Source organism: Heliconius melpomene, chromosome 4, assembly GCF_056956725.1.
Source record: "Heliconius melpomene rosina isolate 202511_hmr_F chromosome 4, ASM5695672v1, whole genome shotgun sequence".
Classification (NCBI taxonomy): Eukaryota; Metazoa; Arthropoda; class Insecta; order Lepidoptera; family Nymphalidae; genus Heliconius; species Heliconius melpomene.
Window position 1 is genome coordinate 4,279,814 of NC_140392.1, and position 144,179 is coordinate 4,423,992.

General features: G+C 33.5%; 9 protein-coding genes, 1 non-coding gene and 1 pseudogene across 12 annotated transcripts; 5 read left to right on the plus strand and 6 right to left on the minus strand.

The window, feature by feature from the left end:
• The first annotated feature begins 21,198 nt into the window (after positions 1-21,198).
• LOC146539493 (juvenile hormone acid O-methyltransferase-like) lies at positions 21,199-26,050 on the plus strand. The gene is made up of 5 exons (XM_085185019.1): positions 21,199-21,412; positions 24,258-24,451; positions 24,756-24,927; positions 25,009-25,117; positions 25,726-26,050. The coding sequence occupies exons 1-5, from the start codon at positions 21,224-21,226 to the stop codon at positions 25,902-25,904; spliced, it is 843 nt and encodes a 280-aa protein (XP_085041145.1). The 5' UTR covers positions 21,199-21,223; the 3' UTR covers positions 25,905-26,050.
• A 961-nt stretch (positions 26,051-27,011) lies between these two features.
• On the minus strand, positions 27,012-37,009 carry Dsor1 (mitogen-activated protein kinase kinase 1). Its single transcript, XM_085208272.1, has 8 exons — positions 36,736-37,009; positions 35,386-35,555; positions 34,739-35,014; positions 34,224-34,417; positions 33,686-33,850; positions 33,057-33,224; positions 32,568-32,723; positions 27,012-31,531 (listed from the first exon to the last, which is right to left on the minus strand). Exons 1-7 carry the CDS (start codon positions 36,852-36,854, stop codon positions 32,604-32,606), a joined length of 1,212 nt encoding a protein of 403 aa, XP_085064398.1. The 5' UTR covers positions 36,855-37,009; the 3' UTR covers positions 27,012-31,531; positions 32,568-32,603.
• Positions 37,010-37,428: 419 nt separating this feature from the next.
• On the minus strand, positions 37,429-43,306 carry LOC146539495 (uncharacterized). 2 transcript variants are annotated; one of them, XM_085208271.1, is made up of 6 exons: positions 42,171-43,306; positions 40,827-41,067; positions 39,914-40,378; positions 39,469-39,641; positions 38,739-38,900; positions 37,429-38,014 (listed from the first exon to the last, which is right to left on the minus strand). In XM_085208271.1, the coding sequence occupies exons 1-6, from the start codon at positions 43,167-43,169 to the stop codon at positions 37,583-37,585; spliced, it is 2,472 nt and encodes an 823-aa protein (XP_085064397.1). In that variant the 5' UTR covers positions 43,170-43,306; the 3' UTR covers positions 37,429-37,582. The 2 variants fall into 2 exon arrangements, with proteins under 2 accessions (XP_085064397.1, XP_085064396.1); XM_085208270.1 differs by having other exon boundaries at positions 39,469-39,644; positions 42,171-43,305.
• Positions 43,307-44,176: 870 nt separating this feature from the next.
• Positions 44,177-45,442, plus strand: LOC146539496 (uncharacterized). The gene is made up of 2 exons (XM_085184891.1): positions 44,177-44,791; positions 45,269-45,442. Exons 1-2 carry the CDS (start codon positions 44,483-44,485, stop codon positions 45,407-45,409), a joined length of 450 nt encoding a protein of 149 aa, XP_085041017.1. The 5' UTR covers positions 44,177-44,482; the 3' UTR covers positions 45,410-45,442.
• Positions 45,443-46,102: 660 nt separating this feature from the next.
• Positions 46,103-46,173, minus strand: TRNAG-CCC (transfer RNA glycine (anticodon CCC)). The gene has a single exon. It is a non-coding gene; the product is annotated as a tRNA-Gly (tRNA).
• Positions 46,174-48,782: 2,609 nt separating this feature from the next.
• Positions 48,783-69,138, plus strand: LOC146539498 (uncharacterized). Its single transcript, XM_085208273.1, has 3 exons — positions 48,783-49,232; positions 52,579-52,600; positions 66,417-69,138. The coding sequence occupies exons 1-3, from the start codon at positions 49,071-49,073 to the stop codon at positions 66,554-66,556; spliced, it is 324 nt and encodes a 107-aa protein (XP_085064399.1). The 5' UTR covers positions 48,783-49,070; the 3' UTR covers positions 66,557-69,138.
• Positions 69,139-72,851: 3,713 nt separating this feature from the next.
• LOC146539499 (G-patch domain and KOW motifs-containing protein) lies at positions 72,852-76,257 on the minus strand. Of its 2 annotated transcripts, XM_085208275.1 has the most exons (7): positions 76,192-76,257; positions 75,872-76,097; positions 75,444-75,732; positions 74,948-75,036; positions 74,595-74,769; positions 74,058-74,190; positions 72,852-73,348 (listed from the first exon to the last, which is right to left on the minus strand). In XM_085208275.1, exons 2-7 carry the CDS (start codon positions 75,988-75,990, stop codon positions 72,912-72,914), a joined length of 1,242 nt encoding a protein of 413 aa, XP_085064401.1. In that variant the 5' UTR covers positions 75,991-76,097; positions 76,192-76,257; the 3' UTR covers positions 72,852-72,911. The 2 variants fall into 2 exon arrangements, with proteins under 2 accessions (XP_085064401.1, XP_085064400.1); XM_085208274.1 differs by having other exon boundaries at positions 75,872-76,256.
• A 25,285-nt stretch (positions 76,258-101,542) lies between these two features.
• LOC146539500 (uncharacterized) lies at positions 101,543-102,346 on the plus strand. Its single transcript, XM_085185184.1, has one exon. The coding sequence runs from the start codon at positions 101,543-101,545 to the stop codon at positions 102,344-102,346; it is 804 nt and encodes a 267-aa protein (XP_085041310.1).
• Positions 102,347-104,776: 2,430 nt separating this feature from the next.
• LOC146539501 (uncharacterized) lies at positions 104,777-105,448 on the plus strand. Its single transcript, XM_085185185.1, has one exon. It carries the CDS (start codon positions 104,777-104,779, stop codon positions 105,446-105,448), a length of 672 nt encoding a protein of 223 aa, XP_085041311.1.
• Positions 105,449-110,545: 5,097 nt separating this feature from the next.
• On the minus strand, positions 110,546-111,529 carry LOC146539502 (uncharacterized). The gene has a single exon (XM_085208415.1). It carries the CDS (start codon positions 111,507-111,509, stop codon positions 110,835-110,837), a length of 675 nt encoding a protein of 224 aa, XP_085064541.1. The 5' UTR covers positions 111,510-111,529; the 3' UTR covers positions 110,546-110,834.
• A 2,313-nt stretch (positions 111,530-113,842) lies between these two features.
• LOC146539503 (uncharacterized) lies at positions 113,843-114,904 on the minus strand (annotated as a pseudogene).
• Positions 114,905-144,179: the final 29,275 nt, after the last annotated feature.

Consider the following 144,179-nt stretch of genomic DNA (forward strand, 5'->3'; position numbering starts at 1 on the left):
ATCTCAAATTTTGCATAGAAGTTACTTACAGGACGTAGGTGCTCGCTAAGACGGTAATTTCCAATATTCGACTCCTAAGGGGTTGTTTTTGGGGTTGAAAGTTTGTATGAAACTTCGATACTACAAATGCTAGGAGTCTCAAATTTTGCATGGACGTCACTTATAGGACGTAGGTTCTTATGGAGCCAGAAATTAATAATAACGTAGTTTACGCAGGCGAAGCCGCGGGCTGGCAGCTAGTAGTTATATATAACATATTGAAGTATTTAAATGCAAATAACCTCTATCTAGATATAACAGTAAAGTTTTATAAAGAAAAATGTAACAAAATATACTATCTTAGCAACTTTCAAATTCCCTTGTCCATTTTATAAACTACTCCAGTAGTTTTGTTCGTCGTCTCGCCACCATCCATCACGGGAAGTATCGCTGTTGTAATTTATCAACACGAGACTTTGCTTGATGCCGCCAACTTGGTAGTGGATTTTACTAAGAATATTAGCTGCTTGAAATTTTCTATAACTCTATTTAGTATAGCGTATACAAATAATATTTTTATAGCTTCACTCTGTATCTCGTACGTGTCAGGGTAGGCAGAGGGAACCTGGGAATCTAGTGTTAAGACACTCCGTTCTCATTAAGACCCTTCTGTTTCGCACTTTCCGCCGAATTCTTAAAGTCTCCTAGCGTGTTGAGTGGTGGAACCCAACGCTGCGCTTTACCTGGTTACCAGAGACTTCCTACCCTGGCAAGGGTTCCTTTCTTTTCCCTAAAAGAAAGGAAAACAATTCAACAACCATAATAAATTATAATCTGACATGAAAAGGTCACATTATTACGATAAAATTGACTTGGAAGTGAAAAGAGCGTGTAAGCGATTTAATTCGAAATACGTTTGAATGCTTGGCCGATACGTGATAAGGGAAGCGCTTCAGTTCATAGACGGTGGTCAATAACTTGCTTCGTCATGCAGAAGAATGGCTACAGACAGGCTTTGGGAACGAGAAATCGAATTATTTCAGAACATATTATATTACTGAAACAATGCGTTGGTATTAAATTAAAATTTTAATTTATAACAGGAGTTGTATTTTAATTGGATATTTCATTTCAGTGGAACGGCAATGTGCTGATGCCAGAAATTGTTTTTTTTTTTTTTTAAATTGTTGGAGTTTTTTTTAAATTGAAAGTATAAACTTTTGTATAATTATTTTTATAAGTGTTTAGGACGTTTTGATTATAATTTAATTGTAGATCAAATTTGTACCTGTTATATGTCATGTCATGAGAGCACGACGTGACAAGAGAAGTAGGTGTAAATCCTCATATTTGAATGGAAATCGGTGAACGGAAGTGTCTTAAGAATCGGTTCTATATATCTATCCTGCTAAAAAACAAAAAAAAACAGGAAAAAACTAAAAAACTAAAAACTATATTATTTTACTCATTTTAAAATTGAGACACACACCAGGGAGCATAATATTTATGTATTTACTACAACGAAATGTCACCTTATTTTTCGCTGCACTTTCATATATAAAAGAGTATATTCAACGTTAGAAGTGAGTGATTCTGTAAGACTTCATTCTATGTATTTTACAACTTTAAAAGAGTAATCACATAAATATGTGAATCTTAGCTTTTTTGCTTTTTTAACTGACTTTAAAAACGTTATCAGGTTTACATGTACTCTATGCATATGATGTTGGCGAAATTGGAGAATATGTTAATTCACAAATTTCTCGAATACTAAAATGAGATGATTCTTTATTGGGCCAGGCGTGACGCAGGGGCACCAGTGTGTGACCATAAGCGCGACAGGTTTTGTTTTCTCTCCCCACTCGAGGAAATGTAATATATAAAATATTTATTTAAATTAATATTTTCATTGCCTTGCTCTATTGTCTAGGTCGAGGTAAGGCCACAGGCTGCGCCTCCAGAATCAGCGGAAAATAGAGTGTCTAACACTAGGTTCCCTCTGCCTACCCTGCTGTGTGCGGAATACAGCTATTAGCTAATTTATTCTTTTATTTACTGATTTTTACGAATAAAGAAATATCGTGATATCTGTCATCCGTAGGTACATTCAACACCATCAAATGAATAATAGCGCTAATGAAACCATCAAGTACAAACGTGCAGTTGTGGGTACAATCGATTTGTTCGTTCAATTTGGTTATAAATGATCCTATTTGCATTACAATTGAGGATTTAATGTGAAAAAAGTGGTATTTTATACGCATTTGGATACGTATTTATGTAATTGTTGTAACCCCCATAACTCCCTTACTTTAAGGGTTCGAGTAAAAAAAGCAATACAATCATAACAAAATCAATTCTTTGGAAACCAGTGCAACTTTTCCATGGTGATCCTGCTACACACTTTAGGCATCCATAGAAATTAATAGAAATATGTAAAGTAAGCAATATTTAAAAGGAATGTGAATATTGGACGTGAGTGTAGTCAAATAGAGCGAATATTATAGTCGGGGAATTCCCCCTTATTTATAGGAACCTGAATGTATTTTGTTTATAGTTCTTTTTACAGATTTTTCGACATGCAATCTGTCTAGGAATACAATACGAGCGTACCTTTCTCTGCATCCAATACAATACGCGTTCCGGATGCCGATGGGACTTCCTATCTTTTGTAGAGTATTGGGTATTTATAAAAAGTTCGTATAAAATGCATTTTGTCTACAGTGTGCTTAAAAACGGCGAGGATATTAAGTGGCTGATGGGTGTGTTAATAATCTTTAATAGTAATTTTAACATGTTATTTAATAAATTTAATTTAGATGGTTTCAAAATAGAGAGATGTCTATATGTATAAGAATGGCATCTATTTCCTTAATATAAATATATTAACATAACCGCATAACAAAAAACAAACCAAATTGCAAAAAGAAATCAAATTTTTAAAGAACTGTGAAGAGCCGGAAAGTGAGGAACAGAATGGAAACAGGATGTCCTAACACTAGGTTCCCTCTGCCTACCCCGATATGTGCAGAATACACCGTGAACCTAAAAAAATAATATTAAAAATTTTTGCAGGTTAAACTGTACATTTTAAACGAAAACTGTCAGTCTTGTTCACAATCTATCTGTGTGCAAAATTTAATATGAATAAATTCAGTTGAACGCATTTCAAACAATATCGAATGAGTTTCGCTTGTGAAAATTATAGCTTCACTAAACTTCAATAACTTTATATTAAATGGAAACGTCGTGGTTTTATTCTTTTGCTATTTTCCATTTTTAAAGGAATTGTATTTTTTATATGTAAATCTTCATTCAGTAGCGCAGTCTAAAGATGCGTTCTGCCTACTTTAAAAGCTTTTTTTATGTTAGTTTATATATTCAATAAGGAAGCTTTGGTTCTTTTGCGTTTCAATTTCGTCAGGCGGACACCTACGACAGCGGTTCCAACTGCTACGACAAAGAGCGGCCTTCGGTAGGAAACGGAAGTGTTAACACTAGGTTCCCTCAACCTACCCACTATATGCGGTATTACCGCGTAAAACTAAAACGACGATAGTGCATTATTATTATTGATTTAAAAAAATATATTTTATTACTAAAACCAAAACAAACGTTTAGTTTTTAGTTAAATAAAAATACTTTAAATATTATTTACTTTCAAGCGAAACGACAAAGGTACCTTTGATAGGAGCAAGAACTAAAACGAATGCGAGATTTTTGTGTAGATTCTTTAGTGATGAGAATGAAAACTACGAGGAAAATATTTCCCTTACGTTCATACCTTTTCACAAAAATACAAAGGATATACTTATCAAGACACTATTGTTAGATTTTAAGAATTTTATATACGAGTATAGTGGTTATAATAAGTTATATTATATAAAACTTTTTTTTAGTTTCACGCTGTATCACGCACAAAGCGAGGTAGACAGAGGGAACCTGGGAACCTAGTGTTAAGGTGATCCGTTCTAATTCAGGCATTTCCGTTCCCCATTTTCCTCAACATCGAAATGTTGTGTATTTCATTTAAAACAAACAAGTAATTCAATGTAAAAAAAAAAAAAATTAATATATTTATTATTTAGTTATATCATATTTATCTACAGTACAATAATTTAGTTTTGTTAATCTAGTTACAATGCCCCAAAAAGCATACACAAGTTTATATAAGCCGTAGGGTAACATGAAACGTCAGAAACATCATGCCGCTGGTAATTAAGAGTGAGACGCGCCCCAGGGCCCGGGACTCGGAGCCAGGGTGGAACGGATTCCAAACAGAATAATCTACTTAGCCCGATCTCGTATTATCGATGTTAAGGTAAACAAAGTAAATAAATGATACTTGTATTTCTATAGTTAATGAGGCCAGTCATTGCGCAGGTAAGTGTGACTGTAAACGACAAGTTATGGGTTCGATTCCCATTCGAGGAAATGAAATATTTCATATTTTATTTTCTTCCCTCAACGGTCGACTCAAAACCCGGCGTCGAGTCTCGTCACTCAACACGCAACTCCCGCCGAAACGGAGGGTGTTATCGCTGGATTCCCTGCCTTTCCTGCTATGCGCGGGATACGACGTGAAGCTTATAAAAAAAATCGTTGAAAAATGAATCCCACCAAGATATATATTGAGAAGTTGTCCAACAAATATAAGGCGGAGGGATCACGTAGATGCTATTTGTTCTAGAGGCCGGTATGTGAGGGGTCGGGTATCGCAGCCGGCATGTGATGCCTTCATAAAGTGAAAATAATGGCTCTCAAAATGAGTTTTGGTCAAGTTTATCTGAACTGAGCAATAAGTAAGATCGCTGTCCAAATTTACCTTACACGCTCGAAGAATTTCTTGATGTAAACTCCTGAAAATCAACTAAAATACAAAATATATCTCAGGTAAAATTTTTCAAACTACAAAAGAGAAATTGTGCAAACATTTTATTTATACCTTAAGGAATAACAAAATATAAGTAACTCGTATATAAGAATGAAGCGTCTCATATTTCTCGGGAACACGAGTGGTTTCCTTTACTGAGATGGAAATCTAAATGGATGGTGCCAGCGGTGGAATTCATGATGTACCCTGAATTCACTACATAATCCTATCTGTCCTAGGAGTTTATGCTTAGCATCAGTGAATATATCACATCTTGTCTGGTTTTATGCCATAAATTCTTTTCATAGTTCCCCCTTGGGTACATTTGTGGTAAGTAAAATTTTTAGTTTCGTAGATACGACGTGTATAAGACTAGCGCACAGTATTATAGCAATGAGTGTGTTAGGTTATTATTTTGTATGTACAGAAAATAAGTGAATAGAATTGTGAAAATTTTTAGAATTCTTTTTTAGATAGTTTCACTATTTAATTAAATTAAGTGGTACAAAGCTTATGTTTAGGAGTTTCTCTCAGTTTGAGATGACGGTAGATAGAAAGCCCTCTACAGCTCTCAAAATAGCTGTGAAGATACTTACTTGAAATTTAAACTTGCTACTAATATGTGCAATCAATTAGAGTCTATCTCAATAATATATATGTAGTTCCTATAAATAAAAACGTGTATTTAACATTTTTTTCCTAGTCATGAAACAGAGTTATAAAACATATTTTTTAGCTGTTACGTGCAGGATACAGCGTGAATAGCTTCACTTAGCAGGGTTGGTAAAGGAAACCTAGGAACTTAGTGTTAAGACACTCCGTTCCCATTAAGACACATCCGTGCCTCACTTTTCGCCGAACTCTAAAGGCATTGTGTGTTGAGTGGCGTAACTCAACGCCGCACTGCGCCTTATAGATTTTTAATAAAACATTTAAGACGGAAAATATAAAATAAGTATATTGATAGAATATTATTGAAATGTAGTATCGTATTTTCTATTGGTTTTCTATTGAATTGATTCTTGTATAACAAAGCCACGCTTCTAAACATTGAAAGGCTTTACAGCAAATATGTTTGCACGAATTGTGAGATTGTAGGAAAACTAACATTCGCTATATTCAATAGAATTGTATTCAATGCTAGCTAACCGCCTGCGGCTTCGCACGCCTGGACGATGATTGTTTCATAGAAAAATATAAGATTATTTAAATGTAATTAGTGAAAATTATTTGGTATTTAAGTACAATTACCTATGTTTTAAAACTATTAATTACGAGATACAGTGTGAAGCAGAATTATTTTAAGTATAACAACTTTTTCTCTATTACTAAAGTAATATCATTTGCCTGTTTTCAACGGAAATTAAAATTGGCTCGTTCCCAGAAATACGGCTAGATACATACAGAGCAAGTGACGGAAAAAGCCATGTTAGCAACCATCAGGCTCAGGGTTCAGCCGACGCCGGGGGGCGGAAGTGTTGACGTTGTGAGTTGACTTGCGGAAATAACATCCCACTCCCTTTATCGCCCTTGCATGCGTCTTGGCTGGATTATTGAAATTGTATAAATGTTATTTTTATTTTATTTACAGTTTCTTTTTATGTAACTCTATATCTTTATATTACCTAATAAAACCAAATTACTAATAATTAAAAAAGACGAATATTTGTAAGTCTATCTTTGTTTTTATTTAGAAAAAACCTCATTAGTTAAATCAACTAACTAAACAAAAACGTTTTCTAACAACAAACTTTCCAAATCATTGCTTACCAACGGTCGCTTAGCGACGGTTGTTATTAACATGGCGGAATAAATTGCATGTCAAATTAATAAGTATTTTAATATATTAATCTATATCGACAATATTACAAATATGAGAAAAAAAATATCCTATGTTCATCCCGAGCTCCTCAAGTATCTCTATATGAGTATTTTATCAGAATTAAATTCGCGGTTTGGCCCTGATTGCGTAAAAGCCAGACAGACAGACAGACAGACAGACAGAGTTACTTTCGAATTTATAATATAGGTATGGATATATAGTATTTTTATGCTAATGAAATTATACTAAAAGCTAACAAGCCAGTATCTCTCAAATTAAAGGCTATAAATGATCAAAATCGAACAGGAACTGCCAGCAGTAATTACCTTAGTCCCAATAATAGATGCGGTCAGAGAAATTATGCAGCCTACGACACCAATTAAAGTTAAACCGAGATACACTATCCAATTAGTTGTAAATCTATAGAATTGTATGACTAGATGATAATTGATTTATCTAGGCACTAGTTAATTGGCTAGCCTTTGTATGGCTTAGTGGCATTGTTTGTTGAAGGTCGTGGGTTCATTCCCTTGTTAAGTCAAATATATGTATGTACGTGATATCTTAGATCGGAATATATGTGCTTTTATTGGACTCTGTAATGGTAAAGAAATATTTTTACAATATCATTTTGATTAGCTCTGTTGTATTTATTTAATTTATTTTTTAAACAACGATAAGGGCCAGAGAAAGTTATTTTTTTGACATGTACTATTTTTTTAAATTTTAAAAAATATATACAGATAATAAAAAAAGTAATCTTAACTTATCATTTCTTTCTATTTGGATATCCTGTACAGTATGGGAAATGCGTGAGATAATAAAAAGGTTGAAATAAAATACGGCAGGAGCGACCTCAATGTCCCAGTGGGTGCTGGGTGTTAAAGTTTTATTATTGAAGTATGACCTCGTTTCTTTCTTTTAGGTCTCTGTGGACTTATACACTATGAAAATATAAGATACAAATATTTTAAGTTATAGGAAGAAATATTTTGAATAAATATTAAATGTTGATATTCTTTTTTAATTTTGATTCTTTCTTTGTCTCATATATAGCAACCTGTTGTCAGAGAACTATGTACTCAACTTTCCGCCTGAATATGACACATTGCTTGTAGAGCGGAGAAAAGCAACACCGCTCAGTAATGAAAATAATTAATTTGCCCAAGTGGTGAACCTCCATCGTAACCACCGAATTTATTAAATTATAAAGAAAACAAAACATATATTGCAACTGTAAATGATTACCATCATTTTTACCGCCTACCCTCCAAGGAAATGAGAATGGAGATACAAATTATAAATAGACACTAGCCGAAAGAAAAATATATTGGACAATAAATATTGTATAATATGGAATAATAACCTATATCTTTGGAAAATTAGGACAACATCCTGCGACATGTCCATCGAAACGTGTATGTTTAGTACGCCCTTGGTTATACAAGCGTTTAACGTCTTATAACGTTTTGTTATCTTAGATATCAAAATGATATGATGTAAATGTATAGCATCCGACTGCAAACGCAACGGTAGTGGGATTTTTATTACCCCACACTGGTACCTACACTAAAAGTGAGTTTCAGTTTCCCAGTGCCTCGAATTTAAGCTGAGAGCGTAGTGTCCTAACACTAAGTACCTGCTTATTCCACTATAAGCGAGACATAAAATATAGAATTTTGCAATGTATATTGCTGAAATTTGTATATCCATAATAAATTAAAAGAATGAAAACGAAATAAACTATTTTTATTTAAACTAAAGAATTTTTCTTTTTTAGAATACCTAACGCAGAGGACGCGGACGTAGCACGTTCCTCTTACGGTAAATATTTGCGGTGAGCTTTTATATTTTAAACATCGTCGGTCAGAATTTTTAATTCCTGCAGAAAAATGTTAAAGTATGTAGAACAAATAGAATAAAGTGCTATAGATGTGAACATTAAAGTTTATTGTTAAACTTTTATTAAAATAATGAAAAGGTACAACTGATCTTTATTTATTTTTTACTCGAATTGTGGTCTAAGATTTAGCTGTAATTTTTGTTTTTCAGCAATATTCTTTGTAGTCTGTTTAATTGGATAGTACATTATTTTTAATACTAGGCAAGCTAGAAAAATATTAGTACTTTTGGTTAAATTAGTGTGTGATACTAGCAGTAGTAATGGTGTTTTAACACTAGGTTCCCTCTGCCTCCCTGCTATATACGGAATATAGAGCGAAGCTTAATTATTTTATTTAAAGAAATTAAGAGTTAGTATTTTTAACAAAATTCTAACTAGTATGAAATCAATACAATAAACGTATTTAAATTTTATTTATACAGCCTTTTATAACTAAACTTTAAAGAATTCATATCTTTATCTATTTTAAAGAAAATATTAAATTTACAACACTATCAGCTACGAATATGATTCTAATTTAAGACTTAGAGCGAAGCGAAGCTACGGTGAAATAAATGACCCCTCGGGATGTTGTATGTAGCTTAAAATAGCCTATTATCTTCGCAGTGGACGCCTGTATTTGCATATTCCAACTAAATTTTGAAGGTAAATTTGGACACATTTTAGGCGCTTAACACCGTAATTGCTGCGTTAATAGATTAAGGGAGTGTAATAATTTTCATGAAAAAGAAAGAAATTATTTTTCTTTTAACGTGATTTGGGAATCAAATAAGGCAAATAGAACAGCACGATGAAAAAATGTTAACTTTACGTTAACGCACATAGAAGAATTCTTTTTAAAAACCGACAAGTCCTGGAAAAGCTGAAAAAATGAGAAAAACTGTCGTAGAAAGGTATAAAACAACATTTATTATTATTATTTTAAACACAACACAAACCGGAAATACGGTCAACAGATAAATGAGTATCGATGGCGTTAATAAACTTAATTAAGATTAGAGTCGGCCTCGGGGGAGCGTGTCCGCAGGTGAAGAATTACAGCCCATTCTACGTATTACTTTAATTAGAGTATTCTTGGAAATTAGTATAGATTTTGTGATTTTTAGAATTGGGAAAGACCTGTAAAAATGTTTATAATTAAATTAAATGAGGCCAGTCGCGACGGATGTTGGGTTCGATTTCATTTCATATTTTCATTTCCTCGAGTTTGCGCTGGTGTCGAGGCAAAGAGCAGCGTTAAACTCCGCCACTCAACACGCAATGAATTCTCTGCCCTAAAACAAAATTATCAGTGAGCATCGGTTACACTTGGGTGAATAGAGAGTAAGACAAGACAACAGAAAAGAAAATATATTAAAATTAAATTTAAAAAAGAAGCTACCACGAGTGATTTGAAGCGAAACCATAATTATCCAACCACGGCCTCAATTTCCATAACAAGATAATATTTAACGATTTTCGTTGCGAACCCAACTCATTCATTTTCCGCTGTCTTTATTTTCGTCATTATTTTCATTGATATTGTAAAAGTGTAATTCGCGTTGCAAATAAGGCAATTATCCTTAATCTTACTTGATATATTGGTGAATCCAAAATAAAAAACAAGTAATAATGTTCGTATTCGTATATTTATATAACATTAAATTCTTATAGAAACGCCTTTTTGGCGCAGTGGCACAAGCGTGCGACTTTCAATGCGGCGGTAATGGGTTCGACTCCCACTCGGGGGATGAAATATTTAATATTTTCTTTTCCTCCTTAAAAATCCTATTTATTGTACATGAACATCTATAGAATACTAGTGGACACAGGTGGCTTCGCCCGCTTGACTATACGAACATTTATTAAATATATTTATGAAATTATTTTCATACATAAATCCCATAAATTTCATCCTAAGAAACTAATTGCCAGGAAATTGCAATAATTTATCTCGTACCTTGCCGGGAAGAGGAACAGCATCAGAAAAACTACATATATCTCTTAGAGTAGACCTTTTACGACCCTTATGAAAATTAGCTAAAAGGGCGTCTAAATATATTTATACACCTACTAGGGGGCGTGATCCTGTGAAGATAGCTTCAGACTGTAATCGCGATGGCTGTGAGTTCCATCTCCGTTCCGGGGAATTAATTATTTTTAATTCTCCGCTCTAACAATTTTAATTTGGAATTCATACATCTCTTCCTGTAAAATAATATAAATTTAACATTGCTTCGAATCACTAGGATAAAATTAATTATTTTGACCAAATTATTTCTTACCTACTCTCAATTCTCACAGGTCCCTTACGTGTAAGTAGTAAAAGTTACAATAACACTAAATTTTTATTCGCTAAAGTGCCGAAAGCTCTCAATTTTTTATATATAAAAGTCCATTCACAAATGGTAGCAATGGACTAATTCGTCTTAAAACTTTCTTAGAAAGTCACATTTTTATAAAAAAAGGTCATATAGGCAATCTAAACATAATCAAAGGTACATTCTAAAGAGAACTGCCAAGATGATTGTCACTTCACATGGAAATTAACCTGCAAAAAAAAATTGACTTTATTAGTTTCATGCTGTATTCTGTAAATATCGGGGTAGGCAGAGGGAACCTGGAAGCTTAGAGTTAAGACAATTCCATTCTCCATTTTAAGGCCACGCTTTGCTTAGTTGCTAGACTGAGAAAATGAAAATATATCTTTATTTCCTCGAGTGGGACACTTACTTGAATAATTAAAATTTGCTCCTTGTTATTACTGCTAGTCCAATATATTGTATTCTCTAGAATATTATTAGGAAGCTATAGATAAATTTAATAATAATTACGTCAGAAGATAATCTGTAATAGATAGGCAATCAAGCTCCCCTTGGATCAAGCTTTCATATACAATTAGCAGGTATTAAATAATTATTGCAGTTATGTTTAGAGCAGGAGAGACAGAGAAAATGTGGAGACCTAGAGTGAGGACTCTCTGTTCCCATTAAGACATTTCGCTCCCCAATTTGCGCCGAACTCTAGAGCGGAAAAAACAAAAAAATAGTACAAAAATATGTATGTATATGTCAAAAATTAATTATTACTAAATAAATGTCTAATAACGTCTGCTTACCTTCCATACGCATCGCTTCACAGCTGACTCTCCAGTACAGGACTTGCCACAATGGCCAATGTTTTCAGCCAAACGTACCAAGCTTCGACGTGACAGCACGAGACAGATCAAGTGCTTCTGACAAGCGTCTATCATCTCTTACGAGGTACGAGTTTGTAGATGGCTACGTTTATATATACATCTTTTTACTCTTTCGTTATTATATAGGTTAATTTTACTCCTGTAAGAAATGGAGGTTATCAATTCGATTGTATTTTTTTTTATGTTTGTTACCTCAGAAGTTTTGACTGGGTGAACCGATTTTGATGATTTTTTTTTTATTTGAAAGCTAGTGCTTTCCGTGCGCTCCGATTTTGATTGGTTCTATTTTTGACAATGGTATCTCGTCTTCCTCCTGGCATTAATCCCGGATCTGTGATCTTCTATCTATCTATATATATAAAATCGAAAGGTCACTCACTCATCACGAAATCTCAAAAACTACACTTGCTAGGAATCTGAAATTTTGCATAGGAGTTACTTATAGGACGTAGGTGCTCGCTATGACGGGAATTTGCAATATTCGATTTCTAAGGGGTTGTTTTTGGGGTTGAAAGTTTGTATGAAACTTCGTTGCTACAAATACTAGGAGTTTCAAATTTTGCATGGACGTCACTTATAGGACGTAGGTACTCATGGAGACAGAAATTAATAATAACGTAGTTCACGCAGGCGAAGCCGCAGGCGGGCCGCTAGTAAATTTATATAAGTCTTTCATTTAGATGTTCGCCAGAAATGGACGATATCACGCCAACCTATTCCGAATTCTAACAATAAACTAAAAACCTTTCATAAGTGTGTACAAGATACGTTACAAAAATTCAATACATTTTCACGTTGCAATTTTCCCATAACGTGTAGCGTAGCTCAATTCTATTTATCGCTTCCCCAAAGAAAAGCATCAATAAACCTTCCTTAAAAAACCAGCCTCGGACGAAAAATTGACTGCCATGCCATGGGATTTCACCCTGGTTTCTGAATGGTTCGATATTCGGGCGATGTTTAAAATAGAATTTTTAATTTTGATTTTTAAAATTTTGACCCTCCCTTATTTTTCATCGTCTGTGTTCTGATCAAATTAAAACTTATTCGGGATGAGTTTCTGAGTTATTTTAAATTTATTATTATATATAGAAGAGCAATTGGCTTGTTTTATTATTAAGATTATTATATTTATATTATTTCACTTAAGTATAACTTTATATTGAGCCGCAAGTTTCTTTCAATTTTAATGTTTCACCCCGCCCGAGGTTTCGCCCGCTTGAACTACATATTTATTAATTTGCTAGTCTCTATTACTTTCGTTTTCTAATAATAGTACTACATATTTTGCAAACAATGTCTATACCTCTATTGAAAAATAAATTTTCAGGACATTCAATTAAACAGTTATTTTATAAAATTGTCGAACAACTTTAAAATACTATTAAAAAACAAACAAATGAACTTTAAAAAAGTTTACCTTAAATATTTATTAGGAAGGAACATAAAACAAAATCTTCCTCGTGGTAAGAATCAACAAAAGTTGAAGAAAATCTTTCACCAAATAAAAATAAAGATCCGACAGTAATACTTTAAAGACAACTACTAAACTAGCTGAAGTTATTTTGCACTGTGTACTGAGAAGTTCACTGGGGACGTTACAATCGTTCAAGTTATTTCCAAAGCTAAGTTTTAAACGAACCTAGATTTTAGACAAAAGGCAGATACGGTAAGAAAATAGTTTTAGAAAGAAAATAACATGTATTTTCCAGTATTTTAGGAAAATTTTTGGAAAGTATATAAAAAATTAGGCATTTACACTTTACAGTTATTTATATCAATTTTACATATTAATATACGTATGTAGAGGTATAAATAGTTAAAAAAATTAAAATGCCTCGCCTGCTAAGGGAGAGACGGAAGGACTGCTAAGGAAGAAGTAATTCTTCAATCAATAAAATCTTTACCAGGAACCCCGCATAATTTAAAGAAGTCCATCCTAATAAACTATTGGGTTTGTTTTTTTTCTTTTTAGTTTTATGCAGTTAGGGTTTATGTTTTTTAAATATTTTTTATTCTAAAATTAATATTAAAAATGTTTAAAATAATAACTTTTAATTATAAGTAGGTTTATCTTATTCTAATTAAAGAAAATGTATAAGTGAAAACTGTATATAAAAAAAACCTCTATATAAAATCAATGTCAAAGGTAACATATTTTTATAGTTTCATACAAACCCAGTACAAGAAAAACAGAAAAAAAATAGATTTTACGAGCACAGACGTGGCGCCATTGTTTTATTCTTTTAAGAGATCCAAGATAAAAATGTTAAGTGTGTGAAAAAGAAAAGAGAGTACATCCAGTATTATATAAGAATATTCCCCTACATTTAAAATGGTATAAATTATGGCGTCGTGGCCCAGCGGCACTAGGGTGTGACTGTAACGCGAAGGTAGTGGGTTCGATCCCCACTCGAGGAAGTGAAATATTTACTTACGTTTATATTTTCATTTCTTCGCTCTGGTGTCGAGACAAAGCTTGGCGTTGAGTTCTGCCACTCAACACGCAGACTCCAGAATTCGGCGGAGAGTGGGGAACGGAGTATCTTAACACTAGGTTCCCTCTGCCTACCCTGCAGTAAGCGGGATTGAAAAATTATGTACGTCTGCTTATTGCGAAACAAAGTGATTTTAATGAAACATGATATTTTAAGTAATATATACTATAGCCCATTAAGTATTAAACAAGACGCCGAGCGATATCGATGTTTGTATTTCCGAAATATTCGAAAATGAGATTATATTCTGACTATTTTTACAACATTTGATTATTTCTTTGTGATTTCTTTTCTTTTTGTCAGCTTCACGCCGTACTTGCATGTAGCATGGTAGGCAGAGACTATGCTCATAGTGTCAAGACACTCAGCTCCTCACTTTTCTTGTATTCTGGAGTCAATGCGTATAGACTGGGGAAGTTAAAAGCCACTTGCCACTTTCCTCCAGCGAAGAAATGAAAATATTAATTATTCCTCTTCCACGTCTTTTTATACAGGTATGATTAAAAATAAACAACATTCTTAGTATAACTCTAATAATATGAATTTAACTATTAATTCTGGTTGATGCAAAACTATTTTTGAATTAAATTAGTTCTGCCTCATGGAGTTTTTGCTCTTAGCTCCAAAGGAAATAGTTCGATCAGCAAAGCGTTCCCGTTCCCGCGTCTAGACGCTATCGGACGTTACAAATAGATAGGATCACTTAAGATATATTCGTAGACACATTCGTTTTAAATAAAAGTCCAATATTGGAATATTGTCGGTATCGCTTCGGAGGTAAAGTGTTTTATATTGCTTTAACTTAGACATGTTATATTTCTAGAAGTGTTTCGTAAATTGTAGTTACACTTAGATTATGTTTTCTTATTATTAATTAAACAAATAAAGTCATTCATCTTCACGCTGTATAGGAGAGTAGATACTCTGTTCCTAATAAGTAAAAATTAATAATATTACTATTACTATTATTATAGCCGTCGTGGCGTAGGGGTTGGATGGACAAACGCGACAGGTTATGGGTTCCATTCTTGTTCCAGGAAAAGTAATTTTTAATATTCTATTCTTTGCTCTGCAATGCTGTTCAATGTGCAATGTCTTCGGAATTCGGTGGAAAAATGGGAAACGGAGTATCTTAACACTAGATTTTCTCTGCCTGCCCTGCAGTGCGCGGGATACAGCGTGAATCGCGTTCGAATCGCGCTACTTTCAAATTTTTATACGTTTTCTTAATAAGTATTTTTTTTCCTAAATGTGGAAACACTTTAAAAATGTTTAAATAAAAAGAAAATTACAAGGAAATATGTCTAACTCTAACGAGGTCTAAAAACCTAAACAGAATATCAACGAAAACGAACACTACAGGTATGCAATGGATCCTTCTCCAAGTATAAAAGGCACTTTAAAAGAATGGCTCCTGTACATGAAGCAGATGCGACACCATTTGTCAATACTTATTGCTATTTTAATCACCATCTCCGAGGGTTGTGGCATATCGATTGACCTACTTATACAATTCTGGCCCGCTTCACGTCTCCTCACAACTCTATTCACGCCGTCATGTCGCGGGATCCTACTTTTTTGATATATACTTCTAAGTGCGTTCAAAAAATTTAAGTTAAAAATGTTAATATATTTTTTTTTTACTAAGGATGACTGTTTTATTAATTAATTGAAATTAGTTACTGAAGTTTGGTGGAGGCCATGAATTTTATTTAGTAAAACGCCGATTTCGATTGTTTATGATCAATCTATAAATTAAATGTTTCTTAATATTTTTTTCACGCTGTATCACGCATAAGTAGGGTAGGCAGAGGTGACCTAGTTAAGACACTCGATTCTCCACTCCCGCTGTATTTAAGGCATCGTGTGTTGATTGGCGGGATTCAACGCCACGCCTTTGCCTTGGTACCAGAGCGAATAAATTAAAATAAACCATTCCTTTGAAAGCCAGTAAATTTAATTTTAGCTAACTTATCTATATATATAAAATCGAAAGGTCACTCACTCATCACGAAATCTCAGAAACTACGTGTGCTAGGAATCTGAAATTTTGAATAAGAGTTACTTATAGCACGTAGGTGCTCGCTAAGACGAGAATTTGCAATATTCGATTTCTAAGGGGTTGTTTTCGGGGTCGAAAGTTTGTGAAACTGAAATGAAACTTCGTTACTACAAATGCTAGGAGTCTCAAATTTTGCATGGACGTCACCTATAGGACGTAGGTACTCATGGAGACAGTAATTAATAATAACGTAGTTCACGCAGGCGAAGCCGCGGGCGGGCCGCTAATATACGAATATATGTAATTTAAATATTTAAGTATATTTAAGTATATATATATATATATATATGTAATTCATACTTAAATGTTATACAAATCAAATTGAATCGTGTTAATGAAACAAAAAGGCGCGTAATTTATGCTGTTTTCCCTTTTCCTTATCAAATAACGTGTAAGAACCATGAAAAAACACGTAGCAACGGAATTCCCAAAGGAGCTGATAAGGAAAAATAGTGGAAATTCATCATTCTTGTTTCGCTATTTGTGGAAATAAACAAATACGCTTTTAGAGATATAATTAAATGTATGAATGTAATTGTAGTGATTTTCACGCTTAACTATTTTGTAGCATTATTACATCTGAACAAGTTTCTAAACCTACTATTGCGTTGGCGTATAAAAAAAACCTGTCAAGTGCGAGTCAGAATGTCCACCGACTCTTAAGACACTTCTTTCCCCATAACATTTTTATAGAAAAAAAAGTATTTAAGTATTATGCGAGTAAGGTTCTTGGCCACGCACTTTTGTATTTTCACCAAAAATTTGTAATTCGCAAAATACAAACAACAAAACAATAACATGGGTTCCTTCAATAAGCGCATCCATTTCCACCTTAAAGATTGGCAGCGCTCCTGTCGTCACTTACCATCGGGTGACCATTACGCTAGTTTTTTAGGTTTACCCTTTCCATACAAAAAAAATATTCATAAAGTTAAAACTGTGGGCGTATGTACTGTAGCTTCACGCTTATCTCGCACAAAGCAGGGTAGGCAGAGGGAACCTAGAGCTAAGACACTCCGTTGCCCAGAATATTTTTAAGAAAAAAAAAAAGTATTTAAGTATTATGCGAGTATTTAAGTTGCTGCCAATCATAAGGTCCTTGGCCACGCACTTTTGTGTTTTCACCAAAATTTATAATTCGGAAAATTCAGGGCAATACAACAACAAAGGCGTCTCAAATAATAGCTAATGAACCCCACTCAAGTTATTTCAATGGACCGCCTAATGCCCAAGTTGGGACGGCCGCGTTTGCTACCTACTAAGTTTATAAGTTATTGAGAAAACTTGACAATTCATAAAGGATTTGTAATTACTTCCATACCCAGTCGAGGAAATAAAATCTTTATATCGATTGATATTTCGATTTCTTCGCTCTGTTGTCGAGGTAAAGAGCGGCGTTGACTTCCGCCACTCAACACGCAATGACTCCAGAATTCGGCGGAAAGTGGGGGACGAAGTGCCTTAACACTATGTTTCCTCCTCCTTTCCTACTGTGTGCGGGATACAGCGTGAAGCTGATTTGATTTTATGTAATCTGTTGTAGGTACATTTGTGTAGTTTTTATATTCCACTTTAGAAAAAACTACTCATTTATAGATATAGAGCTATTTATATTAATAATTATATTGTTTATATAAATAATTATTTCCATTATTGATGTTCTAAACAATTGTTATTTCCTTCCATTACTTCTATAATTGTTATTCATTGCATTTTTTCTTCAACACTTATTATACTGCTCATATTGATTTTGAACATTTCAATTATTTATAAACTTAATACAGCATATATATTAAAAATTTTCACTAAGTTACGAACCCCATATGTTATATTAAGTTATAAAGTGATCTAAACATTATTTTTTTTGTATAAAAAAATATTAGTCAGGACACAAGTAAGGTCTACATTAATCGTTTCATTATAAATAATATTTTATAAGTAGCATTCTTCACACAGGGAAAAAGTAAGATACACAAAAATAAAGGATAAATTATTATTATATAGTAGTGGGCCCGTGCGGGGCTACGCCTGCTTGAAATACAAATATTAATAAAGAAATTGAAAACTAAAGATTCAGTCAATTCAGTAAAACAGTTGTATAAAATAACTGTTACGGCAATTAGCAAATTTGTCGAACTAAATACTTTAAATTGACATACCTATTGACAACCCTATATGTTTTCGGAAGCTTGGCAGAATCCAATAGTGAAAACTGCATCTAAATCGGTTAAGTCGATTCTGAGATTAGCGATAGCAAACGCACAGACGAACGGACACACAGACAAAGAGACAAAAATTTTAGAACTCATCTTTTGGGTCCTTTTAGGTGAATAAAGGTTCCCAATAACATTTTTTTAACATATCTTCCAAGTACAGACCCCGATCCTCTTACGATTTTATTATAAGTATAGATTCAATATATGATAATGTATTATATAAGATAAAATAATAAAAAAAAATCATTTTTAGAAAAAGCTTTTATTTAAAAGCTTTAAAAAGGAGAAAATAAAATTTGTCTTTTAAATTTTAACTATCAACTCATAACCTCATTGTACACGATTTATATGATCATAAAAGCTTGTCGCGCGATTTACTTGTGTAACTAAACTAGTGCTAATTTAATTATGTAAAATCTGCTAAATTTAAATTTTTAAAGTTTCAATTTAATTAAATATTGATTAACGCGACAAGCTTTTAAATAAAAGCTTTTTCTAAAAATGATTTTTTGCTTATAATTTATTTTTTACTTTTTAGTTACCACTGGCTAGGTTTCTCACACTAGAGACATGTACCACGATTCCGCTTCTATGGTTAGGAATGCTGTTGGCGACACTAGACCCTTCTCGATTACAGTGGGGGTTCACCAGGGTTCGACTCTTAGTCCGTTCTTATTCAATGTAGTGCAGCCTCCATGGCTGATGATGTATGCCGACGACATAGCACTCATTGACGACAACCGACTGACGCTGGAGCGTAAAGTGAACCTCTGGACGGGTACGCTTGAGAACGGCGGTCTTAAACTAAATGTGTCGAAGACTGAGTACATCGCCTGCGGGAGCCCGGACTCGAGCACGATCCTTATAGGTCCTGAGCCAGCCGTTAAGTCAGAAAAGCTCAGGTACCTCGGATCCGTTATGCACTTGTCTGGGGGCATCGATCACGATGTCAATGGCCGGATTAAGTGCTGCCTGGGCCAAATGGCGGGAGGTCACTGGTGTGGTCTGTGACCGAAGAAAACCGCCAAGCTCAAGGGACTGATATACAAGAGCATCATACGACCGGTTCTTTTATACGGCAGCGAATGTTGGCCAGCACTATCTCGGCACACTCAGGAGCTTCACGTCACGGAAATGAAGATGCTGAGGTTGATGTGCGGCGTAACGCGGTCTGACCGCGTACGCAACACATTCGTTCGAGGTAGTCTTGGGGTCCGTGACGTAGCGGATAAGCTCCAAAAGCGCCGCCTGAGATGGTTTGGCCACGTTCCGCGCCGGTCTAAGAACTATGTCGGATACAAGTGCCTTGCTATATCAGTTCCTGGAGTGAGACCTCCTGGATGCCCAAGGAAGCGCTGGTTGGATGTTGTGATGCCGGATATGAGAGCCAATGGTCTAACCACCGAGCACTCAAAAGACCGCGCAAACTGGAGTAGGTTGAGTAGGAAGGCAGACCCTGGCAATAGCCGGGATTAATGCCAGGAGGAAGAAAGTTTCTCACACTAGATGTCATATTATTTTTCTAATTATTCTCGGCAAGCCCTTTCATTTGATACCCGTATTGCAGATGTGCATCAAAAATAACTATTCTGTTACTTTGAATGATTCGCCCTATTGGATTTAGAATGACGTTACACTATTTTTCCAGGTACTCTCAACAAGCCCTTTCATTTGATACCCATATTATAGAAGTTCATGAAATATAACTATTCCGCCATCCTGGATGGCCCGCCATATTGTATTTAGAATGAAGTCACAAACCTTATCGTGCATTGTCATCCAAACCAAACGTGTATACAAAATTTCAGCTCAATCATACGAACATACCTTTCATTATATGAAAGCACAAAAAACTTGAATCGTGTCAATTCTATTGGATTTCAAGTGATGTCACATTATTTTTCTAATTGTTCTCGGCAAGATCTTTTATTTGATACTCATATTGCAGAAGTGCATAAATAATAACTATTCCGCCATCTTAGATGTTCCGCCATATTGGATTTAGTATAACGTCACATTTAATATCTATATTGTAGAAGTAGACCAAATAAATACTCGGCTATCTTCAATATCCTCCTTATGGGATTTAGAGTGACATCACATTATTTTTCAAGTTTCTCTCAACGAGTCCTTTCATTTGATACCCATATTGTAGAAGTACATTAAAAATAACAATTCCGCCATCTTGCATGGTCCGCCATATTACATTTAGAATGACGTCACATATTTTATCGTGCATTGTCATCCAAAGTAAACGTGTATACAAAATTTCAGCTCAATCGGTTGACGATATCTACTTCAAAATTGAGCACCAAGATTTCACCCGAACCCACATACATACATTGCAAGTTAAATAAAAGCTTTTAAAAAATAAGAAAAAATATAAATAATTCAAGCCCGTTTAATGTAATGTGTGTATTCGTGGGTTAAAACTGAAGTGTACACTGAATCCAATAATTTTTCTTATGCTACGGAATGTTTTCTTACGTAATCATTGATTATTAAATTTCAAGTTTCAAGAGCGACCTAACCTGGACCTAATCTTCTGCTAAATCTTTGCCAAAGTCAACGCTCAATTATGCCGTGCACCGGCACCTATAAATACATACAAGAAACGCCCCTGACGAGACTACCTGGCGAAACCTCATCGCAAGAACCTGATGCACGCGCACCTTTCTTTAAATATCCCAACATGGAAAATGCTGAACTATATAACAAAAGTAATGCTGTACAAAAAAGGGATGGTTTGCAATGCTTAGAAGAATATGCGCAGAAAATTAAATGGATAAAAGATAAGAACACAGTATTAGATATTGGTAGCGGAGATGGAAGTTTTACAACAAATGTACTAACAAAATTTTTACCCACTAATTGTAGTAGAGTAAAAAAATATAATAGAAGATGAAGACTACATTATGTACTACATAGGGCAAACTAAGGGTCTATATGGAGTGGGTTTTCTAATCAAAAGAAAATACAAAGATAATATAATTCGCTTTTCTGGTATATCTGAAAGAGTTTGTATATTAGAAATAAACCTAGAGAACTTACACTTCGCAATTATACAGGCATACGCACCAACTGAATGTTCTACACAAGAAGATTTAGATATATTCTATAAAGACTTGGAAAAAGCTCACGACATGATCTCAACACATTACGTAATAGCTATGGGCGACTTTAACGCTCAGGTCGGCAAACCAAATAACTACGAGAATAAAGTAGCGGGTTTCCATGGTTTCGGAAACAGAAGCAAGAGAGGGGAAAGATTAATTCAGTACGTGTCCGAACAAAATCTGAAAATAGTTAATACAATGTTTAAATTAAAAGCCAATAGAAGATGGACCTGGATTTCACCTGACAAAAACACAAAAAAAGAAATCGATTATATAACAACATCTAAACCTAAGTTATTCTCCAACTACGAAGTGCTGAATTCCTTTTCCTTTGGCACGGATCATAGACTTTTGAGAGCGACTCTTTGTCTAAGTAGGAGAAAAAAGAGCAGAAAGAACTTCACCAGCCCTAAAAACTTACTAAAAACTCCAGAGGAGCTGGAAATATACATAAGAAAATTAAGCAAGTCGATACCTAATCTAATCGTAAACCATGAAAAGCAAACAGTCACCGAATACTATAAGAAAATAGAAAATTCTATATTAACAAGCCTGAGAAACAAGAAAACATCAACTAAAGTTCCAATTCTATCGGAAAAAGCAATTCAATTAATGACTAAACGATGCAGACTACAAAACAAAGGTAAACTTACTAAAAAGGAAAAAGAAGATCTAAAAAACCTATACAAGCAAACGAATAAAGAAATAAAAATATGCTATGATAATCATAAATTACTTAAACTGGAAAAATGGCTAGAAAAATCGAGATCTACTAAAAAGGCATATAAAGAACTAGATAGTTCAAAAAAATGGATTCCGTCTCTACAGAGGGGATCTTCAATATGTACATCACGGAGTGACATTGTAAACATAGCTAGAGACTTCTACGCAAACCTTTATAATTCTACTTCAGATTTAACGAAAAACAAACAACAAGACATACCAAAGACAACAATGAACATTCAAAGGTTTACGGAGACAGAAGTTAAAAATCAAATAGAAAATTTAAAACCAGACAAGAGCCCAGGGCCGGATAATTTAAGCAACGAATGTATCAAGCACGGTAAAACTCTACTACTAACACCACTTACAATTTTATTTAATAAAATTCTAGTAGAGGAAATTGTACCGCAGCAATGGACAGAATCAGAAATTATCCTACTTTATAAAAAGGGTGATCCTAAAGATATAGGAAATTACCGCCCGATAAGTCTCATGTCTTGCCTATATAAGCTTTTCGCATCTTGTTTATTAAAAAGAATAACTCCACAGTTAGATTCATGCCAACCGAGGGAACAAGCGGGTTTTCGAAGCGGATTTAGTACTGCAGATCACATTCATACCGTAGATCAAGTCATCGAAAAGTATGTCGAGTACAATAAACCTCTCTACCTAGCTTTTATTGATTTTAAGAAAGCTTTTGACTCTATTTCACACTCTAGCATCTGGGAAGCATTAAGCAAACAAAATGTAAATGCTAAATATATAAATATTATCAAAAATATATACATAAATTGCACTAGCAAAATCAGGCTAGATAGAGTGGGTACTAGAATTAACATTAACCGAGGAGTCAGACAAGGCGACCCCATTTCGCCGAAATTATTTATAGCAGTTCTGCAAAACATAATGGAAGACTTAGCATGGTCAGGCCAAGGCGTCAATGTAGGTGGAGAACATCTAAGCCACCTACGCTTTGCGGACGACATCGTCTTGTTCTCTGAGTCTTCAAATAAGCTCAATGAAATGATTAACGATCTTCAATCTGCTAGTGCTCGCGTAGGCCTGGAAATGAACCTAGATAAAAGCAAAGTTATGACTAATAGTGAGATGTCTCCAGTACTAGTTAACGACGTGCCGTTCGAATACGTAGAGAGCTACGTTTACCTTGGAAAACAGATCTCATTTAGATCAGACCGGAATATACAAGAAATTAATAGGAGAGTAGCTATTACATGGAAAAAGTACTGGGCTCAAAAAGAGGTTTTCAAATCAAAACTACCAACAAGATTAAAAAAGTTAGTTTTAGACACAACAATTTTGCCTAGTCTTACATATGGCTGCCAAACTTGGACATACGACCACAAGGCAAGTTGTAAAATTCAGACAACTCAGAGGGCTATGGAGAGAAGTTGTATGAATATGAAACTGCGAGATAGAATAAGAAATACAAAAATTCGAAAAATAACAAAAGTGAAAGATGCCTTGCATTTTGCTAAATCTCTAAAATGGAGGTGGGCTGGCCACGTGGCGAGGTTTGCCGATGACCGTTGGACAATCAATGTCACAAAATGGAAAGGACCACATGGCAAGAGAACCAGAGGTCGCCCACGCGCTCGTTGGCAAGATGAGATTGTAGCACATGCAGGAAATGCGTGGATGTTTACGGCAAACGACAGAATAAAATGGAATTCTTTGGAGGAGGCTTTTACCCGGAGGGGGTCCACATAATTTAAACAGAAAGAAATTATAATAATAAGGAATTAAAAAGAAATAAAAATATACAAATATACACATTAAAAATAAAATAAATAATATATGTAAATAGTATTAGTTAGTTAAGTAAATTTTGTAATGTAAGCAACATGTATTTTTTGTGGAATAAATAAGCTATTTTATTATTATTATTATTTAGTGGGAAGTGACAAAAGTGAAAGAATGGTACAATTCGCAAACGAGCACCATGCGAGCAACCTTATCAACTTCATCATCCTCGATATAGAAGGTAACTTACCTGATGAGTTGAGAGGAAAGTTTGATCTCGTTTTTTCTAATTACGCCCTAAATTGGGCAACACAGCAGGAGTGAGTACTTAAGTTTTATATTTTATAACACAATAGATATACTTAATAAAAAAATAATAAAAATACATGGGGTACAATGTAATTTATCGTAAATAAGTCCCCTGAAAGGTGTACCAACAAACAAGTCAACAAACAAGTCGTGGAGATCTCTTGGAGAAGCGTATGTCCAGCAGTGGACGTAAAAGAAAGCTATGATTATTATAAATCATCGAAAATTTTCGTAGGCCTAAAATTACTGAATGTGTATTAAGTTCTTCTCTATTCTATATGATATATAGAGGAATTTACCGTTTCTATGTTTCAGGCTAGCATTCACAAATATATACAATCTATTGACGAGTGGTGGTACTTGTATACTTATAATAATAGGACACGTACCCGTATATACTATTTATAGAAGTTTAGCTCGCCAAAAAAAATGGAAGAATTGGATGAGAGACCTTGAACATTTCATCTCACCATACCATGATTGTCAGGTGATTAAAAAATTTTACATCATTTCAGAAATATAATTTCCTAATTTTTGGACCGATTTCATTTTATTTTTTATTTTAAAGGACCCTGAAAAAATAATTAGGAAAATGATGACATCTATTGGATTTAACAATATTGATGTGCGTTGTACTGAAAAATCCTATACATTCATCGGCGTGGAAGCTATTAAAAGTAAGTAAATGAATATCTCGAATTGTTGTCTTTCTGTGAGATTGGCAGTATCTCGTTGTATTCTCCATTATTGGCTAGTTTTTTAGACTTCTTTATGTGTTTAAGAATAAAAATACAAAAAAAGTAAAAAAAATCTGAAAATATGTATAGTTTATTAATTTTGGCAAAAGACAAAATGTAAAAAAACGGAAACTGTTTCTTAACCTTTTATGTAACTTTATAATTTCAATTTAATTAGGTCCAGGTTTACTCATGTCTTAAAATATAAAAAAAAACAATATGACAAAAACAAAATAATCAGAAAACAACTTTACGCTTAACAAAACAAGAAACTTAAAAAAAACAATAAAATTAATAACGGAAACACAACACAATGTCTTATGAACAGGTTGACCGATAGTAAAAAGTCTTAACACGCAATGTCTCAAAAATTGGGCAAAAACTTGGGAAGGGAGTACCTCAACGGCAATACTGCGTGAATCCAAAAGAAATCAATTATACATTTTCTAGAATATAAATTAAAATTGTTACCTAGCAATTACAATAAAGATTTCTTAAAAACATAATTTTTAAATATATTTGTACAATAATTATTTTTTGGTAATCAGATTTCATAGCAGCAATCTCTCCGTTCAAAATACCGAAGGAGCTGATGGAAGACTTCTTAGAAGACTATTTGAAAACTATTAAGGATTTGAAACTCATGGACTGTGTACACTATAATGAAGAAGGTTCAGCCAGGACGAGACAAAACTATCGTCTCATCACGATATTTGCCGAAAAATAACGAATAGAAACAATTACAGTATATATTATCTATATATATAAAAGGACTTGTCCTCACTGACTGAGGTAAGACGCACGCACAGCCGTAACCGCTGTGCGTAGAAACGTAAAATTTGGACAGATGTTTACTTTCGTAATCTGGACATCCACTAAGAAGGGATTTTGAAAAAATTTTAACCCTAAAAGGGTGAAATAGGGATTGAAAATTTGTATGGAAAAAAAATTAAATCGGCACCGATTTTCATAAAATTTTACATTTAGATTTATAAAAGTATTTAATTGAACACGTATTTCATCGTTTTCTGGAATTCTTCCCCTAAGGGAGCCAATAAGGGGTTGAAAGTTTAAAATATTTAAAACGCCACCGATTATTATAAAATTTGAAATTTAGACTCTTAAAAATATTTAATTGAACATGTGTTTTATGGCTTTCTAGAATTCACCACCTAAGGGTGCAAATAAGGGATTCAAAGTTTGTATGGAAAAATCTTTAAATAGCCACCGATTTTTATAAAATTTGAAATTTAGACTTAAAAATATTTCATTGAACACATGTTTCATGGGTTATTAGAATTCACCCTTAAATAGGCAAGCGAAGCTGCGCGCGTCGCTAGTTTATTTATATTTATATTAGACATACAATTTTATTCACCTTCCAATGCCTAAAGTTTAGATATAGAGCTTATTCCTTTTGTACCTACTCTTATGCATGTGTTATCTTCATATGAATAAAACTTAGTATATACAGCACCACTTTAAATGAAACTACAGTTTTAAGTACTTCATAAGAGCCTTATACAATTTATGAGGCATATTGGTAAGAGACATCTTGATTAATTTCTTTAGGTATGGGAAGAGATTTCTTTCAGAAATAAGCCCGCCATTGTAAACATAACTTTTTAACTGTTTTCTTACTATTTATACATGTGCAATAAAGAATATATATAGTTAAAATATTTTCCCCTATGTATGTATGTTTCCGGAAATGGTTCGTTGACACTTCCATAAGCTGACTTTCCGTATAATAAATTAGAACTAACGACCATCATTCAGATAAATAGAAATAAATTTCGATGCAAGAGAAATATACAAAAATAACAACACATTATAGGTTTCGATTAACATTTATTTGTACATAACTAAACTAACAGAGAAGCTAATTATAACATAATACCGATTAAATTTTAATGAGAACAGCAAAGTTTAAACATCAATAATTTTGAGAATAACCATCGATTTTAAATTTGAAAATTCCAATTAATACGATGAAAAAAAAACACAATTTAAGTAAAAATTACATTATAAATACTCTACATGCACCACGATTATTTAGAATAACAAAATTACTTATATATCGATTTACGACATACATTATTTATTTTCTAATTATAGTTAAGCTTTTTTTGGTGTTTTAGTTTTTATTAATTATTTGTTTCCATAGTATAATCTACGCCATATTCTTTAGCCGTTTTGAATTTTATATTTATTATTATTATAATAGGTATATGTAAAAGGACAATTAATTATTAAAATTGTTAAGACCAGTCGCGGCGCAGGCGCACAAAGTGGGACTGTAAACGCTTATGGTTGTGGGTTCGGTGCCCACTTGAGGAAATTAAATCTTTAAATGTATATTTCTATTTCTTCGCTCTAGTGTCGGGGTTAAGCGCAGCATTGAGTTCCGCCATCCAGCACGCAATGTTTCCAGATTTCGACTGAAAGTGGAGAACGGAGTGTCTTAACACTAGGTCTAGGAAGGTGACAATTATTTAAAATGACTATAATTCAAATTTAGCTTGTTGTTGCGTTTTGTTAGTTTATAATATGTTTAAAAAAATCTAGAAATATTTTCTTAGAGCAAGCTGGTCTACTATGGTTCTACATCAAGTTTTCATCAAAATCAATTATATCCTATATCCCCCCGAGTCGTCATAGCTGTACAACAAAAAGTTTCATCCAAATGGCTCCAGCAGTTTCGAAGGGGTGCGTATTTTAGTTTACTTAATATTTTTCTATTCCTTCTTCATAATTTAATGCGATCAAAACCAACCCTACCTTATATATGGCGAAGATTATGCAAAACTTAGCATGAGCTTCATTAAATAGACAAAGAATTTAAAAAATTGCTTAAGAAAGAATTTGTATTCGTTATGATCATCATTATCAGCCTTTTTCCATTCATCACTTCATTCAGGCCTTTCCATTTTAATTACATTTTCGAAAAACATATTATTTTCTTTTATTATTATTAAAGTTATAATTCCAATTGGCTTAATTTATTTTAAGATTCTTTTTTTTTACAAATTAAATGTTTGAAATGAAATTAAGATAGATCTCATGTTAAGTTTGTGGATATCATTCTCATTTTTTGCTATTAATAAATATAATTATTAATAGAGCAACCATTAAGTCTATTATAAATATTCTATGTAACACATTTCACTTGTCCAAATATAAAAAATATTGTAAAGAGCAGAACAGTTCAAGCTTTTATTTCTACTACTTTATAATAATATATTGTATTTTATTAATTTGCAATGTCTAAATTATTGTCTGTTTCGTAGCAACTCTCAATAAGCTTCACGCTGTAAGACACTGTCAATCAAGTTTCGAAATATTGCATGGCGGAATTTAACACCGCGCTTTGTCTTTTTACCAGAGCAAGCAAATGAAAACAATTAATTGTGCCAAATGGGAATCGAACCCACAAACGTCGTGCTTATAGTCAGAGACAGATACAGTCTTTGTGAGCGATTTCGACCTCGAAAAAAGTTTGGAAAAATGCGTTTAATGTTAACTAATGATACACTTTAAATAATATTGGTTTTGTTATAATAAGCTTATGTTACACAGAATATTTAATTATATTATGAAAGTCTATGTTATGTAACATCATCAGTAACGTCATAAGAATAAACATAAACCTTCCAATCCACAAGTTTACTTACAAAAAATATTCAATTTTAAATAATTTTGATTGACTTGATTCACATTTATTTATATGAATAAAATATAAAGTAAATAAAAGCTTTATAATATTACATTTTGGATTTTTTAAGTAATTTTTTTAATTGCAACGAATTCGTATAAAAAAGTCAATGTTGATTAATTAAAATCGATCGTCCATAGTTTTAAAAAAATATTCAATTGGAGTATCTATATTTAATAAATAAAAAATTACAACATATAAAATATACATATATTAATTGACATATAAAAATAAAGTAGGCCATAATATATAAGGTATGGATATAATACAATAATTTTCAAAAGAATTTTATTACGAATGCTTTAAACTGCAATGCCAAAAAATTACCGATACAACACGTTTCAGTTACTTTACCAGAAGAAAACAGATTAATTTCATGTTTTCTTTCGGCAAAGGTATTCTATATATGTTTAAAAAATTATATATATATATATTACTTTTCGTCAAACATTACCATAATCTTTTATATTTACCATAAGAATGTTTTAATACTAAATTCTAATTATAATATGTCTCACTATCATTGATACAAATGTATTATTATTTTAAATATTTAAATGCAAAACTGATAAACACGCTGAACTGTTATATAAGAATTACAGTATTAAATATTACTAAAACGACAAGTCTTCTTTTACAACACCGATATACATTTAAAAGATTCGAAATAACTGCCTATCTAGGCAATTATGTTAATTAAATAAATATGTCTGTTCCGTCGCAAATTACGTAAGAACTAAAGAGAAACATAGATGATTGGATGTCTTTATTAAAACAAAAATATTGGCACAAACCAACAATTATATAAAAAAAAAGCAAAATATAAAAAAAAATTTAAAAAAAACTAATAGTTTAATATAAAACTATCTAACAATACTTATATAGATATAATTAATATCGCGTAAAAACGTATTAAATGCTTTAGTGAAAAGCCAAAACACTCCACAACTAGCATGCATAAATCACAAAAAAACTCGCTCAAAACAGGAAGACCGGGCAAAAAATAGCAACCACAAAGCGATAAAACATTTTAAAATATGGGAACAGTGCATCATAAATAGAAAAGGATCGTTATAGGGAAGCGCTAACATACATTTCGTTTCTAGAACATTCTTTATAGTTCCATCTAGAACATTCCATCAATTCGTTCGAAGCGATTACATAATATGTAATTGAATAAAAATGTTATTACCATTCAATAGATCATTTGTGAATGACATAATAATTGTCAATTCACAAATTGAACGAATGAATGTTATTCATTTACATTCGTCCAACATTATCGTCATTTCGCTCAATAATATTTTAAAAGTGAATGAACGAATGAATGAGTGAACGATAAATAATCATTCATATTAGTTCAAACAGTAAATGCCTAATCTAAGTGCTCGGTAAGAAAGGGATCACTAAAACGAAGCGAAAAAACAAAAACCAAACGGGGATAAGTGCATCACGTCAAATATAATAAAGAACCGATATCTACTTTATTTATTTTTTGTTTTTTATATTTTTTTTTCCATTTCGTGTAATCTAAAAAATGTTTTCTATTTTACAGGTTACTAGATGATTATATTCTTTTTTTTGTAGAGTTTTGGAACGCTCCCATGTCCGAAGGTTTTCGTCATTTGAGTATTCCAATGCTCTTTATATTATCTATTTAAATATCAAGTATCAGCTGACATGAATTACGCACTTTCAGCAAAGAAAAATATGTCAAAACACTACGAACATTTTTTTTTTCGACTTGCGACTAGTGAAATCAACTCTACTTGACCATTAATTGATTAGTAGTCATCAAAAACCCCTTTTTAACCCGAACGCACTATTTAGTCATACCTATATATCTTAAGACACTTCTACATTTGGCTTCATTATATCGTATAGCTCGTATACGACAAAGAAGTATGTAAACGTGTCTACAGATAATAAATCCCTGCTTTTTCTGTACCACTACAAAAAACCCTTAATTAGCCAATTTTCTAAAAGTAAATGTTTATTTTTTTCCATATAATCGCAAATTTCCCAAAGGATAGTTTGTTATCTATTAGGTATTACTGGAATAGAGACGTGATTTTGATATATATTTTAAGTATGAGGTTTTTTTAAAGAAAATTTGTAGATGTTTAAAATACATATGAAACACACATACATAAAACATTAATATTAACAAGCTGTATTGCTATTTTATAAAAATAAATATCTTACTTTATTTATCCCAACAGTATGTACTTACAAACATTTATACATATAATATGACATCCTAAATCATACAGTACAAAATATAGCCATTCCAAATTCAAAAGTCAGATAAAAATTGTCAGATAAAAAAAATTCATATAACGAACCAAAGTATTCATAAAACAAATAATTTACAACAAACAAAAGTCCCATTTAAAGTAATTACTTTTACATATATTAATGTCATAATAAGTAATCCATAATATATGCTACTATTTTTTCTAATAATTAATGAAAAATATAAAAAAATAATAATTATTAATAAATAATTATTATAATAATACGATCACGTCTCCGTAAGTTTGGTAATGGTTAGAGTTGACATCCCGTTCCGTGGCGCTATTCCGCGTCAGCATCCTCACAGATTGTCTCGCTTGCTTTCTCTTGGGAAATGTTTTGACCTGTAAATATAAAGATGCTGGTTTAAATAATAAAATTTGTGAAAAACAACGATTATATTTAGAAACGTACAGTAGGATCGACGAGTCGTGGCCACTGTAAAGTTTCAGATTGTTTTGTTGTTGTTCTCTCAGAAAAAAATGTGAAAGTATAAAAAAATCTTATATATATCCAGCCATCATCTACAGCTTATTTCTGGATTTGAACCCGTTGCCAATACCCAATTAAACCATACATTCTTATCAGTTATATTCATGAAAATAGTCACTTGATTCTTACATTTATTTTTTGTTGTTACCGTTAATTTTATAATTAAATATTGTAATACAATTATTATGTTTATTTTGTTCTTATGCTATTTTTCTTTTCTAAGTGTAAGTAACACTTTAAAAAATGTTTACTTGTGTTATAAACGATTAATATCTGAGAAAATTCCAATATTGGTCAGTTGTATTTGCTTCGTCATAAAATCAAATTGACAAATGACAATGACCGGTTCTTAGTACTGTATACATAATCTTTTGCATCACGCTGTATACCGCATATCACAGGTAGGCAGAAAAAAAAAATAATGTTAAGACAATTCGTCCTGTACAGCCTGCTGTAATTTCTGCTGTAATTTTTTCCAGTGGAAATTGAACCCATAATCGTCACATTTGACAGTCAGTTACTCTTTGATGGCATACAGGATGTTTGGTATTTAAGAATATACTTTTTTCTCAATTTAACAAAAAAACTTTTAACATAAGAGGCCAGTCGCGATGCAGGGTGCCCAAGGTGTGACTATAAAAGCAACTGATTGTGAGTCCAATCTCCGTTCGAGGAAGTGAAATTTTTATTTAATTTTATATTTCTTCGCTCTGGTGTCAATGCAAAAACGCGGCGTTGAGTTCCGCCACTCAATACGCAATGCCTCCAGAATTCAGCGGAAAGTGGAGAACAGAGTGTCTTAAGACTAGGTTCGCTCTGCCTACTCTGCTGTGTGCGGGATACTCAAAAAAAAATTTTTAACAAAACAAAAAAAACTATTTGAAATACCCTTTTTCGCTGATGAAAGTATGCACTTCTTGCAGCTTATGAAGAAAAAGGAGACACGTTGGAGTTCGGCGTTGACGGCATCAAGTCCATGGTCTTGCACACCCAACCAGCTATGTCCGCCTTCTCGAGGTCCGCTTGACGTATCCATTCGTGGTTCTGGGGAAATACCGATAAAATTAAATTGTCCGTTGAATGTTAAAAACATACGGGACAATGGTTTCGATTCTTATTAGTGGGAATTAGTTATCTTCATTTGCTTGCTCTAGTGAGGCTACAGATGTTGAGTCCTACTACTGAATATGTAATGTTCAAGAAAGCGAAGAAAGGACTGTCTCTACAGAAGAGGGTCATGGCACAGGGGTACAATTGTGCTACTTTAAACACTACCGGTTGTGGGTTTGATTCCCACTCGAGGAAATGAAATATATCTATTACACCTATCTTAAAACACAACACAACATAGCTAATAAAAAAACAGATAATAAATACCATAAGCGTCTTCAAATCGGCTCTCTCATCAGGATTTTTCTTTAAACATCTATCTACAAAATCTTTGAACTCATCTGAGAATATCCCCGGCGGTAGTTCTGGAGGTGGTTCATTCACTATGTAGTCTAATAATTCGAATATGGCCATTGGACGAGGCGAATTTGGTGCCTGGAGAGTTAAAAATAATAAAAATGATAATAAATAATATAAAATAACTAAAAAACTGATTCATATTTTTGGAATTTCGAAGTTGAAGAGAGAAGCTCAAGAGATACTAATAAAATGTTAACAATAAAATGCAGTTTTTGTTTAATTTAAATCTGTTCGTAAATAAAAACATAAAAAAAAATAACTATTTTATTGACTTGACAGAAGCTATACTTTTCAATGTGTGCATATTGTATGTTTATGAAAATGTTAATACATATAAAATAATGAAATGTTAATAATATAAAAGTAATTAGGATTAGTAAATAAATAATCATGTAGTTCAAGTGGGCGAAGACGCGAGCCGCGGGTGGATAGTTGTATTTATATAAGTCTGCTTAAAGATAAAATAAACGCCAAAATAGATATGGGTAATAAATAAAAAAAACAAAACAATTATATAAACATAGCAAACTACTCACTTGTCCTGGCGAATGATCCTCACTTTGTCCACCAAATATGGCTGCCAACATCTTGGGGTCAGGTGGCGGAATGGGATACATGCCGATCGCCATTTCGACTAAGGACAGACCGAGCGACCAGATATCCGATTGGACTGAATAATGCGTGCCTTGGAGACGTTCAGGCTGGAAAGAAAAATTATCAATAAGTGTTCGATTATTTTATTTATTTTATTCACCACCACAGTACAAACTAACAATTTAAACAGAAAAATAAAATCATACAATTAATGACAAAGTGCCACTGCAATTATAGGCGATGTAGACAGGCATATCTTACAATAGTATTATTAATATTTTTAAGATATTTAACTAAGTATTAACTTTAGGAAAAAAAATGTAATTTTAAAATAATTAATTTAAGCAATAAAGACATCAATAATAATATAATAGGTATTAATAATAATATATCTCAAAATGGGGCAGTGCAAGGCGAACAAAAATGTCTTGCCCGTGACAAAATCAGTACATAAATTGTAGCCTATGTGTTAAAACTAACCGACATATAACTCCTAGTACCAACGAAGGAATTCGCCATGGAATCAATGAGCTGTCCGGATACTCCAAAATCGCATATCTTTATTTCGCCATTGCTGTTCACCAGAATGTTTGACGGTTTGACATCTCTATGCATTATCGCGTGTTTGTCGCGCAAATAACTTAAACCTTTTAGTACGGCTGATGTTATTGTTCCTGGAAGAAAAATATTTCTTTGTAAATATAAATCGTGAAGTTATTAATTTAAAAATAGTATCATAAACCAACATAGTTATAGAAATTAATTATCAATAGTGGCCATAAGTATTCTACAATTTGGGCAATATTTTGTGGATGAAGTTAGGGTTTTTGAACTTTTAAACATTGTATACTTCAAAAAAATTGTTTTGGAATTCAATGCAGTATTTCATCAACCAAAGTGAGTTAATAATTTATAGCCCCAAATGGGGATTGAACTAACAACTATAGTGTTTAGCCAGGCACAGGATGACAAGAATTAATAAAGTAAATATATACCTAAAACTGACTCAGGAATCCTTCCAGCTTTCTTCAATATGAGATCTAACGACCCACCATCCATATATTCCATGCATATTGAAATTTCACCATCACTGTAAAAAGCTCCATAAAAACCAACAATATGAGCAAAGTTACATTCATGGAGTACTTTTAATTCCCTTATAATTTGTTTCTTTATAGCTGGTTTTACTTCCAAATGTATTAGTTTTCTGGCCATTATTAAACCTGTGGACTTGTGTCTGACTTTCATTACAACTCCACCATTGCCTTGACCTAAAAATATGTATAATTGGCATTTGTGTATTATAAAGATATAAAGTTGCATTATTTTTGTGTTATACTATTTAAAAAAATACTATTGATTGTTTTAACTTTTAAGCACCAGAGTCAAATATCTATTATTAGACATAAATTTAGCAACATTTAGGGCCATTTATTATTAAAACATATCACATATATATATGTAATTATTGTATTAAGTTTTTGCTCTTCTTATTTGTATTACATCCAATAAAAACCTATTGTTATTTACATGCAGTATTTACCTTTAATATATGTATACATATGCCTTAAGTGTGTGCTATTTTTTTCTACTGTGTAGTAACAATTTGATAAACCTTAAAAATAAATATTTTGTAACATACCTAATTCACCTAACTTTTCAAAGTCATCATCACTAAGCTCCCCTATCTTTTCCTTTTGACACAAAAACACTTCTATCCTGCGTCTCTGAGTATCATCCATTTCAATTTGCTCTAATCTTTCTGTGAGGGCTTCAATACTTGTCTTTGACTTTCCCGCTAAACCCTGCCGCCTAAACATAGAAGAGAAACAACTTAACATTTCATTAATTCACAGTACAAGTTTGTTAGCATAGTATTGCAGAGTGAAGAGCTCAGAATTAATTAGATGTAGATATAAGATGCCCCTATAAATGCACATTAACACTCACTCCCACTGTCTGAGCTACTGTCTCAACCAACAAGAAAAATGAAATTATTCTACAAGTTGCCACCTCTGAAGATATAATAAAACTAGCGGACGCGCGCAGCTTCGCTTGCTTATTTAGGGGTGAATACTAATAAACCATGAAACATGTGTTCAATGAAATATTTTTAAGAGTCTAAATTTCAAATTATATAAAAATCGGTGGCAATTTAAGAATTTTCCCATACAAACTTTCAATTCCTTATTTGCACCCTTAGGTGAAGAATTCTAGAAAACCATGAAACATATGTCCAATGAAATACTTTTAAGAGTCTGAATTTCAAATTTTATAAGAATCGGAGCCGATTTAATTTTTTTCCATACAAACTTTTAACCCCTATTTCACCCCTTTAAGGTTAAAATTTTTCAAAATCCCTTCTTAGTGGATGTCCAGATTACAAAAGTAAACATCTGTCCAAATTTCATGTTTCTACGCACAGCGGTTACGGCTGTGCGTGCGTCTTACCTCAGTCAGTGAGGACAAGTCCTTTTATATATATAGATTAATGATAGCTATAAGTTTTTAGAAATATTTATTGTTATGTCTCTCGCTTAAACTCTTAGACTCTCGCTAGACCTTTACCTCGTACAAAGTCTAAGCCTGTTTTTGGTCAGTTTCTTAGTAAAGTAAATATATAACAATCTATAAAAAAGTTATAAAACAAAATTTATCTCTTATAAATTTAACTGCATTAATAAATTTCAATTTAACCTACAGACTGAAAAATAACATTGTCTTCTAATGATAACATAATCTTGTTTCCTTTTAAACAGAATGAAGTTAATATTTTACACTTTATATTACATAATGATTGTTCATACTCGGTTTGTAAAGAACACTAGTAGAATATTAATAATACTTTATACTTTATCTGGTTCTTAGTCATCAATTAAAACAGAGAAATAAATATATACAGCAAAAATGATGAATATATTAGATAACTGTTTAAGCTTTGTTGTGGACACTCCTATAAATGGTATTAAGTAGTAAATAAAAAATTTCTTACTCTGAAGCCGTTGCAGATTTCAGCTGAGGGGTCATATTAGACGGAGTAACAGCCGGAGCCGTATCTATAGACCCCGGTGGGAGGGTCAAGTTTAATTTATTCTTCGACATTTTGCTCATTTTAATAAACCTTTATCAAGGCATTTAAACGAGCAATCGACAGCTTACTCACTAACAAAACACCACACTAGTGATTCACTTTATACAAAAAAATATAAATTAAAACACAGTTACGTTAGCAAACACCCAATGTAAATTCTTCGCACAATCGGATAATCGTTGGGACACAATGACAACTTGACGTTTGTATCAATGATGTAATTTTATTTTCATTCGTTCATTAATTATTAAAAATTATGTAAAATGAAAAGATCATTTACGGTATCATAGAACGTATTTACGAATAAATTATTATTTTTAAATAAAAACGCTTTTATGTAATATACTTTTATTTATTTAAGAAATCAAAAATTATCTACATAAGAGTATTTACAATCCATTACAAAAATCGATCAGATTAGGCTTTCGCTTTTGGGTCTACTCCACTTATGCTTATCCCAAAAGCCTGGCCAATTTTTTATAAAAAATTAAAACTATTAATTTTATTTCTTTGTTATGCACTATAAAGTAACTGATGAATATTAATAAAACTGTGTATTCACTCCCAATAATTTACGGACATTGAAACAAAAAGTATGCTTAACAAATATTTAATTAATAGAATACAAAAAATACTATAGGTATCAAACCTTTATTAAAATTAATAAACTTTAATAGGTATTTATTTGTTTACTTTAAAATAAAAATTTAAAATATATGTATAAATTAACATTAATTAATAAATACACTTAAGAAGTCTTTAATTTCGTTAAAAATGAATTTATCCCAGGTTGATTTTTCTTTTCGGGTATCTTTTTGTTATCTTTATCATCAACTTTTTTTTTCTTTTTCTCATTTTTAGAGCTCTGTTCTTCACCTTCAGGGGTTTTCTTCTTTTTCATCTTTTTCTTTTCTGACTCTTCAGTTTCAGTTGATGGTTTCAGTAATGGAGTAGGATCATTCATAATCATAGATAATTTTCCAAAGTAATTCCATAGAGCATCAACACATTTTTCTGGTTTCCCATTTGGTGTTTCCCATAACAGTCCATAAAGTCTTGGCTTTAATTTTTCCATTGGCTTTTTCATTTCCGATTCAAATTCATCTTCCAAGTTCTTTAATTTTGCTTTTTGTGTTTCAGGTGACAGTGATAATACATCATCACCATCCATAGTACCTTCCTATAAAAGAATATTGTTTTAATAACATAATGTCATGGTAGAATTGGAAATATATTTGTTTAAAACAATTATTAATCAATGTTGAGCAGCGGCAGCAGTGGAACAGTCTCACTGACTCTAAATGCAATGGTTGTGGGTTCAAACCCACCTGAGGGAGTGGAGTAGGGAAATATAAATAAACTAGCGGCCCGCTCGCGGTTTCACCCGCGTTATGTTATTATTAATTTCTGTCTCCATGACTACGTCCTAGTGACGTCTATGCAAAATTTGAGACTCCTAGCATTTGTAGTAACGAAGTTTCATACAAACTTTCGACCCCATAAACAACCCCTTAGAAATCGAATATTGCAAATTCCCGTCTTAGCGAGCATCTATGTCCTATTAGTAACTCCTATGCAAACTTTCAGATTCCTAGCACATGTAGTTTCTGAGATTTCGTGATGAGTGAGTGACCTTTTGATTTTATATATATAGATATTACCCTCTTTTGCCAAAGACAAAGCATGTTGCTGAATTCTGCATACCCTACTATGATATGGTCAACTAGTTGTGGATATTCTAAAAATAGCTGTTCATAACTGCAGATTTGACTTTAGGATTATTTCTTACTTTGGATTATTTACTTTCCAAGTGAACATGCCACACAAGTTCAGACAACCTAACTTCGACGGCCGCGAATCACCGTCCGTACTACATATACAAAATAAAGTGAGAATATAAATACCTCATCACTCAAATAACCATGAGGCACAAACACTTCATTGTCAACCTCATATTCATCGTTGTCTTGCTCCTCGTCACTGTTAGCAACACTACCATCTATACTTTCACCGTCCTGTACCTCTTCCCATTCTTCATCGCTGTCCACTTCATAGTCGAGAAATTTCTGGAATAATACAAAGTATGTTTAGTATAAAAAAATATTTGATATACAAAAATATATATTATTATAATGAAATTTATATGACTATGTAGATTAACCTAAATTTTCGTAAAAACTATTATAGTAAATGAATTGAAATTTATTTTGTTTGTATACTGCATATAAAAGTGGTATCATAAATATTTTAGAATTGTAAATCAATATAAATATCAGCATGTCTGACAAACAAGAGGTTTGTAGTTTAGTTTTAAGTATGCATTCAGTTTCAAGTATAGAATATTCCATAAATATGTAATAACCATTTTATATTCCCATATTTATTGTTTTATTCATTTTGGCTTACAAAACTAACTAAAAGGGTCTTCTAACATATCTGCTATTATTTAGCAAAACTTTGAATAACAAATACTGTTTCTTAACTATACTATACTTACATACATATGATTATAAAATATTTTATGCAACTATATATCTTTACTTAATAATTGTAGCTATTTTGCATAATGCAATTAAATTATAATAAATAAATGTAAAATAAAATCGATAATACATGTTAAATGTGAAAAAATACCTCATCCGTTTTAAAAGGTTGTCTAGGATTGATATTTAAACTTTTCTTTCTCCATGTACCCCAATATGGTGGACGTCTGTTCTCATGGAACGCGAGTAACTTAGGTCTAAGCTTTTCACGATTTGTTGCATCACAGGTAATTTCGCCAGCCCCATCCGCTGGTGGTAATTCATCTTCTGAAATAAACATTGTTTATAGCAATTTTATAGTATATCCTCAGATGAAGCAGGCTGAGGGATCCTGGTGTTTAATATTTTGTTACCAACACAACACCCAATTATACAAGATATCTTTGTTAAGTTTGAGTAGCAGAGCTCACTCTGTGCTGTGTCTGTTTATTAAAACAAGAAAATGAAAATACTTCATTTGGGAACTGAATCCATAATGATCTCGTCATAAAAGACCGTTGTCCAGTAAATAACAATTTATATTTAGACTAACTTACCAATAATCATAACATCATCATCTTTATCACTTAATGGCCATGTTTTTCCATCACTCAAAGGTTTCTGAATACCATTTTTCAAACTTTTAACATACAAAGAACTTTCTGGAACATTTTGTTCTTTCAAATGATCATCTAAAACTTTTCTATTATCATCTGTCAAGTAACCTCTAGTAGTCGGAGCAAGTCTCATATCAGATTTCAAAGTAAAACTTGATAATAAGTTATTCTTGCTTATTGCCCCTGAGGCAACTTGATCTTTTTCACCCTTTTGTTTTGGTACAAAGAAACTGACAAACGCCTCTGAGGCTTTTTTCTTTTTGTGTTCCTGTTCTAGTTTTTCTTGTTCTAGGGCTTCTTGTTTTTTTTTCTTCTCTTCTTCTCTTGCTTCTTTTTCTTTCTTCTTTTGTTCCTCCTTTTCTTCACGTTCTTTGCGTTTTTGTTCTTCTTTTTCTTCTTTGAGCTCTGTAATTTTATATTAACTTTGAATATAATAATAAAATATTACATATAAACATATAATTATACCATTTTATATCAAAATTTCTTAATTCAGCTTCACACAGTATGCCTATAACAGGGTAGCTACACTGATCCTATTAAGATTTATTACTCCATTAGTAAATTTGCTGTATTTACATTCTTTCTAAATTTTGCCACAATTTTATATTTTATATTCTAGAAAGTACTAGAATGGGGAAATAAAATTAATTAGTTCCTTAAGAAAACCGAAACCCTTAATTTATAATTTATTTAAGTAACATTTTTTTATCACTTAATAATAATAAGTTTTACTACTATCAATTTTTTCCCACCCTGTACTGTACAGTAGTACTACTTGTGTTTTAGTGATTTGTGTTTGTAATGTCATATACATATAATAACTAAATAAATAATAAAACAATTGTTTTACTTTTCTCTAATTCCCTTTGTTTTTCTTTTTCCCCTTTTTCCTTCCTCTTCTGTTCCTCCTTTTCTTCTTTCTCTTTCCTTTTTGCCTCTTCTTTCTCTTCCCTCTCCTTTTTCTTCTGATCTTCTTTTTCCTGCCTCTGTTTAGCCCTTTCTTCTTTTTCTTGCTGTCGCTTTTTTTCCCGCTCTAATCTTTCTTTTTCTCGTTCTTCTTTCTTTTTTGCGGATTCTAATTTCTTTTGGACCTACAATATAGAATATATTATTATTAGTTGGGGGCCATCATGCTCATATTGCAATGTCTGACTGTAAACGCAACACTTGTGGATTGAATACAACAAAAATGATCATTTACATATAACAAAAATACATAAACAATGATTCTTTTGAAATTTTGATAAAATCTCATTAAAACTACCCTTCTCAGTAGATCAAAACGGGCAGTAAAAACAATCTCGATTTTTCACTTTTGATGGCAATGGCAGAATCCAATTCTGCACTTTGTCTTACCTGAGCAAGGATATAATAATAATAATTAACTTTCTGAAGGCATTTGAACCCACATTGACCTCAATAAATAAATAAAATACGTACAGTTTTTATTTGTATATAACACTAGCAGCTTAGCTCGCATACCAACTATAATATTTTTATTATATTGCATTTGCCAAGAGATTGAAACATTCAATCATGAACAGCTTGTTTTCATAAATCTGAGAAAGTGCTGTCTTCATGATATCGGTCATAAGGACACCCATTTTCATACAAAACAAAAAAAAATACCCAATAGATCCAGTGATCTTGGTGTTTAAACAAACAAACTAATTCTTCTGCTTTACTATATTAGTAAAGAAAGAAATTAGGATGTAAATTTACTTTTATATTATTTTACTGAGTTACAGCAGTTGTTCAGGGGCTACAGGGGTTAATTGTTATGCACACATAACAATTAGCCCCTGTAGCATTTGATAAATTTGATATGGTTTTTCTAGAGACAAATCTCATATAGGTGTCTCATTCCTTCTGGTCAAATATATCTCTTAGGATTGGAACACTATGTCTAAATTGTATTGTAAAATAATAGTAAAATACTTAGTCATCTCTTACTAACTGTATTTTGTCACTGATTTTTGGAGGGGTGTTAAATACCAACCTTATTGTAATTTTTTTAGTTATTATCCTAAATTTGCAGGCCATAGGTTTAAATGAAATATGATTTGATTAGTCTCTCAATAAAATGCATTGATTAAATCCTGATAAATTAACAATTGCGATTTGTTTAAAATTTTTTTTTTTCTTAAAAGTCAATAAACACAGATGGTATAAATAAACTTATAACAATACCTACTTGCTTGGGTGTTAGATTGGCATTTGTAGATTCGTTCAATGAAACATCTCCTTGGCTATTTGTTATAGATACATTTCTTGCTGAGCGTCTTGGGGTTGACGGACTGGAGCTAAATGATTCATCACAGTTACTTACTATAGATGTGTTTGAGTTCTTGTCATCAACTTTTGTTTTAATTCTGCCAATCCTTTTAGGTGTAATGGCTTCCTCTGGTTTGTTCTTTTTATCATTTTCATCTTCACTATTATGTTTGTCTTTGGAAATTTCAGTAGATTCATTTTTGGCATCTATATCGCTACTTGAACCTGTATCCTCTATTGTGTTTTCTCTTTTCTGGTCACTATCATCTTCACTATCATGTTTGTCATCAGAATTTGTGGCATCAGTTTGTGGTTTGTTGATTGAACTTGTTTCTGAACAATTTGAATCTTCTAGCAATATAGTATTAATATCCACTTTATTTTTGTTATCTTTTAAAACTTCACTTCCGTCAACCTGTTTCTCAACACAATGTGTTTCCTCAGTTTCGTCAACTTCCATTTCTTCTACACTTTCAGATCTTTTTTCTTTGTTTTCGATCGCTGAAGTATTTTCATTATTATCAATAGATCCATTACATACATTTTTCTTTGTGATTTTGCTACTTTTCTTTTTCTTTGCAGCTTTTGACTTTTGTAATTTCTTTTTCCGAGCGGTATCAACAAGTTTAACAAATGGATTAATCTGCTTATTTGTTTTTTGCGCTTGTGGAGCGTCTTTACTATCCTCATCACTTATAACCACCGTTACTTCGTCCAACTCGTTTTCTTTTGTAATCTTCCCAACTTTTGTGACTGGTTGGGGTTCTGGAGCAGACAGCTTTCGCTTCCGTGTCTGAGGGGATGCCGATTTGGGTGATACATCAGCATCACTAATTATTTTAAATGGAAGACGAGCTTGCTTAAGAACTTTTTTTGAAGGAGTTACTTCTTCACTATCCGAAGATTTTTGTGTTTTCATGTTTATTTAATAAATATAACACGTTTACAGCAAACGTTGCTGTAACAAAATTAAAACAATATCAATAAAGAAAACAATCACATTGCAATGTAAAGTTTTATCCAAAAAAGTTTGACAGCAACAAGTAAACGCGGGAGTTTAGTTAACGTTCAGAATTTCAGTTCAGAATTTGTAATATTCGTAACCAATAAAACTTTTTTTTTTAAATAATTTATTAATCACATTTTAAATAATGACCATAAATAAATACAGCCAAGAAATAATAAAAGCGTTTTATATTATTTTAAAATTCAAACAGATTGAAAAACCACGAACCGCCATTGAGACCTACCTAAGGCTAGCCGCACACACACAATATTATTGACAATAATATTGACAATAAGTTTTTTTTATCAAAGACTGGATGAGAAAATAAACTGAGTCTAATCATCGCGACAGGTTGTGGGTTTGATTTCCGCTCGAGCGGATAGCTCTTGATAAGATTCCATGTTTTAATAAACTCTATTAAATGTTGTTTTACCGTGGAAGTAGTAATTATCATAATTATTTTCGCTATTCGCACTGTTTCCATCCTTAATAAAAAGCATTAACCCTTGGTAATGTGTTGACATTCCCACAATAAAATTTTAACTTTTTATATACAATTGTCAATATACCTAACTATGTAGGTGATTATGCTTTATTCTAGAATTGTAATTTGAAAATAATATACATACCAAATCTACAGATTTATTTTCACAGAAAACATTGTAGTTCTATTGAGCTGCGAAGTTCTTACTGGTCAAAAGTGTGTTTCGTTGTAATGCTACTTCTCCTAGATCGTTAAACCTACAGCTCTGAAATTTTGCAGGAACGTTGAGGACGACACGGTGATCCCAACGAAATGAAAAGTAGTTTGGTGATAATTGTAATTGTTTTTTTTAGTAAATAGTCAAAATGTGTCCCATAGAGTTAAGCTGTGGAACGTTTCGAAATTCACGCGCACAGATTGTACGTTGACTAACCTAACCCAGCGCGTGCGGGAAAAACAGTAAATTTCACTAAATTTTGCGCAACGTAGCTTCACTCAGCTCAACCCACCAAAATGCACTTTATTTTAAACTATTGTACAGTATTTCTTTATAATATTTCTAAATAATAGCTTAATAGCTATGCTCCATTTTTAAAAAAATATGTACCTTGTCAGCCTTAATATTTTAAAGGTTTAGCTTTGGTTTAGTGTGTCACTTGTAAATGTCACTAATATTAACGTCAAATTTAAAATTAACATTAAATTATATTAATTCTGATATCAAAATAATAACAATAAAGAGATGTCCAAAGCAAAAATAAAAAATAAATTTAGGGATGTATCTTATGGCTTACAAAAATTCAGAGATTTTCTCCTCGGAAGAAAGCACACTTTACACGGTCGCTTTCCACCTATGATGGCTTCTCGTACTTTACCACCACCGGACGTTCCACGAGGTCCTGATACAACGTATTCAAATAAATATTATTTTCAAAGAAATGCTTTCAATTCGGTTCACCCTCCAGTAGTAGCGCCAGTGGCAGAAGGGCCGCCATTAATGAAAAATAAAACAAAACAGGGTGCACCCCGCGAAACTATGCCGCCTAATGCTGTAAGTTTCTGTAATTTCCCTGTAGATATTAGTTATTTTTATTTGCTTTTATTTCAATTTCACGCTGCATCCCACACACAGGAGAGTAGGCAGAGGAAGCCCAGTGTTAAGACACTCCGTTCCCCACTTTCTGCCGAATTTTGGAAGCATTGCATATGAGTGGCGGATCTCGACGCTGCGCTTTGCCTCGACACCAGGGCGAAGACGTAAAAATATAAAATAAATATTTTTATTGTAATTACATGTCAATACATAGCTATTTTCTCAAGAAAAATTGTTTGTAATATCTCTTGTGTAACCAATATCAGAAGATAAGAAGCGTAATTCATTTCTTCATAATTTTTTTCAAATGTACCGAATAAAATAATACTTCGATATATAGATTGACTTTATTTGTCTATGGACTTCATTACAGATAATTAATTAACTTTTTATCTAATACATATTAGATATGTTTGTGTTTTTGTTTGTTCGTAGATTTGTTTCAATTTTGCTCCAACCCCCGGTCCAGCTTGGTGGTGGGATGGGCATTGTTATTATGAAGAAGTAACGGAACCTTCACCGCCGATAGTGCCCAAACAAGAAGATGACCTATGTCCGAAGCCTGAACAGAAATGAAGTTAATTATAATATTAAAGCAATTATGTTTTATGTTACGTTATGTTTATTTTGTACATAGAAGATTTATGTATATATTTATGAATTAATTTTGATATTAAAAACAAAGAGTATATCGTCGGCTAGAGTGTAAACCAGCTAATAATTTGCTTAATAGGTTTATTAAGCAAACTAGCGACCCCCTTGCGGCTTCGCCCGCTTTTACTACTGGATTATTCATATAATGTATGTTTGCAAAGCACTTAAGATAATGTGAAAATTAATTAAACTCTAATGCAACCCGCATTTTCGTAGTTTCAATAAGTATTTTCCAATTGTTTTACACAGCAAGGATTTTTTAGTAGGTACCGTAATTTTAAATCTGTGCTACTAATCTTTTCAAGTACTTATTAAAATATATTTAAATTACTATTTTTAGATAGTTAAATGACTATTTTTAAACGGAAGAAATTATAAACAAAAGCCTACCTACTAATAACTACTACAAAAAATATGAAACCAAATATATCGCGCTGAAATAATACATTCAACTCCAATTATCCAATACGTGCAAACGCATCTAAATCTTCGTTGCTATGCCTCTATAGCGGGCGGGTTTTTTTTTTCGAGCTTGTGGTTAATGCTGAAGAGGGTATTCTGTCCCTGATGAAAAGCAAGCACTACGTGGCTGCCTGTGAGGAAAATTAAATAGAATGCATTGGCTGGGAATCGAACCCGGGCCGCCCGCGTGGGAGGCGAGCATTCTACCACTGAACCACCGATGACTGCTCATGACGCGCTTGTATAAGCAAAACGTCGCGGGGCGCGTTTCGCAGCAAGGATGTTTTGATATTGTAACAACTTCTAAAGTACTTATTAAAATGAAAAAACAGTAAAAGACAGTTTTGATCTACATTAAATGGCCAGAGAGTGAGAGAGAGAGTAAGGGATAAGTAAAACTTGAGTCGGCACAGCTGATGAGTCAACGGCGTGATGTGTCAACAATTAAATGCGTTTTTCTCTAATACTACTCGCAATTTCGAAATAGTGTAAAAAGCAAATTTTATCTTCGTTTAACGTAGACAATTAATAAAGTATTTTAAAGGATAAGGATTAATACCATTATGGAAAAATATCCCTCACAATAAAAAATATATTGAAATTACTATTTTTAGACAGAAATATGATCACTACACGTTATTCTTAAAAGATAAAAATATGCTCTCGCGGACTTTTTTGTAGATCTTATTAAGAGGAACAATACTCCAGTACATTGTTTTGATGTACGACTTACCATTAAAGCAGCGCATGCGCGAAAGTGTCTCAACGGGTAGGACTTTAGACACATTTATCGTATTTATGTTAATTTACATAAGAATGTACAAATAATAAACTATATATAAACCTTCCCTGCGAAATACTCGACCTAATGGTAAAAACCGCATAAAAATCCGTTGGGTGGTTTAGAAGAAGAAGAGTTAGAAAGTTCAGACAGACACGAAAAGCGACTTTGTTTTATAAGATATATAGGATATAGGATATAGGATTATCAGACGAGACAAAAAATGTTCTTAAAAAACGATGAGTAATGTACCATCATAACAGTCAATTTTGTATGTTTTTAAGGGTTCTGAACATCAAAAGAAAATATACGAAACTCTTATAGGCTCACTTTGTTGTCCATCTGTCAAGAGCATTTATCCCTTGAAGCACAGAAAAACAAGCAAATCAAAAGACACGAGCGCTAATTACTTCCCGTGGACCTACAATTACTTATACAATTTTTAACAAAAAAAATACGACTTCCACCGGATCTCATAATCAGAACCTTACCAAACTCTCATCAAACTATCCTTCTAGTCCTAGTCTTGAAAATTTGGGTAATTGAGAAACGGAGTGTCTTATTATTAGGTTCCCTCTAGGTACATTATATGCGTTTAAACGTGGAACTAAAAAAATAGCTATATTCAATAAGTTGGTAACACAATTGTTTATAGTATTGTATGCTTCGCATGTTTTATTCATATTCCTTCACGTGGTCGTTGTGTCAAGGAAAATTGGGTAAGACAAACTCAGACACACACTTGAATTATTTATTGAGTAAGTTTTCATCATAAATTGGAATACTATTTGAGGGATATGTTCCCTTGAGATAACTATTTGTTAAAAATTTAGATTTTAGACTAATAAAAAGATTTCCAATTAATAATCTATATATATAAAAGGACTTGTCCTCACTGACTGAGGTAAGACGCACGCACAGCCGTAACCGCTGTGCGTAGAAACGTGGAATTTGGACAAAAGTTTACTTTCGTAATCTGGACATCCACTAAGAAGGGATTTTGAAATACTTTAACCCTAAAGGGGGGAAATAGGGGTTGAAAGTTTGTATGGAAAAAAATTTAAATCGGCACCAATTTTTATAAAATTTGAAATTTAGATTTTTAAAAATATTTAATTGAACTCGTGTTTCGTCGTTTTCTAGAATTCTTCCCCTAAGGGTGCAAATAAGGGGTTGAAAGTTTGTATGGAAAAATCTTTAAAACGCCACCGATTATTATAAAATTTTAAATTTAGACTTAAAAATATTTAATTGAACATGTGTTTCATAGTTTTCTAGAATTCACCCCCTAAGGGTGCAAATAAGGGGTTGAAAGTTTGTATGGAAAAATCATTAAATCGCCACCGATTTTTATAAAATTTGAAATTTAGACTCTTAAAAATATTTCATTGAACACATGTTTCGTGGTTTATTATAATTCACCCCTAATTACGCAAGCGAAGCTGCGCGCGTCCGCTAGTAGTACATAAAGGTGTTTAATTTTAATTTTTTTATTTTGATAAATAGAAAGACTCCACAGCTCACATAATTTGCATAGGCAAGTACGCTATGCAAGAAGTCGCGATTCATATTTCATTGATAAGCATTAAATAACTCTTTAAAATATACCAGACGTATTCGGGCCTTAAATAGATATTTTAGGCCAGGATTTAAGACATTGAAAAATTAAGATAAAAAAGTGGAAATGAGAATAGTGTAAAATTTATTAGTCTGAATAAGAATCGAACGCACAACCGTCGAGATTACAGTCAGACACTGTTCCACTGCGCCATGATGGAAATGATTTAAATAAAAGTTATGGAATGTAATATTTTGATACATTAATTACTATAATATCTTTATTATATTTAAAAATGAGTAAACTTGTATATATAGTAAAGTTGCAAGTTTTTCTAGTTTATATGCTAAAACGTTTAAACATCTTTCTCAACGTAGCACTTATTGGACTGTAGATCACAGGACTCTACCTACAACGTTTATGGCTAGTGATTAGGGTTAATCTGAAGTCTCTATAATATCCACCTATTACCGCGCGGTCCGTGCAACTCTCGTCAGCGCATGAGCGAGAACGGCCCAGTCGGTTAGTTAGTACCTCCGGAAACACTGTCGCTGACAAACGTATCGGGAACCACTCGAGCGGCTGAAAATCAGTTATGACTGATTCCTTTGAATTCCCGCCAAGGCTCTAATTCTGGCCAGATCCAAATATATTCCAAAAGCCATAATTCAACCGATGGTGTGTAAACAAAACGTTTAAACTCTTGTGACGCCTGCGTTTTATCGCCTTCGTGAATAGAACCACCTGTGTGACTTTTTTTACTACATAGTAAATCTATCAAAATGAGAGAGGACTCAGAGACGGCTGTTCTGAATGAAAGGATAGAGGAGTTCAAGAGTGATCCAGAAAAGTTGCGTCAGGCCTCAGAGTTCGTGGATGAGCTGATACAGCAAGCAAAAAAAGAGGCTGAGTTAAAACTGAAAGAGAAAGAGAAAAGCAAATTTGTAAGTATTCATGTATATTTATCCCGGTAAGGAAACAATATGTGGATGTGATAGGGCGGTAAGTGTTATTATAGGAGTAGAACTGCTATAGAGTGCAAAATAGCTTCTTCGATAGCAATTGCTGTCATCTTAAATTATCTTCAACACAGTATCGGAACACCTTGCATGCTTATCACATTTTTTGAATTTTCTACGACTATGGTAATTGAAAGGTTTTTTTTTATTGTTTTAAATTATTAATAAATAATATGATTTCTTCTGAACAGATTTTCTACTGTTTCCCAGCACTTCATCTTTCAAGTAGAAACCTAGCGTATGATAATTTTTATTTTTATTTTCACACTCGATAAACAATATTTAGTTAAGCAGGAAAATTTGATATTTACGAGATTAGTGACCAATTGGCTTACGCTTATCTGATAAGGCTATTTTTCAAATATGAAGGTATGGTCTTTCTATACATATATATATACATATATGCGACAGATAGACGTTTGATCGATATTTCAGGCTTCACTTTATATTTTAGGGCTTTGATTGACCTATATAAAGTAACTATGCCATGTTACATAGACGTTACAACTCTATAGTTATCGAAGTAGTAAATGCGGGAACTGTTTAACCTCGCACGTTAATTTGGGCGTTAATAATAATAATTAAAGATGTAATTGAAGTAATTTAACGTTTAATATTAACTTTTATATGAATACTAGAGACTCAAACGCGGCTTCTCTAGCTTAAACTTATTTTTATAGTATCTTATTGCCAAAGGTTTTTTCTTTTTTCAAATATATATTTTGGAATTTAAAGTATTCTATGTAATTTTTTAATACCTCTAATTTGTGTACAAAGTTTCATGATAATCGGTTGAGTACTTTTGTAGACAAATTTATCCCGCATACAGTAGGGTAGGCAGAGGGAACTTAGTGTTAAGACACTTCGTTCCCCACTTTCCGGCATATTTTTCGAGGCATTGCGTGTTGAGTGGCGGAACCTAACGCCGGATTTTCGTCTTGTTTAATTTTCTCGCTAGTGCGAAGAAATGAAAATATTCTTAAATTAAACGAGATCGAACCCACAACCATCGCCTTACAATCACACCGCTGCATCACGACGGCCTCAAAACGTGTTGATATAGCATTGTTATTACGTTCTATTAGAATATAACAATCGAGTACGATGCCAGAGAAATTTTAATTAGATAATTTATCGATCTTTCTAAGCTTAGTCTAAAGCTTATAAACTCATAAAATACTCATAAGCCAAGGAGCTTAAATTGTTGCGAACATTATAGTTATTACGGTCCATTTATTACTTTCTTTAATGTGTTTTTTAATGAACGTTTTTCCGCATATAGCAGAGTAGGTAGAGGGAACCTGGGAACCTAGGGTTATAACTGTAAGTAATATATGAGTACATTAGAAGACTGTGGATCCGGTTTAATTATATTTAAAAACCTTTTGGTTTCTATTTCTCGTTTTGGTGTAACTGTGTAACTTTGGGTTCAGTCATCCAACATACAGCATTTCGTAAAATATCGTACTTCGTCGTCTTCGTCTAAATTTCATCAAGGTGGATATCGAACCCACAAAAATACTGTCTTAGTTCCACTGCGCCAAGATGGACAATATTACCAGCAGTTATATAGTAGTGTAGAGCAGTAGTGGTGCACAAGTGTGCTGTATGCGACTGGTTGTGGATTCGATCCCCATTCGAGGAAAGTAGTAGTATTTATTTAAATGTATATTTTCATTTGTTCGCTCTAGTGTCCAGACAAAGTGCGGCACTGAGTTCCGCCACTCAACACGCAATTCCACCAGAATTAGACAGAAAGTAGAGAACGGAGTGTCTTAACACTACGTAGTAACCTACTGTGTGATACAACGTGAAGCTAATTTATATATATATTTTACAGCAAATACCAAAAAAGCACTTGTATTTAGCGATAAGTTGATTAATCACTGAAGCGGACTTTCCTTAATACCCTCGACAAGATGTAATTACACCAAATCTCTCGAGGATCTATTGGATCCCTTTCCTGTTGCGGTCGACGACAACTTGTTATGTCAGATTTGGGGATCAAATATTGTGGATGTTTGTTTTTCTTTTATGTAATAAGTTTTATAGAGATTTCTTTTTCATAATCGTTCATTAGTTGTAACAAATTAATAATTGGACTTGGAGGATTGGATTAATTAAGAATTGGAGGAATTATTATAATTGGACTTTTTTTTTGCAAAATAAAAATATGTCAATGTAGACGGAAAGAAAGTTTTAAAAACTGTAATTTATTGGATCAAATGGGCGACATATATTGAAAACATTTTAAATACAGTTTATCTTATTCTCATTATGTGCAATGCAGAAACTAAAAATATAAATCATGATTAAATAAAAATCCTACGAGGGACTATGTAAGTAGGCATTTATTATATTTGTATTTTATAATGTGTATAAATTATTACAATTAAAAAATAAGTACAATTAAACTCACATAATATTAGTTACAGTCTGCATAATGATAATCAAATAACTGATAAGCGTGCATGTGACATTCACTAACAAGAAGAAAAAAAAACCTTTTTAATAGGTCAATCAATAGAGTTAAGAAAAAACAAATGCTATAATGCTATATACTACATTAGTTTCATTTTCATTCATTTAGTGTTAAATAGAAGACAGATATTTTATTGCTTGCATACTTTGATTCTATAAACACACCCTGATATATCACTAAATATCTAGGTAACTCAATTCATAATTTCTATTTAAATTTACTGATTCAATACTTCTGGACGTCAAAACTTCTTAGATATGAGGATTAAATTTAAAAACTACAATTTCTATTTTAAATGTAAGAGCTAGAAGATAATAGATGCAAAGTATTGCCAGTCGTGGCGTAGTGGCACAAAGTGTGTTAGTAAACACGACTGGTTGAGGGTTCCATTCGAAATATTTATTTAAATTTATATTATCATTTCTTCGCTCTAGTGTCGAGGCAAAGCATGCCTCAACTCAACTGACAGTACCTCCAGAATTCGGCGGAAATTGGGAACGGAGTATCCCAACACTAGGTTCCCTTTGCCTACCATGCTGTGTACAGCGGGTGGGAACAGCGTGAAGCCAATTAAATATTAAAAATATACACAAAATCAATTATTCTCTTATAAAATAAACATTTTTGTACAAAAATATTCCATAAAAATGTATATACAAACTAACAAAAACAGCAAGTAGCGTCACTTGTTTCTGTAATTATGTATTGCCGGCTTTGCGTATTGAGAGAGTTTATTTAGTACGATGACGCCGTAGAAGCTGATTTTCATTTGCATATTCTTTGTTGCAGGAATCCCAAGACGCGGGCGTCGGTGAGTATTTTAAAACAATATGTTTTTATATTCGAAGCCTAAAGCTTTGCTTCTTTAATATTTTTTTAAATATAAGTATTTATTTTAAAATTTAACAGATTTCTCTATGTATATTTCTTTGTAAATACAAGAATATATATATATTTATAGTTTTAATAACAAACAATATCGTCCTTAGTATAACCATATATGGTCATCTTCCACTGGGGGGGGGGGGGTACTTTCCTTTAAAAGATGATCATAATAAGTTTAATTCACACAATTATATAGCCTATTTTGATTGTAAAGTGTAGATAGTGTTTTTAATCGTAGGGTGAATAAAGCGCCTATAAACCCCATTACTAGGTCTTTCTATTATAAGAGGAATATATAAGAAAAAAAACTTCTCTGTACATTAAAAAAGTATTTTTAGTAAATGTTTTCGCAGTACAATAAGTAATACAAAAATAATAACGGAAATTATTCATACAGAAGACGAATTGCGAGTAATTTCCCAATGAACAACGTTGTAGGCAGTAAAATTTAACTAAACTAAGCTCACATTAGCGATGTTCGTACGCCCCAGTAGACCTCTGTGATCTCATATAGTGGAGATCTAAAGGTGATTTGTTGTTTCTTTTAACTCAGTATATTTTATTAGGTCTTACTACTACTTTATTGTAAAAAATAAAAATTATGTTGGAAATCCTTAAATAAGATATGATTTCAGTCGTGGCGTGAGGCACAAGAGTATGACTGAAAACGTTACAGGTTTGATTTTCTATTGAGGAAATGAAATATTTAATGTTTTAATTTCTTGGCTCTGATGTCGGGGGAAAGAGAGAGAAAGAGAGCGGAGTGTCTGCCTCAGCGTGAAGGTGAAAAAAAATTATATATGCACATTTGTAATAGACGTGGCTCTAGTTTAATGTTAATAACTCTAACTCTAAGCTATTTTAATACATAAACCAAATTAAGTACCGTTTGAATAGGTACATAGAGTTTAAAATATTATTGATTTTAAAGTGGTTCCAAATGGTGTTTTTAGCTTTACGCATTTTCCTGCATATGGCAGGGTAAGTAGAGGGAACCTAGTGTAAACACATTCCGTTCTCCACTTTCCGTCGAACTTTCGAGACATTGTATTTTGAGGGACGGAGGATATCGAATCCACGACCGTCGAGTTTACAACCACACGCTTGTGCCACTACGCCACAACGGTGCTAATGGTTGATCTAATATAATAGGTTGCTGGGTCAAAAATATATGCGTGTTTCTTTTTTTTTATAATTTTCTATTCTTAATCAACTTTGTTAATATAATTACAATTGTACTGTAATAATATTTCAAATTAACTTCATAAAACGGGCGTAGTATAGGCGTATACCTACCTACTATCAGAAAATATTTATATTGAAAATGTGGGCGTTACCCTTATTTCATTGAATACTCCGTTCAACGTAAAAACGCTTACTAGAATTTAATTTTCTATACAAATATATATTATTATAAAAATATATTATAATAAATCTCTAATAATAGATAAAATTCTATTTAAAGAGCTTTCCGTACGCACGAACGGATTACACGTGCCTTACTACCTAGTAAATACAATGTTTAGATATGAAGTTATATTATTTCTATAATTATAAAATCTTAGTAAAATGTAGTTTATATTAGTTTTCTAATAATTATATGGGGTTTATCATATATCAGTTGTATGTATATGTGAGCGGAATTGTACTTTTCCGTCTAGACTTTAGATGCTTCACAACGCTCTTCGAGATAGCTTTTATATTTATTACTCTCATCTTCATTTTCATTTCATAAATTTGTCGATGTCATTTTAGATTCATTACTTTAAGTATATATTTAATTATAGATTCATCATAAAATATAATGATATTAATTAATATAATTAATTCTATAAAAATGTCTACTATTGAGCTATATTGAGAAAGAAAATCACCGGGCTGTATTTTTCAATTTTTTTAAAGAATTAGTTTTTTTTCATTGATTACAATCACCAATCCCCAAATATGTTCTGAACCAGTGCAAATTGCTGAACATGTGGGTGAAATGGATAGGTACCTACTGAAGTAGATAGTCGTAGTCAATCCAGTTAAATCTATAATAGATATATTTCTACCAAAATACATAATTTTTATACAAAAAAGAAATATCTAACAGAGTATATCAATTACGTATTTAGACTGTGGTCTTGCTGACTGGTACTATAATATCATATAATCCTCTATAATACCGTATAATCCTTCTTTATGAACATAGAACATTCTCTTTGGCTTGGTTAATCGTACGAAGTATGTATATTACGTGATATCAAGTCAACGATATTACAGATTAAATAATTTGACAATAATAATTAAATAATTTGACAATAATTTGAGTACGGGACTCAAAGAAAGTCTTGTTATTAATTAATTAGAAACCGGCCTAATAATTTTATTTTATGGGGCTTATACGTTAATGGATTTAATTTTGTAATACGTTAATGGTAATTAACACTTAAATAATTCTTTTACTATTTTTTATAGTATCTATAGTTAAATTTATTGAGCACACAAATACCTACTTATAGTTCTATTAAATACAATGCGTATTTTGTAGCCTTTGCAGGAAAAACTCTAACACATATTATATTGGGCTCTAAAAATATTTTATTTCATTTTAAGTCTAGTTTTAGGAAATTGCATATTAACGCGATAATTTTATAACAGCTTTCACATTGCCGTTTGATGTTAGGCGATAGCTAAAGTACCGATACATCAAAGAAATTAATAAGAGAATCAATGCTTTGAAGTGGCATCCATGAATCTCTTTTTTTCTTCTTCGTTCGATAATGATAAAGTATATTCATATGATAAAAAAAATACACTCATCAAATAGAGAGTAGCACCGAAAAATTCAATAGTGCTTGAAATTCATGCACTATTGTCGTTTTCGGTATAGTGGCTCAAGTGTGTGACTCTAACGCGCTGGTAGTGGGTTCGATCTCCACTTGTGGGAACGAGTTATTATTTGCTGACACTAAGCCAAAAGCCCGGTGTTTAGTTCCCCCATTCAACGCCCATGTCATATTCATATTTCGTTTTATTTTATTTATGGTGAAAAAAAACAATACTAATAATATAATACAAAACCGAGCGATATAATTTCCGTCACGAACAAAGACGTAATCATTTTCTTTATACAATTTTCTTTTTATTTCATTTTCCTTGTATTGTATGTATTTATACAATTAAATATAAAGTTATATAACAGCTTCACGGTGTATGTCGCAAATTGTAGGCAGAGGGAATTTAGTGTTAAGATATTCTGTTTCCCATTTTCCGCCGGCTTTTTTTTGGGATTTTTTGGCTTAGTGCCAGAGCGAATATTAATACATTCCCCCAAGTGGAGTTCAAACCCACAACCATCGCGTTATAGTCACACATTTGTGCCCTTGCGCCGCGAAGGCCTCTTCTATTTTTTTGTATTATTTAACAATACAAAAAAAATATCAAACTTCAGCTAATAAGTTATACAAATAAGTTTAATATTAGTACCAACATGTGAATTTCATCTTCCTTTCAAATAAATATAACAAATATTTTCCACAATCTTATCACGTAAAATCTTCTAGGTACGCTCTTGACGGGAGCGCAAATAAAAGACAAGGTTATATCTCAATAAAACATAGATAACATTATGTTATTAATATGTGAAAAGGTTATGTAAATAACACGTTATTATTAGAGTTGATTTGTACAATGTTGTAGATTTATATTTTGTAATTAATAATAGTATAGGAAATTAACAGAGGTTGTAAAAGCGATAAATATGGGTTCGACTCCGCGCTTTGGTACGAGAATGTGTGGCTTTAGATCCCAGTACGTAAAACTAAAAATTGAACGGAGAGTGGAGAAAGAAATATTTTAACAATAGTTTCTCTCTGCCCACCCTACATAAGTAGGTAGGTACGTACACGTAGTAGACTAGAGATCGTTTGAAATAATATAGGTAATGTAACGTTTTCATATAAATGAAGCAAATGATACACGGTATCTTATTATAATGAAAAAATGTTTCTTTTCCTTCAAAGAGACTAAAGGAAATGAGAGTCGTACAAAAAGGAAGTTCCATAAAATAATTTGGACTGGAAAAGGGTAAACGAAAGATTACAGCATAAATGTTGATTCTTGATAAATTTATTATTTATTATGTTTAGTGGATTAAAATTAATTTATGAATAGTTATTTATTTATTCAATAAGAAAATATTATAAAATGTACGTAAACTATTATAGGCAACTTATTTTAAAATCCTTATTTATTTCTATAAATATTATATCTGACTTGTTTTTATTCATTCATTTATCGTGTGTTTGTATTCATTCATTTATTTTCTATTCTTTCCCAATGTATAGCAATTTGAAGATTTTGAAATTTATTTAATTATTTTAGAAAGTAATTTTTTGTATTAAGCTTTGTAAATATTTTTTTAAAATATAATTAAAATATGCTACTTTCTTAAGATGCCGATTACTGGTGCTAATGGCACCAGTAATCGCACCAGTAATTAAAATTTAAAAGCTTTTAAGATATGACAATTAATTTGTCTAATGGAAGCCTTTTCCTCCCAAGGTTTTACAGGCGTCATAATTAATTCGAATAATTTCAATAAATATAAGCTTCTTTAAACCAGCTTCACGCTTCAAGCTCATTTGACAAAACTTATAGGAATCGATTAGAAAAATAGAGCAATAATTACTTTATGTTTACGTTTATTTAATTATAAGGCTATTATTGCCTAAAACAACATCTATTTAAAGCATTACAAAATAATCTACAGTTTTTCTAAATTATGCCTGTTTGCATTTTTCATATTGCCTCTATGGAAAATAACAAATCTCATATAACTTCAAAATGGAATAATTGACTGAATTGGATTATCCTCTATATGCTAATTTGTTAACAAACTAACGACAAACTAATTTATCTAGACTCAATTAACATATTAATAAGTTTATGTCTCTAGACTATTGACTTGTGACTTTTTAACATGAAAGTTAAAAAAACACGCTACATCCCGCATATATCAGGATAGGCTTGTCTATTTTACTTTTCAATTAATTCACTAGTTCATTTTATAACTTCTATAGATTATAATGTTAAGATATTACTATATCAGCAAAATAAAAAGGAAAAAGTGTACCTTTTTGGTTATTCAGAATTACGACCGCTCGTCGGTAGAAACTAAATTAAGCTCAAGGAGCACTCAGGTCCATCCAGGTCCATCTACAGCAACTTTATCTAGTTCAAGAACCTTGATAAGCTTCTTCGGTCGAATGAAATTATCTTGTCCAATAGGTACTGAGATCTCCATCCCTCTCAAGGCTGAGTTGAAATGCGATTTTATTTTACTTTAAATTTTTACTTGAAGAAATAGAGTTTTTTTTCGGTTCATGCTATATCTCGCTTGTAGTAGGGTAGACAGAGGGAGCCTATTGTTAAGACACTCCGTTCCCCACTTTTCGCTGAAATCTGGAGGCATTACGTAGAGGGCCGGAATTCAACGTAAGCGCTCTGCCTCGACGCCAAAGCCAAGAAATGAAAATAGCGAATATTTCCTTCCTTCAAGTGGAAATCGAACCCACAACTTGTGCCGTTTACCGTCACACGCTTATGCACGTGCGCCACGTCTCCCCACAATAAATGGATGTGATAATAAATTCATGAGATGGGATAAGACGCTCAGGCTTACTCAGATATGCGAATGGTCTAGCCGAGTGCGGTGAACGTCCAGCAGCAGGGGACCGCCTTGCGGTCGACGACACCTGTGCTCGAGGCTCGAGGCCCGAGGTGCTTGCTTCTTAGAGACTCTAGCCACCCTCTTTACTGGGGAGTAAAGAGGGTATAATCTATCTATACTAATATAATAAAGCGGAAGAGTTTGTTTGTTTGTTTGTTTGTTTGTTTGTTTGAACGCTAAGATCTCTGGATCTAGACATGTTTACGGGAGCGCGAGTGGGCTTTTAAAAATAACTAAGAGAGTTATATTTAAATTTACTTTAATTAAAATAAGAACAATGTTTTATGTTCTTATAACTAACTTAAAATTAACTTAACTAGTGAATCGACCGAGCAGAAGTGCATGCTCTAATCGACTAAAGAATAAAATATATAATAATTAAAACTAAAACACTACGTTTGTTTCTCATGGCATGAGGGGATTCGCGTTACATACGCCGAACGCTGATTAGGCGTTTACCGGTACCGTTCTCACACCATGAGGCAACATAACTCCTCCCTCCTTAAGTTCGAAACCTTCGGAAGATTTTAGATTCTGAGGGTTTCGATTAAAAGTCAAAATTATACTTATAATAATTAATATTAAATTTAAAACTAATATAAAACTAATTACAATTAGGGGAGACTTATGTCCAACAGTGGACATTGAAAGACTGATGGATGGATGGAAATATAAACTAGAGTTTCGACACTGACACTATTGATTTTTATAAATGGCTCTGTTTCACTTTCACTTTCACTAACACTTTTTGTCTTCAAAGCTGCGGATAGATATTTCACGTCATCCAGATTTATTCCTTTAATGTCAATTGGGGAAGAATTTAAAGAATAGTTTTGATTAATCTCGGGTAACTTAATAATAATTGGCGTGACCTTGTATTCATAGCCTTTCATTACATGCCGAAAATATATTAGATGAAGGTCACCAAGTAGCATTTCACAGTTAGGGTCAATTGTTAACAGATAATTTGGAATATCTTCTTTACATTGTAGGTATTACCATTTCATGCTGTACATCATCCATTATCCAACGAGCGGGTGATAGGCGTTGCGCTTTAACTTCTTCAATTTGTATACCATGACTTATACAGTATGATAAGTTTTCTTGGCATTAATTGTTGCGTACACGTTGTAGTAGCATATGGCACTAACTCATGTTCAGTGCATAAGTACTGGTTACCGCCGGGAAGTTGCTGAGACGGCGCCGTACGCGACAAGTATTTAGAACCTTTCACCATAAGGAAGGGATGTTCAGGGATAACAATAGAAGTTGAATTTCTTAATTTATTAAAAATAAGTAATGAATAAATTTTATAATAATTATATGTATTATTATCTGTGAGAGATACTTCCATTATGAATATAATCTGATTTCCTTTTACATATGCTTAATAATAAAATTTGCTCTATTTTGACCAAGTTACTTTCTATTACAGGATATATTAAACTATGAAATTTTTCTATACCTAATAATATGTATAACAATTCTGTCGAATTTAGTATCGATTGATGTAGTACAGAAATTTTACCAAAAGCTCAAGAAGTCTCAATTTCATTTAATTTTATATGTATTGAACGAAAATTATTAATGAATGTACTATATATATATGTGGAATAAATAAAATTATTCTCTTTCGCGGTTATATCATAATTGAATTGTTTTATAAAATTTCGGTACTATTAATATTATAATCCATCATTTTGGAAACCAATGTTACTTTTCTTTCAATTAGACTTTCTTTTTTTTTTAAGTTATTTAAGCAACAGAAAAGATGTTAAGAAATTAAAAGTTCCCCCGTATCTTTTTAAATTTGTATAAATTGAAAGAAATTAGCCAAAAAAATTCACTTCATTGTTATATAATTAATTTTAACTCTCTTTTTTTTAAAAAATTTCTAATTCTATCGCGCTTATATATACTCCTCATTGCGCGGGTTTCCGAAATGTTGAATGAATAAATCCTTAAATTCCGACCATGAAATAATATTCTCACGCTCGCTGATAAGCGCTGCGGCCCTGTCCACTAAGCGGCTATTAATAGAATGCATGATGTACATATATTGTGCATCACTGCCTTGAAATTTATCAAACACGTATTCAAATTTCCTTAAAAACAAATTTAATTGGCGTTTGTCGCCACCAAAAAGTGGGATTAATTTTAAAATTTCATTGGGAATTAAAGTTATATGCTCCATTTTTTTTTTTAATTTTTTTTTTTATAAAATCTTAAAATATAAGTAAAATTAAAAATGATTCTTAATTAAATAGTAAATTCTTAAAAAAATGTGTAATAATTATATTTCAAAGATTTTGATTTGAAATAAAAATTAAACTTACTACATAACTATAATATTTCAAAGAGTTTGATTCGAAATATTAAAACTAAAATTACTACTTAACTATAATATTTCAAAGAGTTTGATTCGAAATATTAAGACTAAAATTACTACTTAACTATAATATTTCAAAGAGTTTGATTCGAAATATTAAGACTAAAATTACTACTTAACTATAATATTTCAAAGAGTTTGATTCGAAATATTAAGACTAAAATTACTACTTAACTATAATATTTCAAAGAGTTTGATTCGAAATATTAAGAAAATCAGACCATGTTATAATAAAAGAAATTCATTTTATTTATAACGGGATACAAGGAAGGTGAAAAATTCCACTCACCACCTCGGGATCTGCATCATCAGCTCCAGGCTCCTCACGTACTGTCAAATTAATTTGGTTCGGGATAGTTCCTTACAGACCTTCAAGCCCTTATCGCGGATTTTGACGCGAATTTATAGATGAAGGCTGTATTTTATATGGAAACTATCCTACCGGCTGCGCCAGACATGTTTACGGGAGCGCGAGTGGGCTTTTAAAAATAACTAAGAGAGTTATATTTAAATTTACTTTAATTAAAATAAGAACAATGTTTTATGTTCTTATAACTAACTTAAAATTAACTTAACTAGTGAATCGACCGAGCAGAAGTGCATGCTCTAATCGACTAAAGAATAAAATATATAATAATTAAAACTAAAACACTACGTTTGTTTCTCATGGCATGAGGGGATTCGCGTTACATACGCCGAACGCTGATTAGGCGTTTACCGGTACCTTTCTCACACCATGAGGCAACATAACTATCTACTGGTCCGATTTTCATTGTTTTTGTTTTGTATGAAAGCTGCATTCTTCAGAAGTGCTATAGGCTATATAACATTACATTACACATATATACTAATATATTTTAAAGTACATTCTAATTTGACATGCAATTTATTCTCCCACGTTAATAACAACCGTCGTCGCTACGCGACCGCGTTCGTTACCGCGTCATTTTGATATTCATCCTTATGAAAATAAATATAATAGTCACTTTTAGCTTTTCATCTAGATTGAAATTATATTTCTATAGAAATTAAATTCTTATATTTCAAGCAGGCGTAGCCGCGTCCGGGTCCGCTAGTGTCGTTATAAAAGTATAAAGACATGTCTGATAATATTATGTTTATAAGCATTAAAAGTTTTCCTTTCTAAACAAAGTACTGGATATTATTTTATATAAACCGTTTAGAAAATAATATAATCTATTTCAAATAGGTATTGTATTGTGGGGATAGGACAATTTCCTTTAATTTTTGTTTTACGTTTATGATATTCCTTTATAAGAGTATTAATAACATTATCATTAAAAATTACTTGTAAAATTGCTTTTACTACTTTTCAATACAAGAATGCTTAGGACACAACAATAATTTTCACGTTTTCATTACAGTCGTATTTGTATGAAGTTGGATGTAGAGTTCATTACTTTAGTCCCATTTTGTCACGTTCACACTGCTATGTGCACGTACTTTGGAAATTATTTGTGGATTGTCATAATAATATTTATTTCTTTTGCTAAATATTTCTAGACTAAAGTTATGTCATAAGCAATATATATTGTAGATATTTAATTAAAGCTTTAGGGGATAAGGGTAGGGGTCAGTGTGGGACACACTAATGCATCTTGGTGCCCTCCCTCATGTAGCGAGGTAGGCAGAGGAAACCTACTTTTAAGACACTCCGTTCCCCATTTACCACCAAATTCTGGAGGCACTGCGTGATGAGTGGAGGAAGTCAACGCGTCTGTTTGTCTCTACACCAGAGCGAAGAACTAAAAATATTACATATCTCATTTCCCCGAGTGGGAATCGAACCCACAAACTGTTGCTTTTACAGTCAGTCAGTCAGTCAGTCAGGCCTGTGCCCCTGTACCACAACTGGCTTCCTTCATATACCTACATATGTATGCACATATAATACAGTAGACAAATATATTATTCTTAATTATTTGTTATTCTGACAGAGAGAATCTCGAATTTCATCTTATAACGTTACTAGCGACCCTATTGCGGCTTCGCCCGCTTTTACTACTGGATTATTCATATAATGTATGTTTGCAAAGCACTTCAGATAATGTGAAAATTAATTAAACCCTAATGCAACCCGCATTTTCGTAGTTTCAATAAGGATTTTCCAATTGTTTTACACAGCAAGGATTTTTTAGTAGGTACCGTAATTTTAAATCTGTGCTACTAATCTTTTCAAGTACTTATTAAAATATATTTAAATTACTATTTTTAGATAGTTAAATGACATCAAATAATACATTCAACTCGAATTATCCAATACGTGCAAACGCATCTAAATCTTCGTTGCTATAAAGGCAGGCGGGTTTTTTTTTTCGAGCTTGTGGTTAATGCTGAAGAGGGTATTCTGTCTCTGATGAAAAGCAAGCACTACGTGGCTGCCTGTGACGAAATTAAATAGAATGCATCGGCCGGGATTTGAACCCGGGCTGCCCGCGTGGCAGGCGAGCATTCTACCACTGAACCACCGATGCGTGTAAGGCAGGCGGGCGCGGCGGACTCGCTTGTATAAGCATAACGTCGCGAGGCGCGTTTCGCAGCAAGGATTTTTTGATATTGTAACAACTTCTAAAGTACTTATTAAAATGAAAAACAGAAAAGACAGTTTTGATCTACATTAAATGGCCAACGTAACTAATATACTTATTTATATGCTGAGAGTAAGGGATAAGTGAAACTTGACTCGATACAGTTGATGTGTGAACGGCGTGATATGTCAATAATTAAATGCGTTTTTCTCTAAAACTATTCGCAATTTCGAAATTGTTTAAAAAACAAATTTTATCTTCGTTTAACGTAGAAATTTAATAAAGTATTTTAAAGGATAAGGATTAATACCATTATGGAAAAATATCCCTCACAATAAAAAATATATTGAAATTACTATTTTTAGACAGAAATATGATCACTACGCGTTATTCTTAAAAGATACGAATATGCCATCGCTGACTTTTTTGTAGATCTTATTAAGAGGAACAATACTCCAGTACATTTTTTTCATGTAGTACTTACCATTAAAGCAGCGCATGCGCGAAAGTGTCTCAACGGGTAAGACTTTATACACATTTATCGTATTTATGTTAATTTACATAAGAATGTACAAATAATAAACTATATATAAACCTTCCCTGAGAAATACTCGACCTAATGGTGAAAACCGCATCCAAATCCGTTGGGTGGTTTAGAAGAAGAAGAGTTAGAAAGTTCAGACAGACACAAAAACCGACTTTGTTTTATAAGATATAGGATAATGTAGGTAATTTCATTAACCAATTCTCTTCTATTTCGAAACACTACTTGTTTGTTAATGAAACTCTATGAAATAATTTAATCTTTGCCAACAGAGGAAACTTTCTCTGAACGCAATTAAAATCCTCAACAACTGTTGTCAGTCGGCTACTTCCTTTGTTAGATAATAGGATTATTTGTATTGTAGACTAGAGAGAGTAGTTTTCATTTTAAAATTATAATTTAAGTTTTATACTTTTTATTTTTAAATGACATATCAAAAATATAAAAAAACGACTTTTAGGTCAGATTTGCTCGTTTGTTTGGACGCGCTTCAAAAACACATTAATTAATCAGCGAAAGAAAAACAAAATTGTTTTTTTACATATGCCCGATATAAACGAATCATAGTAAAAAATGTGTAAAAGATCCCACTCACATAAACTGTACCTTTTGCACAGTCGGTCGATCACAGGTCTGGGCTCTTGTCTGGCGTTGAGGATCAATAATTCACCCCCTCTGTAATATAGTCGCTTTAACTAGGGTTGCTAATTTATTTATACTTTATAGTAACACGGTAAATTATATTTATTTATATTAAAAAATATATACAAAGAGAATTGTTGTCTAACATATTAAAATAAAGGTTGAAAAAATATCAATTTATTTTTATTAATAATAAATAGTTTGCTGGCGTTAAAGTTCACATCGTAGGCGTATTTAGTTTTCAATATTATGAATCAACTTCATTTATCTATTACATATTTTATGTTTTTTATTGAGTAGGTTGTATATTTGAGGTGCAAGTGTAACTGTAAACTGTAGAGGAAATATTTGATATTATGATTTTCTCGCTCTGGGAAGGAAGCAAACCGCGGCGTTAAGTTCCGCCACTTAACACGCAATGCCTCCAGAATTCGGCGGAACGTGGGACACGAAAGTATAATAATGGGAACGGAGTATTTTAACACTAGGTACATAGGTTCCTTCTGCCTATCCTGCTATGTACGGGATACAGGGATGTTAAAAAAACTTCTTTACGGTTCTCTGAATCTCTTTCGATCTTACTCCCTAAAAATATATAAAAAAATATATATAAACATAAGAACTACACATCCCTAGCTCTCATGAAATAAGGCGAGTGATGAAAGGGGCCACCGCCACCGCCACGGCGACGGCGAATAATGATGAAGATCCAGGGAGACACGGCAACCTCGCATTACCTTTATCGAAGGAAAATATAGAGGCACCACCGTCAACCTTCGCATTTGTTAGAAAGCCTTATGATTGCACGTTTCGTTGGGTTTTGTGAGCTTTTTTTTACAAGTTCTTTGTAGCGAATATTTATACTACGGCTGAAGCTTTTCAGTGAGATTACACAGATAGATGGGTTAATATTTTATTTTTATATATTTACAAATGTTTTTGCTAATATTAATATGTTTATAGATGTTATTTTATTATCGTTTACCAGTTACATATAGGTATAAATCAAGAGACTTTTAGCATTTTTTAAATCTTTAATGATATTTTATGCTTAAAAAACCTTTTAGTTATAAAAGAAACATCATTTTGCTAGGTGTTAAATTATCTAATTTAATTAATAGAAAAGAGCAACTGTTGAGTTTCTTGCCGGCTCTTCTGCAGAACTGCCTTCCGAACCGGTGATAGCTTTTTGTTCAAATGTTCATTCGACGATTCAAAAGTGCTTATAATAAGTTTATTTGAAAAAAGAATATTTTGAATTTGAATTTGGGCAATAGTCTAGAGATATTTTCGTTCGTTTCAAGCTGATTTTTTTGTGAAAAGTTTTTTGGTGGCAAAAATTCTAGTGTGGGTACCAAACTAGGGGTATTCAGGGGTAGGCACGGACAGACCGGCACTCCTACGCCCATGACAAACAGTAGATATTGAGTGTTCATAAAATAATTTTACAGAAACCATTTGAAGAGTCCAGCTTTATTTATAAACGGAGAATCTATTATATGTCATACATACAGTTTAATCTACGCTTTCAATATTTTATGACCTTTAGATTCCAGCTTATAGCCATCAATCTCAAACGTTGTAGAGGTAATAAGTCCTCTGATAACTGATTATCGTACCTTACTAAATTGTTGATGTGACGATATTTACCTACTTTGTTTCTGTATATCTTATTTATTGGTAAAATTTACTCGAAAGTGGATAACAGAGTGTCTTAACACTAGGTTTCACTAGGCACCTTTGCCTACCCTGCTATGTGCGGGATACAGCGTGAAGCTGTTTTTATATTACATTGGCTGTATGTTGAAAAAACTGGTGCATAAGATCGAAATTATTAATTTAACTTAACAAAATAGTTATATTTCCATAGTTATTATATCTAAAATGAATATTCTGTTCCAGGTAACATAAAGAGGCGGATTGGAAGGGCGCGGGGCTTCGTTCTACGCATGTTCGACGCCCTATGCAACTGTACGCAGACGGCGGCAGCGGCGGCCCGCACCACCGCTCGCAATGCCAACAATCCGTTCACAAAACGCTAAAATTACTTGGAAATATTCGATAAATCGATACTGGCATGAGGTGAAAGCATAGCTATGGAAGCTAGTTTTGTTTTTTTTAGAAGCCATTCACCATTTCTGTTTTTTTTTTTTGCATGCATGTTGCAAATGCAAATGCATAGTTTTAGATTTTGTACCAGACTATAAATTTTGCGCAGTCGACTCGTGCCAGCATTTTAATGATCATCAGATACATTAAGTATGGACTGGACCGCTCCAAGATATTTTTGGCTCAACTTTATGTTTGGATACAATGTTAAATCAGAAACCAAATTTAAAAAAAAACATTTACATCCGACCCTAGTATATAGATATCAAATAATTATCGTTATTGGGTATTAGAAAAGTAAGCCACTCATATCGCTACTAAGAGAGAACTAAATCCATAAGCCAACTTATATCACAGCAATTACAAAACTTTTGCTTCAAATAAATTATTATTCTCTATTCAACTTCATTGGAGAAGTTTGAAATATATATTTTAACTTATTTAAGTGCCATATTGTAGGAAAATGCACAAATATACCTTTACCATTACCAAAGCTATGATTAATGTATTATGTTATATTTAATGCGTCCAATTTTCGTTATATTGTAGTCGATTTCAATCTCATCTAGATTAGTTTTGTACTTCGCTCAAAGGTAATTTATAACAAAAAGCCTGAAATTATATATTATAATTATTCTTGTAAAATTGTAATTTTTGTTATAATGTTTTAAATTTTCCACAGCACAAGAGTGCTAGAAAGAGAGGTAAATTACTCGATTCTTCTTTAACGAGATTTCAGGATCTGCACCAATTATACCAGATAGCCATACCAACCGTCTAATTATACCAGAGAAATTAATAATTTGAGATATTCCATTCCATAATCAATCGTTGTAAGTCAGTATTTTTGAGTATTTTTTTATATTTATAAAGACATTTAATCCATCAAGGCAAGTCTATTGAACTGGCGAAGTATGAGACGTATCTACCTTTATGTCTTCCTTGCGTCTCCCTCGGTGTAACCTATCATTGATGTCAAGTGATCGATGTGAAAACGCTTATAGAATTAACTGTTAAACATTTGGCAATATGTAGATGTTAAAATTTAGATGTAAGACCCGTAGCCGTTGCTGTATATTCTAAAATTGTAGTTTTAGATGTCACAATAGAATTATAAATAAATATTAAAATGATAAATTTAAAATAAGCATTAAAAAGATTATGAAATAAATGTAACAAGACAATTCCTTTTTTATTTGAATAAGTTAAATTCGACTTTACCTTTTAAGCGGTAATCTTCTTAAAAGTAACAAACCAAAATAAGACCAAAAATATTTTGTGGACTCTTAAGCGCTTATTATTATACGAAACGAACTGTAATATCATTAGAACATTAGAATCACTTTAAAAGTAATTTAATCAATAATAGATCTGTATCAAAGCTTTTGAAATTTTCCTATCATATACAACTTTATTCTATAAAACATATATACAAAGAATATATTGACCATATTTTACATGTTTTTACAAAACTTATTGTAATTATTGTTTTAACATTCTATTTTAATATTTATAATGTAATATTTAAACTTTAGATACTAAAAGTTTTTTTAGTTTTATAATTTTCTAATATCGCTTACGAATGCACAAACGAAATTGTATTACGCTTTAAGCAGATTATATTTTGACGATATTTATTTATATTGCTACAAAAATGTACCGCCATCTTTTTCTGTTGTATTTTTTAAATATATTAGAAGACGTCGTATTCTTTATACGCATTTCAACAGATAACAAATATTTGTATAATATATTTTCATCTCAACTAGCCATTTATGTAAATAGTTTGTAGAGATCTTCCTATTTTTAAGACTTGTGTTAGTTAAAATACAATAATAACGATATGTATTTTAAATTATGATGGAGCTTTTAAAATTATACGTGTCTTAAACTGAAATTGTATCAATGTAGAATAAAAATATTTTTCAGTGTCGAATATAGTAGGTATATATTTTATTGCTCAATGCAATCTATGTATGTAATAAAAATAAAGTATCTATTCACATATTTATGCGCCATTTTTTACTACATACTCATATTTTTGTATGTAATCTGAAAATAAAAAATACAATACGCCATTTTGAATACGCGAAAAAACGTCTTAGACGAAGACGTCTAAGAGTTTCTATTCTATGTAAGTAATATTCAAAATATATATGGTTACGACAGAATTCATTGAGACTTTATTCAATGACTTGTTTATGTTGAATGTTTTTTTTTAGATTAGTATATAACAAGACAGGTGAAATATTAACCTCTACGTTTTTGCAATTCTATCTTGGATTTTAAACTAAGACTTCAAATGGTAATCTTTTAAAATATATTTTTGTATTTATCATATATAAATATATTTGATTAATATTAATAAGGCACGTATAAATGTGTGAATAGATCATGTGGTAATTATAAGTTTTTAATAAATGTTCAATGTGATATCCTGCCTCTAACACTTCCTATGTGATCCGATTCGCAACTTCTTCTATAAATATTAAAAAGAATTTTGTGAATAAAAAAAGTTTGTTTTGTTTATTTCTATATTGAGGAAAACGCAATTTCAATTGAAAAATTTATTGCTCATTTCAGTTAGATGTGACACAAAAAAAAAATTCTTAAAATAAATATTCCTCAGAATTAAGACAACACCAAAATCTTTGAAGTTTCGCTCAAAACAAAGCACTTATATATTTCTCAGAATGAAGAAAACATCAATATCTTGATATTGATAAGCGAAGAATGACATACCATTTCACATTTGAGACTGTATCGATAGAGCTCATAACAAAAGAACGTATTCATCTTAACGACCCATTGTTTCAAATAATTACCACAGATAGATATATGGACTTTGGTGTATTTTTAAAATAAGAACAAAAGGAATTACAGAGAACAAATTATTTAGCAAAGTACTTCCAACTTCCAAGATTACATCATATATTTTTTTTCAGCTTCACGCATATAGCAATGGGAGCGTAGTGTTAAGATACTTCGTTCCCTACTTTCCGTCGAATTCTGGAGATAATGTGTGTTGAGTGGCGGAACCAAAGCAAAAGAATGGAAAAATCATCTAAATATTTTATTTCCTCGAGTATCACATGCTTGTTTCTCTGCGCCACGAGCTCTGACCTCATCATAATTATCATCTATTTAGAATAAATTAATTACATGTAGGTACATCAAGTACTTTAACAAGAAACGTTGAGAAAATGTATTGGTAAGCAATTATACATTACAGAATAACATTTCCTTGTCGTTGGATTTCTAATTAACCTAAATTTATGCGATTAATGATTGGAATTTACGGCGTGCTAAAACTTTATAGCCATCATTTAGATATCAGCATGGGGCCATAGTTATGTGATATTCCATTTAAGTATTGTATACCTACCATCTAGCACCTTCCGTTAATGTTAAGACACTGCACCCCAAGCTCGCTCATACAATTTCTATACCTACTCTACGGCTTTTTAATATTAGTATATTAGTTTAATATGATATATCGACAAATTTTTATATACATTAATGTGTAAGTTTAATATAAATACCATTAAAGAAAATAAAAATTCTACGTCTCATCAAAATGTTAACGCCCCAGCAAATGTTATGGTGAAATAATGTTTAATCCAGGTCACGTCGATAGGATGGAAACAGGTCAGGTAAGTGAATTAGAAGGCTTTCTTAGGTGCGCCTAATTTATAATATACCTGCTAAGTAAAACGGTATAAAAATGTGTCTGTACGTTAAATATGTTTACGAAAAATACAGTCGAATTGATAACCTCCTTTTCTTACAGAAGTCGGTTAAAATGAAAAATAGAAATGGAACATGAATCTTTGATTTTGTATTCAATTTTTTTTAATGGATTTGAATAAAACTTTTTTTATATAGTTATTAGGCGTTCGCAGGATCTAGGCTACCTAGTACCTATATTTTATTTTAAGACTGAAGTTGAAGTTATTAAGCGTGTTAAACATTTTCTACTAATATCCTTATAACTATTTAACATCTAGAACATCTAATGTAGAACTGCAATGAGTCACACCCTTATATTATAAGTATAGTGACGATTTTCCATGAAAAAATCTCATCAATCTGTCAAATTAACTTAAAACATTATTATTGTAATTTTCGTTTCTATATCGTTTTGGCATAAGAATCCTACTTTTATATCTACAATGTTCAAAAATCCCGCTTTTCACCGATATAAAATCGTGCAACACTGGTACACTTCAACAAATTAAAATGCCTTGTTTATACGCTTGTTGAGACTTGCTAAACCCCCACAAGCTCCACTCTGTCACAAGCGTTTGTCTACCATCTAGACGGCTGTGAGTGTATTAGTATATTCCTAACCTGCAAGCATGATAAACGTGGATGTCTAAGTTATTTGAGCTTTTGCATTACTCTTGATGTATTTATATATTAAAAAAAGGAAACAGAAAAAATCTATCACTGTCATCTTAACATTAGTTTTAAAGCATGAAAGAAGTAGTGCATGAATGTTACTGTGTTAAATATATAAAAGAAACACAATATTTTACTATTTCAATATACAAATTTGATTAAATTCAATATGCACTTGAGAGCGCGTTTAGTAAGAACATAGCTCACAAGTATGTCAATGGAAGCCAAACTTTTGTAAAGGCTTGGAGCTTATAGGCGTTTGTCAAGCTATTAGCTAAGCTTTTTGGATAAAGAGTAATGAATGTTAGTGCTTTTAAAGATCCTTATTTCACTGCGGCAAATTATATTATATATTATTTATTATTATATATATTACAGTTAATTATATTTTAACGGTATTAAAAATGATGTAAATCAAACTTAAATTCAGATTTCAAGTGTAATAATTTGTTTTGAATATTTTACTTTAAGACTTCACGCGCTAGTGGCGTTAACTGGCTACATTGGAGCGCTTGCTGAATATAAGATAATACTTTAACTCTTTTTTATCTGTGATCAAATGAAATGGCGGGAAATTGAAATTTTTACGTCAAAAATAAATATTCGTAACATGTAATTCTAATTTGATGTTGTCATAAAAGTATAATGTAAAATTTTCTATCTTATAGCGAACAAATATTAAATCAGTTAATACAAATTAAAATAAATACTGAGTGGAACTCCCTGCCTGCTGAACTGTTCCCCGACATGTATAACCTGGCCCTCTTCAAAGAACGAGTGAATAGGCACTATCTAGGCAAGCATGCTCCACCTTCATTCGCATCCTCACTTACCACCAGGTGAGATAGTGGACAAATGCTTGCCTATCCACAATAACAAAAAAATCATTGTGTTGTACAAGTTGTAAATGTTTGTAAGACAATTGTCAGTGTGAGGGTATTTTACAGAAAATATAAAAGAGGAAGGTAGGGAACGGCTATAAAAAGTGACGTTTTTGATGGATTGAGTGAGTACGTCGTTATTCTGCCTCTCGTAAGGTGTAAAATTGTCTTCTCCATACAACGTGACATTAGCGAAATGATATGTGCTCAACTGGCACGCTCGGAATGCCAGATTTAAAGAACCATACCAGGTGTAAAATTGTGACGATGTTCAAGTATTTAAAATCAGTGTCATTGTAAATATGCGTTTTAAAACGTGTATAAGTGTAAAGTGTTATATAGAAACAGTGTTAAGTGTGCTGTGTAAAGTGTTAGAAGTATGTATATAGGAAAGAGGAACAATAAATTATGGTTATTAAGTATTTTCTTATACTTACCACCTGACATTTTAAGAGGTTATAAGATTGAATGCAGATCTGCGGAATCAGGTAATACATTAAATCTTTTAAATATTTATTTTATAAAAGAATATTCCTCAAATATATCTTCAACTCGCATTGCAATAATGAATATTAATTTTTGCATTATTTGAAAATGTTACTTTTGTTAATTTTAGAAGTTTTAGTGTAACAACATGATATTTATTGTGTACTCTTGTCAAAATTATTTAAAATCTAAGCATATTTAATATTTTTTTTGCAATGTAATAAAATGAACCCTATATTTATATATATTTCTTAATAAAGTAAGATTTAATAGCATACAGAGTACAAGTATACAATGGTAAACACAACTGTTGTGGTTTTAATTCCCCCCTCCTTTAGATAGGGCTATAAATCCGCATTAAAAAATCTCTTATATCTATTTTTTTAATTAAGTAAGATACTTAATTAAAAAACTACTAAAGACTATTCTTACATTTGTAAGAATAGATAAAAAAAACATATTACGAAACATATGTTTATTGACAAATGTTCTATTATAAAATTATAATTATACTTAAAAACTATTTTCTATACTTCTTATAATTAGGTGACCGATCTCTGTCCCTCTTTTTTTTCTTACCTTTCCTTTTCTTGTCTATATCTTTTTTTTCTTTTTTACTCTTACTCTTACGATGGTCCGAGGAATCACTACTGCTATTCCTCCGTCGCCTAGGTTTGTCTGAATCAGTACTTAATGAATCATTACTGCTGTACTTTTTTCTAGATTTCTTCCTATGCCTTCTATCATCACTGCTTGAAGAATCTCGACGTCTCTCACGATTTCTGCCATTAGAATTGTCATTCTTCCGGAGTCTTTCTTCTACACGTCTATCATTTCTTTCTCTTTCACGTATTTCATTTATTCTACTGGACGATGCACTTTTTTGATCTTCTTTGGATGTATTCTGTTTATTATTAAGCATTTCTTTCTTTTTGTACTCTTCGTATGAGTCAGTGTCTGAAAACAAAAAAAAAATGATAATAGATAAAAGTGGCCATCTATAAATTGTGTCACAAGAATTTCGTCATATTTTGACACTAAGGATAAAAAAATATTTAAGAAAACATATAAAAGCAAGACATGGCACGCATACTGATGGATTTTGATTATTTTACTTAAGCAATAAAGTGGCTCATACTTAGCGTGCTTTCTATTATAACATTAACACATTGATATTAGAAGATAGTAAACAGTACAATTTCAGTTCAATACATCGAAACGTCGAAAAATTCGGCACCCTCAAAATACGGTTTTTGAAAACATGAAGAAAACAATTATAATCAAGAACTATAATTTAGGATAATTTTAAAAGTATATTGTTGGTCAATAATGAGATATCACTGTTACAATAAAATGTGCATTACCAAAAAATCTTATGTCTAAAAAGAAGAGATGCTGTTGTGGTGCAGTGGCTCAAGTTACTGTAAACACAACGACGGTTAGATTCTCAATCGAGGAATTAATTATATAATATTTTTAATTTCTCCCTTTGGTAACAAGGCAAAGCGCAACATTAATTTCCATAAGATTGCCATTGAATTTGAGATATACTTGATTACCACTGGGGGGAACAAATTGACACTAGGATCCCATTGCCTACCCTAATATATGGTGCATTTGCTGTATATAGTGTGAAGATAAAAAAAAACAATTATAAATTACTCACTTATAACTTTTGATTGCTTATCAAATTCCGTCCTTGTGACTGCATGCATCATAAATTCACTCAAGCTAACAGTTTCCTTCTTGATTGATAATTCAACTACAACACGCCCATTGTCCTCATCCAAGCTTACAACCTGTAAATAATGGCAATATTTAATAAGTAAAAATATTTTAAAAAATCATATTCAACCTATATCAGATGGCCGAGAGAACCTTCTATTAAGACACTCCCTCCCCACTTTCTGCCGAAATCTGGAAGGAATGCGTGTCAAGTCGCGGAACTCAACGCCGCGCTTTGCCTCAACACCAAAGCAAAGAAATTAAAATATAAATTTCAATAAATATTTAATTTTCTCAAGTGGGAATCAAACCCACAGTGTAAAGATGATTTTATTTTTAGATTTCAGATTTAATTTCAATGTAAGTAAATTTTAAAAACTTAAAAATACAATCAATCATTATAAGAAGTTGGCAGAGAGAATCTACTAATGGATCCATTTTCTTGTAACTTAAATAATTATAAATAATATTAAATTACCTTTCCATAATAGCCACTGTGTTTTCCTGATGTAATTTTTACAAATGAATTTTTTACTATGGACAATTCTTCATCTTTATCTTTAGATCCTTTTTTGGACTGATTTTCTTTTACCATTTTATCTGCACCTAACCCAAGGCCCTTTGGTCTTAGTTGAGGCTGCTTGTATTTAGATCTGGAAAACAATGAAGAAATATACTGTAATTAAATTACTACATGATATGCTGGTGGCATTTCTTCCATGCTGTGTCTGGCTTCATAAATTGACAATTTCCATGACATTTAGTATAAAATATTTTATTACTTCTTTCCTTACAATAAGTTCTAAATGAAATTATTACATTGTGACTCACTGTTCTTTGTTTGGTGTCCAACCCATCCCTCGTAACATGGCCATTCCAAATTCTTGTATTGGCACTGATTCATAGTCATCAAGAGTGGCCTGGAAATGAAAAATATATTTTTTAGAGTCCTTACTGCAAGAAGCAGGTATTCAAATCATTCTAAATTCAGGTTTTTGCTTAATTTCCAGATAGTGTGCGGCAGGTGAATTTAATACCACACAGTCTTACCACAGTGGTAAGTATATATATTTTTCCTCTTTTTCCAAATATTTATCCTCATAATTACTATAACATGACTTTTTTTTAATTCTGCTAAATATTATGTAATATAAAAATCTACTTAATATTTATAACAAACATTGTTAAATAAAAATACTTAACCCAGCATTACAAAATACCTTTAAAATTAATAAAACATAAAAGATTGATTTATAGGTTATAGTTTAAGTTAAATTTTAAAGTATATGTGAACAAATAACAAATCATTACATAAATTAGTCTCTACCTCTGCTTGTCCATTGATTACAGGCTTAGCATTTATTGGCACAACCAAATTAGGTTCATCATCAGTTTTTTCTTTTTTTATGGCATCTTCCAATAATTCCCGAACTGCCATTTGGTCTAAAGATTCATTTTCAGGAATATTTATATTTTCTGTCTGTGGTTCTTTCTTTACTTCTGGCTCGTCAAAGTTTTCTACCTTTGCAGCTATCTCTTTTAACTTTTCTGCTGTAATAAGGGTATTTGGCTTCATAGGAATAACCAATGGTTTTGCTTCTTCCTTTAAATCTCCTCTGTAAAATTAAATTAAGAAACAATTGAGAAATATCCAACACAGTCAATTCTATGCATTAATCATTTTTCATTTTTAAAATGTAGTTTTAATTTAAATAAATTAAGCAAAAACGTATAATGTTATTTAAAACCACTTACCCCACTACTTTAATGGACTTTTCTTCAAGACATTCTATGTATTCCTTTTTCTCAGCTACTATAACTTTATTTTCTTTTTTTGTTTTTGTAAACCCAAAAGATATCTTTTTGCCTTCCATTTTGATCTTCTTGATTCGAAAATATGAACTGCTTGATTATCTTTTAACATTTAAGTCAACAACAACAGTCATTGCAGTTCATATTTCACAATAATCTAATCGATTAACTGAAAGGTTTTAAAAAGTTAACATAGCAAATTAGTAAAATTGTTTATTTAATTTAATATTTCGTAGATATTTTAGTTTATTTTAAGATTTTACTATAATATCGTATGATGCCGCACTCTTGTTAACGTAATGTGACAATGACAACTGCCAAAATAAAATGACAGTTCATTTTGACAGAAGTACATATTGCCATAAGAATATAGCGGACATATTTTTATGGAAATATCGTTTTTATTTTAATAGACAATTCTTACGTAATAGTGGATTTTTTTTCTAACTCTTTCACAATATAATTATTGATAAGGCTTCATTGATTTTTCCTGATTTTAGTTCGCATTACTAAATGTAGAAACGTAATTATTCGACTTTATGCTGTACCCCGCGTAATACTTTTAATAAATGTAATATAATTTTCGAAAAATATTTTGCTTGCAAGACTAACGAAGTTTGTAACTCTATTTAATAATATTTGATTCTTTTTTTGCTTCACGCTGTATCCCACACATGGCAGAGTAGACAGGAACCTAGTGTTATGACACTGCACATTTCATTTTGTCACTTCCGATACCAAGTTTCGGCCGAAATCCTATGGTGGCGGAGTCGTGGGATTCAACGCCGCGCTTTGTATTTATTTAATTTTCAAATGAAAATACAAAATATTTCCTTTTCTCGTGTGGGAATTGCATCCACAACTCACAACACTAGGTTTTCAGGTTCCCTCTGCCAACACTTGTGTGAGACATAGCTTAAAGCTAAAAAATGTACTGAAAGTATTTTTTTTAAAGTACTGATAAATTGTATTTCTGTAAAAGTAAGGAACATTGCTGATAAAAGCAAAATTAAATAGTTTCACGACATTATTGGCTCAACGAATAGTTGCGAGGTTGTTGCGATATATTACGTAGGTATATGCTAAAGGAATGAAATAATTTGAGTTTGGAATGTACGTAACATTTCGATCTATTAGTACCTACATATCTACTACATATATTGGTTTATTTTTTGTGTTACCAACGTCTCTCAGTTTTCTTTTTTCTTTCTTTATTTCTTATAAATTGTTATAAATTGTCGAGTTTTTTATAGTAAAATTGTTGAAATATAATTATTATAATATATTCATAATAGTCGCTGTTTTAAATTAACAAACCGTACATTGTACAATCAATGATGTTAATAAAATAGAAGTAAAATGTTTTGTGTTAAGGTGCATTTCAATAGGTTTAAAGTAAAGCATTAATTTTAATAACATATTGTTTAAATTAAATAATATAAACATTAAATAAATTAACATAAATTTTAAGCATAATACATACGTATGAGGCCAGTCGTTTCGCAGGGGGTTAGGTATTTATTTATAATTAAATTAAAGATCAAATATCAAATGGCTTTAACTTATGTAGGTATACAAGATATACTAAACAATCCTACACTAAAGTCTAGATAAACATAATTTCTCGTAGTAATTAATTTATAATGCTATGGATTTACTTGAAAACTGCCTTGAATTGTTTAAGAGGCTCTAATTAGGACGTATTCGTAATTGGTATACATAGAACGCTTCATTTATTATGCTTAAGTTTATTCAAGTAACGAAAGATTACATAAAATGAAATCAGCTTCACACTGTATCCCGCATAGGTATAACACTGGGTTCCCTCTGTTTACAGGGTGTATTCAGAAGGAGCCTAGTGTTAAGACATTCCGTTCCTCATTTACCATTAACTCAACACTGGGCTTTTGCCTTGCCGCCAGAGCGAAGAAATGAAAATATTAATGAATTATTATTCATTCCCTAGAGGTGGAATCGATCCGATGACCGTCGTCGTTACATTGTTTTTTATCCTACTCTTATGTTAATCGAAATGGTTTTGTCTCCGGAGAAGCCATAACATTGTCTTGATAAATTTTATAGTCCAATTTTGGCGCGCCTTTGTACCTAAATAGTAACGTATAAACCATTTTCAAGGCCTTCCTGTGCTTCAACACATAAAGTTGTAAGGCCGTTTGCAATATGTCCTTTCTGAAGATATTCTATTTAAAAAATATATCTATTCAAGTAGATAGATATATTTTCTGATATAAAATACAATTAATAAACCTATTATTAATAATGAACTAGAGTGATCTTAAAATGTTTGCTATTTTAATACATAATCATAACTACGTACTACGTAGCTCCTCTGGTGTTGCATGGGGTCGTGGGTGAACAATTGGGGTACGGTTCGCTACGGAACGTAATGATTGTAGGTTCTTTTCCACTCACGTATACCAGTTTTTTATGCTTTTCTAATCAAAGTAAAACGTAATGTTAAATTACCCCCAAGATTGTCTTTAAAATGAACGGAAATTTAAGAAAGAATTTCCATTAGATTCTTCCTGTATTTCATATGACGTAAGTATGTTTCACAAGACGAGAAATATGTATTTTTTTTATATATAGGTTACACCTGGCTAACCTACCAAAGACATGATAATAAATAAATATGTAGACGATTAAGACATGTAAATAAACTCATTTAGGCAATCATAATGGAAAAAAGAGTATGGACTAACTTTCTAGAGAGTTGTCAATTTTTTAAATAAATAAAAAAAAAACCAACAACGACGAGTATGATAAATACAATACCGACTACATACAAAATAGAAGACAAATCACTGTAAATTTATTATTTTTATCAAGAAACGCCTGTTGTCACGAAAATTTGATTTTACGAGTGAACGAATTTAATATGGCCACCTCCATCAAACGCCAGATTTATATTCCATTCGCAATACTACGGTGGAAATAATGCTCTGTTATATACGGATTTGTGGTTCCAAACAATATTAGCGTATAACTTTATTGTACGACTTCATCAGGCAGGAATGTATTTAACGTTTTATTGCATACATTATTATTTTAGAAATTTTTCATAACTTGGATGGTAGATACACATAAAATTATAAAAAAATGAAAATATTGTTAATGAACGTGGTAGTAAATTGTAATTTACTTGAAAATGAAAATAATAGATTTGAACCTTTTATGCGATTATAAGATTTCATTATTAATATGTAAAAAAAAAATTAATTACCTATAATACATTTAAAGATTGCAGAGGATTTTTTTTACACCGACAGTAAATAACTTAAAACTTGAATCCTTTTTGATCCTATAATAAATTTCACCCACATTATAGAATTATAAGCAAATCTGTACATATTATTAATTTATTTAAGTATGCTCTAAATCTTTTAATCTACCAGCTACGCTTTATCTAAATATTCAGAAATTACACGAAATACAGTCTCACAGATTTGCATTGCACAATTCTAAACATGTAGTTAATTAATATACACAATAAAGTCGTCCCAGTAACAAGAGAATGTAACCGCCATTACCAAAATTGCCTAATTAACACATTGTCGACTGTCTGTTCCATTGACCCTTAGGGGAATCGCGCTGGCGTACCTAACACGTATTCTCTGTAAGTACTTTACTAAATCTATACATAAAATAACGTTAATTCTTCTACTTCTAAATGAGTTTATTTACATAGTTTTGTCCAGAGAACATGATGAGTTCAGATCCTAAGGAAAATAAATAGTACACAACATGGAAATTGGCTTTTTAACATGCCTTTAATATAAATAATGAATTTCCTATAAGCAGAGTTTTTTTTCCATTTTATAAGAGTAGCGTCTAGGCTATACTTAAGTTAACTAATTTATTGTAGTTGAGAGCATCTACGACAGATTGAATTACCAATATTGCTCCCATTATTATGAGAATGGAGAGCAGGTCCCTTTGGCTTTGAAGTTAAACACAATTATGACAAACTTAGTCGTCGTCAGGCCGAGGGTACTCATATGTAAATAATAAGTACATGTAAGAAATTTCATTGTAACTTACATATCTGTCTTTATTCCAAGACGCATGAAGCGTTATAACTTATGTTTAATAATTTAAATATATTTTTAGATATCCGATCTTAAATTTAACAATACAATTAATTTTCTATTTTCTTCTTTCTAGTCCCCTTTGATTTTTCATTCACGATAAGAATAATATTTGGATAATTTTTAGTTTTTCACATCAGCAAAAAGGTTATGTTGTCGTAAAAATCTTTGGAATTGAATGTTAGGGTCCCATATTCCGTTTCGTTTTTGGGTCAAAGTAGTAAAAATCGGTTAGAACACAGTTAAAATTTTAGGTTCACGGTTATAAAAGTGTTTTATGTTGCGATCCTTACTTTTAATTTTCTTGTAGTTATGTACGAGAGTCATGTTCGCATATTGTATGAAAGAAACTAAATTTTCTAGAATTAAAAAAAAAACTCCTAATCAATCAAAAAAATGTTTACAAAAGGCATAATAAATATTTGATAATGAATAATTTCTCTTTCTTTATTAGTGTTTATATTTTTAAATAAATAAAATGTCACTTTTCCACGCATTGAATTCCGCTCAATGCCTCCAGAATTCAGCGAAAAGTGGGGAACGGAGTTTCTTAACACTATGTTCTCTCTGTCTACCCTGCTGTGTGCGGGATACAGCGTGAAGCTGACTTACTTTGATTTATTTATTTACTTTTTCAAATCCTGGATTTAAGACCAAGTGGTTTCTGAAGTCATCAATATGATATCCAGTATAAAATATTACGGATTTCAATTTTGGCGATCGGTTGCCGGCGTGTCTAGCGATGCGGGACAATCTTATTATGCTTAGAGCGAATAAATAGGATTATTGCGACGAGAGCTTCGAGCTCGTATTAGCTTGGATATACTTCAAATTACATTGATTTCACGTGATATCTATTGAGTAACATCTTTTGGTTTAGTTTTGTATATGTAACATACTTGTATCTTATAGGTATACATATCTATCTTTTTTCCCCCTCGTGCTCCTTGCGTGTGGCAGAATAGTCAGAAAGAACTTTATGCTTTGACACTTCGTTCTCCACTTGCATCGTCCAATGTTCTAGAGAAATGACTTTGATAGTATATATATGGAGTGGCGAGAAAACCCAATGCGATATTTTGTCTTGCTGGACCAGCTTAATAAAAATAATTTCTCCGAATATCAAACCTCAAATAATCGCGCATATAGTCCGATATTGGTCCACTGCGCCACGATGGTGTATGATCCCCCCTCGATGAAATGAAATATTTATCTAAATTTATATTTCCATTTCTTCGCACTGGTTTCAAGGCAAATCGCGGCGTTGAGTTCCGCCACTCAACACGCAATGCCTCTAAAAATTCGACGGAAAATGAGAATCGAAGTGTCTTAACACTAGGTATCCTCTGCCTACCTGCTGTGTGCGGGATAGAGCGTGAAGATGATTTAATAGTAAAGAAATAGAAATTTGGTAGAATATTATGTTACAAACATAGGTACGTGTTATAACTTCTAAGGTCCGATCCTTTTTCGTTACATAGAAATTGTGTCTTACTTAGTTTTGAATATGAAATGATGAGGGCACGGGTCCTGGGGTCTGAGATAGGTAAATAAACGAGGTCCGATGGAACATCATATTTTGAATTTCATACCTCTGGCGTAGCTAAGTTACATAAATCATTTAATTTAAAAATATTTACCATTATTTTTTTTCTATTAATTTTTTATACTCTTACTTACATTTAGTCATTTGGTGATAACTGATAAGTATTATTAGTTTAATTATATAATTTTAAAAATAGATTATGCTGAGGCAGCAAAATATCTATTCTAGCACTATTGGGATTGAGGGTAGAGTTACCATCATAGTTCCAGGATATAGCCATCAAGTTCTTAACAAATTGTAATAAATATAATATATATATTTTTTATGTATATAATATTATAGAAATTTATGAAGTACCTATATGTAAATAAACTTTAAAAATAATGCTTTTAAGTTTGGATGTGAAGGCGATTTCGTTGCAAACAATATTTATGATCAAAATAAGCTCGAGACATTAAAGTAGACGCCACACAGTATGAGGGAGCCTTATCGAAGTTGTAAACGAATTTTTACGACACTTTATACTTCAGAGTTCGTCGTTCGACCAATGTTAAAAACGATTTAAGATAAAGACCGGTCAAGTGTGAACTCACATTGTCGGTTATATCCTTGTACATTTTGTTTAAAATTTATATAATGTCAGTTTAAAAGTGAAAAATTGTCCAGATTTTCGTAAACGCTAAGAGTTTTAACGTCTTGTTTTTAGATTATTTTTGTTAGGGAAGAACGAAGCCGCTTTTTACTCAAAGATGAAAAAGTTAAGAAAATAGAATTTTCAAACATTAACCATGTTTGATTTGAATTATTTCAATTTATATTAAAAAATAGTTGTAATATTCATTGGAGCTTATTTAGTTGAACGCGCTAATCTCAGCAGCTACTGGCTGGATTTGAATAATTTAATTAGTATTGGATAGCCCATCTATCAAGGAGCACTAAAAACTAAGTTACATCACGCTACCGCCAATAGCAGGCAAAAACATGAAAAATATTGCTGAAACGGGAGTTTAAGCGGTTTCAAATCTTGCTTCTATTGTTAGTCTATATAGTTTCCCACATTAACTATTTATCACACGATATATCCTTCCATCTGAATTTAGTTTTCTTATCCTATTGAAATTCTGCACGATATACCAACTTTAGACAACCCAAAAGACAAATTTTTAGCAAAACAAGACAACGCTGGCTTGACATCAGTTGGAATAATTTGTTATGTGCAATTTTCATGCTGGCACACCTGCTGTTCCTTGCAACAAAGAATTTACAGTTCCATTTTGTGTCCAACATGTGATTGTGTCGAAGTTTGCTCATATCTCCATATGATTTGGGAAATTTCGTAGGTACCCATGTAGCTTTATTTGGGGCATGTTTCTGGTTTCATTATGCTTGGCAATATTTTAAGAGTAAGTTATGATGATGCAAAATTGTTTGTACTGGTATCAGGGTTTGCAATTTGGTTGTAATATATTATGAATATATAAAACGAATTATCGTAAGAAAATGATCGTTGTTTTAGTAAGGAAATTGTGGTGTTATCTAGACGTATTTTAGGTCCCGGTCACTTAACACGTAAGTTTTCTCAATAAACGCAGTGTAGAGGATAAGGCAAAAAGATATTAGCGTATCTAGTCATGTTTTCTAAGGGGGCCCTGGATTTGGACCTTTGATCATGTATGTTCCTTTAAACGTTGATTTTTTTTTAATTTTTCGTTTTTTTTTAATAGTAGCGAAATCGGATATGCGGCGGAAAGTGTTGGACGGTGTTTCTTAACACTAGGTTCCCTCTGCCTACCATGCTATATGCGGGAACCAGAGTGAGGATGAAAAAAAATCACGAGATTTCATTTTCTTAATATAAATGGGAATTTCTAAAAATTTTCACATTGAAGTGCTCGTAAGAATATTGGATATAAGATATTGGGGGAAAATTCTTTGATGTGAATATATATCGTGATACTAGGAAATCAGGTCAACACCGGAACGTGTTTTCTTCAATACCGACTTACAAAGCTATAATTCAAATAAATAGTAAATAATATAAGTTAAAAACATTTTATGAAAGGAATATGAACCTATAAGGATCTATTGCAGTCAGATTTTTAAAATGAACATGTTATATGTACATAGTTAGTAAATTAAATAAACTGGAGTATGGGTTCGAACTCGCTCTGGTGTCGAGGCAAAGCGCGGCGTTGAGCTCTGCCACTCAACATGCAATGCCTCTAGGATGTGGCAGAATATTGGGAACGCAGTGTCTTAACATTAGGTTCCCTCTGCCTACCCTGCTGTGTGTGGGATACAGTGTGAAGTTGATTTATTCGATTTATTTATTTTTACTACGCCATAATAACCACTATTATATGAGTCAAAAAATTATTCACGTTTAATGTGAATTTTTCACCAATTTTACAGATTAAAAACGTGAAGTAAAAAATTTCATGTTCCGTCGGGGCTTATGTAAAGTTTAATCTTCCATTTGTGAGATTTAGCGTTCGCGGCGGGAGATAAACTGGACTAGTGCTAAAATGATTTCATTTTGTGACTCAAGCGATTATGAAGATAAAACTAATCAGTAGACGCTTATAGGATTTTAACGTAACATGTAATTTGTATACAATTTATATTTTAGAAATGTATGTAAGTTCATTTTAAAATTATTATGAATTAAGAACTTTTTTATCGTTAAACAGCGGGGTAGGCAGGTTTTAAGACACACCGTTCACCATTTTCCGTTGAATTTTGGAGGCATTATGTGTTGAGTGGCGGCATTCGAAGCCGCACTCTACCTCGATATCTTAGCGAATAAATGTTCCATATGCTCAAGTGAGAATCGAACCCACATTCTGTTTACATTCATACATTGTGGTGTCATATTTCTTTTTTAAAAATGACGCTTCCTTACTGCTCTATTCCGGAGTACCTAAGTACTACTAGGTACCTAAGTTTTGATGTAGTGAAAACGTCATCAAAGTGCAATCCTCGTACTATAAGCACGCCGAGAAAGGCGTGCACATCAGACATCCCTACTATTAACGTTCCAATAACGTGAACGGTAAATTACCCGTGCTTTTAATAAAGTTAAAAGCTCAAACATATAGGAGAATCTACTTTGTAAAGGCAGACGGGCTATGTTAAGTAGGAATATATTGTAAGGCTATGATGGCACGGTGGAGCAAGATTCGATTCCCAATCACGGAAATGAATTAATATTTATTAATATTTTAATTCCCTCGCTCTGGTAACAGGTGCGGCGTGAATTCCGCTACTCAACACGCAATACCTCGTCTGGTGGAAAGTGGGGAACGGTGTATCTTAACACTAACTTTACTCTGCGCACCCTGCTGAATAAAATGTACATTAGATAAAATAATACATTACATAAGTTCATTCATATCATTCCACCATTCCATCTATGATTCGATTTCTTGAACGAGATGGTGGGCAAAATGTCTCCTGCTGCTGCTGACTCCTATGGGTCCCCATGTCCTATATCTAGTAACAAATAGTAATTTTAATTTATAATTCATTATATTCTTAAAATGAAAAATGTAATATCGTTGGAAAACTAATAAAATGCATGCACGGAATTTACATAAAGTAGAGTAACGAATTTCGACAAACTCATTTTAAAATAACTTCCTCGTCGCGTCGACATACATTACTTTGATGATTCTTGTAGCGACATTCTAAAGGTAAGAACTTATTACTAAGATATTAGGTTCTATCCTTGTCTGAGTAAAATTTAACATAGCGAATAATTCATGTTAAAATAAGGTTGAGTGAGATACTGTTAGTGTTGATATTTTTTATGGGAATTATTATTATTATCACAGTAGGGAAACTAATGTTAAAACACTCCGTTCCCTACTTATGGGAATTAAAAGTTAAAATTGATATTATATCAGTTAACCGTAAATAAATATTAACAAACTTATTTTATATTTCTATAAAGAATATTTTACTATTATACTTACCATTTTATATCTGTAGGTCTGTCTGTCTCTCTCTCGCAAGTTCCAGAGTTAATGATAGTGCAAAGTTCGTACATAGAAAGACTTAGATTAAGCATAGCGACGGATTCGGTAATGGAAAAGTTCCAATAATTTTTATCTCAATTTGGGATTTGTACTTAATCTCCTCTTAACCTTCAACAAGGCGGGCGACGTCGATTCGACCGCGCCTAAAATGGTTTTGTTTATAATTCTTAATATTATCATCATTATTATTTCTCGGCTCAAGTAGCGTCTTCATGGTTCACAACAAACCAAAGGAGCTTGTTTTTACCCGACTGCGGCAAAGCCTAAAAGGAGGGTTATGTTTATAAGGCGTATATATGTATGTATGTCCGTTCTTTTCTTCTGCTGTACCAGTAAATCCATTTTGATAAATGATAGGGTCGGATAAGTCTTAATGGCACGAATATTATACAATTGTATATCATAATTTAGATAATTCTATACGGTCAATATATAGTAAACTATTTGATTATCTTCACATCTTCATATGTATAGACTGTCAAATACAGCTAAAAACATAAAAACATACTATAATAGCAAAGTTCTTTCTTCCATAACTATAAACTAAAAATGGTGAAATTGCTTGTTATTATTATTCACATTTGTATACTTTACACCTAGTACTTCCTTAAAAATATATTAAATCTTATATTATTATACAAATATGCAAAGTGAGTTCGTAGTGCCTCAGTGCTTTAGAGCGTTTTCGTGCCAAGAATCTGACTGGCAACCATTAATCACAGGATGGAGAGTGTTTCTTTAGGAAATAGTTCACCTCAACTAGTTTCCGTCGCTACTTTATTCATCATAATATATGCACATGTGATATTATATCTTAGCCTTTTGGTAATAGATTATTTTTATTAATATTTATAATCAATTGACTGTTTTACAAAGATAATGAGCGATGTTTATTGAAGTCTATGATAAACTGTAGGAGTATTATAAATATTTCTTAATATCAATTAATTTAATTCACAAAAAAATGCAAAAACATTCGCTAAAATATTCAGATTCTAAGACAAAGAGAGTGAGACAATCTTCAGTTTTTTACTAATGAATAAGTTTTAAGATGAAAGACGTAGTAGGTATGCTTGCATTAAAACTTTCCAGTCTCTCAGAAGATTTTGAAATGGAAATTACGATTTACTCAGTACAAACACGAGCGAAGTTCATGGAAATATGTATGAAATTACAAATCTCTTTTCTTGCTATGGTACGCCGAAATAAGTAGCTCATGGAAAGGAAAATATTACCATAAATTATAACGAATGTAGCCTTTTGCTTACGCCTTTTCTTATATTGTACATATTTAAACTTTGTAAAACCTTCAGATCCTTTATTATTCAGTATTAAACTTTTAATGAGTAATGTTAGCGTGTCATGCTGTTATATATATTATAGGCATAGATATCGTATATATTATTTTAATCCAGAGGATGTCCTGACTAATATCTGTCCGATATTTGTTTGTGGGCATACGGGTACGCGACCCCGGATCCTCGAGCTGCCACTCTTACATCCTCATCCAGTCCGTAAGAATGGTGTCCTAACTCCCCCCCTCCTTCCCTTAGCTCCCTCCTTCTACCTATCCTACCCCTCTATTTTCCTCTCCCTTCCTCGGTTTTTCCCCACAAAGGGGTTTTGGAGGTCAGACGGCAGTCGCTCCATTTAAAAACCGCCAACCGCCACTTATATGGACCGACAAAACAACAGACTGGGTACGGCTAGGGCGTCGCCGCAAAACGACGCGCAGGCACATCGCCCTACACCTGCGACAAGTGGGCAAGGGCTACCGTGTCATGTACGGGCACGGCTAAAGACGCTAGTACCCAGAAGGAAACTCCGCTTTGCAACGTGGAATATTGGCTCTCTGACCGGACGATGCAGGGAACTCGCAGATGTACTCATGAGACGTCGGGTCCAGTGTGCCTTCCTCCAGGAAACACGCTGGAAGGGCAATAAGTCCCGTAACATCGGACAGGGTTACCGGCTTATATACACTGGGTCACCTTCGGGTAGAAACGGTGTAGCGGTAGTGCTTTCTGAAGAGCTTCAGAATGGGCTCCTTGAAGTTGACCGTCGCTCCGACCGCTTGATGCGAGTGAGGGTACTGATTGAGGGCGTCATCACAAACTTAATCAGTGCCTATGCTCCCCAGGCGGGATGTAGCGCGGCCGAAAAGGAGACATTCTGGGAGCAGTATGAAGGGGTGCTACTTGCTGTGCCGTGTACCGAAGTGGTCTTAGTTGGGGGGGACTTGAACGGGCACGTCGGTAGGGCTGCTGAACCGTATGAGCGTGTTCACGGGGGTTTTGGGCATGGTCTTCGCAATGCAGAGGGAGAAAACATTCTAAGAACCTGTATTGCGTCTGATCTGGCCGTCGTGAATACGTTCTTCCAAAAGAATTCTCAGCACCTTATCACATATAAGTGCGGGTCCCACTCAACTCAAATAGACTACTTATTGACCAGACGGTGTCATATGGGCAGGGTAACTAACTGTAAGGTCATTCCAGGCGAAAGCCTAACAGCCCAACATCGTCTTCTTGTCATGGACTTTAACGTCACTCCGAAGAAGAAAGTAGCCGAGAAACGTAGGCCTCGGATCAAGTGGTGGTTGCTGAATGGACCGATGCAGACCGACTTCCTGGCAGAGGTGAAAAGTCATAATCTTTCGACTAACACCGAGACTGCTCAGGACGCTTGGGATCGGGCTCAGTCGGCAATCATTGCGGCAGGCAGGCGAGTTCTTGGTGTTTCTAGGGGAGGACGTGTCATCGACAAGGAGACATGGTGGTGGAATGACGAGGTCCAGGAGGCGACTCGTGAAAAGAAGGCTGCCTTTAAGAAGTGGCAGGAATCCAACTCTCCTGAAGACAGACTGGAGTACACAGTAGCTAAACGTGCCAGTAAAAGAGCTGTAGCCAGAGCCCGCAGTGAGAGTTTGTCACCATTGTATGATAAACTTGAAACTGTGGAGGGGCAGAAGCTCATTTACAAACTGGCACGTTCCCGGGATAAAGTGACGCAAGATATTGCAAAATGTCTTTGCGTCAGAGATTCCCAGGGCACGCTGCTCTGTAATCATGACTCTGTGAAGGAGAGATGGAGAAGCTACTTCCAGGAGTTGCTGAATACTCAGCACCCATGCAGTCTTCATCACGACCCACCGCCCAACCTCGGACTTATTGCCCCAATAACCCTTGACGAAACACGTAATTGCCTTCGACGCATGAAGAACGGAAAAGCGGTGGGACCTGACGACATCCCGATCGAAGCGTGGAAATCGTTGGGCTCTCTTGGTGTGCTCATGCTTACTGACCTTTTTAACCATATCTTGAACACTGGTAAGATGCCGCATCAGTGGCGGCTTAGCTTTATTACCCCTATTTACAAGGGAAGGGGCAGTGTTCAAGATTGTGGTAGTTATAGGGGCATTAAGCTTATGAGTCATACCATGAAGCTCTTCGAGCGCATGATCGACCTCAGGCTCCGCCGAGAGTGTACTGTCTCTGAGTCTCAATATGGATTTCAGCCAGGATCGGGCACCATGGACGCCATTTTCGCCCTCAGAACTTTGATGGAGGCATACAGGGAAAAAAGGAGAGCTCTGCACGTGGCTTTTTTAGATCTGCAGAAGGCCTTTGACTGTGTGCCTCGTCAGTGTATCTGGTGGGCATTGCGATCCAAAGGGATCCCTGAGGCCTATATTGAGATTATCAGAGGCATGTACCACGATTCCGCTTCTATGGTTAGGACTGCTGTTGGCGACACTAGACCCTTCCCGATTACAGTGGGGGTTCACCAGGGCTCGGCTCTTAGTCCGTTCTTGTTCAATGTAGTGCTTGATACTGTCTCGGCTCACATCCAGGACCAGCCTCCATGGCTGATGATGTATGCCGACGACATAGCACTCATTGCCGAGAACCGACTGACGCTGGAGCGTAAAGTGAACCTCTGGAAGGGTACGCTTGAGAACGGCGGTCTTAAACTAAATGTGTCGAAGACAGAGTACATGGCCTGCGGGAGCCGGGACTCGAGCACCATCCTTATAGGTCCTGAGCCAGCCGTTAAGTCGGAGAAGTTCAGGTACCTTGGATCCGTTATGCACGAGTCTGGAGGCATCGACCACGATGTCCATGGCCGGATAAGCGCTGCCTGGGCCAAATGGCGGGAGGTCACTGGTGTGGTCTGCGACCGCAGAATACCGCCCAAGCTCAAGGGGCTGATATACAAGAGCGTCGTCCGACCGGTTCTTTTATACGGCAGCGAATGTTGGCCAGCACTATCTCGGCACACTCTGGAGCTTCACGTCACGGAAATGAAGATGCTGAGGTGGATGTGTGGCGTAACGCGGTCTGACCGCATACGCAACACATTCATTCGAGGTAGTCTTGGGGTCCGTGACGTAGCGGATAAGCTCCAAGAGCGTCGCTTGAGATGGTTTGGCCACGTTACGCGCCGGCCTAAGAACTATGTCGGACGCAAGTGCCTTGCTATACTAGTTCCTGGGGCGCGACCTCCCGGACGCCCAAGGAAGCGCTGGTTGGATGTCGTGATGCAGGACATGAGAGCCAATGGTCTAACCACCGAGGATGCAAAAGATCGTGCAAAGTGGAGTAGGGTAAGTAGGAAGGCAGACCCTGGTAATAGCCGGGATTAATGCCAGGAAGAAGAAGAAGATATCGTATATATTATATTAAAATTGTTTTAAAGTATTTTCTTTAGGTACATATAATTTGTTTGTATATATGATTATTTCAAAACGTTACTAATGCTCTGATATCAGATAACAGACAATCAAGTACCAACCTCACCATCTGGATTCGTGGCACTCCACTACTGTGTGGTTTCTTAGGAAGTTCCTTCCATGCGCGGCATTGTTTCCAGGTCGATACGACTTGGGTATCTTCAAAAAACCATCTATCTCCACTTTAAAGGTTGGCAACGCACCTGTAGTTCCTCTTGTGGGTCGTGGATGGCGGTGATCATTAACCATTAACTGAACCGTATGCTCGTTGGCCTTGTCGTTTCCATAAAATAATTGTTATTTGTCTATTGTAAGAGTGTGAAGAAATTATATGCTCATTGTAAGAATTACGTTGCCCTTAGATAAATGTAGCAATACTTGTGTAAATTTACTAAATAATTTAACTAAAACATACCTAATAAAGAAAATTAATTATACGGATCACGAAAACCAAAGCAATTACAGTGTGCGTGGAGGATACGTCCTAAGATAACCTTCACGCTTAGATTATCTTATACTGTGTACTTGCATATAGCCTAATATAGCAGCGGCACAAGGGTGTAACTGTAAGGCAACGGTTGTGGGTTCGATATCCACTCAAGGAAGTGAAATATATATTTACGTTTATATTTCCATGTCTTCGCTCTGGTGTCGGCAAAGGCAAAGCGCGGCGTTGACTTCCACCACTCAATACGCAATGCCTTAAGAATTTGGCAGAAAGTGGGGAACGATGTGTCTTAACACTAGGTTCCCTCTGCCTACCCTGCTGTGTGCTGGATACAGCGATTACTTACCTATAGATAGTTGGTGTATAATACGTAGGTGGTATATTTTAGGTACGTAGTTGCCTTTCGTCTTTCAAGTGATCTCGTTTCTATCAAAAGAAGAATTGATACACTTCATTGGATACCGAGAGTGCATCGGACCTAGCTTAAGGGATGATTTTAAACTACTCCAGCGATAAGCGGCATTCGCATTTTCTTCAACCGCCTGCATTATTCAGTGAGTTGATCCCTTTTGTATGCACTCTAAGGTGGCGTTTTCTGCAATACTGATGAAAATAGCTATCTCCATATCCATAAGTGTTTTGTAAGCTACTTGTGTTATACGAAGTCTGTGTTATATATAAGAAAATAATTTAGAAATATAAACGTTATAATACGATGAAATACATGAACAATAAAAAAAAATGTATTTCCAAACAATAATATTTTTTTTTCGAAATTCTGTGTTTATTTATATTTTTAAAGCTTTTAAGCTATCATTTATGGCATATTGATTTTGATGTATTCTGATCGTCATTCTGTTAAAATCGACGTGGCGATGATATGTTGACGATGATGTCATTTTGTCATTGACTTTGTTCTTTCATCTTCGTCTCATCGAGCCACCAACTAAAATTCTTTAAGTGTTATAAAGTTGTAACTTTGAACATCGGGTCCTAAAGCAACATTGTTGGGTCTATTGGAAAGTTCTCGATGAAAAGCTTCTAAAAACTGGTTGATTAATTGAAAGCCAAAAACGGAATTTGTCTACCATTTCCTTGTGGAAATTTCAACGAAGACAATTGGTCGTTTCCAAGATTAAATCTATTTTCTGGGCCTGTCTAGGGCTTTCTTGTTTCCTTATTTAAGCCAAATGACATAATGGTAGACTTTCAGTATTACTATGTCGCTTGTGCCTTATCGTCTTTGCCAACTGGCAGTGAAAATAATTTTTGTAAAAAAAAAATCTATAGTTTTTCATGGAATGCAATCAGAGTCAAACTTATTTAACACTGTGCCAACTCAGTTCAGTAGGAACTGTTAAACTTGAAGAAATTTTTCATTACTAACGAATCGTAAATATCAACTCTGGAGCATTCAATTCTAAAGAAATATTTATTTGTTCAAATTTAGTAAATTTATTATGAATATTGCAGCTTAAAATTTGCAAGGAGAAATTTAAGAAGACATACAAAGTTCTTGTAAGTTTTATAAAAAATGTGTACGAACTTTAATAAAGTAGCTGGTGCTATGAGCATATTATATGACGTATAAAATTTCTTAAAACTCTACATTAAAGTTAGACTGTTGGTCATAAATGCTTCATAATTTTTAGTTCCTTCATGTTATTTATCATTTATTATAGTCCCCTTCACGGAACTTCGTGTTAAGGTACTCCCATTTTTCGCCGAATTCTGAAGGCATTGCGTGTTGACGAAGGTACCACCACCATGCTCTGCCTCGACATCAGGGCGAAGAAATAAGAATAAAAATTTCTTCAAGTGGGCATCGAACCTACAACCAGTCGCTTTTCCAGTAACACACTTGCGCCACGACTGCTTCAATTGAAAGTATAATAATAATTATTATTATTTAATAAATATTATTCAACTTAAAGTTTGAATTTCACAAGCTTCCAACCTACTGTTGGAGACGGACTATGTGAAAACGTTCGCACAACAATGGTATCGTATATACCATTGTGGGGATCAAGCTCAGGCTACTCAAGTCTAATTGCTCTTGATAGCTGCATTTTGCCATCATTATATTTTACTTCTAACATTATATTTTTCTTATGTATTTTAATATTAGCTTTTAGATATTGCTTGTCGGTTTTTATAATTGTTCTACTATTAGGTGATATTTTTGTAGTATTCTTTATTTCACAGTACGTAAAATTAATAATTCTGAATGAGATTTATGATGAGGCCGTCGTAGCCCAGAGACACGAGGGTGTGACTGTAACGCGACAGTTGTGGGTTCGATCCCACTCGAGGAAATGAGATTTAATCTTAATTTATATTTCCATTACTTCGCTCTGGTGCCGCGCCATGCTTTGGTTCGAGGCAAAGCGTGGAGTTGATATCCTCCACTCAGCACACAATTCCTCCGAAATTCGGCGGAAAGTGGGAAGCGGAGTATCTTATTTAGGTTCCCTCTGCCTATCCTACTGTGTGCGGGATACAGCGTGAAGCTGTATAATTTATCAAATTAAAACTATCGTGTACATACATATAGTGTTTGCTCTGAGTGGGGATCGAACCCACACCCCACCAATCCATACCTATATTATAAATTCGAAAGTAACTCTGTCTGTCTGTCTGTCTGTCTGTCTGTCTTTTACGCAATCAGGCCCAAACCGCTAATTTAATTGTGATATAATATTCATATAGAGATATTTGAGGGTCCCGGGATGAACATAGGATACTTTTTTCTCATATTTGTAATATTTTCAAAATATACCAGTATATTTAAATACTTATTAATTTGACATGCAATTTGTTCCGCCATATTAATAACAACCGTCGTTGCTAAGCAACGATTTGCAAAGTTTGTTGTTAGAAAACGTCACCCAAAATGAGCTTGCTTAACGCATCTCTCTATTGAAAACTGAAAATAATTTCATAAATATATTTAATAAATACTCGTATAGTTCGAGCGGGCGTAGCCTCTTTCGGGTCAACTAGTATATATATATAACGGAAAAGGTCAAGACTGCATTACATAGTAAAATATTTCATAAATTAATAAATAAATGGTAGAAGATGCAAAAAATGTTTTATTCGAGTGTAAAATAAATGCAAAATGCACATGGCCGCGTCATGTTTCATGTGAACGGCTGCTCAGTGGCTAGAATGTTAAGTAAAAATGGGTCATTTATTAATCTTAAAAAAATGTTTTTAGAGATCCCTAAGCAAAATAATAATAAAAAATAGATAATTCTGCTTACTACAATATTAGTCTCATAAAAGACATTATAAAATTTATTGTAAGCAGTTTATACAAGATCATATTTAGTAAAAAAAATAAATCTATATATTTTTTTACATATTATAACGCCATCATTATACCATTGAAATGAGTTTAAAATTTAAATAGATGCTTTGGTTGTAAGATCACTAGAAGGAACATATAAAGTTATTTTGTAGTCTTAATGCAGTAAAATTTTTGATTACGTTAGAAAAAGCGGGAGAAAGCTCTTCGAGTTCTTACAGAACTCACAATAGAAAAATGTATAAACAAATATAACAAAATAGGGTAGGCAGGGGGAACCTAGTGTTAAGACACTCCATTCCCCACTTTCCGCCGAATTCTGAAGGCATTGCGTGGAGAGTGGCAGAACTCAACGCCGCTCTTTGCTATGACACCAGAGCGAAGAAATGAAAATATAAATGTACATAAATATAAAAAAAATCGGTTAAACTTTATTCTATTGTTTATTTCAATATAAAGCGAAAGTAAACTGTCGATCGCTTACTTCTAATATATTTATTCTCAATTGAAATGGATGCACTGTGAGTTCTATTCGGTCTTGATTGGTCTTGACGGCTGTGGTTTGCTATTGTGGACTCCATCACCACTTACTTGCCAAGTAGCGTTTACTTGCTCATATATTTTCTAGCCATTTGTATAATGTTGATTGTTGACTTTTGCTTTATACTTTAGTATGAAAATGAGTTAATATTTGCTTAATATGTTTAAAATATTAAGTGTGTATTTAACTAATTGAATGATAGATTGTGGGTTCGATTTCCATTCGAGAAAATAAAAACTATATTAATATAATAAAACGGAAGATTTTGTATATTTAAACACTAAGATTTTCTTCTCCAGATTTCATATAAAAGTGCATACGCCTATAAGTTTTCCCAAAACGTAAACTTAAATTTGTCTACTTTTATAAATTGTACTTACCGTGCCATTCTACAATCCTGACATAGGTATGGAACACTCAGTAAGGGAAGTCCGACTCGAACTTAACCGCTTTTTTTACACAATCCTAGTTTCAAATTATACCTGGATTCCCTAAATGCAAACTATTTAGATAACAGCAGTACAAAATAAACTATCTTTGTAGTTTAACAAAATAGTTGGAGATAGGCTCTAAATAATATGTACATACATTGTATTTGTTTGAGTATTTTGTATACGAGAAATGTATTTACCTATAGCTGTATTTATTTTATATATTCAATTGTATGCATATGTAAATTTCTATGCTAATATGTTAGTTTTCTAAATAATTCAATTTATTTGTGTATTATTTATAGTATATATTATATTCTGAATATAATAAAATTTACTTATGTCGAAATAACCAGTACGAACTGTATTTGTTCAGGAAAATTACTGACTTGAAGTTTTTATTTAATTTATTGTTTGACGCTTGTGCTAAGCTCAGGCGAAGTTGAGAATATTTATTTTTAGAGTTAAGAATGTGTTAATAACAGAGAGATTTGTTACAGCTGTTTAGGATTTATGTAAAAAAAAAAAAAAAATTAAAGATATGGTGTGTTGAGTGGCGAAACTTAACTCCGCAAACGATAATAAAAACATTTCATTGCTTTAGTCCGAATCTGCAACCATTACTATTGCAGTGATTCAGTCAGTGACTATTAAATTATACTGAATAATAACAGTAATATATTTGAAAACGTATATTATTCCTATATCTTGAGGAAGCAAAAGCTACCAAAGTTTATTGCCTTAAGTTTGGCTTCTATTGGAATATTAGTCTGAAGACTTAGTTTTATATGGATGCTATTGGAGCTTGTGAAGAACTTTCTTATTACACATAGTAATTTTAATGAAAATCTTCAACTATATTAATTTCTAAATTCTTTAAAATCTTAGATCTTAGAAAATAAACTTTAATAGTTTATGAAGCGTGTTCTAACACTTCCCAATGCGTTAGAATACCGCAACATCGCTTTCAAACTGCTCTAGCATTTGCATACATTTTCTTCACGACTATATGTAAAAGCCCCGAGGGAGGCATCTCGACAATACTATCTATAGTTCTCAGACATTTATTGCATTCAGGTATCGTTCTAGATTCACAAAGAAATATCATAGTGGAGTAATATTAGGCAAATTTTCTATATTGCGGCGCGAACGGTATGATATTTTAAAATTACTGCTTTCGAAATAGTAGCTGTTCAATTGAGAACAAAAATATGTAGATAGAAGGTTAGGATATCGACATTTAAAAGGGTGAAATATATTATAATATTCTTATAATGTTTTAAGATATCATCACAGCGGTTGAGGTCAGTCGTGGCATGGGATCAAAAGCAATATGATGGGTTGTGGGTTTTATTCCGTCTCGCTCTGGTGATGAGATCCGCCAAATGTCTCCAGAATTCGTCGGAATGAGGGGAACGGCAGTGTCTTATTGTATTACAACTTTGTAATTTTCTCAACAATAAACATATTTTAAGGTACCGAATGACAAATAAGAAATTTTCTGTCTGTTCTCCCACACACATGTCACAGCCGCTGTATTACAAAACTGAAAGGCCTATGCGAAATGAAATGTGGTATAAAAAGTATTCCATAAATTACTTAAAAATTTTTCCAATACAATTAGCATTAAGAATTTAGATAATAATTGCTGGTATCCACAGTTAAAGCGTTTAATGATATAATCAAATGCCAGTCGGTTCTAGCTAACGTAACTATCTTAGCGAATTCTAACTCGCTTATACTAAAACTATATATAACGTGAAACGTATTCGTGCTTTGGACTTGTGGTTAACTTTAAATAGAGTATCTAGCTAATTTCTAACAATGGTACGATTTTACTTATATAACAAATTATTATTAAATGGTTAGATGGACATTATAGTGACGAAATAGGGATATGGATTTGTATCCTGCATATAGCAGAGTAGGCAGAGGGGATCTGGGAAAATGGTGTTAAGACACTCCGTTGTCATTGAGCACTACCGTTCCCCACTATGTGTATGGAAAGCGGAGAAAATGGGTTTGAAATTTACGAATTAATTAATCGCGTTCAGTTTATATTATTTATTTTAGCTTCATGCTTTAATTCTAGGGGGTAGCCACAAAGAATGGAAGGCTAAACGCTATGGTCTCTTTTCCTACATGCTTTCTGGGTGATCCTCATTCTTTTTCCCTTCCTTCCTTCTATGTGATGGATAACGTGTTCCTTAAAACCAACCAAGGTACCTCTCTTATAACTCTTACTATATTACTATTAACAAGAAAAAAATATTTTTTTTCGTCGTTCGATATTGCACTTTCTTAAATTTTCTGTGGACATTTGCATAAACAAATCTAAAAATATAAAATATTGTGGCATATTTAAATATGCATTATTCAGGTAATTAGCATAAAGAATGTTATTTTTTCTTAAAGTAAACGACTCTCTATGCCGTAAACTTGTTTTATTCAGACCAAATATATTTTTAGGGAGCATTCTAACTTAGAAATACTTTTCGTAGCGTCTACTCGGTACTCAAGATAATATTATTGTAAGAAAATTATTTTAAAAATTTTATCGTACTAGGAAGAGTTTTCTTTAACAATTAACTTACCTTTCTTGCAATTATTCTTATTTTACCGGATTTTCCGTACAAATATACTTTCTTAAAATTATTTATACGATATTTTGTGATATTTATAAATATTGTAATAGTTGTTTTATGGATAATGATGATTTTCATGAATATCACCAATACAAGTAGAACACCAAAAGTCAGTCCCTGCAGATTTAAGCAATGGGATCTTAGGCTATAAAATTCGTCAAAAAATTATAACTATCATTATATTTTCGGATACATTCTCCCATTATGATGATTCGCTTGCCTTAACAATTCTTGCAAAATACTAGATTCTACTGGTCTCTAAGAAACAAAAGAAAGTAGAACGTGTCGCCTAGTTTTCCATGCAGAAAATAGTGTTTTACAAATAGAGGCAATTGAAAAGAACAATGTTTTTTCTCCAACACTTTTGAAGTCAAACAAGATATTGTACGTTCTTTTATATAAAATTTGTAAAAGCAGTCTTTGTAAAATTGCATAATACTTTTGTTTGTGGTGTGAAATAGAATATATGAATATATGAATTTAATTTAACTTAAATAACATGCTGGGAATATTACTTAAATAGTTCTCCAGAGATTCTCCGTGTAGCTGCGAAGAAAATTGATGCAAATGTCAGTGCAGTTGCAGGCTGCTATTGTGGTATTCCCGCGCAATAAGACGGAAGCTATTCTAAACTTGTTATTGTGTATATAATATTCTTTATTGTACAAAATATACATAAGAAAACAATAAGATACAAATTAGTTGACAAAGGTGGACTTATCTCTATAAGAGATCTCTTCCAGCCAACCAGTGGATGTGGATGAGTTACAAGTAGCGGGTGAGACCATAGTACAATTAAGTTATTATTTTAAACATTTAGTTAATTAAGCACAAACAAAACAAAATACACATATTATATTATAACATATAAATACATAATTAAAACAAATATATAAGTCGATATACATATACATACTATATAAAATATATAGATGTTTCATACATACACATATATATATACATATTGTATATACATATAGAGATATAATAAATATATAAAATAATAAAAAAAAAAAATACATAGATATATGAGATGAAAATGTGGAAGTAATCACAATATGAAGTTTACGAGTTTAAGGTTGCGAGCAGATATTTTTTAAGTTGGGATTTAAAGGACATTATAGATGGACTTCTCTGGATAGGTTTAGGTAGTTGGTTCCATAGGGATGCGGCATAAACAGAAAAGGATTTTTGGAAGAATTTAGAGTTACTCTTTGGTATGTCAAGTGTCGGTATGACACAAGAACGCCTAGAGCGTGTGGGAGTGGGAAGTAAATGAAACCGGGAGCGAAGATAAGAAGGGAATTTTGAATAATTAAGGATTTTATAAAGGAGTGAAAGGATGTGCATATCTCGGCGAAGGCGAATTGGGAGCCAATTAAGCTGAGCTCGAAATTGGGAAACGTGATCATACTTACGAAGACCGCAAATGAAGCGTATGGCGAGATTTTGAAGGCGCTCTAACTTATTGAGTAGCTCCTCGGTCACATCCAAATAGCAGACATCAGCGTAGTCGAGAATTGGCAGTAGAAGAGATTGCGCAAGCATAATTTTTGTTTTATGAGGGAGGAAATATTGGAGACGCTTCAGAGAATGATAAGAGAAGTGCATACGTTTACTAAGATCATTAATATGTGATGCCCAAGTCAAGTTGCTGTCGAAGGTTAGACCCAGATTTCTCACTTTGTCGTAATATGGAATTGGAAATCCAGAGTAGAGTATCTTAGGCACTGAGATCCAATTGATTTTACTACCAAGTCTGCTACTGCTTATTATAATTGCTTGTGATTTTTTTGGGTTAACTGATAGGCCAAAAGATTCAGCCCAGTCTTGAATCGCAGCAAGATCTTCATTTAAAAACGCGATGGTCTCAGGCAATTCATGTAAGTAGCCATGTCGATACAACTGCAAATCATCGGCATACAGGTGGTAAGGAGAAGAAATTACTTTTGAAATATTGTTAATAAAAACCGAAAAAAGAAGAGGAGAAAGAACGCCGCCTTGAGGAACACCAGCAGTGAGATCAAGCCAAGACGATGTATTGTCATTGGCTTTCACACATTGTCGGCGACCGAAGAGATAAGAGTGAAACCAGTTTAAAACTGTGGAAGGAATGTTAACTGCACGAAGAGTAGCAAGAAGTATGTCAAAGTCAACAGAGCTAAAAGCATTGCTGAAATCCAGTAATACCATTGCAGTGATCTTGGTGTCATCCAAGGCACATCGAATGTCCTCCGAAATATTCAGCAGTGCGCTAACTGTGCTGTGGAAGGGACGGAACCCGGATTGGTAAGGACATAGATGATTGTTTGAGGAGAGAAAAGAGTACAGTTGATTATGAACGATGGTTTCAAGGACTTTTGATAGGATAGGTAAAATGGATATAGGACGATAGTCAGTGATAGCGGAAGGGTTCGAGGTTTTGGGTAATGGAATGACATAAGCATTCTTCCACTGTGATGGAAAGACATTACATGACAGCGAAAAATTGATAATGTGGGTGACCACTGGTGCAATGACATCCAACACGGGAAGAATCATCTCGAGACTGAGATTGTCACTTCCAATGGCTTTAGTGGAGATGGAGCGGACACACTTCTTGACTTCCTCATCAGATACAGTTTTAAATGAAAAGGGAGTTGAGTCTGGTAGGACACTTTGAGATAAAGAAGCAAGTGTATGTGTTTTTATGTGGGCATCTATTTTTATATTTGAGTTTGTAAAATGAGAATTTAAGACATTAAGATCCACTGAGATCTGATGATCAGCAGTGGCTTTACCTACACCAAGCGACTCTAAGAATCTCCAAACTTGCGCTTGAGAGAGGTTCTGAATGGTATTGTGAATGTAGCGACGCTTAGCATCCCTGCACATCCTGTTGCAAATGTTCCGCAGTTTCTTGTATGCTGTGAGATTTTCTTCACAAGGAAATCTTTTGTTTTTAGTTTTCGCTCGATCGCGCTTAGTCATAAGTCGTTTAATAATTGGCGTTAACCATGGTGCAGGCGCATGCTTGATACGAACTGGTCTTACGGGGGCATGAACATTAAAAATGTTAATCAGTTCAGAAGTTAGCGAGTGTACCATATCGTCAATATTAGTTAGTGACAATGTGGTTGACCAGTCGATGTTCCTCAAATCATCCCTGAAGCGTTCCAGATCAATATGCTTAAAATCGCGCTGAAGAAAAATTTTGCCTCTAACCTTGGGAGGGCGTAATTTATAAGAAAGAAAAATTAAATCGTAAAAAGAGAAAGGTGCAGTTGTAGGGAACATTACTTATTCTAAATTAATATTATTACATTTACTAAAATCATCCGCACGCAGCGCATTGGAACAATTCAAACCTGTTCCGAGTTTTTTTGCTATGCGTGTCGTAGGCTGCTAGCTAGCATCGCCACGTTTAAGGAGTCGGCTAGAATCGCTTGCGACATTCACTTGTGTATCCATTGCTCTCTTAGCTTGCATTCAATTCTCAACCTTAACTTCTTGCTATTACGTGCTAGTTTAGCTTGTATTTTCTATTGGTGTTTATTTAAATTTCTTTATTTCCTTCTGTGATTATTTTCTCTTCACGTATCTGTGAGTTAAATAAATTTGGACAATTTCTCCACAAAATTTGGATTTTTAATTTTACTCATTTAGTGTAAAATAAATAAGATCATATTAAATAGTGGTATCACATCTCAACCGCTATATTGGTGACCCCTAAATTGGTGAGCACTACAATAAATACCTACGTTTACTGCTGGCAAGAAGATTTAAAACGGCAAGAGGCCATTTTGACGACCTTGGCAAGTGACCTCTGATATAAGATGGAGGACGCGACTACATCCAACGTGTGCAGAATTGGCGTGCGTATTCCACCATTCTGGCCGGAAGAACCAGCCCTTTGGTTTTCACAAATTGAAGGTCAGTTTGCTTTATCTAATATAACAAGTGATACTACAAAATTTTATTACGTTGCCGCTCAGTTAGATAATCAATTTGCTGTCGAGGTGAAGGATATTATCATTTCTCCTCCCGAGGCGGATAAATACATCACTCTTAAAACGCAACTGATTAAAAGATTGTCTGCGTCTCAAGAAAAGAAAGTGATGCAGTTGCTGAGGCACGAGCAGCTAGGTGATCGCAAGCCATCACAGTTTCTGCGATACATGCAAGATCTTGCGGGTTCATCTGTCCCCAAGGATTTTTTAAAAACATTATGGTCGAGTAGGTTACCACAAAACATTCAAACGGTTATAGCTTCACAGCCTGATCTGCCTATCGAAAAATTAACTGACCTGGCAGACAAGGTGCATGAGATAGCACCCTCATCACCACAGGTCGCAAGCACATCTGCGATGGCCACACCCCCTGCATCCTCCATGTTGGAAGAAATGGCCAAGCAGATCCAACTCCTGACCAAGCAGGTATCGGAACTCTCGACCCAGGTACGTCACAACTCGGTCTCATCAAAATTTAAAGAGCGTTCCCGGAGCCATTCCAGACATCGCAGGAAGTCGACTACCCGGCAAAAGTGTTGGTACCATTTTAAATTTGGATCAAATGCTAAAAAATGTGTGCAGCCATGTAATTACGGAGAGTCGGAAAACTCTCTGGGCAGCCGGAAGTAGCGGCCAACGTCTGCCCTTTACCTACAGGCCGTCTTTTCATTACCGACCGTATTTCAAAAATGCTTTTCCTCATTGATACTGGCTCGGATCTCTGCGTTTTTCCACGGTTGGCTACCAAGGCGCCCTGTACCAAGACAAAGTATGAACTTATGGCGGCGAACGGTACAGTCATTCATACTTACGGTCCTACATTGTTACACTTAGACCTAGGACTAAAGCGTACTTTCACCTGGAAATTTACCATCGCTGATGTTTCAAAGCCCATTATCGGCGTAGATTTTTTGATATTTTACAATCTTCTTGTAGATTGCAGATGTCAGCGACTCGTCGATGGAAATACCACTCTGTCAGTGCAGGCAATAAAAGAAAATATCTCCGATGACCTTGCGTCAGTCAAAGCCATTTCGGGAGAATCAAAATATCATCAGCTGCTTCATGAGTTTCCAGAGGTAACGAGACCATCAGGTACGTCTTCCTTACCTAAGCATAATACCGTGCATTACATCAAAACCATTCCCGGACCACCGGTTACCAGTAGACCTCGTCGTTTAGACCCAGTTAGACTGAAAGCAGCCAAAAAAGAATTTCACGATATGCTGTCACAGGGAACTGCCCGCTCCTCTAACAGTTCGTGGTCGTCCGCTCTGCACTTAGTTAAGAAGAAGGACGACGGATGGAGACCATGTGGTGATTATAGAGCACTCAATGCTCGCACAGTACCTGACAGGTATCCGATACGCCATATCCAGGATTTTTCCTACCAACTCTCTGGTTGTACAGTATTTTCAACTATCGATCTAGTCAAGGCGTACAATCAAATACCAGTACACGTCAATGATATCCACAAAACAGCCATTACAACTCCTTTTGGACTTTTCGAGTTCCCGTACATGACCTTCGGACTGCGCAATGCAGCACAAACCTTTCAGAGGTTCATGGACGAAGTGCTACGTGAATTTGATGACTTTTGTTTTGGTTACTTAGACGACATTTTGGTATTTTCCACTTCTGAAGAACAACATCAGCGCCACATCAGACTACTCTTCACCAGGCTCAAAGAGTATGGTGTTTTGATAAACACATCCAAGTGTGTCTTCGGGCAGCGACAGGTAAAATTTCTTGGTTACCTAGTGTCAGATTCTGGGACTCAACCTTTAGAGACGAACGTAAAAAGCATACAGGAGTGCAATGTGCCGAAAACTGCTAAGGAATTACGACGTTTCCTCGGTATGTTCAATTTTTATCGGCGGTTTATTCCCGACGCCGCAAATATCCAAGCACCATTAGATGCTGCGCTTTTAGGACCTAAGATGAAAGGAGCTAAGCCGATCACTATGACGCCGGAGATGATGGAAGCCTTTCAAAAATGTAAGACTTGTTTATCTCAAGCCACGTTACTGGCTCACCCAGATCCTTCTGCAGAGCTAGCTATTGCCACTGATGCTTCTGATGTCGGAATTGGAGCAGTTCTTCAACAACGTGTTAATAACGTATGGCAACCTCTTGGTTTCTTTTCTAAAAAATTAACATCTGCGCAGAAGAAGTATAGTCCTTACGACAGAGAACTGTTAGCCATTTATGAAGCCATTAAATATTTTCGACACATGGTTGAGGCTCGAAACTTCGTGATTCATACGGATCATAAACCTCTCACATATGCATTCAACATTAACAGGGAGAAATGCTCATCGCGCCAATATCGGTACTTTGATTATATTTCTCAGTTCACAACTATTATTCAATACTTACCAGGACGTTTGAACGTAGTGGCTGATACTCTGTCACGACTGGAAGAGGTGAGTCGATCTATTGATTACCAGGCTCTAGCACTTGCTCAAGATACTGATCCTGAACTGCTAGGTCTGCTTCAAAAAGGCTCATCGTTAAAACTGGCTAAGGTAGATTTGCCAGACTCTAACCATAAGTTATACTGTGACGTATCAATGTCTTCTCCGCGCCCGTTCATTACTGAGAAGTTTCGCCGACAAGTTTTTGAAACTTTACACAGCTTGAGCCATCCTGGTAGGACAGCTACAGTGCGGCTGGTGACACAGAGATTCGTATGGCCAGGGATTCGCAAAGACTGTAGAGAGTGGACACGAGAGTGTATACTTTGTCAAAAGAGCAAAGTTCACCGTCATACCCTTGCTCCCTTATCCTCAATTCCAACTCCTACATCGAGGTTTGCACACATCCACCTCGACATCGTCGGACCTTTAACTATTTCGTCTGATTTCAGATATTGCCTTACTGTCATCGACCGTTTCACACGATGGCCTGAGGCATTCCCACTTAAGGACATCACAGCTGATTCCTGTGCTGCCGCTCTTCTCTCTGGTTGGATAGCAAGATTTGGTTGCCCTCACCTCAGTCATTACAACCGATAGGGGTCGGCAATTCGAGTCGCATCTCTTCAAGGCACTATCAGCCATGGTTGGTGCACATCACTTTACGACTACTTCGTATCATCCAGCTTCCAACGGCTTGATCGAGAGACTCCATCGGCAGCTGAAGGCAGCTATCATGTGCCATCCCTCTTCGACCTGGACGGAAGCACTTCCCTTAGTGCTGCTGGGCATCCGTAGCGCTTGGAAGGATGACATTCAGGCTTCAGCGGCTGAGCTGGTCAACGGGGAGCCCCTTCGACTTCCAGGGCAATTTCTGGCACCCTCAGAAGACTACAGGACTGCAGATATCACAAATCTGGTCACTCGTCTTCGTGCTGGTATGGCACGACTCTCACCGAAGTCCACGTCATGGCATAGGACAGGTCCTTTTTATATGCCAGCTGACCTTGCAGAGACAACACATGTTTTTTTACGGCAGGACCACGTCCGCAAACCACTGGAACCACCTTATGCAGGCCCATACAAGGTTCTCAAGAGGACTCCTAAATATTTCAAAATAGACATATGTGGTAAGCCTAATAACGTTAGTGTGGACAGGATCAAGCCCGCATATGTTACGCGAGAGGCCGTTCCTGCATCAAAGAAGATAATAACAGCACCAAAGGCTATCTCTCAATCTGACGTGGAGCAGACACTTGAGAAGCGGACAAGAAGCGGAAGAAGAGTCAAGTTTCCAGACTACTATCGCCCTTAACCAGGTCTCTGGGGGGGAGTACTGTAGGGAACATTACTTATTCTAAATTAATATTATTACATTTACTAAAATCATCCGCACGCAGCGCATTGGAACAATTCAAACCTGTTCCGAGTTTTTTTGCTATGCGTGTCGTAGGCTTAACTTCTTGCTATTACGTGCTAGTTTAGCTTGTATTTTCTATTGGTGTTTATTTAAATTTCTTTATTTCCTTCTGTGATTATTTTCTCTTCACGTATCTGTGAGTTAAATAAATTTGGACAATTTCTCCACAAAATTTGGATTTTTAATTTTACTCATTTAGTGTAAAATAAATAAGATCATATTAAATAGTGGTATCACATCTCAACCGCTATACAGTCATTTGACCATGAGAAATAATAAAATTAGGGTTAGAGACGGAGATAATATCAATCAGAGAAGGACGACAGTTAGGAAAAAAATGAGTGGGGGAAGACATGGGTAGAATATGCAAGTTATATGACTCATTCAGTGCCTTGAGCTGGTTGCTTCTAGTATCATTTTTTAACATACAGGTATTTAGGTCACCCATGCAAATTATATGGTCATAATGTTGAAAAAGACTCTCCATAATATCTTCCAAAGCACTAAAATAATTCACTTTATCATTAGGGGAATATAAAACGCCTAAAAGAATTTTTTTATGGTGTAGTTCTATTTCTAAAAAGAGATATTCAAGAATTCCTACAGCCTGATTAGGGGAGCGAGAGACGACCCTGGCAGGGATGCTGTTACGAAGGTATATACCAACGCCTCCACCAACCCGCTCAGTGCGGTCATTCCGGAATAACTGAAAGCCTGGAAGAGAATAACAAGCTGATAAGAGGGACGGTTTTAACCAGGTTTCCGATACAAGTACACAATCGACTACTCCGGAGCCAAAAGATGCGAGAAGATCAGTATAATGAGCTGGAATGCTCTGTGCGTTGATATGCACTAAGGAAAGCGAACCGGATGGGTTATTAAAGATATTCGATAACTTATCTACAAGCGAATCTGAATCTGAGACTGACGAGTTATTACTGTCAGCACTATCATAACTACTAGATGAGCAAGAAAAGAACTCGTCATCAATATTCATATTCTTTGTATTTTATAAATATGGAAAGAAAAATAATAATATAAATATACAATAATAAATAGTAATATATATACTTAAAGAAAAACAACTAAATATCTATATATAATTATATATAAAAACGTATTAAAATTAACCAAAAAAAAATCCACGCGCACAGGTTGACTTTTGGAATAATCTGCACATTAAAGTAGTAAAGAAAGAAATACAAATACAAAAAATCAAATGTGAAACTAAATGGAACGCAATCGAACATAGACAATTATAAGAACACAATAACAATAATCATTCATTTAACATTATATCATATTTATGGTATTATCTATTATACTTATTTACATTCTACGGCAAAGTGACACTTGTCAAATGTGTTATTGTGTAAACAATTTGTTACTGCTACAGTTATACATCAATATTTTAAAATTAAACTAACATACTAAATACTGAACGGAAATGAATTGTAAAACTGTGAAATTTAACAAAAACAAAATAGCAAGAAAATGTAGCTTACGGTCGAAAAAATTACAAAAGAGTTTAAATATAAAATAAATAATGTGTAAACCGGCTGAGTTAAAATGATACATATAAAGAAAAGCTACCCGACTAAATGTTGATGGTGGACTTCATTGAGGGATTTTGTTCTATTAATAGTTTAAGTTCTGACAACGTAGAAATCTTGACTCTGGATTTGTTAGTGAGTAGTATCACTATCATGCCATCAGCCGACCAACACTTTTTTATACCAAAGTGATTGCGGGCGGCGACAAAAACTTCCTGGCGCGATTTTGTTAAAAACTCCGTCAAGGTTATTTTGGAACCTTTTAAAGCGGTTTTTGCAAGCCACACGCTGGAACGTACCTTTAGGTTGCAAAACCTAACAAGGACAGGCCTGGCGGAATCTTTCTTGGCACCCAGTCTATGGCAAGATTCGATCGAAACAGACGAAAGGTCGGACAACTTCATGTGCCTGGATAACACCTCCATTGTCTTCTTCAATACGTTCTCATCTTTCTCTTCTTTTATGCCGTGGAACAAAAGCACCTTTCTTCTGGATTGTGTCTCCAAGCGATCCATACCGTGTGCAACCAACTCAATCTGTGACTTTAAAAGACTTACGCCCAATATTAATAATGTATCTCCTATCTCCAGTTAACGTCTATCTCGTACTGTCCGACATGTCTATCCAATCACTAACCTGCATGCCTACCTCCATCTCTGTCTATTTCAATCTATGGTAGCAATTTTTGGATTAGGATTGGTTATTAACATTGGGCGTAAGTGACTTCCACACTAACGTCTTAAAAGTATAGAAATCAGCACTCAGTGCTTTAATTGTGGGATTTGGGGCTGCAGAACTTGTGTAAGTAGGTATATGATAATATTCACGGGAGAAATAAGTTATTTTATTATAATTAGGCATTATAGTGTTTATTATAGACAAATCAATATGTTTTCTTTGGCTATTTACTGAATAAATACAGATAAAACTTTTATTACATAGCCATTAAACTTTTACTTAAGAATTAAGTCATCCAATTCAATTTTCGGGATATATTCTTGTAAACTTGTAACTTTAATAGAAACATCGTGTATATTTCGCATCATTTTTTATCCCTTTTTCAATCAAAAAATCATTAGGTACATAGTTATAAATAATAATAACTTTTAAATGGGTAAAACCTAAGACATTTTCACCTCTATAAAATGTAAGCCGTAAAATAGCGATTTAACAAAGGCAATGGGCTATAAAGTGTTTTTCAGTGGATACTATAAATCTTTTCTAAAGTTCTTGTGAAAAAAAAACTGTATATTTAAAAAGAAAACCAAAAGATTTCTTTCAGAATAAAAAGATATTTACATACAGACTTACAGATAGCTTCCGGTTCGCTTCGCTCACCAACCCTCAACTTCGATGATCGTTTAGTCGTTTATTTCAATGATTTGATCTTTTCAATGATTATTTTTAACAATATAGTATTATTCCTTTATTTTAAAATTAAATGCATTAGATGCGTTAAACGTTTTGATAACTATATATTTGTGGATAAGTCCTATAAAATAATAGCCTTAAATAGCAAAAAATAGATATTTCGACAATATAAAGAGAATTAAAATTAATAGCGTATTTCCGGTTAAGCTAGAATTATGAAATTTCACAGCCTACATCTACAGGTAGTACTAGTTCAGGAGAAAATCTGAAAACTCTAGCTTTGTGTATGGCTATACATTTGTGGTTAAATTAAAAAAGAAAATAATAGCCTTAAAAAGCAACTCACAACGGTCATTTTTATATGATAGCTGTTGTTTCTGTTCCCAGTTGGACGAGTGAAATTTTTTATACGTTTATTTCCTCGCTCTGGTAAGTGGAAATATATTTGTGTCTGAATATATGGTTTGAGTTTCAACTCGACAAAAAAGTAATCTTATAAGGGTTCCTTTTTTCCTTAAAACGTACGGAACCCTAAAAGTATATAATAAGATAAAATGTGCTCACATTACCTCTCACATTCTACATTGTTCACAGTAACGCTTAAACTATTCATTCGGTTTGGACGAGCCTGTGAGCAGAATGTGGCTTATTTTTTTATTTTCGTATTGAATGAAGAGCAAAATCAAAGGGAATAAATTTTTGAGTTCGTAAAGTGAATGCATGAATGATACATGAATGTGTCAACTGCCATTGAATGTGTATGTATGTATGTGAAATAGTATATTTTTTCTGCCACCAATTGAAAAAAAAAGAAAAGTTAAAATAGCAAAAAAACAAAATAAATATAACATTGAAGCCGTCGTTATACAAGTGTGACTGTAACGCGACGGTTGTGGGTTTGATCCCACACTCAGAGGAATTAATTATTATATATTAATATTTGCAGTTCTTCGCTCAAAATCGCAAGGTTTTGCCTTGCGATTTAATGCCTCAATACATAATACCTCAAAAAATCGGCGGAAAGTGGGGAACGAAGTGTCTTAACTCTAGGTTCCCTCTGCCTACTCTGTGTGAACAGTGTGAAGCTGATTTGATTTCAGGAAACGATTGCTTTTTTTGTTCCAATTAAAAAAATACATCAAACACGTTAATTTTAGCGAAGAGAAAAATGTTAAATAGCTTAGTGAGACGATCCAACAAATTCAAGCTCAACTATTATTACAGCTGTATCGGTAACGAGACTGAAATAATGAATAAAATATTAAAATTGAAAATTTCTTACTTTCCAAGCTCTTTTACAAGGTATAACCTCCTTTTAATAATATAAAATATTTATAAGCAGAAATTTGTATTCTGTGAATATTCCAAAGCGTTAAGATGAAAATAGAAACAGCTATTTTGTTCTACTTTTACTTTATTAAAACCTGTTAATTGATAAAGTTAGTTAGGTTAGAATTTGATAAATTTAAATTACTATTAGCTACTATTAAAATTTCCGTCGTAGAGCAGCGGAACACAGAGTTAGTGTGACTGTAACGCGACGGTTGTGGGTTCGATCCCCATTCGGGAGATTGAAAGGATGTGACGTTTATATTATCAAAAAATATTATAACTTTTTATACTTTTTACATATGTTTTATATCTTGCATGGCATAATTTTTTATAAGATAAACATCTCAACTTAAGATTAACATTAAATAGACTAGAGTCTAGTACATAAAGGCAGCATATGTATATTTTACAACAAAAGAAAACAATATAATAACAAAAATGAAAGAAACATTAGAGTAAATAATAATATTACAAGGCAAAAATCAACATATCGTTTTATTAAGTAAAACAAATTTCCTCAAACTTTTCATATTGATGTTTTCTTAATTTTACTGAGATCGTCTTATTTATGGCTCTTCCTATACTAAACTCTAATTTAATTTAATGTCCTAATATGTTAGATTACATTTTAATTACAGTAAGTATGTATAATATTATTCTAATTTAATAAGAAGATTAAACTGATATCTATTATCATTTTTGTATGAGCTTGTTAACAACATTTAATTTACTGTTACGTAGAGTAGAGACGTAATGATTCTTTACTAACACTAATAACTGCTTACAAAATTATATAAACAGGAAAAACAAATGACCGATCAAATGATAATTGCAGTTATAGAATGTGTGTACTATGTGTTAAGTAATGAAGCACGTGGCGTTAGCGATATAAGCAAGCGAGCGACAAGCAAGCGAGAGACATGCGCTTCGCGTGTCTTACAAGAAACGACTGACCGACCGGTTTGACCTATGCGCGAGCGCAAGTCGAGTCTTCAACAAGCCACACCACCCACCACCAGAGACTGTCAAGGGCGATAATAATCGGGAAACCGAACAATTCTATTTGAGCGAGTTCGCTTTAAGCCATCTTGAATGGGAGCATTGGAAGAAAAATCAGGATTGGATTTAGGAGTAGGCGTGGAAATAGGATTGGAAGAAGGATCGGACAGTATGTAGGCTGGTTTGATGCGGTCTACTGATACTGTCACGGTTTTACCTTTTATGGATATTTTAAATGTTTTGTCACCACGTTCTAGAACTTCGTAGCGGCCGGTGTAAGGTGGTTGTAAAGCACCACGTAAAGAGTCATCCCTAAGAAAAATGTGAGTACATGAAGACAGATCCTTAAAGATAAAAATTTTACCTTTGCTATGCCGCGCAGCTGGTGAGGGCTGCAGCTTTGAGGCAAATTGGCGAAGACGTGAAGTGAACTCCGACAAATCCGTGGAATGGGGAGCTGCGGCCTGGAAGAACTCTCCAGGTAAACGCAATGGCTCGCCGTAAACTAGCTCAGCGGATGATGATCGGAGGTCATCTTTAAATGCACTACGTATGCCAAGTAATACTAATGGTAATGTATCCACCCAATTCGTATCTGCGTGGCACATTATTGCTGCCTTTAACTGCCTGTGAAATCGTTCCACTAGCCCGTTGCATGCTGGGTGATACGCGGTTGTTTTGCGATGTTTAAATCCGATCATTTTTCCAAGGTATTGGAAAAGTGCGGATTAAACTGTCGCCCGCGATCAGTGACAATATCCATAGGACATCCAAATCTGGATATCCAGGATATTAACGCCTTCCCAACTGTTTTAGCCGTGATATCCGCCATAGGCGTGACTTCAGGCCAGCGGATAAAACGATCCACAGCAGTGAAGCAGTAGCGATATCCCTGTGAGATAGGAAGAGGTCCTATGATGTCAATGTGAATAAAGGCAAATCGCGCGCGAGGTAGATCGAAAGTGCCTAAGGGAGATAACACATGGCGACTTACCTTTGCACGTTGACATACCGCACACTGACGGGACCATTCACGACAGTCTTTACGTACTCCAGGCCAAATAAATCGCTCGGCGACTAGCTTAGCCATTGCGTTAGCACCTGGGTGACTTAAACTATGAAGACTGTCGAACAACTTTTTTCTTAAGTCCTTAGGGACAAAAGGTCGAGCTGAAGATGTACTCACATCACAAAAGAGGTCTACTCGAGAGTTAGGAATTCTCAATTGCTTGAGGCGAAGTGATGACTCTCCGCAAATAAGTTTGCTAAGCTCAGGATCATCTACTTGAGATTCAGCTAAGACCTTGAGGTCCACCGGCTCTGATAATTCCTCAACTCGCGACAGGGCATCAGCAACCACGTTATCCTTGCCAGATATGTGGTGGATGTCCGTCGTGAATTGAGATATAAAATCTAAATGTCTGTACTGCCTCGGCGAACAGTTATTTTTCCTGTCATGGAACGCAAAACTGATCGGCTTGTGGTCGGTATAAACAACAAAATGCCTAGCTTCAAGCATATACCTAAAATATTTAACTGCCTCATAAATGGCAAGAAGTTCCCTATCATATGGCGAATATTTAACCTGCGATGGGCTTAACTTCTTGGAGAAAAAGGCGAGTGGTTGCATTCAGTTCCTTGAACTGCTGCAGTACTGCACCGAGAGACCTATCAGAAGCATCAGTCACTACAGCTAGTTTTGCACTGCAGTCTGGGTGTGCTAATAAAGCGGCGTTAAAAAGGCCGTCTTTACAAGCTTGAAACGCTGCTAAGTTTTCCCCAGTAAGCGTGACAGGTTTAGATCCTTTTACTGACCCTGTAAGTAGTGCATGTAATGGAGATTGAATTTGGGCTGCCTGAGGAAGAAATCTTCTATAAAAATTTAGCATACCCAGGAATGCCCTTAACTGACGGACATTAGATGGAACTGGAAACTCGCGAATGGCCTGGACCTTTTTATCCAGGGGTCTACATCCCTGCGCTGAAATGCTATAACCTAGAAAATTTACTTCCTTCACACCAAAAACACACTTGGAGGTGTTCACCAAGATGCCATATTTTTCAAGCCTTGTGAAGACTTGGCGTAGGTGCTCTTCGTGCTCAACCTCAGTGCGTGAGAATATTAGGAAGTCATCTAGATAACAGTATACATTATCCAGCCCCCTAGTAACTTCATTGAGGAAACGCTGAAATGTCTGCCCCGCGTTTCGGAGTCCAAATGTCATGAATGGGAATTCAAATAAACCGAAAGGTGTCGTGATGGCGGTCTTCGGAATGTCCCCGGGGCTGACAGGTATCTGATTGTAAGCTTTTTCTAAATCTAAAGTAGAAAATATGGTACAACCTGATATGTTATGCGTAAAATCGTGAATATGCTTTATTGGATACATGTCAGGCACGGTACGGGCATTCAATTTGCGGTAATCACCGCACGGACGCCATCCGTTGTCCTTTTTTTGAGCTAGATGAAGTGGAGAGGACCATGGGCTGTTGGATGGTCTAGCTGTGCCATTAGCCAGCATAGCTTGAAACTCTTTGCGAGCAATGTTCAGTTTATCTGGTGCTAAGCGGCGAGGTGGAGAGCAAACTGGGGGGCCTGGTGTCGTGTGTATGTTATGAAGTGTGTTGTGCGTAATGTTTTTATGTATGCCAGCTGGTCGTGTAATTTGTGGAAACTCATTAAGAATTTTATGAAATTGCGACTCCCCTGTTACCACTTTTACTGAAGAAATATTATTACAATTAATTACAGTAGCAATAACAGAAATAGAAGTTAAATTATCAATTAATTTTTTATGACGACAATCTACAATTAAATTATAATATTTAAAAAAATCTACGCCAATAATTGGTTTGGTGACGTCCGCTACTACGAAACGCCAAGGAAAAATTCTACGTAAACTAAAATCTAAATTTAAATGAATAAAACCATAGTATTTATAGTGGAACCGTTTGCAGCACACAAATTATAGTCACTTCGAGCACGACGATCACGCACTGCCGAACTTGGAAAAACGCACAAGTCGCTTCCAGTGTCAACCAGAAATTGCATCTTTGAAGTCCGGTCCGTGACGAACAGGCGACCAGTGGAGGATGAAAGGCAATCGTCAGTCGCCATTACCGACTGCCCTTCGAGTTTTCCGACTGCTTGAAGTCACACGGTCGCACGCATTTTGTAGCTTTACTGCCGAATTTATCGTGATACCAGCAAAATGGGAACTTGCGGTAATTTGAGAGTGATCGCTGTCTGGATGTACGATTCGTTCTCGAACGCGAGTGGCTTCGGCTATTTCTACCCATCGATAGTCTCTGTACTTCTTTGCGCAGTTCTGCCACTTGTTTCACCAAGTCACTAACAATAGATCCTGGTATTTCACTAACGGTGGCTACCTTTGGAGTAGATGAGGCGAGGTCATTCACCCTGTCAGCTAAATCCGCCAAGTTTTCGAGTGAAGCTGTGCTGGCTTGTCCAGCTAACACTGTCTGAATACCATGTGGCAGACGACTTATCCATATCGTTCTTAAGAAATCGTCGGGAACATTTAATCCTGCCAGACTTTGCAGATGTCGCAGGAACTGGGAAGGTTTTCGGTCCCCAAGCTCTTCGTGCATTAATAATTGTTTAATTTTATTTTCTTTCGAAGCACTCAATCTTTTAATTAATTCGCACTTTAATTTTTCATATTTTTCCGTCGGTGGTGGATTTACGATAATATCTTTCACTTCCCTGGAATGTTGATTATCGAGATGTCCAATTACATAAACTGTCCTTCTACTTGAGCAAACCATATATCTGGCTCTTCTGCCCAAAATGGTGGCACCTTGACACCAACACGAAACACATCGACATTTTCTATCGACCGTGCCCCAGCACTGGTTGCCGGGCGTGGTCCGGTTGCGCTTTTCACCGTTTTCTCAACAGACATTGTCCAAACTAGGGGTCACCAGTATAGAATGTGTGTACTATGTGTTAAGTAATGAAGCACGTGGCGTTAGCGATATAAGCAAGCGAGCGACAAGCAAGCGAGAGACATGCGCTTCGCGTGTCTTACAAGAAACGACTGACCGACCGGTTTGACCTATGCGCGAGCGCAAGTCGAGTCTTCAACAAGCCACACAGTAAATAAACGAACCAAAATAAAAAGTATTATTTAATTCTTCACTAGATTTCACTATAAGTCTATACTTTAACAAACAACACCTCAGGTAAAAAGGGGGTATATTTTAGAGCAGTAACGTGTGATCTTTTCGCCCGAGCGAGCGACCATTAAAACCTAAACGACCGCTCTCCGGCACCTTATAAAAAACTAATGAGCGAATGCTTTCCAATTTTATGCACATTTCATTTCATTTCATTTGAAAGACAAGTACCTATCTAATATTCTGTTGCAATTTTTCAATATTTCTTAATTGTAGCACAAGAAATCCTAATAAAATCAAATGTCCTCCTTTATTTTGAAATATCGTATAACAAAATTAATAATGTTACAAAATATATTTAATATTTAAAACTAAATTATATCTTAGCTAAGGTACGGTAAGGTAAGGTACGGTAAGGTAAGGTACGGTAGCTAAGGTATATCTTGAGGCCAGTCATGGAGCAGCGGCACAAAATGTGCTACAAAATTGACTGATTCGATCCCCACGCGAGGAAAGGAAATATTTATTTAAATTTATATGTTCATTTCTTCGCTTTGATATCGAGGCAAAGCGCGGCGTTGAGTTCCGCCAGTTAACACACAATGCCTCTAGAAAACTGGGGAAACGGTGTGTCTTACTTAACACGAGGTTCCCTCTGTCTACCCTGGTGCGTGCGGGAAGCTAAATTATATCTTCAGTATAGCATGAAATGCAAATGATACGATAAAACTACTTCAACAAATTCTAAACATTGAACTACGCCACTCAAACGAAGAACTCTTCTGAATAACTTTTTACTTCTGGAGTAAAATTTAAATTAGTCAAATTTAGAAGTGATCTTTGATTTTATAGTACTTTAAGGAAACCAATGGAGTTCTGAGAGCTCTCGCATTTGCATTTATTTTCACAACTACACAAACAATCTAAAGAAACGTCGGCATTATACAATACAGTCCACCCTTTATTCTAACTTTGATCAGTGTATTCTACGAGTATGTTATATAAAACATAATGTGCCCGCATAGCCACTTCCACAGTAGGTTACTTCTGCTTGACCCTCGTATTCGAATGTATGTAAATGAAAGTAAGTATAATTAGATTTTATTACATCTCAAACACTGTTTCCGTATGAGAAACGTGAGCACGCACCACATTTAAATAAGATTAAACCTTTTCGGACGCATGAAATAACTTTAAATTGTCCTTTAATTTGTTGAGGACTTTTAAATTGACTGGGAAATTTGATAATATACATATAATATTATATCCTAGGGACTGATTACAATTAGTTTCAGTAAATAATAAATATTTCATTTCCTCGAATGGGAAGTAATCCCACAACCAATCCCTTCACGACTGATCTCGATCTGATTGATACATTCACGAGACAAAACAATATATATCACGAATCTCGATTCAAAATAGTAATTTTGCTCTATAGTTGAAGGAAATATTCGCTCGTTGCACAGATTACAAGTGTATAATCTACTTCCGCGAGACGAAGCGGTCCTACCTGAGCGAATATTACATCTCATAAACTAGAGTCGCGACGGTAACATTCACGTCTCGTTTGCTTCTGATGGTAATGTCTCCAATATTACACGCTCGTAAATTGTCGCTGTAAGTTAATGCTAATTTACTAAAGGTAATTTAAAAACGTATTATTTGTAACGTTATCGTCATTGTGTAGAAAAGTGAGTATGGAAATTTTGTGAGGTTTTTTTTTGTTAATATATGAAAACTATATTTAAAATGAACTAGACTTTTGAACGTAGCATTTCAATCTATTTGCAATCTTGGATTTGGTATAAAATTTTATTATCGGGGGAAAATGAAAGTGGTATTTCTTCGAGAGCGATTTCCAAGTCATCTCGCGTGCTGTCATGGGTCATAGATTAAGCTGACAACTAGGTATGTATGAAAGGTTGGATTTGGAACTTCAATATCTCGATGGCTTTTACAAAAAAACGTCCCACTATGGCACACATGTGACAAATATGTTTTTTTTTAATATTTTACTTTTAAATATTTTTGAAATCCAATAGCTTTAAGGCATTTTTGATCTAAGACTAGATACTCATACTAAATTAAAACTACAGCTGTAAGAAAATTTTTTCAACATCAGCACGTTTACACTGACTTTCTATACTCTCACTGGATTCTTGTTATAAAAGTTATTTATAGTTGTAGTGTTCTTCAACATAGGAGTGTACGACGAAAATTATTGCCCGCAATGTCGCCTGTGGCTTGTACGAAACTTTACTTGGAAATTAAAATTAATTTTCTAAAAAAGAGGTTACGCTATAATGTGTAAGTTTGAATTATGAAACTTTCAAAAAACATTTTCGGTAAGAAAGTTTGAAAAAGTCATAGTACATTAATAATAATTTTAAGCACTTTTAATGCGTCTTATACTCGTATTATACTAACTACTGATGCTTAAAAAGAAAAATGTTATATTCTTTTCTTTTTTTATAAGCTTTTATTTAACTTAAGACACTTCTGTTTCCCACTTTCTGCCGAATTCTGGCGGCATTGCGTGTTAATTGGCGGAACTGAACTCCACGTTTCGCCGTAAACGTTACCAGAGTATAAATCTAAATATTATAAAAAGATCTATATCTATAGGTATATATAAAATTGAAAGGTCACTCACTCATCACGAAATCTCAGAAACTACATGTGCTAGGAATCTCAAATTTTGCATAGGAGTTATTTATAGGACGTAGGTGCTCCCTAAGACGGGAATTTGCAATATTCCACTTCTAAGGGGTTGTTTTTGGGGTTGAAAGTTTGTATGAAACTTCATTACTACAAATTCTAGGAGTATCAAATGTTGCATAGTCGTCACTTATAGGACGTAGGTACTCATGGAGACAGAAATTAATAATAACGTAGTTCACACAAGCGAAGCCACGGGCGGGCCGCTAGTTCTTTATATATGTACTTAACTGTTAAGCTCCAAGGGACCACAGCGCCATTTGCCACCATAAGGTTAAAACCTGTGTAGGGGGCACTCGTCACGCGTCAAACCGGAAACGCAATCAACATTTAAAATGGAAATATGACGACGTTGCAAGTAAATCCTTCCATGTTTTTGAAGTTGAAATGGGAAAGGGTTGCAGGCGAGTTTTAAACAAATATTTTCCTTTTCCTTTTACAAGTCGTGTGTAAGTTTTAATTTTATAACTATTTTTCATGCGACCGTAAACAGAGTGAAGGGTGTGAATAAAAACCGGACAAGTGCGAGTCGGGCTCGCCCACCGAGGATTCCGAGCGAAAATTGGGGGTCTCGAGCTTTTCCTGAGATTCAGGCTTAGCTTAACCAGAGCCCTTTCATTTGATATCTCTCTTGAACTAGCGACTTTAATACCAAATAGAACCCACAACGGTTACGTTTACGGTCGTAATTTTCGTAAAACAAATGAATAAAATTAAATCAGCTTCACGCTGTATCCCGCACACAGCACGGTAAGCAGAGGGAACCCAGTGTTAAGACACTCCGTTCCCCATTTTCGGAATTCTTGAAGCATTGCTTTGCCTCCACACCAGAGCAAACTTAAATAAATATATGACTTCCTCGAGTGGAGATCGAACCAACAACCGTCGCTTACAGTCACGCCCTTGTGCCGCTGCGTCACCACGGCCTTAAAACAAATGAATCCCGCAGATATTTGTTATAGTATTCAAACTTGCAATCACCATGCCACACTCAAATTCATTAAACAATCACTCAAAGCTTAATCTTATATAGATTTTGTATTTACTTAAATTGTTGTACTCCGCCAAAATTAATACAGATTTGGGAAGATCAAAATTTTAATAAAACTTTCTGACATTATCATAATTAGTATAAAATTAATTTCTCGTTTATATATAACGAGAACTTCTTGATGTTTTATAAATATCAAGATTTAAGGATCAAATTGTAAGTTTAATTAGATAGCGCCAGAACAAAGCCCTCTTGATTAATCGACAATTCGGAATAGGCTTCGAATAAATGAGTTAAAATCCTTGTAAATTCTCAAAGGCTAGCTATAAAGAGATTTGGGTCGTAGCTGCTGTGGTATTGCACATGTACTACTATAGTAGACTACTGTAATAATAGTATCAAATCTAAAGAGAACTAAAATAATATTATATTTATTCAATGTTTCTAAAATAGACTGCTTTTCTAAAATATATTATTCCTATTAATTAATTCTTTCAGTCTTAAACTAACGGAATAGAAATTATATCACATGAAATTTTTACTTTTAATTTACTTTATAAATATTAACTATAATAATATAATTATGTAGTATATTCAGGTTTTCAATATATTCTAAGTAAGAGTATAAGTAAAGCGCTTTACGCTGTACGTTTTAATCTGCATAAAGCAGGTTAAGCAGAAATAACTTAGTGTTAGGACACTCCATTCATCAATTTCCGCCTAATTTTCGAAGGCGGAGAGTCGTAAGAGGATCGTAGGATCTCAACTTTGCGCTTAGTGTTGTTGGGTCACGACGGCCTCATATAAATAAGATTTTAAATATTTTCCAATAAAACTATGAACAAATACTGGAAAAGAAAATAACCACAGTTTCCTTGTATCCAATAAAGAAACGCAAAATTGCGTTTTAATAAATAATTCTTAAGATCGGATGTCCCATACTGATTACTATAGAAAAGTATTTATAATTGTAATTGTAATTGTACTGTCGTGCTTCGTACTAGTATAGCGGCAGTCGGCCTACACTAACGCCATGATTAAGTCTAACCGCTAATTAAAACGTTCACGTCGAAATAAATCATAAGCAACGAACCATTCATTCATTTTAGTTTTAAATTTAAATTTCGTTAACTAATCTAACATTTTTTTTATTAAATTAACTATTTTGTATTTATATTTATATAATAATTATTATTATCAGCTTCACGCTGTATCCCGCACACAGCAGGGTAGGCCGAGGGAACCTAGTGTTAAGACACTCCGTTCCCCACTCTCTGCAGAATTCTGGAGGCATTGTGTGTTGAGTATTTATATAATTATAACATTAATATTTGATCAATTAAAAAAACACTAAAAGTTGTACATAGCATAGCAGGATTTGAACTGGCTCTTGTGGTACAAATATACAGTTCGACCATTTTAGCCCTAGGCTAGGAATTTTCAATACATTATTACACCTGTATATAAAGTATTTTATTAACTCTATTTCTAGAGTTTCAATGTTCATAGAAAGAAAAGCAAAACAGAAAGAAAAGCGAAGCAGGTAAATAAATAGAGTACAATAATATTTTACTGTCGACTATTTCCTTGTCCAAGACAAATGTTCTTTCATTATATACAAGGAAACAATTCAGAAAAAGGTTATTGCAATTATTTTTTCAGTCAGAAATATACAAAAACTAGCGGCCCGTCCGCGGCTTCGCCTGCGTGAACCACGTTATTATTAATTTCTCTATGAGTACCTACGTCCTATAAGTGACGTCCATGTAAAATTTGAGACTCCTAGCATTTGTAGTAACGAAGTTTCATACAAACTTTCAACCCCAAAAACAATCCCTTAGAAGTCGAATATTACAAATTCCCGTCTTAGTGAGCACCTACGTCCTATAAATAACTCCTATGCAAAATTTGAGATTCCTAGCACTTGTAGTTTCTGAGATTTCGTGATGAGCGAGTGACCTTTCCATTTTATATATATAGACGAGACGAGTTTGAAACACGTTGGTTTTAACGAATGTTATATCAAAACCTATGATAAATGGTAGAGAAAGTTGGTGTAGATCCAAAATTGCATATTTCGTGAATTACAAGTACACATATCATAATATCCTTTCACATTTAAGTTCACCACTTACGACTATGTTAAACGTAAGTCATATTTTGAGAAACGGGGCGAAACTAAATGTAGTTACATTAAACTAAATGACTTTGGTCTTGTGAATAAAAAATATCGATATATTGACGGAACTAAACGCTGCGTTTTGCCTTTTTACTAGAGCGACTTGGCTAATGAAATTAAATATGAAATATTTCATTTTCTCGAGTGAGAATCGAACCCATAACACTACGCCTTGCAATAATAATAATAATAATAAATAATAATAATAACTTTATTGACTTTTACAAACAACTTAGCTTAAGTAAACATAAGTTTTAGATACAAACATAGGCTAAACAACTATAAAGAAAAGTTTAAAGATTTCCTCTGTATCCGGACTAGTTGCCTGTATTCCGGTATACAGCGCCCATCCCCACAAGAAAATTTTATAATTAGCCTGTTGAAAAATATAAATGTTCAACAATTAGCCTCTAGTGTGACGTGACCTCTCTTTGTGTGTTATGAGATTGTGCCTGAGTGAGTGTGAGAGGATGTATAATTTGATATTTATTTATTTGTTTTGTGCATGTGTATGTTGTGTGTTTAAATTATAGCGTGAGAGATTTAAGGATATATATGTATATATAAATAAATAGCAATAAATTTATTTGTCTTTACAAAGCAGGTTTTCTGTTTCTTCGTAAGAGAGCTCATGTAGAAAATTGAACACCTTTCGTTTGCATGACCCTTTTGTTAAATGATAAACATTTAAAATTTTATTTATTTTGTTATAAATGTAAGGACCAATGTAAGGGAAAAAATGCAATGCCTCGAGATTTCGGCGAAAATTAGGAAAAGCAGTGTCTTAACACTGTTTTCTTTGTCTAACCTGTTATATGCGGGATGTAGCACGTATTTAAAAAAAAGATTTGTAATTTTAATTAATTGATAACTAATAAATGTGTATGAAATTACTTAAAAAATAGTATATAGACTGCATAAATTTTGGTCGAGACATTGCAATAGTGACAAAAATCTCTCTCTCTCTGCAACGTACCGGTTGGCAACATTTATGAACGAACGTGTTTGAAATATACAGAATGAGAAAAGTTTGCTTGTATACTACATTTTACATTTAGAAATGTAAATTGCGTTCTACGTCGTAGCTAGAGCATGTCGCATCGCTTAGTAATGTACAAGTCTATGGAATGTGAAGTCTTATAATGCACTTAAAACTTGAACTGTAGGCTAAACTTATTAGATATTATTTAAACTAGTGTTTGTTAATGACGTTAATAAATAGTAACAAATATTCAATTCCTATCCAAAGTCCTTCTATCCAAAGTCCTTCCTGGAATCCTTAGTAAATAATCAGCTGTATTCTTTCCTTTCCTTTAACAACCTACTGTGTCCTTACCAATCCGGTTTCCGATCCTTTCACAGCACGGTTAGTGCGTTGCTGAATATCACGGAGGACATTCGATGTGCTATGGATAACACCAAGCTCACTGTAATGGTACTGCTGGATTTCAGCAGCGCTTTTAACTGTGTTGATTTTGATATACTTCTGGGCTCTCTTCGTGCAGTTAACGTCTCTTCTGAAGCCTTAAGCTGGTTTCGCTCCTATCTCTTGGGTCGTCAGCAATGTGTAAAATCTAATGATGTCACATCGACGTGGTTAGATATCACTTGTGGCGTTCCTCAAGGCGGTGTTCTTTCTCCACTTCTATTTTCTGTTTTTATAAACAATATATCTAGAGTCATTTCTTCTCCCTACCATCTGTATGCGGATGATTTGCAATTATACCGGCATTGCTATGTTAGCGATTTGCCTGGGACTATTGCAGCTTTAAATAATGATCTCGCTGCTATTTTTACTTGGGCCGAATCTGTCGGACTGTTAGTAAATCCAGGTAAGTCACAAGCAATTATCATTGGAAGCAGCAAACTTAGACAAAAAATAAATTGGAACTCAATGCCGAAGATCCTGTATTCGGGAGTAGTAATCGAATATTGTAACAGAGTAAAAAATCTGGGCCTAATTTTTGACAGTAACATGTCCTGGGTACCGCATATTAATGATGTCAGCAAGCGCATGCATTTCTCCTTCCGTTCTCTTAAGCGTCTCCAATACTACCTACCTCATAAAACCAAAATTATGCTTGCACAATCTCTTCTCTTACCTATTCTCGACTACGCTGATGTGTGTTATTTGGATGTGACCGAGGAGCTGCTTAACAAATTAGAGCGACTCCAAAATCTTGCCATACGCTTTGTTTACGGTTTGCGTAAGTATGACCACGTCTCCGAATTTCGAACTCAGCTCAAATGGCTCCCAATTCGACTTCGCCGAGATATGCACATCCTGTCACTCCTTTTTAAGATCCTTAACTACCAGAATTTTCCTTGTTATCTTCGATCCCGCTTTGACGTTCTCCCTATCCCTACACGCTCAAGGAGGTCTGGTGTCATACCGACACTTAACGTACCTAAGAGCAACACCAAATTCCTTCAGAAATCCTTCTCTGTATACGCCGCATCCCTTTGGAACCAACTCCCTAAAACTATCCAGAAAAGCCCTTCCATAAAGTCCTTCAAATCCCAATTAAAACTACATCTTCTTGCATCGTTAGACAATTAACCTTTTTTTTTAATATAGTGGTTACTTATAAAATCTTTCCTTATCTTATATAGTGAAGCTTAATTTTCTTTTTGTTCCTTTTTATATAGGTATATATACGTATATATTTAAGTTATATAGAATATGTATTTATTATATAGTATATATGTATTTATATTTAGATGTTATAATATATTATTTATTTCGTATAACTATATTTATGTTTATTTATGTGTATGTCATGCCTCATTATTTATTTTCTTATATTTAATATTACTATTAGTTTTATTTTATGTTTTTTTTTTGTTTTTGTCTTTCTCAATTTCCCTGCACTATCTTGTCTTTCCCGCTACTTTGCACTTATCCACTTCCACGGGTTGACTGGAAGAGATCTCTTCTAGAGATAAGTCCACCGTTGTGTATGTCTTTTCTTAATGTATGTTTTATTATGTGTGTTATTTAGTGCAATAAAGAATCTTATATAGTTATTAAAATATTGTATTGTTATTGAAAAGTATGTAATTAGTAATAATAGTTGCGTCGTCGTTGGTTAAGCGATGGTCGTGAGTTCTATTTTCACTTTGGGCTATGAATTATTTTCATTTCAGTGCTCCGATAGGAAAATTTAGAACTGAGTGTTTTGATATTAGAAACTCTCCGCCTACTCTGTAGGTGTGGGTGATGAATCATGAAAACATCGTTTTTTCTCTTTTTATTTTTACAATATCCTAAAAGGAACATTTTCATTTTATTATACAAGGGTACACACAAGTTCCTTTGTTTTTGAGAAAACAATAAAGGCGTTTTTTGAATATATAATCACCCTAGCAATTTTAAAAACGACGCTTTGGTAAACCTTCGCACAAAAACACGTCCTAAATGCACCTTAAGGACTTTAAAATTTTAATTTTAATGACGCACTTTATGCATTTTACTATGCTATAAGATTATTCTATATATACCTACCTACTTAGTAAATTCATATTTTTGAAAATATTTTTCATGCTACTCTTAAATAATATAAAAAAATGAAAATAAAATAGAAATTCAATTTATTTACTAATTTCAATTAAACAATACAAAGAGAAATAAATGTAACCTTTATCTAAGCTGCATTTACAACATACCAACTATAATATTAACGTTCAAATACCCTTATTATGTTCATTACAGTACTGAAAGCCTCAGGCGGTATGTCCGTACTCCAGAAACCTACCCTTGAATTACTGTATAGATGAGCTGGTTTCTGGAGGATAATGTAAACAATATACGTCGTCGTCCAACCCATGTTACGTCGCCAGGAATGATGAAAGTACGAGTATATTGTGAATTAAAATAGTAGTGTTGTTATTTGTAGTATTTACAATGTTAATTTTGTATTATACGTTTAATTAATTTTAAGTAAATGTTGTAAATAAGTGAATATCACGACTGGTTGTGGGTTCGATCGCCATTCGAGGAAATTAAATATGCATTTTTTCTTTCTTTAATTTCTTCGGTCTGGTGTCTCTTAATCCTAGCTTACTTTCAAAGTACAACGAACATTTAGTCGTGGTACTAACATTTACTTTTTAAAAAAAAAAAAAACTTAACCTCATTGCGGAATGGTATACAGTGGAAAATATTATGCATTTAATAAAAATGATGTCTTCATAGTATAATGATTATGTGCCTTTAAACTAAAAAGACTCGTGATGGCAACTTCTCCTTTTATATTATGAAACGTAAGTTTAAAGTAAGGTACAGTCATTTATATTTTTACATCGTTTATGCAACATTTTAAGGTTAATTGCTATGTTTTGAATTTAAAAGCTTGACTGAATTTTTATTCTAAGGTTTTTATTAGCAAAAATAGCTGATGCTAATTGCCTTTTGTATTTTATTTAAATTTAAGTTTTATGTGTGGGACTCGTTAGACTGCTACAGGTTCGGTCGTCAGAACAACTATCGTCATCTAGCAGGACGTACCATGTGCAGGTGAGGTCGACACAGTCAGTCTTAGAAGGTATATATAAGTATAAATAATCATAATAAAATATTTCAATAGCTGATTCAATTAAAATCAACGTTTATAACCTTAGATAAAAATCAAAAAGACAATAAAAAATCGACTGCCGTCATTTTGACGTTTCAATTGATACTCATGTAGCAGCGGCTATCTTGGATTAGGATGTTGGATGGTGTTAGCGTACTCATGTATAAATGGGTAGATAGATGTACGTGATAAAGTATAAAAGCAATGGGATTGTGTCAAACACATCAGAGACAGACTACCCTCTTCCCCCCCTAACCGCCGTCGCTATCACAGCATTAACCTCAAGACGGAAAAAAAAAGTCAAACGCGGGCAGTTGCTGGTAGGCAGCGACCGCTATCGGAAGGAAGCTGGTGTGTAGTATTGTTATTGGGTGATATATATATCACTTATTAAAATAACGTGAAATCTCTTTCCGAATACGTTAGAATCATAAAGATGATATGTGTTTTTTTAAAAACTCTAACTACTTGCGATTTCTAAAAATAAAATATTTATTATTGCATCATCACCAGATCTAAAGGTCTATACCAAATTTCAAGTTGATCGGCCTACAGGAAGGTAAAATTTCAACCACTTCATAGTATAACAATAATATATTATAAGTCAAACAAAATAAAAGCTTTTAAAATCGTTTTGCAACCAACATAGACAATAAACTGAAGCAGTACAGAACAGATTACAAACAGCTTCAGTACAAGATGTAGTTCAAGAGTAAATATGCACGTGTGCCAACAATGTTTATATGGAGATAAGTAAAATAAATATACCTACAGTCTGTTTGATAGTTTAGCATAATATTTAGGAGTTAGGAGTTTTATGGAGTTCGTGGTACTTTTATTCCTTATGGGTGATGGTTCCTTATTTATTTTGTTAGTGAATTATGAATTAGGTTTAATATTTGAGGTATATGTTAATGCTGAATAATTTGAATAATGGTTTATGTTTGTTATATTAATATTTGGTAATACTTTAAAAAAATCTTTTGTAGTTCCGTTGGTATACTTTTGATTGAAGACAATCGTTGTGATTCTATCTTATTAATTTACTAAGGATATCTAAGAAAACAAATATATCTGAAAAACTATGCAATAGGTCATCTATTGATTATTAACTTATATGTAGATAGATAAGTTTTGTTTAAGTTAATTAATTATGTTTCTAACAAAAAAAATAAGCACTACAAAGAAGAAGAATTTGACCCTATTTGTCCATGACCATGTGTCTATTTACTTTAGATATTCTTCAACCCAAATATGAACCCCAATATGATAACTGGACCCATGACATATTTTAAGTGCCTTCAACTCCAATCCTTCATGTATTTTCCATACAACATTACAATGGCAATACAACATTACAATGGCCAAGTGACTAGTGCTCAATTGGCACGCTGGAAAAGCCCTAAGTTTAGAACTGAACTTATCCGAATCTGACTGCTGGTACATTTAGTTACATCAAGACGATTAACGTTAATACAAAAAATATATTTTTAATTGAACCAGAGATACTGTAAAAATAAAAGATATAAGAAATAAAAAAAGAAATATCTCACATAGTTATGTTTTTCTGCTTATCCCGTATAATTTTCAAATTGAAAACTGTATTCTTGTTTATAAAGAGCTTTGAGGGAAAAGCAATTAAAATATGATTTTTTCTGTAATATTCGAATAATAATTACAAAGTATTTTCTGATATTATTAAACGAAATTCGAATATTAATTATAATACACTTTCAATATATTATACTAGCGGACGCGCGCAGCTTCGCTTGCTTATTTAGGGGTGAATTCTAATAAACCATGAAACATGTGTTCAATGAAATATTTTTAAGAGTCTACATTTCTAATTTTATAAAAATCGGTGGCGATTTAAAGATTTTTCCATACAAACTTTCAACCCCTTACTTGCACCCTTAGGGGGTGAATTCTAGAAAACCATGAAACACATGTTCAATTAAATATTTTTAAGAGTCTAACTTTCAAATTTTATAAAAATCGCTGGCGATTTTGAATTTGTCAATACAAACTTTCAACCCTTATTTGTACCCTTAGGGGAAGAATTTTGGAAAACGATGAAACACGTGTACAATTAAATACTTTTAAAAATCTAAATTTCAAATTTTACAATAATCGGTGCCGATTTAAATTTTTTTCCATACAAACTTTCAACCCTTATTTCACCCTTTTAGGGTTAAAATTTTTCAAAATCCCTTCTTAGTGGATGTCCAGATTACGAAAGTAAACATCTGTCCAAATTTCACGTTTCTACGCACAGCGGTTACGGCTGTGCGTGCGTCTTACCTCAATCAGTGAGGACAAGTCCTTTTATATATATAGATTAATCAAAGGTTAATATTTATTTAAGTAGGCATAAATATGTATTTTGCGAGTGGTCTAATATACGACTTATGAAAGTAAAATTATTTTTGTGTTTATTAAAGCATATTGTGATAAACAGTTTTAAATCGTTTTTCTTTGTAGGTCACGCAATTTTTATGATTTTGATTTTTACATAAAATTGATAGCACAATTATTCGCAATGAACCTCCATATTTAGAGGCCATCATGATCCTGTGGGACAGAGTCAAGAGAATTCAGCGTTTCCAGAATCTATCTTCCCCAAGATTTATCCTCATTTGAAAGAATTAGACTCAACAGGAAACTTCTGAAATTCGAGCGTAGAAAAGAATGTTATGTTACTATGTAATTTTACCTATTGTGATCAGAGGGATGTGCCTGCATATTTTTAGGGACAGAGTACCCTCTTCCCTCCCCACCCGGTGTCGCTGTAAAAGCCAATAGGGCTAACAGCATTAACCTCAAGACCGAAAAAAAAAATCAGAGGGATAGAGCGTGAAACTAAATATAATATATATATATATTATTCCATTTACATTGCAAAACCACGTAATTGCGTGTAATTTACGCTAAATGAGTACAAAAGATAATATGAACTCTTCACAATGCACGATAATGATCTTTCCAAGTTAAAAGCGGCTTTGATGCTAACGAACCAGGTGGATTTTGATTTTATATTTCACTCTTCGTTACGTTTCAGAGTGCTGCTTTCAAATGTGTTTCGAATTTTGCGATTTACCGTGTGTTTTATGTTGAAGCTGACTCTATTATTATGTACTAACTAACGATTATAAAAAAATAAACTGATGGATTTTTAAGTAAAATTCATTAGTATTACGCTGTATCACGCAAACAGCAGGGTAGGCAGAGAAAACCTACTATTAAGACACTCCGTTCACCATTTTCCGCAGAATTTTGAAGACATTGTGTGTTGAGTGGCGAAACTCTACGCCGTGCTTTGCGTCGACACCAAAACTTACCCACTACCATTCGCGTTTACGACTGGCCTCTGGGTTTGCTATATAGGTAAACTTTTTAGTTTTTCTGTTTTAGTAAGATAATGTGACGCGTTGAGCGTAATGAAAAAAATGTAAGTGAGTGATATATGAGTGACACTATGCTATCCATTTTCGTGTGAAAATATTCATATATTATACCGTATGTATTTTTTTTAATCTACAGTAAATATTTGCAAGTAATTTACACATTGCCTCGTTATGGTAAAAATTAAGACAATGTCTTTATCAGAAAGGATATCTTCTAACGGATAAAGGATATCTTCTAACTACACAAGAAACCTAAATGCGCGATAATTACAAGTTGTTCAAAGTTGAAGTCTTTTGAGGCAGTGCTTTCTTGTAAGCTTCATCAGCTCGTCAAAAACGTTGATGAATTCCTTATGCCACTAAATATGTAAGCACATATGTCTACTCTTACATATGTTTGTATAAATATACTATACATTTATACGTTTATTCACTTATTAAACATAAACTGTACATATTATTTTTTCCACTTATACTCGGGGTACTTTGAACTCTGTATTCTTCTAGATACTTTTAATAAGTACTATAAAACAATAAATATAACAATAACATAATTCCAGTAGGTACCTTTTATAATATTTACTGAATATATTGAAAAATTGGAATCAAGGATCTCTATATATCTCTATCTCTATGAGATACAGCCTGGGGCCAGAAGGATGGACAGCGAAGTCTTAGTAATAGGGTCCCGTTGTACCCTTTGGGTACGAAACCCTTCAAAATACATAAATTATGTCCGAGGTACTTTACATGGAATTATTTCTATAGTCCAGAGATTTAATTGCATTACAAAATGAGTGCACCCGTTGACTATGACATCTATATATGCTAATTTTATGCATTACCCCAGTCCACAACCACTGGATAGCATTTTAACCGTTGTTAAGATCTTGAATTATAAGTTTATTTAAGTAATATAATAAGTTTTTCAATTTTAAACTTTTAAGAATTACGAATTATTTTTAATAATTATTAATCACTTTAGAAGAACAGGAGTTATTTAAAATGTTTTCTTCGTCCAACTTGTAAAATATCACAGACTATTATTTTTCTTATATTTAATATAGAAGTTAAGCTGTCATGTATTTTGTAGTAGGTAAAGTATTTTTTTTGTATCCCGTCCAGAGCAGGGTAGGCAGAGGGACCCTATTGTTAATACTTTCCTTTTCCCAATTTCTGCCATATGAGCCAGTGTTGAGTGGCGGAACTGAACGCCGCTTTTCCTGTTTACTAGAGAAAGGAACTGCAAATATTTATTAATATCGTCTCCTTTACAGTCACACGGTGGCCTTAACTAATATTCGTTTCTATATTAATCTTTATATATTGTTATTTCTATGCTGATTCGCTTTGTTTTGTAAGTTAGGCACTGGATGCACTGGATGTGTGAAATTAAATAGAATAATGTAGTTGACGAGCACTGTATAGTGCTCGCTGTACGTAAAATTGTTTAGCATTTAACGTAGAAAGGCGTGACGGCTACCATTATTCATCCTGTTTGCCTTACTAGATAAACAAGATGCCTTATTTAGACGAAAATTATATAAAATCTATTATATAAAAATTTAACAAGTAAAATCTGATTTAAGTTAATTATTTTTTTACTTTAGATTTTTTTTTCTATTTTTTTTATTATTTTTTGTTCAACTTCTTCTAAGTTACATTTAATACTTTTGTCACATTTTATAATTTTTGGGCGTAGAAGAAAAAAGTAGCCATTTGAAATAAAAAAAAATCCCCTAAATAAAAATTGAACACCCAACCTGTGTTTATACGGACATATACTTACCAAATCAACCACAACAATATATTTTTACATGGAAAAAACTATAAGATGCTATAATAGGTTGATATTTCAAATGAATACAATTTAACAATGGCTACGTTCCAGCGTCCCTTGGTTTCCACGTAATTTCACCCACTATAGAATATACTTCCCATCACACTACTTGTCTCTTCACAGTTCTAAAAATCCCCAGAGAAATGATAATGCTATTTACTCGGATCTATTCTTCGTAGGATAATACAATTTATATTCATTGAATCGTCTTGATTTCCACTGAAGGGATTAATTTGCTTCGGCTTGGGCTTTTATATATATAGATACATGTAAGAAATCCGAAAGGGTTTATTCCAACTCAATATGTTAAGGGGATGCATATTTTCTTTTTATAGTCATATTTGATGTATGTAATATGTATGTTATAATTAATTATAATAAATTTTGTATAATAATACAATTTTATCCTATACTCCAATGGAAATTAAATTGATTACTAAATCCTCATAGTTATTTGTATTGAAAACTAATATATAAATTGAAAAAATCCTTATCTGTTAAAGAAGTTTTTGTTATTTATTTTATTTCATGATATAGATATAGCTTTATTCATGCTTTACATAATTTAAAAATATACTAGAGTAGGCAATCGAAATTTTAACTTACACTTTTTTTACTCGTACATTCACGATTCGGTTTGTAGTAGAATTACATTATTGATACAAAAGCTTAAAAGTTCATCTTAAAAAGTTTTCTGTATAAACGTAATTTTAGTACGAGAAAATATTCTATTGTTTATTTAATTATGTTAAGATTGACGTTAGAGATTTCAATAATTCGTACGTAAACGATAATATTTATTTCTTGCTAGGGACGGACGAGTATATATTTTTTAGCTTACAGCGTGAAGCCGCCTATATAAATTGTGGTTCCCATTTTTTTCGAATTTTTGAGACATTACGTGTTGAGTGGCGGAACTTAACGCCGTGTTTTGTAACAATACAATACAATGTAAAGAATAATTAAAGAGCACAAAACTGATAAGTATCCAATATTCTAGGCAAATATCAATCAATTCGTGAAATTAATATTTCATTAAATTAATTATATTGTACCTTAATTTGAAGGAACTCTATATTAATTAATTATCAAAGCCATGTTGCGTTTAGAATTAAATACGTAACATTTCAGGCAATTCCATGCCCTATTTCTATATTTTAGAGGCTATTTCTGTATGAAATTTCAATTTTCAATATGTATGTTAATAAATTTCATACTGAATCTATAATCCATTTAATAAGAAATTACGATGTAATATATAATGTATGGGTACATTAATTGAAGCTTCAAATATTAAATGTTGCTGATCTAGTCACCATAGTAGTGTGGAGGTATCGTTGGCCTATATCTCTAAATAGGAATTGTTATACTAATCATAGCAGTTTTTATATAAAAAATGAGCAACGGGGCGAGGTATGCGGTACGCGACGGTTGCGGGTTCGATTCCCAATCTTTTCTTTGCTCTGGTAATAAAGGAAGTGCGGGATTAACCACTTAACATGCAATTACTCGAAAAATTGTCGGAAAGTGGAGAACGAAGTGTCTTGCACTAGGTTGCCTGATGGAAGTCCATCTTCTATAAGCAAAGCCTTTGTTGCTGTATCACCTATGACACAATATCTCTAAAATTACTGCCTTTAAAAAGAAGAGAACGTAGTATTTTAGGCTAGAGACGAAAAGAAAAAAAACTTGCCCGAATATTTTATAAATATACGAATTTCCATTCAGAACTCTTTCATTAGGCGTGTGTACAATTCAGCCTAACAAGTTTCGTATTGAAAGAAAGTTTCCAAACTACTGCTCTGTAAAGTTTGCCAAATTATGGCTATTATGCGGTGGAGTGGTGGTTATGTTCCATTTAAAATATGGATATTTTAAACATATGCTTGCGTTGATCGAATATGTTGCAAATTATAACTATTCCATTTCGCGACAGCAGGTTAGGCAGAGGGAACCTAGTGCTAAGACACTCTATTCCCCACTTTCCGTTGAATTCTGAAAGCATTTCGTTTCCACGAGTGGAAATCGAACCCACAACCTATGGCGTTTACAGGCCCACGCTTGTGACGACTGGCCTCTAATAACTATACTAATAATTTAGTTATATTAAACGGGTGCGTGACTAATATCGTAATATAAAATCATCAATAATAGTAACTTACTATCAATTCAATTTTCTATTTTGCGAGCTCAACAATCAAATATATAAAAGAAACTAAAGCAAAAGTTAAAGAAGAATTTACTTAGAACAGTTTGAGGAAAAATTCTGTATAACGGAAGGTTAACGAATTCAAGCGGTGTAATCAGCATTATGAAGGTCTTCGTCAATTCGTTGACTGAGCGGGGTTGGTCGCTTCACGTCTTAGTCGTCGCGGTTATTTTATATAACAATGTCTTTGTTCTTCTTAATACAAAAGATAGAGCCGTTGGGGCGCAGGAGAAAGTGGGGTATGGAGTGTCTAGCACTAGATTCCCTGTGCCTACCCTGATTTTTGCGGGATACAGCGTGAAGATGAAGAAAAAAGGATTGATCGCTTATAAAACCTTCAATATAATAGCTCTATTTCAGTACAATTCTATATCTAGATACATTACATAAAACAAACATTTATTGTCACCAAAAGAAGATACTTTATTAAAATAAAATATCGCCCAACATCTAGTTTTCTAAGAGTAAATCCGAGACAAGGCTCACTTGAACAAAAATACTTTCAGTTCACAAGGCGTGATGGAAAATTACAAAGAAAACTGGTAATGTTGTGGAAGAGATGAGGAAATTTTGCCTTGTTCCTTCATCGTTTCTACAATTTTTATCTTTGCGGGCTTAAAGAATAGAAATCCACATTTATTGTTTCTAACCGCCATACAATTTTTGTTTTATTTTCGTTTAAGCTCTTACATTGGTACTACGTATACATTAAATAATTTACTTATTTTAAAAAATATATTTTCTATTTATATTTACATACATAGTTGCTTGAATTAATAAAAAAAAATAAAAAAAAATGTTAGAATTAGTTTATTTAATCTAATTTGTGTAACAGATTAAAAATCGAAGCCTTTATAAGAAATGATTGACAAAATTCTTAAAGAAAAAATATACTCTAACCCTCTATACATAATAAGAAGAATATTCTTATAAAATAAATTAAAAATAGTACTACTATGTTAGTGGGTAAGATGGCCATGATAGCTGCAACATATAGAAGTAAACGTCGCTTTCAAGTAAATGAGCCCGGATGTTAGTACGAGATGTTTCTCAAGCGTGGGCTTATTGTCTCGGTCTTTTGTGCTTACTGTGTGTTGAAAACTAGATAGTGAAATTGAATGAGGACGTTTTATTATATATATGAGTTAGTTATTTACTTATTTATTAGTAAAGTTTATAGTAGTAAAATTAAATAGAATTTATTATATTAAATTTTACAATTACAAATTGAAATAGTTGTATATACTTAAGCTTCGCGCCGCACACAGCAGGATAGGCAGATGGAAACCTAGTGTTAAAACACTCCGTTCCCCACTATTCCATACTGAATGTACTTACTATTAAGAAATGAGGTAAGTGCTTACTTTCTGTATTGCTCTGGGGGTTCGAAAATATATTGTAAATATTTTTTGGTAGAGTGTTGTATTTGATAAAATAGTTATTAAAGCACCTATAAATGAAACTTAATGTTGAATCGTATTTATTATGTTTTCTTATAATAACATTTGACTTTCCCTTCCAAATTCAAATATGTATTGGACAGGAAACCGAGGAAATGACTTTTTTTTCAATCTATCAACTTTTTTCGTATTTTATTTTTATTTCTTCTAAATATAACACACTGTATAGATACATAAATAGTATAATATATATATATTATATCAGTTATTTTACATATTAATACATAGCATCGACTTCTTCACTTCGGATGAGATTACAAATAAATTTAAATTTTTATCTTCGTGTCCTATATTTCCGTAGAATCTATGCTACGGCTCGTCGATCAAAGGAGCACTCTTATCGAGTAAATGGAGCCAATATCACAAGGTAAAATTTTTTTCTTTTTTTTTTACAACTTATTCTGTTTCCCGTTCCTTTTATTAAGTAAGAGATATTTACGTATCTATTCGTGATAAAATAAAATAACTATATAATAGTATACGTGGTTTCTATTCTTGTACATAATATTGTCTAATAAATCACATCTGCTTCACGCTGTATCCCGCACACATTAGGGTAGGCAGAGGGAATATAGTGTTAACACACTCCGTTCCCTACTTTCCGCCAAATTCTGGAGGCATTGCGTGTTCCACCACTCCACACTCAATACTGTCTAATAAATAGTAAAATTTTTTTTTACTCATAGCTTCTATGTCCTATGACATCTTTTATGTTCAGCAAATTTTTGTACTGTAACATTACCCATGTATGTTAAAATAGGGAAAATTGCTTACAAACAGTATTTATATGGTACAATATAATTTTTGACAAAAAATATATATTGTTTTCAATTTCTTTTCTTTTGCTTTATTTGCGTACCAATTTAATAACACACCCATGAAACCAATTTAATATTATAACTATATCCTGAGTAAGACTTGAACTCGCAATCATCGCCTATAGAGAATTTCCAACTTCACTACGACTGCGTCATTAACATTGATTAAAGCATCAATATTGGTTCGTTACATTTCAGAAAATAAAGTAACGATGGAAAGAAAAAAATGAGTACAAATTATTAATTTACAAGATTTTATTTTTCTTCTTCTTTCTGGAACTGTCTGTTAATATGATGGTAGTCAGTTCGATTTCCATCCGGTGTATGTTTTCGTTTCCTGTTGAATCACCATTGAAGACCACGGATAAACCACCACCACACCACCTTCGATTTTTTTACTTACACACAAAAATCTGACAAACATTCAATACAGAATTCGGCGGATTATGAGGAATGGAATGACTTAACACTAGGTTCCCTCTGGCTGATGTATGCGGGATACAGCGTGAAGCTGATTTATTGTTTAATTTAAAAAAAATAAAACAGCGTATCCGAAAAAAATAAACGCTTAATAAAATAAGAATTAGACATTAGTATCTCAATATCTCAATACGTCGAGGCAATGGATGGAGGCAATAATTCCTCCGCCGGCAATGAATCCAATTATAGGGCCCTCCGCCTTCGGGGGCGACATGTTAAATGGTCGACATCGCCTTTATCGCCGTCGGTATGTCGTTCATTATAAATGGTTCCGGATTAAAGCCGTGTTTGTGGCTTATAATTTGATAGAGATCTTAGTGGGTTAGCGTTACCTCGGTTATTGATAATAATATGTAATTATTAATGGACTTGGTCGGCTTCGCCCGCTTGAACAATACGACCATTTATTAAATATATTTATGAAAATATTGTCAGTTTAGAGTGTGAATCCTAATAAACCATGAAATACTTATTCAATGAAATATTTTTAAGAGTCTGTATTTCAAATCTTATAAAAAACGGTGGTGATTTAAATAATTTACCATACAAACTTTCACTCCCCATTTCATCCCCTTAGGAGTCGAATATTGCAAATTCCCGTCTTAGCGAGCACCTACATCCTATGCAAAATTTGAGATTCCTAGCACATGTAGTTTTTGAGATTTCGTGATGAGTGAGTGACCTTTCGATTTTATATATATAGATAACTTCACGTTGATTAGTTATTATAGATTTTCGCTATAGTATCCAGTATTGTAAAGTTAGCTTTACGCTATGTACAGATATGAAACAAGGTAAAAACTTAGTGTTAAGACACTCGTTTCCCATTTTTCGCCAAATCTCCAAGACGGTAATAAAGGTACGGTTAAGTGGTGGATCTCGATGTCGCACTTTCTCTTGTTACCAGAAACACGAAATGAAAATATAAAAAAATAATTTCCTTGACTGAGAATTGAAGCCACATCCGTCAAGTTCACTTTGTGCCACTACGCCATGACGGCCCCTATCGGCCTCTCTAGTAGTACTGGTTCTAATTACGTATTTTTTAGAGCTGATATTATTATTGTTTTTGACATATTTTTTACTGTCTTTTAGTAGAAATTGTAATGTTCAAGATATTTTCTAGTAGCCTCAGTCTACCAAGTAACATTCTTACTGACGGCTGGTTAGCTCGTCTCTTTCATTTTAATTAAAAATTGCTTTGTCATAGAAATGCAATCTACATCTGCGCTTCTTTGAATTGAATGAATTCAGTGTGGTAAAAAGATTAAAAGCTATACTTCTCTATACGAACTATAAGCAGAATTAAAATGAAAATTTTCTACTTTATATAAATTAAATATAAATAATTGTATATTTATCATAATATATAAATATTAAATCATTTCTAAAGTGAAAGTCGAAAAACGTGGTGGCACAATTCTCCTTTCTCTTTCCTTTGTAGATCTTAGACATATTGTAGTTTTCTTTTTCTGCTAAGATAAAATAGATAGATAAGAAATATACAAAACTATTAATTTGAAAAGAAAATCCATATATAAAAGTATATCCACGTGTCATACGAATGGCACGTGCAAGTATGAAATCTACGTCGCAAGAGCAAAAGATGAAGGTCATTCGTTTCCAAGCACAAGTCGTTCGTCAAATTCTAATATGTTAGCTTTGAAGATAAAATACTTGTTGAAGAAACCAAAATATATTTTTAATATATTGTTTTTTAGAGTTGTTTTACGCCGCAGACTTGGATCGTCTGCTCTATTATATTTTTGTATTTTTTCTTAATTAAGTTATTGGTTCTCTCTTCGTGTCTTACTGAAACCTCCTGTGTCTGTTGATACAACTGCTTTCCTCTGTGTTGGTGTTTGGGTTGGTCAATGATAATTGCTATTGACCAAGGAATAGGAAGTACCCATTTTGATGTTCTGGTCCACTATATCTTCGGCATAAGAACAGTAGATGCAGAGATGGATCGATCCTCGCATTAACAAGACATACATAATCGGCGTTAACAGTTGCAGTATTAATAATATTAAATAATAATTGTATTTTTCTTTAATGCATTTTTTCTTTACAGAATTCAGCTTAACAATATAAAATCCAATTATCGCTTTAACTACTTCTATTAGTTATTTTCAAAGAAAACAAATATCTTTTAATTTAAATAACTTACGCTTATGTAATTTTACTTTATTGACAATTTATTTACCTTGATATATTTTTTATTTCGATTTATTTATTGTATGTAAATTGATTTTCTCATACAATATTTTTATTTATTTCTCCTTCAAGATTGGTATCGAACAGTACAAAGGGCGACACACACTGAGACATTCTTTAGAAAATAAATACGTATTGTGGGAGCGCAAGTGTCAGTAGCACTGCTATGTATAAAAACGTTTTTAAAATGAAAATGGAAATGTAATTTTGACTACATATTAAAAATTCCTCAACTATAAAAACTTCCAGTTTCAATAAGAGGAAATTAATTAGCTCGTTATTTAAAAAATACATTTTTAAAATATATTTTTATTTTTTAATGACAAATATATAGATATATTTATTAATTTAGTTCACTTATTAGTTAATTGGTAATGCAGGTGGCACTAATATAATAATTCCCTCGCATGAAATTGAACCTACAGTCATCGTTATTAGGAGGATAAGTGATTTTTTTTCTTCTTTAATTTTCAGTTTTTTCCGCCTAACCGCGCACATAGTTAAAGAGGGAACCTGGGGATCGAATGATAAGACACTTAGTTTTCTATTAAAACTCTTCTGTACCCCACTTTCTACTAAATATTTGAATTATCGTTTTGATTCGTCGTCAGAGCGAGGAAATGGAAATATTAAATATTTCATTCCTCTGAATGGCCATCGAATCTACAACTGTCGCCTTTACACACGCACTCTTGCGCCCCTATGCCCCGAGGGTACCATACATTTTTTTATCACAATTTAATTGATATTCTTAAAATTATTAAAAAAATGTAAAAAAATAATATTATGTATGAGAAAGTTAATTTTAAATAGTTCGCACTCCATCACCGAGGCTACACTTCAATTCTCCCTTCGCACCGTCTCAGGGTAACGTCGTTACACAAACTTCATAACTTGCCTCCTTCAATGAAACTGCAGTAAAACTCGAGTAGAGTAATAATTTTACACGACGCCGCTTTAACAAATTTTGGCAGTTACGAGCGTTTATGTCTGCGATTTTGTAATATAATATCCACACAGACACTATGTTTTTATTTCAGTTTCACGCAGCAGGCGCAGGGCAGGTAAAAGTAACCTAATGTTAAGACTAGCCGTTCCCCAATTTCCGCCGTACTTTCGAGGCATTGCTTGTTGATTGGTGGAATTCTCCGTCGTGCTTTGCCTTGTCATCAGAGCGAAAAATGGAAATATTAATAAATAAACATTCCTTTTCCCCGGGTGGGAATCGAACGAGCAACCGTCGCTTTTACAGTTACACGCTTATTCCACTGATCTACTATGGCCTCATGAAGATGTACTGTTGTGTGATGTACATAAAGAGAAAGAGACGACCTAAGGTTAAGTGTATGTTTTCTCCTTCTCAATTCAAAACACTGTCTATTGAGTGGAAAATAATAAGTAATTAGTGGTTAAATTTAATTTGGCATATTTACGTGGATTGCGATTGACAAAAAAATCCCCGCTTTTCAGAACTTAAACCTGTACTTTCTTAGATTCAAATCAAAAACAAAACTTCCAATCTCAGTTAATTTCCTAACAATTTAGGAAGTGTAAAACACGATTAGCGATTATTACGTCTACAAAAGCATTAATCAAAAGTTAATTCACTCCGTAATAGGATGAAATAGCAACTTGCAGGTGAACTTACAAGGCGGCGGAATTTTAATAAAGATCCATAATGAATCTCAACGAAGACACTTTGAAATAGCTTTTCTTGCCTTACTGTTCTAGAATACTCCGTTTTCTTCGTTTTGTTGCGAAGCAGATAAGTAACGTCTGTCAGAGCGTTACAAGAAGACGGCTGTTAAATAATTAACATTCTTTTAAATGTACTTATAATGGCCAGAGTACTGAGCCTGTTGTGGCACAGGGGATAAGTGTGTGTAAACGCGATTGGTTGCGGGTTCGATCTCAATTCGGGGAAATGAAATATTTATTTAAATTTATAATTTTATTTCTTAGCTCTAATTTCGCGAGAAGCGTGGAGTTCCGCCACTCAACGGAGTGCCCTAACACTAGGTTTTCTCTACTAAAAATAATAAATAAAATACTAAATGACTTCAAAATTTTAATATTGATTAAAAAAAACTAACCAAATAACTGTCTCTAAAAACAATCAAGAATATCTCCATACATATCGCCAAATTTCAATAAAAATTCAAATTTGAGGGTAGATATCCATTTTCTAATATTCTTAAGAGTGGCCAAAACTCTTTTCCATTTACATATATTTTATAACTTTCTGAAAATTTTCATTCAGTTCGAAAACTCTGAGGGAATCCCGTCGTACTGCTGAGTTCCTAAGCTGGTTATATGTTTGGGAGCTCGTTGTAACTTCTGCCGGGAACAAAGGGCTTTGACGGTAACTTGCAGCCATATAATACCTTTTCATCATATATTTTAGAAATTATTTACATGAAAATATATAATTTTGGTGGTTACTACCATTATTAATGAGAATAGTTTGCCTGGTTTGAATAGGTTAACAACCTTAGCTTTTAATTTATATTTCTTATAGGTTTTAAGTTTTAAAAGAATATAATAAATGTAATTTTTTCAGAGGGTAGTAACATAACTAATTGAAATAGCTACTTACTAGTGAAATATTTAATTTAAATTTAATTTATATTTTCATTTCTTCGATCTGATGTCGAGGCAAAGCGCGACGTTCAGCTCCTGAACTCAACAGGTAATTCATCTAGAATTCGCCGGAAATTAGAGAGTGGAGTGTCTTAATACTCGTACTACTGCCTAACAGCAGGGTACATATTGGATATAACGCGAAGCTGACTATAATCGAACCTCATAAATCTTACGTAACATTAATAGCGGGTTTTGTAGAACAAATACCTACCAAATAAATAACGAGCAACGTCAAATGTAATCGATAGTTTATTTTAAATATATATTAAAAATATTTAAAATTTTAAAGTGTAAATATTTAACACTATATAAATCATTTCAGCGGTTTCACTTAAAAGTGTGCGTATACTATTTTATCAGTAAGAGCACTCTGGTGGTTATTTTTAACTGGAACAGGTTGGTGGTGAAGCGTTAATTTTTTTCCCATATTTATGTTAATATAGTTTTATAGTTTATTCCCATTGATGGTAGGTTAAAAATTATAACATTTTGAAAGGAGCAGGTTCAAATTCTGCTACGTTCAAAGTTTTAATGGTTTTTTAAATATTTTTTTTCCTAAGTGTGATATTTTAAAATTATGGAATGTATATGTATAGTTTAGTTAGCATAATTTAATATTGTTATATTATTAAGCATCTTCACAGAATAATCGATCGAATCGATAATTTTCTTGAAAAGTACAAAATTGTATCTTAGTTTTTTTATTAAAAAAATCGAAAAAAGTGATGTAAAACGTAAATTACCAATATTCAGGTCAAAATATTACCCTAAAGATCTTTATTAAGTCAACATCCGACCCTTTTCATGGTACTCTAAATGCTTAAGGAAGAAAGCCCTTAAGTACACCTGTTTTGTCTGGTAAAGATTTTTAATAACGTTATATATAAATTTGAAAAATTTTTGTATTACGGTTATGAGTAACACTTACAAGTTTTATGTAGGCTATTGAGGTCGCGATTGTATAGTAAAGCTTAAAATAAATATTTTGATGCTAATATATATTTCTTTTTAAACTTTACTTTTAGGCTAGTTGTTAGGTAGGGAGACAAGCGTGTAATTATAGACGCGACAGGTTGTGGGTTCGATTTCCTTTTGAGGAAAAGATTTTTTATTTATTAATATTTTCATTTCTTCGCACTGGTGTCAACATGAAATGCGTCCTAAATTCGGCGGTAAGTGGGAAGCGGAATGTTTTACGACTAGGATCTCTCTGCCTATCCTGCTGAATTGCTTAGAGCTGAATCAAAAAAATACTAAATCATATTATTTTCTCTAACACTTAAAAAATAATATCTTTGTTTGTTTTAACCTTCCTACGAATAAGGTCATATCTACAAAAATTAATATGCATAAGTCTACAGTGAAAATATAAGCGTAGCAATTTATGAGTGTAATCTTGGGACAATTACCATCTGACGCAAACGAGCAGAACGCCACTGACACAGTTCTGACAGCTTATGAGATGTGATATTTCAACGGGAGTAACCGTTGTACCTACCTGGTACCTGGAGTCGTGAAAACAACTTCAATATTTTTACTGCCGACTTTGGGTTTTCAACGGTAACCTACTTTTCATATGTTTATATGCTTTTAATGTTTAAAATGTTATATAATTTGGTTTTTTATTTGTGGAGTTAAGCGTGAATAAAGATAGTTTTCAGGTAAATCATTGTGTTGTTTTATTGACAATTTGACGTATGATGCCCACTAGCAATGAGAATATTTATTCGAAAGCTATTTTTATTTTCTACAATACTGGTATGTTTAATAATATTGTGTAATAATTTTTTTAGAAATTTTTCAAGATTTGGAATATTCCTCATATTAAAAAAATATTCATATTTACATAAAAAATATACACAAAAAAGCGAAAAGCTAGTACGTATTTTGCATCAAACTTAATTTATTCATGATTCTTCCAGCATAAATCATTTGAACGTGTACAATTTAATTAGCGGTTTTAGTTAATATCGTTTAAATCGCTGCTTTACTGCGGTCCCGAGCAGCGCGGTGCACGACAGCACAATTACAACGTTAGCGTGCTCCTTTCACGAAAATTATTTACCAATAATTACTAATTTTCACAGTTTTAAAGTTAAATATGTCGCTTTTACAGTATTTTTTTTTATTAGGTTATACTGTGACTATATTTGAAGTTTTAATCTAGATGGACTATGTAAAGTTGTATGTGTATATATATCTAAAACATTTAAATTATTTGTTTCTAGTCATAAAAGGATTGTAATATCGTGAATTCAAACAATGTGATGGTTTTTAGCTTTACGCTTTTACACTTACGTAGAAACGCAGGTAGGCACACAGGGCGAATGTAAGAAGCTAGTGCTAAGACACTTCGTTCTCATTTAGACACTTCCGTTCTCCAGTTTTTTTCGAATTCCGAATGCATTGCGTGTTCAGTGGCACAATTTTATATTAATAATAAAATTTTTAATATATTAAACTTGCGGGGTCCCACCGACTTTGGTTGTGGGTACGACTCTAATTCGAGAAAATGAAATATTTCTTAAAATTCCCTTTTTAACACTCTCTGACACCAAGGCAAAAAGCCAGAGTTAAGACCTGCCACTCAAAACACAATACCTCAAAAAATTTCAGCGGAAAGTGGGGGATGGAGTTTCTTAACACAAGGTTCCCTCTGCCTACCCTGCTGTTTTTGCTGATTTATTATACGTTAAACATAAGTATAGTTTAACTAAAATTCCTAAATCAGTGACTGCTATCTATCTAGTTAGTTCTATTTATTCGTGTTTGTCTTGACAGTAAGAGAATTTATACGAGTTATATTATTAGCGGAACTGAGCTCGACTCTCCGATCAATCACGACGGCTTTGTTGTCCTCCAATGAAAGTTCGCCGTTCCCAATGTAACTATGACTTGGAGAGAATTAGTTATGTTACTAACTTGAAATATGTTTACTTGAATTAGAGTTAAGAAAATTGGGAACTGGCTTTATGTAATTGTTAAGAGAAATTAATTAAACCTTTTAAATGTATTTCTCATCGTCGTTATTGAGGCCGTCATGGCGTAGCGGCATAAGGGGATGTAACGCGACGGTTGTGGGTTCGATCCTCACTCGAGGAAGTGAAATATTTATTTACGTTTATATTTCCATTTCTTCGCTCTGGTGTCGAGGCAAAACGCGGCGTTGAGTTCTGCCACTTAACATGCAATGCTTCCAGAACTCGGCAGAAAGTGGAGTGTCTTAACACTAGGTTCCCTTTGCCTACGCTGCTGTGTCCAGGATACAGCGTGAAGCTGTTTTGTTATTGAAGAGAATAAAATCCATTCATTTTATGTTTTTTGGAAAGCTTAGCTTAAGAGCTGATAGTTTTCAGTCAATATAATTGAAGTAGACTTGTTTTTCAGAAAAACAATTTAGAATTATTAGATTACATTTTTTATGTAATTATCTTTATGAAATTATCTTCTCTTTTCTATTGTTAAAGCCTTCTTTCTGTTTTATAATTTGCACTTGGATCTAATCATAATACTATCTAATATCGATTTATGCTTCATCCAATAACGTCCAGTAGGGATTTAAACTTAATTCAAATGCAATTTTTTATCAAAGTGTTTTAACTCTAATAATGGAATTTAAATTAGTTTCACGCTGTTTCTCGCATATAACAAGGTAGGCAGAGGGAACGTAGTGAACGAACATTCCATTCTTCATT

Excerpts from the sequence above, each read along its gene's own strand:
- LOC146539495 (XM_085208270.1), bottom strand. The coding sequence starts at position 43,169 with ATGAAAACACAAAAATCTTCGGATAGTGAAGAAGTAACTCCTTCAAAA. Across the intron at positions 40,379-40,826 it reads ACAAAGGGAATTAGAGAAAA|AGCTCAAAGAAGAAAAAGAA; the intron begins GTAAAACAATTG and ends ATAAAATTACAG. Across the intron at positions 38,901-39,468 it reads AACCTTTTAAAACGGATGAG|AAATTTCTCGACTATGAAGT; the intron begins GTATTTTTTCAC and ends GTATTATTCCAG.
- LOC146539499 (XM_085208275.1), bottom strand. The coding sequence starts at position 75,990 with ATGGAAGGCAAAAAGATATCTTTTGGGTTTACAAAAACAAAAAAAGAA. Across the intron at positions 75,733-75,871 it reads AAGTCCATTAAAGTAGTGGG|AGGAGATTTAAAGGAAGAAG; the intron begins GTAAGTGGTTTT and ends TTAATTTTACAG. Across the intron at positions 73,349-74,057 it reads TAAGCAATCAAAAGTTATAA|ACACTGACTCATACGAAGAG; the intron begins GTGAGTAATTTA and ends TTTTGTTTTCAG.
- LOC146539493 (XM_085185019.1), top strand. The coding sequence starts at position 21,224 with ATGGAAAATGCTGAACTATATAACAAAAGTAATGCTGTACAAAAAAGG. Across the intron at positions 24,452-24,755 it reads AATTGGGCAACACAGCAGGA|GCTAGCATTCACAAATATAT; the intron begins GTGAGTACTTAA and ends TCTATGTTTCAG. Across the intron at positions 25,118-25,725 it reads CGGCGTGGAAGCTATTAAAA|ATTTCATAGCAGCAATCTCT; the intron begins GTAAGTAAATGA and ends TTTGGTAATCAG.
- Dsor1 (XM_085208272.1), bottom strand. The coding sequence starts at position 36,854 with ATGAGCAAAATGTCGAAGAATAAATTAAACTTGACCCTCCCACCGGGG. Across the intron at positions 34,418-34,738 it reads GATTCCTGAGTCAGTTTTAG|GAACAATAACATCAGCCGTA; the intron begins GTATATATTTAC and ends TTTTTCTTCCAG. Across the intron at positions 33,225-33,685 it reads AGGATCATTCGCCAGGACAA|GCACCAAATTCGCCTCGTCC; the intron begins GTGAGTAGTTTG and ends TTAACTCTCCAG.
- LOC146539501 (XM_085185185.1), top strand. The coding sequence starts at position 104,777 with ATGGTTGGTGCACATCACTTTACGACTACTTCGTATCATCCAGCTTCC.
- LOC146539500 (XM_085185184.1), top strand. The coding sequence starts at position 101,543 with ATGGAGGACGCGACTACATCCAACGTGTGCAGAATTGGCGTGCGTATT.
- LOC146539496 (XM_085184891.1), top strand. The coding sequence starts at position 44,483 with ATGTCCAAAGCAAAAATAAAAAATAAATTTAGGGATGTATCTTATGGC. Across the intron at positions 44,792-45,268 it reads AAACTATGCCGCCTAATGCT|ATTTGTTTCAATTTTGCTCC; the intron begins GTAAGTTTCTGT and ends GTTTGTTCGTAG.
- LOC146539502 (XM_085208415.1), bottom strand. The coding sequence starts at position 111,509 with ATGATCGGATTTAAACATCGCAAAACAACCGCGTATCACCCAGCATGC.
- LOC146539498 (XM_085208273.1), top strand. The coding sequence starts at position 49,071 with ATGAGAGAGGACTCAGAGACGGCTGTTCTGAATGAAAGGATAGAGGAG. Across the intron at positions 49,233-52,578 it reads AGAAAGAGAAAAGCAAATTT|GAATCCCAAGACGCGGGCGT; the intron begins GTAAGTATTCAT and ends TCTTTGTTGCAG. Across the intron at positions 52,601-66,416 it reads ATCCCAAGACGCGGGCGTCG|GTAACATAAAGAGGCGGATT; the intron begins GTGAGTATTTTA and ends ATTCTGTTCCAG.